Raw genomic sequence first — 144,179 nt, forward strand, 5'->3', positions numbered from 1 at the left:
TCCTCGCTTCGCCGCTGCCGCCTGTCTCGCTGACACATATGCGGCTGAAGCGAGGAGCTGACCTGTGTCAGCTCCTCACTTCGCCGCTGCCGCCTCTCTTGGTGACACATATGAGGCTGAGCCGGAACCCGGCTCAGCCGCATATGTGTCAGCGAGAGAGGCGGCAGCGGCGACGTGACACAGGTCAGCTCCTCGCTTCAGCCGCATACATGTCAGCGTCAGCGAGAGAGGCGGCAGCGGCGAAGCGAGGAGCTGACACAGGTCAGCTCCTCGCTTCAGCCGCATATGTGTCAGCGAGAGAGACACCCAGCGGCGAAGCGTGGAGCTGACCCGTGTCAGCTCCTTCCTTCAGCCGCATGTGTCAGCGAGAGAGACGCGCAGAGAGCGGCGAGGGAGCGGAGGAGAAGGTAAGTTTAATGTGGAGGTGGAACGTGAATCTGGGGGCAGATGAAAGAGAGGACGGAATGACACTGGGGCAGATGAAGGAGGGGACGGCATGACACTGTGGGGACATGAATCTGGGGGCAGATGAAAGAGAGGACGGAATGACACTGGGGCAGATGAAGGAGGGGACGGCATGACACTGTGGGGACATGAATCTGGGGGCAGATGAAAGAGAGAACAGAATGACACTGGGGCAGATGAAGGAGGGGACGGCATGACACTGTGGGGACATGAATCTGGGGGCAGAGATGGAGAGGACATGAATCTGGGGGCAGAGATGGAGGGACATGAATCTGGGGGCAGAGATGGAGGGGGGACATGAATCTGGGGGGACATGAATCTGGGGGCAGAGATGGAGGGGACATGAATCTGGGGGCAGAGATGGAGGGGGGACATGAATCTGGGGGGACATGAATCTGGGGGCAGAGATGGAGAGGACATGAATCTGGGGGCAGAGATGGAGGGATATGAATCTGGGGGCAGAGATGGAGGGGGGACATGAATCTGGGGGGACATGAATCTGGGGGCAGAGATGGAGGGGGGACATGAATCTGGGGGACATGAATCTGGGGGCAGAGATGGAGGGGGGACATGAATCTGGGGGGACATGAATCTGGGGGCAGAGATGGAGGGGGGACATGAATCTGGGGGACATGAATCTGGGGGCAGAGATGGAGGGAACATGAAACTGGGGGCAGAGATGTGGGGACATGAATCTAGGAGCAGAGATGGAAGGGGGACATGAAACTGGGGGCAGATGAAAGGTGTATATGAAACTGGGGGAGAGATAGAGGGGGGACATATAATTTACGGGTGACTGTAGGAGGATTATACTGTGTGCGGGCACATGAAAAATTAACGAGTGGGCGGAGTCAACACAAAAGCGGATGGGGCTAAATTTGCTGTGGCGCGCTAAGCGCGCCACACATTTTGTCCCTCTTTTAGTTCTTCAAAAGTTGGGAGGTATGGAGATGGGGGGACATGAATCTGGGGGCAGAGATGGAGGGACATGAATCTGTGGGCAGAAATGTGGGGACATGAATCTGGGGCAGCAGAGATGGAGGGGACATGAATCTGGGGGCAGAGATGGAGGGGACATGAATCTGGGGGCAGATGAAGGGTGTATATGAAGCTAGGGGAGAGACGGAGGGGGACATATAATTTACGGGTGACTGTAGGAGGATTATACAGTGTGTGGGCAAATGGAAAATTAATGAGTGGGCGGAGTCAACATAACAGTGGGTGGGGCTAAATTTCCGGCGGCACGCAAAGCAAAAATGGCAGGGGGGGGGGGGGGCCCAGACACTTAGGCTGTATGGGGCCCCAAAATTCCTGATGGCGGCCCTGGCAGTAGTACTCGTAGGTAATCTGTATTTGTTACTATTAGTTATTTTTAGTAGCTACATTTAGCTGGTGACTTCAACCACAGTGTATACTTATTTTAATCTATCCATTTTTCCTTGGGTTTCCTGTGCAGACATGTTCTGTTTGGATCCTTAATACTCCTGCAATGATTATAGTTTTTTCTCCAAATAATATTGGTGACACCTTGTACAGTGTATGGTTGCAGGGGAAGTTTATTTAATGTGTCTTTTCAAAAACCTGTAACTTTATTTATATAAGTATGTATTCACTATTTGTCAGATATTTATTTTCCTTCCAGCCAAGGTTTGCAGTAACACTAGAAAAATCTCAAATTTCCATTTTTTTTCTCTCCAGTTGTTTGATTTTCCACTTATTGAGAAAAGGAAGTGATTTTGTCCTGTGTCACCTGATCAGGTTTATTTTCTACCCCTCTGCAGACCATAAAATCATCCATTTGGGTCATAACATTTACTTTGTGGCAACTTTCAGCCTGATCTATAGGATTACAAGGGCATAAAATGTTTAATGTACGGTGCAGAGAATTATGTCAAAACATTTAAATACGGCCACAAAAAAACGAGCAATCAGGGTAATCCCGACCTTAATAATATTTGTAATACATGGCCGTAAAGATGTCACGTCTTAGTCTGGAAACAGAAGATTGAATTTAACGTGCTCTCGGGTTATTTCATCCTCTGTGGGGCTCGCTGAGCCCAAACAATGCACAATGTAGTGATTATTGGAATGATTGAGTTATGGCACAAAACCTCCATTCACCGCCAATCACACACCATCTAAAAATGACTAAAAAGCAATGTAAATTTTACGAGTCCCCATTTCATCTGCATTTGTAACATGCCACACGTTGCCAGTAACGCAGCCTACTCAAATGCTCAGTGCTTGTCCCTCTAAGAACAGAGATTTCCACCATATCAGATGAATGTTACAATGTATTATTAATGTATATAATATAAAAATACTAGCACACTGCCACCTACAGAAATGTATATAACTACTTTAACCAGTGGCGTAACTAAAGTTTTGTGGGACCAGGTGCAAACTTTTGTCCCGGGCCCCCTACCTCCTCCATACAGCAAATTCTTGATAGTGACGTTACGGGGCCCCACACTGTATAATATGCTCCATAGTGGCCCCCACACAGTATTATATGCTCGACAGTGTCCCCCACACAGCATTATATGCTCCACAGTGCCCCCACACACAGTATAATATGCTCCGCACAGTATAATATGCTACATACAGTGGCCCCACCCAGTATTATATGCTTCCCACAGTAGCCTCCCCCACCCAGTATTATATGCTCCCCACAGTGGCCCCCACCCAGTATTATATGCTCCCCACAGTGGCCCCCACCCAGTATCATATGCTACCCTCAGTGGCCATCCCCCCAGTATTATATGCTCCACAGTGGCTCCCACAGAGTAGTATATGCTCCAAACAGCCCCTATCCGCTTTGGTGCTGTTATTATACTTTGGAGTTTCCTCAGACCCCAGAGTATAATACATAGAGGCCCAGGGAAGGTCATTAAAAATAACAAACACTGATACTCACCTTGCCTCACTTTTCCTGGGCATCCTCGCCCCATCCTGCTGTATTCAGCATCTTCAGCCTCTCCAGACGTCACTGCTGAGGCCTGTGATTGGGCCTCAGTGGTCACGAGGTGCACACTGACGTCATTGTCTAGTAGTTCTATTTTTTTACATAGGTGACAGTATTATAGTATTTTTTTTCCTTGTTCATAGGAGGCAGTATTCTAATAGTTATTGTCTTGTACATAGGAGGCAGTGTTATAGTAGTTCTATTCTTGTACATAGATGACAATATTATAGTAGTTATATTGTACATAGGAGGCAGCAGTATAATGCTTATATTCTTATACATAAGAGGCAATATTGCAGTATTTATATTTTGTACCTAGGAGGCAGTATTATATTAGTTATTTACTTGTAGAAAGGGGGCAATATTATGGTAGTTATAGTCTTCTACGTAGGAAGAGGTATGCCAGTAGTTCTATTCCTGTACATAGGAGGCAGTATTCTAGTAGTTCTATTCTTGTACATAATTGACAGTATTCTAGTTATACATAGGAGGCAGTGTTATAAATGTTATATTCATGTACTTAATAAGCAGTGCTATAACCACTATAATACTACCCTGTAATTACAAGAATATTACTGCTATAATACTGTTCACATGTGCAAAAATATTACTACTACCGGTATAATACAGGCCCTGACTGAGATCCTTTGTGTCTGGATTAGGAAGTAGAGATAACAAGGTGTGCTCAGTTTCCAGTAAAACAACTTTCTATTTATAAAGGGTTATTTATATTACAGGCTCCGCCCTTGGTGTTTATATTGGGCTGGATATTCCGGTATTGTCATTTTACTGAGAGGACTAAGTAAAAAAAAAAAGCTGGAGGAGAGGTAAACTCTGCAGATAAGATCTATCTATATGAACTCATTGGAGATTATTTCTAGAAGGATATTTGAGTTCTATTTCTGTGAACCAGTTTGTAGCAGAAGAATGGCACACAATTTAATCTGGTGCCAAGGGCTGAATATTACCTGATTATAACCGGGAAGGACTAGGCACCAGCGGCCACTAACCTTAATGCATATATATAGTTAGCAGATACCACTGACCACCAGAGACTCTGCATGCAAACCAATGACTGACTACCAGTGTCTGTATGCTACATGACACTACATAAGAACAATACCGTCACACCACTGACCAATGGGCATTGTTCACTACACTGCTTCTGCCACCATAGATGTGTACTACATAACAATGACTGCACGCTGCTACCCCTGACTATAAGCCACTGTACACTACATCTAAATAACTGACAGGGGTAATACGCTATTGTCCCATATCATTACTGACTTAGCCTTATAGCCTTATATCCCTTACCCACAGGATTTATCTACTATATACTTATAGCCACAAAGGCCAAGACCTACTATTAAAAACAAGAGGTCCCACATACATGTGCAACCAGAGAGCAAACAGAGTGCAGCGCATTAGAGGTAATGGAAATTTCAATATTCAAATTAGTGGCGGAATGAAGTCTGCAATGCTATCAAAGTTTCCATTTTTCATCATTAGGCTTTATGTATACACCCTGAAAATGTAAAAAGTGCAAACTCATTTAAATGCTGCCATCTACTGGCCAATCTGTGAATTACACACATGATACCAATGACAGGAATGAGATGTTGATTCATTTCCAATTTTATCTTTATGTTATTAATATAATGTTCTCCTATCCCATCAGCCTCCTGACTTTTAGCCTCCATATTTAATCACTGTTGCACTGGAACAGCAATGCCATGTCTTAAAGGGGTTTAATGTTAAATAAAACATTTTTGCAACCTTCTATGTTCTATGTATACGGGCCCCTTGCTGTCCAATAATTCAATATTGACCACCCAACTTATGTCTCTTGAGTAATCTATCAGTAACTGTAAGCTATATGTTTTGCTAACTACCTCTTTATTGGGGTAGATCAGGACTTCGAAAGCATGGCTGCTTTCTTCTCAGGAAGTGACATCATGTCCGTGGGTCCCATGGCAGTGCCACATCTCCATACCATTATAAAGAATAGATCTGAACTGTAGCATGGACTTGTGATTCATGGACATGATGTCACTTCGAGGAGAAGAAGAAGGCAGCCATATTTGTTAGGGGTTATGCCATTATTATTCTCTGGGGTTTCTTTAGACCCCAGAGTATAATAAGTGGAAGCCCAGGGGAAGTGAGTAAACATAACAAACAAAGTTACTCACCTCCCCTGGGCTCCATCATGTCCTCCAGCATGGAGGTGGGGGTGGAATATGCTTTCTGAACAGCATGATACCCTTAATCCTCCCCTTTGTGGTTGTATTTAGTGATGGTCTTTGCATCCATTCACTTCATTTGGAGATAGACAATAGCCATGCAGTCAGACTCAAAGCGCAGTGAGGAAAATGTCCCTCATTCTGAGGTTCTCCTGCCCCATCATCCTTCTGACTTTTAGTGGTCTCAGCGGTCAGACTGACACCAATGAGATATTTATCCTCTATCTTATCCTATGGACAGAGGATAAATACTTTTCATGGTATAACTCCTTTAAATGTAAGCCATTAGACAATAGGAAACCGGTTTTGGTGGGCATTGTCTCACTTTACCTTCGTCCATCCCTTGATATAAGCACTGAGAGGTGACAACCCTGTACACAGCGAGCTCTGCCCCTGGATACAAATATATGCAGTCTAGGCAATGCTCTGTGTGCTATATACATCAGTAGGTTCTGTTATACTACAGTATGTCAGTCTGGAGTCTATGTTGTGTCCCTCTGTTGTTGCAGTCAGAACCTTGGGGCTTTCCAAAAGTAGGGGCTAAAATGTAACTTCAACCCTATAATGAGTTCAACTCTTGCCCCCTGGCACTGAAGAGGTTAATGCTGGTGTGTAGTTGGTGGCTCTGCACATGTGTGTCGTACATGGACCGTACATTTGCGCTCCATCCCGCTAGTATTGTCACCTTTTACAGGTTTACGCCGGGGCCTTGTAAAAGTTTTAGTGCGGGTGTGATGACTTCCCCTGTTGCGGCTCCTCTGCGCTCGCTTTATGTGAGCTCTCAGTCCTCTCCTTCCTGTTCATTGTAGATGTTGGTTTTTTTGTTACCTGCATCTCCCAGGTGACACGTCGACGGCTTTATTGGCGTGAGTGCGGCCGCGCTCCGGCTTTTTGGTCTTCATGTTTATTTTTCTCGGGGACTAAGCCTCTCGCCTGTCCCCTTCCCATTTGATTGGAGCAGCGTTTTATTGGCCACGGGCTGAGCCGCTGGGAGCTCCAGCTATTTGTTCTCCGACTTTTATTGGATTTCCTATAAATTTGGGGGCCCTTGGGGGGTTCCCAATGTGTTTTTCCAGCCTGTTTTATTGCGCTGCTGCCTCGCTCTCTATGTATATGCTAAGAGGTTAATGTTTCATTTTTCTTGGGCAATCTGGTACTGCTTAGGAAACTCCTTGGGGCTGGTGACGTGTTTTATTTGGCCTCGATGAGTCTAGTGAATCAGATGTCAGACACAGTAGAGGTTAATACTAAACTGACTTTTATACAGTAAAATCCCTTTGATAGTTGTCAGATTATCAAAAATTCTCTGCTGTTCGACTATTAGAGAAGTTTATATTGAATTTTTCTCTGAAGGCAGAAAAAAACATTTTTGTTTTAGCGAATGATCAGACTTTCTGGATTATCAGATGACAAAGTGATGGAAGATATTGGTCCATGTGACCTGTGTCCTTGATCTGATGAGCTCTGTCACTCCCTCTGCTGGCCTAGACTGATATTATGGCTGGTATGTTATGTAATAAACTGCATTGCAGACTGGGGTTATAATAGGTCAGTGCAGTGCTTTATATATTGCGGGCACAGGACATAAAAAATTCATCTGGAATCTAAAAAAAACCTCTGCCCTTCCCTATATGCTAAACCATTAGATGCAGCAGTGGGAAGAATTTATAGTAGATATTGCAGATTACGTGCCATAGCCATATCTATGTTCTATACACACAGCTGTATTAGACCTTTATATGTCAAGTGTAATAAATGAGAACTATTTTGGGGGACACAGAGCATCACCCTCCCTACCTTTCAGCGTTTTGGGAAGTGCACATCACTTCCACATATAGATGCAGGAGATTCCAGGTGACCATCCATCCGTCCATCCATGAATCGCCATATTGAATTAGCGCCGGAGACTGATAAAATGGATTATTTAAACATTGTCTTCCTGTTACTAAAATAATATCACAAGTCACTGCTCACAATTAAGACTCAATCTCTTTAAACAAATACAGGCCTGTGACGTATGGCTGTCGTATCATTGGCTTCTATCCAGCTTTCCATAAACCCTGAATGGCTACTCTGACCCCTCTTTACTTTTACCATTCAGGAATGTGGATAAGTTGGATAACACCTCTGTTGGATATATGACAGCCATATTGATTGAAGCAAACATAACTAGATTTAGGGAGTATTACGGTGCAACTTTTTACTTTCCAGATGAAATATCTTAAGTATATTTGTGTTACACCTGTAAAAGAAAGAAACTGCACCAAAACCACATGAAGGCAGAATGCTGTGTTTCTTTTTCTGATGCAAATACATTGTGTGAATGCAGCCTTTGGGTACTGCTCAAGGATATTTAAAGAGATGTAAGCAAAGACACAAGGAACCATCAATGATCGCTAATAGAAAGCAGCCTGGATGTTATATCTGCTTCTGGAAAAGCTGGGTGAGGACTAATGGCTGCCTATAATGAAACAGTAATCCAATAATAGGTTTCCTAATCACGTGAAGACAAGTAGCATTTCCATTCAGGAGAGGAACGCTGTGTGACAATCCCTATAGAGCCTGTACTGGTGGCCACATTGGTTGACACCCAGGTTTCTTGTAAAGAGATACAACTAGGAATGATTTTTTAGTTGCGGGGAGTGATTTTGGGAATATTATGCTGCCTGCGGCTCTTTCTTGGAGACATTTGCTCTGAGATCTGAGAGATGATTTCTGCTGATTATGAACGGCGCTGGTGTGGAAACAATTACAGGCGATGTCCTAACATGGTCCAACTGCATAAACACTCATTATTACATTAACCCACTGCCTGCCGGATACAGAGTCTCACAGCTCTGGCATTAACCCCTCTGTTGGCTTTACAAATTACTATTCTCATGAAGTTAACCATTTTATAAAGGGGGGCCCCTGGGGTACAGTTACCTCCTAACAGCCCTGGATTAAGTGGGAGTCCTAGATTTCAGGTACTGTCCTGCTATCCCAAGTGGTGGGAGTTATATCCTGGATTCAACTCTTCTGGGTCCTTAGAGTCAGATGTAGTTGAATACAATGGAGCAGGGAGCCATCCGCAACTTGCTTCACCATTCAGCCCCATCTCAGATAGGAAATGGACAGGGGCAATGTAGTGATGTCACATACCTGTACATTTATTGATGTTGCTATCCAGCTATATGCAGTAGGGTGTCAGGGGTAGCCACCATTCACACAGATTGCCACCTAGATTTCCTAGACTATAGAAAGGCAAATCTGTGGGTTGCATGACAAATATAGGAAAGCTGGATGGCAACCTCAGATATAACGTTTAGGCTTTATTCACATGACTATCTAAAAAAATGGTGATGATAAATGGATAATGGTGTCCGTTTGCACGGCCAAGTAGATTCTGCAGTGCGCCTTTTTTCAGAGATCCCTCAGACACTATTCAGGAATTTGTGACAATAGACAAAAATAGGACATGTCCTACTTTTTGCCAGACTGATCACACCAGCAAAAAAACGCACTTGTGAATGGCCCCATAGACTCTCTTTGTTTTGTAAACAACCACAGTGTGAATATAACCTTATCGCAGAAATAATTGTAGTCACCCAACTTTTCTAGAAGCAACTATAACTAATAAACATTATGTATGGCTCTTCCCATGTAAAAATCCCATTAGAGTATAAAAGGGTTAATACTATCTTGGTGCAAAGGCCCCATGTGCTTGCATTGAGCTGTCATGCAAACTGACAGTTCATTACAATGTAATACCAAACATGAACGGTCGCAGCGCCTTTTATCCCGCACTTTTGTTGAAGATTACAGACGTTTGATGGCGCAGCTGTATATTTATTCCATACAAATATGTCCGTCAAGGTGCGTTTAATGCAGAGATTAGCGGAGCTCGTGTTTGCTTTTCTATGGGAGCTGATGGTGCAGGGGACGGCACAGTAATACGTTACAGATGTGCACGGAGACGTCTGACGATTTATAGACTGGTGTCCCACCATGGGAGCTGTACACAGAGGTCCGCCGCCCGATAACATCTGCTAGGATCGTTCCATGGAGAGGATTAGGGGCCAATCCGCGGTAATTCTGCGAATGATGTAGTAAAACCGGATGAAGCCACGATGGACGCAGCGCTGGGACAGAGGGTTTATCACTGTGTCTGGGAGCTGGAATCTCACAGATTATAAAGACTCAGTCCTCAGGGTCAACATGACTGCGACGTCAGCGTCAATTTATGGGACAGGCTTAAGTGCAGAAGAATAGAAGGAGCAATAAGAATAATTATCAATCATGTATCTATCTGTCTATAGTACATCTATCTATCTATAATCTATCTATCTATAATCTATTTATCTATCTATAATCTATCTATCTATCTATCTATCTATCTATCTATCTATCTATCCAATCTAGCATCTACGTATTGTACAGGGCCCATTCTAATTTTTGATATTTGATCTTATCAAGGCTATATATGCCTCTTATACATAATTGATATATAGGAGAAAGATACAGATATGAGATAGATTGATCGATTGATAGATATGTATGTTATAGATAAATAAGAGCCAGATAGATAAGACATAGATAGACAGAAAGAAAATTGCTAAATATGCTATAGATAAACAAAATACATAGGTAGATATGAGAGACAGATGTGAAACTGATAAATGTGTTTAGAGAAGTGACTAGGGTGTTTCATCAATATGGAATTTGGCCTAAATGCCATATTTGTAATGTATTTATGTCATAAAACTATTATGCATGCACTGCTAAATATTCTACAGTGCGCTCCATATTTGCCTTTTTCCTCACATAGTAAATAATAAAATTCTGGCTTCCTACAGTCACCACTAGGGGGAACTCAATGCAAATGGATGTATACAGCTACTGTGTAACTCTATAGCAGATGTTTAAAATTCTTGCAGTCAGATCCCGCTGGCAGCTGCTGAGGGAAACCCTTTGGACTGTCCCAAGAAGCAGGAGAAACTACTGGCCTCACTTCAACATGGACCCTCATTGTGGGTCCAGATAACAGTTGTCATGGCAATTTTTATGGTCAGAAAGTGACCATTATAGTTCTTTACATAAAAACCACACACTTTCTGGAGAAATATAGCTAAAATAATCAGGTGAAAAAGCAGGAAAATTAGGGAGTAAATGAGGACAACAGTAGTGGGTCAAAAGTAGTGACTGTCCCTCCAAAAGACGGAGCGTTGGGAGGTGGATAAGGGCGGACTATGCAACATTTACATATGTATATATGGAGAAATTTAGAAACCAGACTGTAACTTTTAGCCTCTGTACAGGTGAGGAGGCCATAGAGACACATTGTGGAAGGCAGGAATCATTACTGACTATCTGGCACTCAGTATGTTTCTGGGAAAGCTGGGTAACACAGTATGCCTGCTATTACCTCCACTACACAGGCTTGTGACCCATTTTTCCCCGTGTTCTGAACTGACAACCTGCATATTCTCATATTATTACATAATAATAACCATCACGTAACTAGGTAGATTTAGATTTATAGTAATAAGAAAAGTTGAGTGACAACGCCAATAAAAATGTTAATGGCGACCATATTGGCTGTCACCCAGCTTTTCCAGACAAAGAAATAATTAGGAAAAAACTGAAAAGAATTTTACCCCCAACTAATGGTTATTATCTGCTTGTGAGATTATACTCAGAGAATTTATTAACCGCATAGACGTCGCCTCGAAATCAGGTGTCCCCCTCCCCCCACTACACATGCTAAGGCAATCAATGGAGTCCGGGCATCAATCTTACACCAAGTTACTTAATATACAATATGGAAAAGTAGTTGCATAAAGTATGTAAAAGACAAGGTGACTCCATAATGACTGGGGTGATATATATGTACCTAGACAAGGCCTTGCTTTGGGTCTGAGCACATTCACGGTAGTGACCTGCTAGATTTACAAGGGTCTGGTACTGAAAATGTAAGTTTCTGCCCCTCCGGGGGGAAGTGAGGTGTGTTTCTAATTTACCATTTACCTGCAGTGTAATAATTTTGGGAGCTTGTGACCTGATTTAAGGAAACGTCGTCTATAATTTCGTTCGCTGCAGGGTCGACTACGCTCTGTATCTGGATGATCTACGACTTACTCAGTCAATACACACAATGTAAATGTGCAGCGAGAAGCCATAATAGACAGCGAATGGGGGAGATTTATCTGTTCTGCGTTCAGCGCCACCTCTTATTCTTACCGATACATATAGGAGCCAATGAACATAAAGAAATATTATATTAAATGGAAATTATATACTATATAATATATATATATATATATTATTATTATTATTATTATTATCTTCCTGTTTTTTTATAATATCACTCACTACATAGTATTGCAACTTTCTGAAACATGTTGTACTTCAGTTTCTCACCATTTCCAAGATCTCTGCTTGCTGTGAGTGAACGGGAACATCCTAATTTATATCCAGGGCTGAATAATAATGCAGACCTAACAATGAGGGTTTGTTATAATTGTAACTGGTCTGGTCAATCCTCTGGGGTAAATATATCAACAGCACAAATTTCTCCTCTACCCTGCTAGTTTGCTACCAGGGGACTTCACACTACTTGTATGAATGTCCTCATAGGATGAGAGCAATGGACATTTATGGTAGTAGAGTGACAGATACAGAAGGAGCCTCCCCTCCTCTGTTATCATTGATGCTAATGGAAACAACATAACACAAGGTTTTCTTTCATTGTGTTTGGGGGGATTTGTTCAGAAAAAAATCCTGCTTGTACTTTTTCTTCCATCAGAAAAGTAAAAGACATGATGAAAGAAAGTTGCCATCTTGTTTTTCACTTGAGGTTGAATGCAGATAGACACCAGACAGAGGGGGCGCCGTCTGCTTCAGTCACTCAATGTCTGTTGCTCTCATTCTATGATAGATGAACGCAATAGACATTAATAACGGTACTATGAAACTAACTATAGAGGGTGCAGCAGTAGCAGATGATACTGGGTGTCTTGGACCCAGCGGTAGGAGGGGGAGGGGGGGAATCGGTCTGATTGTAACATAACATATGCTACTCCTGGCACAAGTTAGGTAGGCGTCCCATTATGCAGTAGCCAAGAAGCTTCAAGTTATGCTTCTATTTGTTGCATTGTATAAGTGCAGGTTAAGTGCATCAATCTAAGGCTCTATTCACATGACTGTAAAAAAACGGCTGTCACGTGGCCATTTCCAAACATATGTAAACGTTTAGGTCCAGAAGTATTTGGACAGTCACATACTCTTCAGGATTTGGGCTCTGAATATCACTACACTGGATTTGAAATGAAACAACTTAGAAACCATTGAAGTGTATGCCTTAAGGTTTAACCCCTTCCCATTCGGCTCCATGTTAATACGTTGCACTGAGCGTGTAGTTAACGTTCAGTGTTGTAATAGTAGGTGCTGTAATACTGCAGGTGAAGGAGTTGTGTCTACGGGATGACTTCTGGCACTTGTGTTTGTAGGGTCCAATCACACAAATGGCATGAGTAAGGGATGGTTACTCCCAAAACACGTAGGCTGCTTTTTTTGTGGACACATAATGTGTTTTTCATTTTTCATTAAAAGCTATGTCTTAATTTACAAGAAGATGTTCATCTTGATTTGGTGCTGTAATCATCGTTTTCTTCATGTCTGTTACCCTAAAGCCTTGGTCCATGGCTTAGTCTCCGTGCATGTGCATTCATCCATTGCTACATAGTGGTGAGCTCTTGGAACTTTTCTTGTTATACATCCAGAGGCAATATCATTCCTCCTGCCACCCCTTGGATGCCCCAGTATAAGATTGCGGGTTCCAAGTGGTTGCCATGGCAGCCAGGAGGCCAAGCAACAGCCTTTGGACTGCCTATGCACATTACACATTGTGAGCTAATGTGCATTTCACTGGGGACCCCAGGTTCAAGTCCCCTTGGGGAACAGGGAAAAAGTTTTTTTTAAAAAAAAGTGTAAAATAAAGAATAAAAAATAAACAAATAATAAAAAGTTCAAAAAAATCCCACCTTTACATTTAAAAAATAGATAACATTAACAGAGAATAAGCAAACGTGAGGTCTCCAATATTGAAAAATAGCGTTCCTGTATCCTGTACGTGAACGCTGTAAAAAAACCTTACTGGTGACATTCCATTTCACTATTTCCAAAGTGTTACTCTTCCCCCGTCATACTCACCAACGCTCACTTCCTCTTTTTCTGCTGGGCATCGATTCCTTCACAAGGGAGTCTGAGACATCGGCAGAAGCAAAGAGAAGCAGGCTTTGTTGCACATGCATGGCCTGCTGCTTCTCTTTGCTTCTGCCACCTTTCTATCGTGCAGGTGCCAGCTCTGGCTTCCAGGTGCAGGCAGAAGAGGGGACAGCAGCATCTCAAAATCATCTCCAGCATCAGAAGACAGGTAAGTATGATGGGGTGGGGATGGGATTGGGGGACTGCTCTGTAAGAATGCATCTGGACTCTGCTCTGTTGTAGGGAATGACTACAACAAGGTGAACGTCAATGATGACCAGGAGAAGGAACCAGAGAAATGGGAGATTTTTGGCAAACAATGGGTTGATATGAGTTAACATGTCTGACTGTTATGGTTTTTACCCAGCTTTTCCAGAAGCAGGTTTAATTAAAGGGGTTATTCAACAGATGGGGATTACCAGTGTCTTTTCTAGACTAGTGAATGGCAGCGTGAATCAGAATCTTGGTAAGCTACGTAATCACTCCTGCGGGATTTGTGAAGTTGACCAATAAGTTTTCACACAGCTTTCCTATACAGTAGAGGATGTTCACCGTGCAAGAATCATGCCCCAAAACTGAATGAATTAGTGACAAAACACTGGATATAAGTTTTTCAGGTATTTTTTATTCATACCTTGTCCATGTAGAAAGTGGATTTACAGTGAAAATAGATGATACATACAGAAGTGCATACAACATGAGGCCCTACTCCACAGAGCTTACACTCTACGTCATAGACTTGTGCGCTGTCTACAGGGCTGTATGTTAGAGGGATAACATGTAGGGAGTGGAGGAGCTACTTAGGGCTCTCATATAGCAATACTATAAGAAGAATATTATGAGGTGAAATGGGTGATTACAATGGATAGTGTTTCCTGAGGCCATGTCGTTTCCAACAGTAACTTTACTGACAAAAAATGTGACTATGTAAAGTTATTGTTGAAATACTGTGCATGGCTTCAGAAAACATGGTGTCAGAAGTGGGATCTGAAATATATCCAGTTAATTGTCAGGTCCCCTTTACAAATCCACTCTCTCTTATTAATAAATTATCTCTCATATTAGCACTCTATATCCATCCTCTATCCCCATTCTGACACCATGTTTCCAGAACACAACTGTAACATCATGATAGTCTATAGAAGGCAGTAAACATTCAACATATGTATAATGCCTAACAGCTAGCAGGCAACACTGCAACAAAAGGACATATTAAAGTAATATAATTATCTATAATACACAGATGTTTTATGTCTTGGGGTATACAAAGATCGATATGAAGGTTACCGTATATAACCCATGACCTACTTCCCTATTCTTTGACCTGAAGGTTGCTCAACCCCTCTTCTCTCTACCTTTAATAAAAGTTGTGGCCAACGTTTATTTACCACCAACGAAGTGTCACGCCAGTTATTTTATATGTAGTTATATTCACTTTTATGTTTCTTCTTTTCTTGTAGTATATCATGTACTCCTGTACTAATACTAATGACAATGGTGAAAATGGAGCTATAAGTTCCAAATGAAATATATTTAAAGGAAAAGCTTCATTCATATTCCAAAATGTAAATTATTATAAAAGAGGTTTAGCTGACGTGTAACCTGAAGACACATCATTTCTAAATCATTAAAAAATTAAAACTCTATCAAAGATCTATCCATCAGATCTCCAAACGTAATGAGATGTCTCTCTGAGCTCCTGAACTGTCTCCATCTTCCTAGGACTCTAGAACACGATCCATTCTTTTCTTTGACCCCATACACACACTCATATAATATGACCAATGTATTTATACCTGTTCATTTTGTGGCCCAGGATCACTGAAGGCAGAGAATGGGGCTCGAGTTCTTATTTGAGCTTCTATCAGGTCCTGAAATGTCAAGTTCTGTCTCTGTTCTCACTCATACCTGTCTCTAGCAAATCCTAATCGGACTTACTAGGTTCTGAACATCTTCTTATCAGATCCCAAGTGGTCTCCAAACTACAATATCCCCACTAAAATCCCTTAGAAATCTATCAGATCTTTACGAATATCTAACATGGCCCTCAACTCTCTCATTGCCTCAATACAACCCAAGCTGGCTGCGTCATGTCTTGAGCTGTCTCCATCTCCAGATTCTTAACTGCCTTTTTCTCCCATTGAAAACTATAACATCCTTAACTTTCACTAGCAGATCCTGAGAAGTTTCTACCAAGTCCTGAACTCTCTCCTACTCTCAACCTCCAAACTATCTGCATCATGTCTTAAACTATCTCTAATTCCATCAACTTTGGAAGTGTCTCTACTTCACCAGATTCCAAGTGGTCTCCAAATTAAACTGACCCCTAACGCTATAGGAGATCCTTATCCATCTTTACCTTCCTCTCACTCACACCCAGACTTTCTCCATCTCCCTTCTGACTCTCAGAATCTGCTTCACATCCCAAACTGCCTTGAAACTACATCCAGACTCCCTCCGTGACCCTCTCTAATATGAATTAAATTGTATTGTCTCTGGTTTAACCTCTTGCTTTCCCATGATTGTTTATAATACAGCAGCCTCGGAATAATGTCTGTATTGGGGCAGATTTATTAAATGTAATTTCCTGAATTTATTTTTAATTTCTTCCCTAACCTTATGGATCAGTGACAGGAAACACTGAACTCATCTACGCAGCCCAAGGACAACACACCACTGAATCTATTCTCTGCAATAACCCAAATAAGACAGACTTACAACATGTCAGTATAGTGGAGATTTCTAATTACAAATATGTGTCCGATATGTCTTATGGACGTCTCAAACCAAAAATATTGCTTTCTAATGATCAGGAATATGGAATAAACAGAAATATTAACGTTGGGGGCGCTGTTACATAGTCATTTATGGGATGTGTTTGCCAACAATAGTGGTGAATAATGGTACTGCAGTGTGAAAAGATAGGGGTTTAAAATCAGGTTGATGTCACATTTCTTTTCTAGGTCATTTTAGGGGAACATGCCGCGCTCGGGGAATACACCGCCAGCTCTAATTAAATTTCCAGGACGCGTTGTGAATGCAGTTTTTTTTTTTTCTCAGTAGTTACTCGTGTTACCTAAAATAATAAAGTCAAACTATTCACCAGGCCGTCCAGCAGTTTCTTCTCTTACAAATGAGCAAACTTTTATCTTAGGTCTCTGCTGTCCCCAAACTGCTGTGTGATTATTTATATCGCCGGCTATTAAATACGCTAAGGTCCCAATACCAGGCGCATTAAGCTGCAGCTTTACTTCAGCCAGAGGATTATGTGGCCTCAAATCCTTCATCAAGTCCCAACAAATTAAAAAGAGACAAAACAAACGTTAACTGCGAGTCGGTCCCTGTTTTCTAAGTCCTAGAAAGAACAAAATTTATGTCTGTATCTGACGTTAACTACAAATACAGCTCCTATGCGGTTTAATCTCCAGCTTTGCGAAACTCCTGAATGGCCTATGCTGCCTAGATATATGCTGCAGTCCCAAAGAACTGCATAGGAAGCAAAATTTGCTATTTAGGGGTTTGAGAAAGCAGGGTGACAGGCTGAATTTTTCTTGTTACTCAGCTTTCCCAGAAACTGATAAAAAAAGCAGAAGTATTAAAAAATTATGAAAGACATTCATTTGGTAATGAAATGAACAAGACTATTGAGATCCAAGATGAAGACCACCCACTACAATGAAAAGAACAATGTTGCAAAGCATCATGGACCCGGTGTATCTGCAGCTTGAACAAGAGTTGCAACTGGATAAAACTGACCCAATGTAGAGCTGATCCAAGCATCGATGCATGTTATATTGAGGGCCGTCACTGAGCAACAATAATCTTACAAGCAGATTCTGGTACAACAAGCTGGGATTTGTAGTGCGTAGGAGTTGGAGACACTATGTAGGTCAAATCTAAAATTATATCACATTTGTATCAGGTATCCATTTTTCTGTTCTGTCACAGAAACATGGATCAGTCACGTGATAGATACTAACCTCATGGTCCCCACTTACTATAATGGGGTTAGGTTTCTGTCATTTTACTGTAAAAAATAATTTGACATGCTCCACTATTTTGTCCAGCATTTTTGATGGATGCTCAAATGGAGATGTGAATAGAGCCTTATATTTTGGTGGGACAAACGATGAGAGAAGCCACGGCACCCAGACTACAGCTCTCATTTTATTACCTGAATGACCAGCAGATGGCAGTCTAAGGGTGCAGTGGTTATGACAAGACAGACCCATGACTATCTATGCTTTCAGATAATATGATGCATTAATACAAAACTACACATTTCTGTTGAAAACATATTCAAAGCTACAGCACATTATTTCTTACATATTTGCATAGTCTTTCAGGTCAAATTATATCCCATGTCTCTAATATAGAAACAGCAAAACACAGACGTATAAAAGTGGCTGCAAAGATACTTGCATACAAAAACAATTCCATAGAAAAATCCAACATTTGCATAAGAAAGAGGATCTATATTGTAAAACAATATCAAATAGAAAGCAGGAGTATTCCAAAGAGGCTTAAAGGGATTTTACCATTAAAGCAACTTTTTTTTTCTAATTACCACGTCGGAATAGCTTTAAGAAAGGCTATTCGTCTCCTACCTTTAGATGTGGTCTCCGTCGCGCCGTTCCTAAGAAGTACCGTTACTTACCGGTATGCTAATGAGGTCTCGGCAGCAATGGGGGCATCCTTCTTCTTCATCCACCTCTTCCCCTTGTCTGTCATCTTCTTTCTTCGTCATGTCTGACGCTTGCGCAGTCGGCTCTGACAGCGAGACCCTGTTAGAGCCGACGGCGCATGCTCAGTAAGGTCCGTACAGCCCTCCGATGCGCGAGTGAACTCATCCAGGTGTCGGAGGGCTGTACGGACCTTACTGAGCATGCGCAGTCGGCTCTAACACGGTCTCGCTGTCAGAGCCGACTGCGCAGGCATCAGATATGACGAGGAAAGAAGACGACAGACAAGGGGAAGAGGCAGATGAAGAAGAAGGATGCCCCCATTGCTGCCGAGACCTTATTAGCATACTGGTAAGTACCGGTATTTCTAAGGAACGGCGCGACAGAGACCACATCTAAAGGTAGGAGACGAATAGCCTTTCTTAAGGCTATTCCGACGTGGTAATTAGAAAAAAAGTTGCTTTAATGGTAGAATCCCTTTAAAGAGTTTAGTATCCTATTAATTAAAATAGGCCATCAATTTTAGATCTGTGGGGGTCCAACAGCCAGAACCATCACAGATGAGCCGCTGAGACAATGTGGCTCCTGGTAATGTTATATGTGACACTCTTCCTATTCAAGTAATAGGAGAGGCGCTGTATTTCCCTGGAAGCACCGCTGTGCAGTGGTAGGGCTGCTAGGCGGAATTGCAGCAGTCTGTGTGTGCTCCACATCTACTGATCAGATGACTGAATCACCCTGCTTGGTTACTCTAGCGATTGCTTGGTGGAGTTCCCCTTTAAGCTTGCATTTTGCACTGTCCAGCATTTGCACTATTATATGAAGCTTAAAGGATTTGTGCAGAATTAGAAAAACATGACTACTTTTTTTCCAGAAACAGAACCACATCTGTCTGTGGGTTATGTCTGGTATCTTGAACCACAACTGAAATAAATGGGCATGACCTACTAGACTACACACAACCTGTGGCCATGTTTCTTATCCTAAGCAGTCCCTCTCATGTCAGACTTTCCCCACAGTCATTTGTGATTGTCAATAGCAAAACATAAAAATGCTATTCAAATATATACATTTCCATAAAAAGCGAGTTTAACCAGTCATATAAACCATAAATAGTGAAACATTGTATAAAATATAGAACACGGTACTGTGCCATTTTATGTACATCACAGCTATATACAGGAAGTGGGTAACCCTATCATTGCAGGTGAGGTACTAGACCCCCTCTAGCAGGGCTGGTCAGTTTTTGCCAAAAAGTACTATATACAAGATGGAGATACAGCTGCCATATTAAAGTAATTACAGTATATACTGGGCTTTCAGAGTTGGGGGCTCTAGGTGGGAGGGGGCCCATCATACTTAAGCATTAGATTAAAGGAACGTGCAAAATTGTTGGACAGGGCGCAGTTCTTGGTGTCATAGAGAAGAGGGAGAAGAAACGCCAAAAGGAGGAGGAGGAGCAGGAACAACTGCAGTGGCAGCGCAGCACAACACACCCGATGCAGGAAAGAGCAGATTCCCCCAGATGTCTGAAACAAAGAATAGGATATACATGAGTCATAAAGAGCAGTACTACACAGACAATGGATAGGCTGCATTCTCAGTGATGTCACTGCTGCTCTCTAGTGAATGGATAGGCTGCATTCTCAGTGATGTCACTGCTGCTCTCTAGTGAATGGATAGGCTGCATTCTCAGTGATGTCACTGCTGCTCTCTAGTGAATGGATAGGCTGCATTCTCAGTGATGTCACTGCTGCTCTCTAGTGAATGGATAGGCTGCATTCTCAGTGATGTCACCGCTGCTCTCTAGTGAATGGATAGGCTGCATTCTCAGTGATGTCACCGCTGCTCTCTAGTGAATGGATAGGCTGCATTCTCAGTGATGTCACCGCTGCTCTCTAGTGAATGGATAGGCTGCATTCTCAGTGATGTCACCGCTGCTCTCTAGTGAATGGATAGGCTGCATTCTCAGTGATGTCACTGCTGCTCTCTAGTGAATGGATAGGCTGCATTCTCAGTGATGTCACTGCTACTCTCTAGTGAATGGATAGGCTGCATTCTCAGTGATGTCACTGCTGCTCTCTAGTGAATGGATAGGCTGCATTCTCAGTGATGTCACTGCTGCTCTCTAGTGAATGGATAGGCTGCATTCTCAGTGATGTCACTGCTGCTCTCTAGTGAATGGATAGGCTGCATTCTCAGTGATGTCACCGCTGCTCTCTAGTGAATGGATAGGCTGCATTCTCAGTGATGTCACCGCTGCTCTCTAGTGAATGGATAGGCTGCATTCTCAGTGATGTCACCGCTGCTCTCTAGTGAATGGATAGGCTGCATTCTCAGTGATGTCACCGCTGCTCTCTAGTGAATGGATAGGCTGCATTCTCAGTGATGTCACTGCTGCTCTCTAGTGAATGGATAGGCTGCATTCTCAGTGATGTCACTGCTACTCTCTAGTGAATGGATAGGCTGCATTCTCAGTGATGTCACTGCTGCTCTCTAGTGAATGGATAGGCTGCATTCTCAGTGATGTCACTGCTGCTCTCTAGTGAATGGATAGGCTGCATTCTCAGTGATGTCACTGCTGCTCTCTAGTGAATGGATAGGCTGCATTCTCAGTGATGTCACTGCTGCTCTTTAGTGAATGGATAGGCTGCATTCTCAGTGATGTCACTGCTGCTCTCTAGTGAATGGATAGGCTGCATTCTCAGTGATGTCACTGCTGCTCTCTAGTGAATGGATAGGCTGCATTCTCAGTGATGTCACTGCTGCTCTCTAGTGAATGGATAGGCTGCATTCTCAGTGATGTCACTGCTGCTCTTTAGTGAGTGGATAGGCTGCATTCTCAGTGATGTCACTGCTGCTCTCTAGTGAATGGATAGGCTGCATTCTCAGTGATGTCACTGCTGCTCTTTAGTGAATGGATAGGCTGCATTCTCAGTGATGTCACTGCTGCTCTCTAGTGAATGGATAGGCTGCATTCTCAGTGATGTCACTGCTGCTCTTTAGTGAATGGATAGGCTGCATTCTCAGTGATGTCACTGCTGCTCTCTAGTGAATGGATAGGCTGCATTCTCAGTGATGTCACTGCTGCTCTTTAGTGAATGGATAGGCTGCATTCTCAGTGATGTCACTGCTGCTCTCTAGTGAATGGATAGGCTGCATTCTCAGTGATGTCACTGCTGCTCTCTAGTGAATGGATAGGCTGCATTCTCAGTGATGTCACTGCTGCTCTTTAGTGAATGGATAGGCTGCATTCTCAGTGATGTCACTGCTGCTCTTTAGTGAATGGATAGGCTACATTCTCAGTGATGTCACTATTAGTTTCTAGTGAATGGATAGGCTGCATTCTCAGTGATGTCACTGCTGCTCTTTAGTGAATGGATAGGCTGCATTCTTAGTGATGTCACTATTAGTTTCTAGTGAATGGATAGGCTGCATTCTCAGTGATGTCACTGCTGCTCTTTAGTGAATGGATAGGCTGCATTCTCAGTGATGTCACTGCTGCTCTTTAGTGAATGGATAGGCTGCATTCTCAGTGATGTCACTGCTGCTCTTTAGTGAATGGATAGGCTGCATTCTCAGTGATGTCACTGCTGCTCTCTAGTGAATGGATAGGTTGCATTCTCAGTGATGTCACTGCTGCTCTCTAGTGAATGGATAGGCTACATTCTCAGTGATGTCACTGCTGCTCTTTAGTGAATGGATAGGCTGCATTCTCAGTGATGTCACTGCTGCTCTTTAGTGAATGGATAGGCTGCATTCTCAGTGATGTCACTGCTGCTCTTTAGTGAATGGATAGGCTGCATTCTCAGTGATGTCACTGCTGCTCTCTAGTGAATGGATAGGCTGCATTCTCAGTAATGTCACTGCTGCTCTCTAGTGAATGGATAGGCTGCATTCTCAGTGATGTCACTGCTGCTCTCTAGTGAATGGATAGGCTACATTCTCAGTGATGTCACTGCTGCTCTTTAGTGAATGGATAGGCTGTATTCTCAGTGATGTCACTGCTCTCTAGTGCATAGGCTGCATTCTCAGTGACAACCCTCCGAGGTTTGGTAACCTATCTTCTCCATTTAACTTAGCCTTTATTGATATTACACTTCTCATACCTTGGTTACTCCTCTGGGCTCTTCGGCTATTTTCAGATTCTGTAAATAACATACATAATTATGACATTAGCACAGAAAGTATCTGTATGTGTTACAAGTGAGCTTTCCCCTTAAGGAATACATGACAAAATGCCATTACAAAATAAATGCGATCCCATACTTTTTTCAGATTTATCCTACACCTTCCCTTTAATGGCTAGCTAATGCCTAACTGTGGATGAAGATTCCCTAAAATCAACAGGTCCTCATGAGACACTGGGGCAAATTTATGAAGATTGTCTTTTCATATGTCAGCCTTAACAAAGGTGCTTGTGGTATCTGATTTATCAAAAGGATTTGGGTTTCTAATAAATTAGGCCAAAGCCCATGTGCCAGAACTGGCTCATGGCACAAAACTGTCGATAGTTATTATAAATATATACCCGCAATCACCTCCCCAGCCTGCCCGCTCACTTTCGCGGAAAGGGAATGAGGCACACATTTGGCGCAAGAAAGATCCTTACACCAAAGATGCACCACATTTATGCCAGAAAGCGTGCGTTGCTGGGATGAATTTCTCCCATTATAGCCTCAGATCTGAGATATCAGCACAGGCCAATGACAACTCTTACTCTATGTTTCCCAGAGTCACGGAGCTTGGATTTGTACAGCATCCATTGGTAGCGGAGCTCTTCCAGTTTTAGGTCTTCAGTCACAGTCATGGATGATCTGCTATGTAGAAGAGACTCAAAAAGTTTTTGGCCTTGAGGAACCCGTTGCTGCAAATTCTGCAGAAATAAGAAACATCTACTGAATATTTTTTATTCGAGATCCCAATTTCAAGATAAAATGTTAGACAATGAGTAGAAGCCAGACTGTCTCCACTATGGTCAAACATTTACCAGTGTTTGTCTTGCTGAACTATGCTTCATGAGAGTATTCAGAAGATTTCACAACCACAACTTATCACCTACAAGTGTCTGATCACTCAGGGAACCCACCGCTGTGAACCCCACTGATTACAAGAATGGGGTCCCGAGTCCCTCATGTGAATGGAGTAATAGTCTGTTCTATATATGGGCTGACAAAGATAAACAAATACAGTATTCTGCTATTTGCACAATGCAGCTCTAGAGTACAATGCAGCCTGTAATTCAGGATTAGTACCAGATAAACAATTTACACACACAGTCACTTTTCCTACAGAATAATGAGTACAGCTCTGGGGTATGATACAGGTTGTAACTCAGGAGGAGCACCAGATAAGTAATGTACGTAACCAGTGACTCCGCCAGCAGAATAATGAGTGCCGCTCTGAAGTGTAATACTGGATATAACTAAAAATCAGTACCAGATAAATAATGTCAACTGCACACTGTGACTTTTTTTTGCAGGTTTCTAAGAAAAATAAAAAATCCTTGGAATTCCATCACACAATTCATTTGACTACCTGGCTACATGTAGTGGTGTTATGCGTGTTGTAGTCATGGGTATTGCCTATTATGAGTGTACATTTTACCTGTAGATGACTCCGCCGCGTTTTTATTCCTTCTCTGCCGGAGACATGAGCTGCACAGATCCGGTTCAGTTTTACGTTTTCTGCCTGCAGCCACTTCTCAAACTCCAGCAGCGACATCATGTGATCATGACCTGCCTGTAGCAAAAAGCAAGAAAAGTGGGGACCTCAGGTGTCAGTGTGCTATTATTCTATACTCCAGGTGTCATTATCCTATACATCAATGTCTGTATATCATTATTAAGGACCTTAAAGGGTTTCTAGCCAGATAAAATCGATGGCTTATCCTGAAGACTAAGATATTTGATAGTTGGGGGGTCCAACTCTCAGCATAGGGAATGTCAAGCATGCCAAGCTTCAGCGTGTCATTGTCCCGTACACCAACAGTCAGCGTCCCATCGCTCTTAACATGAAGTATCAGCCTGCCTTATTGTCCTGTACACCAAGTGTCAGCGTGTCATTGTCCTGTATACTAAATGTCAGTGTGCCATTGTTCAGCTCCCCAAGTGACAGCGTGTCATTGTCCTGTATACTAAATGTCAGTGCGCCATTGTTCAGCCCCCCAAGTGTCTGAGTCCATTGTAAACATGATATGAATATGTACCTTATTTTCTCCAGTTCTCTGTGCGCTGGGAGAATCTGTCATGTCTACAGACTCAGCAAGGGACACAAACTTCTGATTTCTCCTGGATGTACCGGGGTTATTGGGGGATTTTCTTTTATCATTCAAACTTTCTTCTGCAACAAAACTGAGAAGCGAAGATGTGATTATTCTTTATGTATAAAGCAATATAAAGTTATATGCCCATGTGGCAGACTTCACACAGAGATTTTTCTCTGACTGACAAACTGTTCTGCACATGTGAATGGAGCTGTAATGATGAAAATGTCACAAAAATTGCCTGCAACGAATCTACCACATGTGACTTAACCCTGAAATTCTGAGGGACACATCACTATTTTTCACTTACCCAGAAGTGATCTGTAATTTACCCGGACTAACTGGATATCCATGTCTGCGGTGACGCTCTGAGTCTTCCTGAGGGTTGTTCCTGGAAGGAGACATTAAAAATATTGTATCGTGACTGCAAACTATTTCACAAAAAACAATGGGGGAATTTGCTGAACTGGTCATGTAATTTTTATGGTGCAAAAGTGACTATTGTTGGCACAAGTCTGCAAAAAATGCACCACTTAGTCAATTTTCTAATCTGCTCACCATTTTTGAGAAATCTGGGTGAAGCAAGGCAGGTGTCAAGGCTGTTTGGGGTGAGAAGACGTCAGGCTAATAGTGTTACTATAACGCACACCAGAAAACTGGCATGGGTTAGACCTGAAATTTCAATTTTGGTGCACAGGATCTCGCACAGTGCACCAAAACTATTAAGAGGCTGAAGCATCTGCTGTCAGCATTCACAATATTAAAACAGGTGCAACACATGCCAGTCTTAATAAATCCCCTTCAATGAATGTAGACCTATATACATTATATAGATTAGTAAAGACTAAAGTTCTAAGTAGGCCAGTATAGACCAGTATACAGTGTAGACCAATATGAACCAGTATACTAACCTGGACATTAGATTTCCTTTGACCACTGTTGGACTCTTGTTAGACTTTGAAGGAGTATGAGGAGGACTCGTTCTATGACCAGAACTGGAAAACCTAAATAAAAGGTAGACTATGAAGGCTCTTGTACCACTGAAACCATAAATATCCATAAAAGAAACTTCAATCCCAAGAGGTCAATGAAGCCCTATGAACTACAAATCCCATGTAAATGGAACACTAAGGATATTCCCTACAAAAGTGAATTTTCATTTAAATAGGCGCTGTCAATTCAACAAACTTTGCATAAATGATCAGTAAAGATGAATATACCAGACAGAGATGCCTTCTTCTGCTCTTATCAGGCTACTTCCCTTCTCTTTGCTATCTTTCACTCTGAAAGTTACTGCTCTATCCATCTTGAAACAGACTACAGATCACATGGTAGAAGCCTATGGAGGGGGTAGGGGGACATGCGTGACATATGAGAAGAAAGACACTAGTAGAAGCTTCTATCACACTCAATGTACTTTTGTTCAGATTAGTATTGTCAGTGCTTCTCTATATATGTCCTGCTTGATCCTGGCTGTTTCTGAGTAAGAGTCATAGAGCAGATTCTGCTGTGTTGTGTGTAGTGTATGGTAGTTAGTCTACACCCAGCAGCTCAGAGAGGAATGCAAACTATAGATATACAAAGACAAGCAAAAGGGTAACAATGTTTAGAACAATGCAGTTACATGACAATACTCTGCATGTCTAATCATATATGTCACATTTATGTATGAGATAGCCAATATGATTGTCTATAAAATATGATGGTAGCCTCACGTCATAAGATGTAATGGATTGTGAGATATGGAGCCTGGAAGTAACAGGTTCTAAACATTGTTACACTTTTTCTTGTCAGTATTGCAGATGGCAATACTGACAAAACTGCAGACCAGAAACAGTGTTATGTCTCATGTAAACACACACTTATTTTGAAAATTCACTTGAAATGACAGGTATGTTTTAAATACAACTTACCTGACTGCGCCACCGCTTAGTTCACGACCTCCAGTGTCATTTTCTTCTGGATCACCAAGTCCATTAACTTTTAGATGACCACTGACAATAAAATTGGATATGAATTTGAGGCTTTATAGCTGCAGCCAGACACCAAACTCACAGACTCATATCTTAAAGAGGAAATCAACTCTAATGAATCCGATCAACACATCACGATAAAATACATGCAGCGGACACTCTGTAATTTCCAATTTTTGGAAATTACAGCATGTCAATTATATCTACGGAAACACCGGGGGTTTCCCTATAGGTATAATGGAAGCAGAAAGTCCACAAAGAAAACCTCTGCAGACTTTCTGGGAAAAGTGCTGCGAGAAAAACGTGAGGCATTGCTGCCGCAATTCTTCTTGCAGCTCTTTTTTGCTATGGCCTGCTAAGTGGGGCCTTAGCCTAACATCATCTTGCATGCATGGGTTTGGCTGTCATTTCATTTTGGTTCATTTCAACAGGTAAATCTTCCCTATTTCCACCTCTGCACACAGAGATAAGAGAGAAGATTGTCTCCTGTAAAAACCGAGGCAGTAGTCTAGGCGCTGGGACCCAGGGACTGATGAGTGGGCTTTTGGTCAGTCAAGTATATTAGTAAGCCCAATCTTTCTACATTTAATACACAATAAAGCTGCTGCAAAACTCTGTCCAGAAAGACATATAGCCAAACATGATTTCTACAGTCATTCTGTGTGCATTCTGTCCCAAAACAAATATTAAATAAATAAAATATGTCTACATATGTCTTTACGGATGTTTAGATTTGGGGATTATCTCAATGCTCAAAACCATGCTGTTAGTTCTGTGTCCCAATTTTGCAAAATATAAGAAGAAAACTGATGTTAGGGTGCATTCACACTGCGTAAACGCTAGCTTATTTTGTAGAATAAAATTACACTTGTAAATTTTGCTATCCCATTGACTTCAATGACATTTTACAGGCGTATTTTTACAGGCGTATTTTTTACAGGCGTATTTTTACACTTGTAAAAAAATATCATTGAAGTCAATGGGATAGCAAAATTTACAAGTGTAATTTTACTCTACAAAATAAGCTAGCGTTTACTCAGTGTGAATGCACCCTTAGTGTCTTTATTTAAAAGTAGTGTCACCTGAATCAACTCTATCAAACCGACCCCATAGATAGAGAGGTTAGGGCCAGCTAAATGTAATGGTGTTTTACCCTTGTGAATCGGTACTCTCATTGCCGAAATAATGCCATTTTTGTCAATATGCAAAGGAACTGGGCACCGTCGCTTACTTCTTTGGAGCAACAACAACGTCATCATTGCACCAAAGAACTTATTTTCAAATTTACAAAACAGCTATATCTCAGGCTAGGCTAATATGCTAGGTTATTATGACAGACTCCTTTTAACTATATTTTTTCTTACGTAAAAAATATACGTTCTATATGTTCTTTCTAACGTATGTTATTATGTATACGTATGTTATTTATTACCTTCCTCGCTTTTCACTCTCTCGAAATCCTTGACTGCTGGAAATATTTTTCTTGCTACTGTCGGTGTTTCCTATATTTCTGAATGAATTCCCATCAGTGCCCTCGCTGGAAAATATATACAGCAAAAATATGAGATTTGGTACTAGCACAAATGAGCTCATTGCATTGGCAATCACATGTTGGATACTGGTGATGTACTAGCAGTGGCGTCATCGATACCCAACATGTGACCCATGAGTCCAATGACTGGAAGTAGCGTTCATCTGAATCATTTCAACCCAGCACGGTCGAGCACAGAATGGAACGGGGGACCCCATTAAGTTCATGGATTTACTAGCTTTACAAGCAGCGGCCTTACATAGGGGTTCTTTGCTTTGGTATATCAATTTATTGGTTTTATCTGGTCATGTGCTACTTATACTATATCTGTTGCCTTATGTGTTAAAGAGCCCTTTAAGTCCACCTTAAGTGCCACAGCAGAGGACAACTACAACCTATGCACCATCAATAGCCGTGCCCTTATATTTCCACCTGGACCTTCTCAGCACTGGATACATTACATGAAGTGAACATAAGAGTAAGGAGATTTATGTATCTTCTCTCACTCATTCCACTGAAGGCTACAATTGACTTTAACCCAGCGTGAAATAGCCAGTATCATGAAACAATAAACTGTACTATATCTGTCAGTGCAACAATCCAAAACATCTGACAAAGCTTTGGTTGCTGATCCTAAATTGAAATAATGCTAGGAATAGTTTCTGTTTATTACCTGCCCGACCGTTCAGGTTCTTCATCTTCTTGGCTTCCGTCCTCCTGATCGATTACTCTGAATTCATAGCTGCTGCGGTCAATGCTGAGGAACACAAAGCAATGGACTAATAACAAAGCAGACCCTCGCATGGAGATTTAGAGGTGTTTATATCATTCTATGGGGGTACTATAACTAGGTGACAATGAATTACTGGTGACCCTCACACCTTGTCACTGACCTGGATGCCCCGTCTATCCTCTTCACTACTGCACTTCTGTTTCCTGATGAACTGGTACCATTACCAGAGCTGGAGATTCTGCCACAGGATACAATATTATAGTGTATTATGTTACGTTACACTTCTTATCTCAATACAGTATATATTACATTGCATTATTATATAATTATGCATTACATTATATTACGTTGAATTACATTATGTTACAGTATGTAACGTCATACTACATTATATCATATCACAGTATACTATAGTACATTGTTAGGTTACATAATATAATGTTATACTATATAATATTACATTCTGTGATATTGCTTTTACATACATTACAGTACAGTATACTATATAACATGTCATATTATAGTATACTGTGAGTCATTATATTATGTTACTGTATATTACACTATATGTCATATTACATTACAGAATACTATATTAGCCGCCATTACACTATATGACATTAAATTATGATACAGTATATATTATTATATTACATGTTTACCTGACTGAGCTACTCTTGTCCTGAATTCCCGGGGGTGGGTTTCTGTGGTCTCTCTCATTTGCACTGATGCTATTAGTATCATAGTTACTGTTAAAATGATATAAAATTATAATATATTATGTAAGGTTAGTTAATCCAGTTATTACATAAAACTATAGTATACTGAATAATCTACAACCTGTGGCCATCAGGGCATGCTAGGTATTGTAATTCCCCAACAGCTGGAAAGCCTTATGGTGACCATACACCTTAGACTTTATTCAGATGAATGTTTTTTACATCCATTTAGCACATCTGTCAACAAAGATGCAAAACTAGAAAGGAGAAAGGAAAGGAACTCACCAGAGTACTTCATGGCTTCAGGCTTTATTCAGTCATTGCAATAAAAACAGCAGTAATAGGGAGGGACAAGCCTTCAGCATGGAGCATGGAGCTTCGCCTGTCCCTTGGACTGAATAGAGCTTGAAGTTTTAAGTATTCGTGTAAGTGCCCTTCCTTTCTACTTTCTAATGTTGCATCTTTGTTGACTCATTGCATTATAGTGCACCATGGAAGGAACTTATGGTCGCATTGTTATGTTAAGTGATCTGAATGGAATGGTCAAATGTGCATGTATTCTTAGGAAGGAGAGAAGAAAAAGCTGCCTGACCGCTCTCTCCCCTGATGTCTGACACTGGGGAGACTTAGGACTCCACTACACACATTAGATGTCTGACTGGTCCCACCAAAATCGATAGGTTTCCCCACCATATGTCTAAAGTGCATGGCAACCGATACATGGCAAATTACATATATTATTTCCTCATCGTTCATTTCAGTTACATCTGATTTTAGGAAAGTTGGGTGATGCTTATATAATAATACAGATCTTGTAAGGTTCTTATATAGTTTCTCAAAACTGAACAGTAAACTCTAAACCCTACCACTATACTGCTGCAAAAACATCAGATTTGGGGATCATAAAATTAGAAAACCTGGGTAACAATATTATATTAATATCTCCCAATGGGATTGTCACCTAGCTTTTCTATATTCCCAAATGCTGCATCTGCCTAGTTATGCACTGTGATTAAGGTGCATTGCTATTCAGGACTATAGGAAAGCTGAGTGACAAATCCCATTAGATATAAGGATTATTTTCTTTATTATTTTAGGGGGTAATCATCTATAATAGAAACAGATAATCGCCAGCTATGTCATTACCTGTAGGAGTTTTCCTTATATCCCAATATCAGAGATGGTTTAGTATAACCAGGACGACCACCCGGCATTTCAGTAATACTGTTAGTCATGACAACATGGCTGGTTCTAGAAAGAGAAAAATGTATCAATTTCTGTTTCCTTTGCATTCCTGTCAAATAATTCTAGCCTAAGTGTAATCCCCCACAACCTTTCTGCCCTCCACTACCACTTCAGTTGTGATAATCATCTCCTTAGCGGAAAATTTTCTATGTCACATAAACCATCAAAAATATCAAAAAACTATTTACCCGGATGAGCCTCCAATTTGCCGAAATCCTCTATTGTTTGAAGAGCCATTGGTATTAATATCATCTAGTGAATTAATATGGTGCCCATCTTGGCTGATACTGTGCAACAAGAACAGATCAAATAGTGCATATTAATACATGTATGTGGCTAAATCTAATATAAAAGAGGAAGCGGAGGGGCAGAGATACATAGAACTATTTAATGCTGAAGCCACACATTGTGGAAATTAAGCATATTGAGGCCTTGTGGACAGGGTCGGACTGGCCCACTCAGGTACCGGTGAATCCCCCGGTGGGCCCCGAGCCTCATCTCAATTAGTCCTGGGTCGGCAGCCAGCGCAGGACCTGCATACATTAAGAGCAGAGGGAGGTCCCTCAGTGCTCTGCTACAGCACTGAGATCGGATACTTTGCCCTCTGAATCGGAAGCCCCCATAGATATGCGTGCACAACACACACAAGTGCACAACACACACGAGAATCATCCAAGTGCACTTCGCTACAAACTCAAGGTGCATGGGGCATGTGCATGGGGCTATAGGCTACGGACAAAGCAAAAACGGATAAGCATAGGACCTGTCCTGAGTTTTTGTCGCACACACGGGCCTGTGATAATACAAGGGAGCGTGTATGGGGCTATAAAGACAAATGGGTCAGTATGCAAGCCGTAAAAAAACATGGCTAGCATGCTGACAATTTACATAGTCATGTGAATAAAGCCTTAGAAAAAGGGTTTATGTACATGAAGCTTACCCATGAGTTGTGGTAATGGAGCAGTTTTGTGGGTTGGATGAACTAATGTGGAACACTTATGTTGCTGTGATGTGAAGGCAAACAATGAAAGGATTACTACAGACCTAGTACTTGTCTTATTTGTCAGGGTCTTGTCTTTCTGAAGGAAATCGTCTATATCCATATCTGAGTGACTGAAAGAAAATAAAATGAATCACCCCACATCATGTCATGTGTTACCCCCAATGTACCCTATAAATACACTGGTTCTCCAAGTTACATAACAGATGCCCTAGGATAGGTCACCAATTAAAGAACAACAGGTTCCCGGCTGATCAGCCAATCACGTGAGCGCTGCAGTCTCGTCACTACTTAACAAGTACAGCGACGTACATTTATGTAGGGCTGAGCTTCACATGAATGGGACTGAGCTGGCATCACATAATATTACAGGGACTCTATGAGACAGGACACAAGTTTAGGGAAAAGAGGGGAAATAATGGCAGATGGGTTGTGTAAAAGCAGTATTTACCTGGATGTCTGGTGTACTGTGATGTCTGTGAGTTTCTGTACAGATTTGGGACCTGTCTTATGTGTTTCAGTCTCTTTCATGCTCCTGCTGAATGTAAGCAATATATATTATGGTGTTACTAAAAGAGTTTGTAGTCACGGGGCATGACAACCTTTCAGGTCATAGTTCTCTTCTGTAATCCAGCGTCACATACTGCTCTCCTTACCTGGCCATTTGCTCGCAGAGCTGCTGTAAGGATTTCCAGGAGTCAGCTAGTTGTCTGAGCTCAGAATGGATGAGAGCAGCCCCCTCTGGAGACGAGGTGTCAATCACATTCTGCCCCTGAACCTCCACCAGATGACGCTGTATTTCCTTTTCTGACAATTCTGCCTTCAGCACCTGAGTACAAAAGTAAAGGAGCCACATTCAATACAGGACTAGCAAGTGAAGCAATGAAGCAAATAAAAGCAAAAGATGAATGCAATACCCTAGAGCTGTGCTCACAATTCTGCAGATGGATAATAAGACCTGTCAGCAAATGTCTCATCAGACACACCCCTAGCATCTTAGCTGAGTTATTAAAATGTAAGAGAGCAATTTGTTATTCCTTCACCAGTTAAGTGCTTAGTTCTAACATGAACACTTCTGCTCTGTGAAGACAGTGATCTAGCAAAAAAAAAAAAACAGCTGGGAGATTTCAGCTCTGAAGTCTGGAGAATAGTGAATGAACATCTAACATCGAGCTGGCAGCTTGCGGTTATGCGGGAGCTGACTTTTTCTCATAGGAATGCATTGACCAGCGTTGATTGGCCGAATGCTATACAGTGTATAGCATTCGGCCAATCAATGCTGGTTCTGCAGGACGAGTAAGGGCCAGTTCACATTAGCGCTTGCCTCCCATCCGGAAGGAGTCTGCAGGAGGACCCCCCCCGAACGGAATATCAGCGCAACTGCAAGCGCTGTGCAGTTAAAGCGCATGGACCCCATAGACTATAATGGGGTCTGTGTGCTTGCCACGCACTGCCCGCACGAATCATTCGTGTGGGCAGTGCACTGCAAGCATACGGACCCGTTATAGTCTATGGGGTCCGTGCGCTTTAACTGCACTTCGTTCCTCCTAAACACTCTCCTCCTGTTACTTGTGGACTTGGTGACTTTCCTTTAGTCGAATAGTGGTTTCCCCTGAAACTAGCATTTTTTCCCATAGACCATAATGGCATTCGATATTCGATCAAGTAGTCGAATATTGAGGCTCTACTCAAAACGAATATCAAATCTCGAATACTTCACTACTCGCTCATCTCTAGTAATGATGTGACTAGTGAATTTACTAACCCATCAAAACCTGTTTTCTGGTGTAGATGGGGCGCACCTTTGGGGCACAGCTCGTTTTTACACCAAAGATATGCCACAGTTTTAGTTCTGAACTCTGCTCACCACTTTGTAAGTAAGTGGCGAAGTGGGGTGAATATGGCCAGACAGCTTCAACCCAATACATTTATTATAACCCAAGCTAGAAATCTGGCGTGAGTTATATGTCAAATCTTTGGCACTCCCTGAATGGTGTATATTTAATTTCTGGTGCATAGTACCTCCCATACGGTGCCTGAATTATTAAGAGTTAAATCTACACCATATTATGTGACCTGTACCTCAATATCCTTCTCGCCCCAATTCTTTCCACCATTTTGGTAGGATTCCAGCTTTTGTCGAGTGACCATGATCCAGTGCTGAAGATCCCGGAGATTATTACTGAATAGCCGGTGGTTATTAACATTTTCCTTGCTTTTCCGTATCTTGTTCTACAGGAAGAATAGCATATGTAATAAAACTAACATTAGTTACTCACAAATGAAGACAGTAGATTCCTTGTATTTCCATCTCTATGGCAATAAATGGGATCAGTGAAGAGATTACCTCTAGAGACCTCTGTAATGTTAGGTAATCTGAATTCAGTTGCTCGGCTCTGTGTGCGTGGGTCGAGTGTGATCTGGTCATGGAGATCAAGTCTTGGATGGGGGAATTAAGGCTTATTAATTCTTCCAGCAGAATCTGCAAAATACATTCATGAATAAATTATATTACACTCCTCAGCATTGAAACTGTGACGCCAAGGACAAGCCATAAAGTTATGCAAATTGAGAAAGTAGCAGGTGTCGCTGTTATCTGCAAATGAGCAAATATACAAGCATCTGGCTACAATCTCTGACATATGGGAGGAGCATAATAGGAAAACTGAAGACAAATATTTTTTAACCATATAAAACATGGGTTCATTGTGCAATACCTCCTATTCGTCAATGTGGTAGTTATCGCCATTTGTCAAAAGCTAAGATGGAGAGAATCTTAATATTTCGAGTCATTGGTTTATCACTCTGGTAGATTGCCAAGTGCCTAGGCCAGTGGTTCTTAACCTTGTTTGAGGTACCAAACCCACCAGTTTCATATGCACATTCACCGAACCCTTCATTAGTGATAAATCAAATATGATATTTTTCCATATTCAAGACATAGGTATATGTTTATTTACTGGTACACAAAATGAACCGTGCATAGGGCCTAGGGTTCGATCGAACACTGGTTAAGAACCACTGGCCTAGGCTAAGATGTCAGGCAAACTGTCTAGCTACCAGTGTTCCATTGGCCCCATTCCACTGCTCTCAAAGGCTGGAATGGTGAACAGCAAGATGGCAATGGAGGCTGGAGATTGTGTTGCGTGTTTTTGAGCCAAAGCCAGGATTGGATTGAGCAGAAGGTAGAGTTATAAGATCTTCCTACATATTTTGCAGTCATTCTTGGCTTTGGCACAAAAAAAACGCAACAAAATCTGCAATAAAAAAGTAGCATTTCCGCAATGTGGGGCCTTAGCCTCAATCGGTTTTTTGGTGTAGATGTAGCATATTTTTGGTGCATGGACACAAGCACCTTCTATGTCCCACTAATCAATTGTTATAAAAGTGAGCAGAGACTAAAGCAGGCCAGGACAGGAACATCTTAGCCTGAAAAATGTACTATAACTCACTCCAGAAAGCTGCCATGAGTTATACCTGACATTTACTCCAGTTCCTAATTGGCACAGATCTCAATTCTGGTGCACGGGAGTGTTCCTGAATTATTAAGAGGCCAGAGTATTTTATAATGCAGCTTCATCTCGAGCGAGCCGGGGTCTTGATAATAACTGGCATACAGTAGGCCGGCCTAATATATTCTCCCCACCCAATATGTTAAAACATATGATTGCAATATATTGGTTTCACACCAGGGAAATCTATAAAATTTTTGTCTATGGAAAAGGTTACCCCAACCAACAAATGAACTGACCTGCAGTCTTTGAATTTGCGCTTCCTTTCCAATAATATCTGGCTGAAGCTCATTTTCTTTGTTGCTTTTCACTCGGATCGCTGATATCTTGCTGTGCAAGGTCTTGAATGCAGAATCAAATTCTTTTCTCTGCTCAGCCAAACTCTAATTGGGAAGAAGAGTCACATGAGGTGATGAAAATGCCAGATATAGTAACATTAAAAACACAGAAAAACACATAGTATATCTTCTCTTCTCAGCATATGTGTGTCTACTTCCGTAATATATTACTGTTTATTATCCTGTATCTGTATTACTATGCTGCTGTAACACACTGAAATTTCCCCACTGTGGGACTATTAAAGGATTATCTTATATTACAAACAAAGCATTTCATATAAATTTTATTTTATTGCACAGGTATTTCTACTTGTTGGCCACCAGGTGTCGCTGTGCCCCTGCCAAACCACAATACCCATAACACAAACCATGCACCCTATGAAGTCTTATAGCAGTGATGGCGAACCTTTTGGAGACCGAGTGGCCAAATTTGCAACCCAAAACCCACTAATTTATCACAAAGTGCAAACACGGCAATTTAACCTTAATAATGTGCGGTTCCACAATTGCACTCAATTACAGACCTGCAAAATATGGTCATACGAAAGCTTTAAAGAGCTTTCTGCCCCACTGTGACCCCCCACACAGTCCAATCTGCTTCACAGTGACCCCCACACATTACAATTTGCTCCACTTTGGCCTCCACACAGTATAATCTGTTCCATGGATGGGAGCCCAAAGAGAAGGCTCTGAGTGCCACCTCTGGCACCCGTGCCTTAGGTTCGCCATCACTGTCTTATAGCTTGGCTTGCTACCTGTAAGCCTTTCTTCCTCTGTAGGAGATCTTGGTGAAGGGCTTCTCTCTCCTTTTCAGCTACAGCAATATCTTGCAGTAGCACTTTGGTTTTATCTTCTCCGAGGACAAGAAGTATTCGTTCCTTCTTCTTCTCTACAGCTGCCAGCTTGTCTTTAATTGTGCAGCTTTCTTCAAGTAACTTCTACATGAAAAGATAGTATGTAAACAAGTTAGAGCAACAATGGCCTACAACCTGTTGTACTGATGCAGGTGGGAAGCTGCAACTCTCTGTATGTCATCATAGTCTACAGCAGTCAAGGCATGCTAACAATAGTATGTTAACAGCTTAAAAGCCATGGATTGGTGGGGCAATACGGTGGCTCAGTGGTTAGCAGTGCTGGAGTCCTGGATTCAAATCCTGCCAGGACAACATCTGCAAGGAGTTTGTATGTTCTCCTTGTGTTTGTGTGGATTTCCTCCCATACTCCAAAAGACATAGTGATAGGGAAAAATGTACATTGTCAGCCCTATATAGGGCTCTCAATCTACCAAAAAAAAGAGCCATGGATAGGGGACCACTGATCTGTACATACATACAGTCCTATGAAAAAGTTTGGGCACCCCTATTAATCTTAATCATTTTTAGTTCTAAATATTTTGGTGTTTGCAACAGCCATTTCAGTTTGATATATCTAATAACTGATGGACACAGTAATATTTCAGGATTGAAATGAGGTTTATTGTACTAACAGAAAATGCGCAATATGCATTAAACCAAAATTTGACCGGTGCAAAAGTATGGGCACCTCAACAGAAAAGTGACATTAATATTTAGTAGATCCTCCTTTTGCAAAGATAACAGCCTCTAGTCGCTTCCTGTAGCTTTTAATCAGTTCCTGGATCCTGGATGAAGGTATTTTGGACCATTTCTTTCTACAAAACAATTCAAGTTCAGTTAAGTTTGATGGTCGCCGAACATGGACAGCCCGCTCTCAAATGATCTGAAAACAAAGATTGTTCAACATAGTTGTTCAGGGGAAGGATACAAAACGTTGTCTCAGAGATTTAACCTGTCAGTTTCCACTGTGAGGAACATAGTAAGGAAATGGAAGACCACAGGGACAGTTCTTGTTAAGCCCAGAAGTGGCAGGCCAAGAAAAATATCAGAAAGGCAGAGAAGAAGAATGGTGAGAACAGTCAAGGACAATCCACAGACCACCTCCAAAGAGCTGCAGCATCATCTTGCTGCAGATGGTGTCACTGTGCATCGGTCAACTATACAGCGCACTTTGCACAAATAGAAGCTGTATGGGAGAGTGATGAGAAAGAAGCCGTTTCTGCACGTACGCCACAAATAGAGTTGCCTGAGGTATGAAAAAGCACATTTGGACAAGGCAGCTTCATTTTGGAAACAAAAATTGAGTTGTTTGGTTATAAAAAAAGGCGTTATGCATGGCGTCCAAAAAGAAACAGCATTCCAAGAAAAACACTAGCTACCCACTGTAAAATTTGTTGGAGGTTCCATCATGCTTTGGGGCTGTGTGTCCAATGCCGGCACCGGGAATCTTGTTAAAGTTGCGGGTCGCATGGATTCCACTCAGTATCAGCAGATTCTTGAGAATAATGTTCAAGAATCAGTGACGAAGTTGAAGTTACGCCGGGGATGGATATTTCAGCAAGACAATGATCCAAAACACCGCTCCAAATCCTCAGGCATTCATGCAGAGGAACAATTACAATGTTCTGGAATGGCCATCCCAGTCCCCAGACCTGAATATCATTGAACATCTGTGGGATGATTTGAAGCGGGCTGTCCATGCTCGGCGACCATCTAACTTAACTGAACTTGAATTGTTTGTCCAAAATACCTTTATCCAGGATCCAGGAACTGATTAAAAGCTACAGGAAGCGACTAGAGGCTGTTATCTTTGCAAAAGGAGGATCTACTAAATATTAATGTCACTTTTCTGTTGAGGTGCCCATACTTTTGCACCGGTCAAATTTTGGTTTAATGCATATTGCACATTTTCTGTTAGTACAATAAACCTCATTTCAATCCTGAAATATTACTGTGTCCATCAGTTATTAGATATATCAAACTGAAATGGCTGCTGCAAACACCAAAATATTTAGAACTAAAAATGATTAAGATTAATAGGGGTGCCCAAACTTTTTCATAGGACTGTAAATAATACCTCTTATCTCAGTAAACATCATACCCTGATATCTGACCTCAATATTGTCCAGGGCATCGTGATTCATGGCCCCATCATTCACAGGCACTGTAGTGGCGTCCAGGACACTCTCTGCGATCGGTTTCCAGTAGAGGAATTCCCGTACAGGGTTCTGGAACAGCTGCCTCAGCTCAGACTCAGTGTCAGTGCTCAGCTTGAAGGCTTTGCTTTTTGCTCTGTAAAGATTTAACACAGAACACAAGAAAGTAAAGTATAATAACGGTACTGGAAGAGGAACAGTATTGTAATAGTTATGTTCTTGTATAAAGGGGCAGTTTTGTAGAAGTTATATTCTTGTACACCGGAGACGCTATTACAGTAGTTATAGTCTTGTACATAAGGGCAGTATTATAGTAGTTATATTCTTGTACACCGGAGACACTATTACAGTAGTTAGTCTTGTACATAGGGTCAGTATTATAGTAGTTATATTCTTGTACACCGGAGACACTATTACAGTAGTTATAGTCTTGTACATAAGGGCAGTATTATAGTAGTTATATTCTTGTACACCGGAGACACTATTATAGTAGTTATATTCTTGTACATAAGGGCAGTATTATAGTAGTTATATTCTTGTACACCGGAGACACTATTACAGTAGTTATAGTCTTGTACATAAGGGCAGTATTATAGTAGTTATATTCTTGTACACCGGAGACACTATTATAGTAGTTATATTCTTGTACATAAGGGCAGTATTATAGTAGTTATATTCTTGTACACCGGAGACACTATTACAGTAGTTAGTCTTGTACATAGGGTCAGTATTATAGTAGTTATATTCTTGTACACCGGAGACACTATTACAGTAGTTAGTCTTGTACATAGGGTCAGTATTATAGTAGTTATATTCTTGTACACCGGAGACACTATTACAGTAGTTATAGTCTTGTACATAAGGGCAGTATTATAGTAGTTATATTCTTGTACACCGGAGACACTATTACAGTAGTTATAGTCTTGTACATAAGGGCAGTATTATAGTAGTTATATTCTTGTACACCGGAGACACTATTACAGTAGTTATAGTCTTGTACATAAGGGCAGTATTATAGTAGTTATATTCTTGTATATACAGTAGGTGACAATATTACAGTAGTTATAGTCTTGTACATAGGGGCAGTATTTTAGTAATTATATTCTTGTACATAGGTGACAATATTATAGTAGTTATATTCTTGAACATATGAACACAATTATTAGAAGTTATATTCTGGTATACAGAGGGCAGTGTTATAGTTATAGTAGTTTTCATTACATTTATTATGTGTATGGAGTTAAAACGTTTCAACCAACCAATTTCCTAGAATAATCATAACTTAGCTCCTTCCCAAACAAAATGAAAAGGAAGCTTGTGTTCCATCCTGAGTTATGATATAAGGGATGTTAAGTACCAATATAAGTAGAGGGTGATGTAGATACCTCTGGTAGTCGCGCATGGCAGAAATGACTCCATCAGACAGAGGCTGAACATCCTTGGAGAACTTGAAGAGATCTCTCAGCTGCACCTTCACACGCTCTGCTTTGGCTTCTTCTGCTGCAAGTGCAGATTTAGTGGCCTAAATAGTAGCAAAAAATATCGGTATTATATTGTCTGTAAAAATAAACTAAATGCAAAGTCAAACCGCAATTCTCTATACTGTAGGATCTATAGTTATGGAATAACATTTTGTGTGGAGCAGTTCTATTGCTTTATAGCTGTCATATGGCAGTGGAGCAGTACTATTGCTATACTTTCAACAATGCTAGCTACATGAGCAGGGCAGGGTAAACCTTAAGGCTAAGACCCCAAGTTGCAGAAATGGAGCATTTTTTATTTTTTGCAGATTTTGCTGTGTTTTTTTGAGCTATAGTCAGAAATGGCTTGAAAAGGAATGGAAGATATAAAAAAGCATATTTCCCTTATATTCAATTCACTCCTGATTGAGGCTCAAAAAATGCAGCAAAATCTGCAACAGAAAAACGTTGCACGTTGCATAAACGGAGAAGTGTGGTATTTTACAGTCCCTGCAATCCCATCCACACATTGCAGAAATATATCAATTTCCAAAACCGCCATGAAATTGGGAATTGCAGCATGTCAAGTATACCTACGGAAACACTGGCGGTTTTCCAATAGATATGATGGGAGCAGAACGTCTGCAGAGGAAATTGCTGAGAAGCAGAAGGCTCCATTCACTATACTACAATGATGGAGTACTGCATCTCTGCTCCCATTCAGATGCATAGAAGCAGAGCTGGGGTACTCTGGCAGGGTCACCATACTGCAAGCGAAGCCTTCTGCTTCCATTCTCCAAACCCTGTACAGATTCTAGTGCCCAAGGCTGCCTAGAACAGCCTATTGTATATACTTCGAAGAGTTAAAAAACTATAATATTGAACAGCATTCTACAGCACTTTTTGTACAGTATTTTAATATCTGATCACCTGACAGACAATCGATATCCACTGAATGTACACTAACATACAATTATTTGGTAGAATGGCCAAACACAGGTTAGCCAGTAACTATGTCACTCTGTTAAGGAAATTTTATTGCTGCGGTAAAAGAAAATCCAGGCTCAAAGCTCACATTTAGCGTTTTCCATAGGGCAATTAAGTCATCTTCACTCTTGACCCGCTCCCCAGACTCCAAGCTCTCCTCCAACCTTTGCGTGGCCTTACGAAACTCATTGATGTTAGCTTCAAGCTGCCGGGCTAGCAGAATGAAGGCGTTCTCTGAATTGTGCGTCTTCAGCAGAGTTTCCTCTTCTTCGTCGTTCATCTGTTTTAACTCATTCAGGGTTTTGCGTAGTTCCTCTAGTTCCTTGCAGATCTTCTCAGCTCCCAAAGGAGATGTGTTCTTAATCACCAGAGCAGACTTCACCTCCAACCCTTCTAACTGTTTATTACCGCTCTCCACATCTTTACTGATTTCCTACAAGAAAACAGAAGACCTATAATAAGAGCATCAACCCTAGAACAAGCGACAAGTGAGTGACAAGCAATATGGATGGCGTGATCGCTCTCACAGGGGTAGTTACTCAGCTCATTCACATCATGTAGAGGCCTGTTTCATTTAGGGCTCATTCATATGATCTGTGTTCCCCTCAGGATATTTGGATCACAGCAGATTTATGTTAAAAATATAACATAGGAATACAAAGAAAGGTTACAGTACAGGTGGCTCTTGAAAGTTGAATGCCCCCTCCCCATCTCTCCTCCTTCCTGTCTTCAAAGACATTCTATTGCACATATAGGGGAAATAACACTATGTATAATACTGGGAGGGGTCATTTATTTTTATAGATTAATAATCCTTTTGAAGTATGTTGTTAGGACATTTATTCAAAACATTTTTAGGTCACTGTCACTTTAAAAGAAAAAATGAGGAATTGTCGGAACTCAGGAATGTTCATAATGACAGGGAGGAACAGAGTTTACATTACGCAAAAATCATCTTCATAGTGCCTGGGTGTGACATTATATAACCTGTCACAGCGTATGTGTCAGTGCAAGGTGTCAGTGATAACACAACACAGGATCTTTCTATCTATCTATCTATCTATCTATCTATCTATCTATCTATCTATCTATCCAATCTAATTATCTATCTATCTATCTATCTATCTATCTATCTATCTATCTATCTATTCAATCTAATATCTATCTATTTCTACCAACTGTACTTTAAAAGTTTTTAGCAGGTGTGGTCTCCACAGAGCCCTGAGCTCAACATCATCCAATCTGTCTGGGATTACATGATGATACAGAAGGACTGGAGCAAGCCTACATCCACAGAAGATCTGTGGTCAGTTCTCCAAGATGTTTGGAACAACCTCCCTGCTGAGTTCCTTCATAAAGTGTGTACAAGTGTATCTAGAAGAATTCAACTATACTTTCTCCATTTGTGGAATAATTTCATACCTGCAGCATGTCCAGTTTGTTTTCTGTAGAATTGGAGGCTGATCCTACATAAAACTTCAGTTTTTCAATCACGCTATTCAGCCAGGATTTGAAGCTATTGACATCTGCCTCATAGGCCTCATGATCCTTCCAGATCTTCTCAAGATTTTCTACCCACTCCTAAAATAAAATAAGAAATCTTGTATACGTGCATATAAGAACGTATAAGACAGCTGAAAATGTTACCATATGGTCAATCTTTTCGCTTGTGATATGACAGGACACAGGTATTTCTGCTGCAGTCAAATTTTTTTATTTTTTAGTTCACACGCTGATAAAATTGACATAGAAAGGGTTAACCTCACCTTCACTGTGTAGCCTGCGGTTCAGCAGAGAATGGTGGGACAATACACACAAGCTTCCCATACATTCACTAAACTAAATCCAAACAGACATGAAACTGAGCAAACAGCCTTGGCAGAATATTGAACTAAGGCCAAACCCAAGCAGGCGTCTGGCACTGATGCCAACCAGAGCTGTAATCATGTCCTTGGGTGAAGAGGGAGAAGAAAAGAACAAAGGTTCAAGTATCGTCAGGTGCTCAGAATACAAGTACGGATGAGATTTCACCTGGCCACCGGTATTAGGGAACACAATCAAAAAATCTAGTGGTTGTCTTTATCTGCTTTCCCATGGATTAGACACAATCTTATTCAGTTATATGGGTTTCCAATGAGTGTGGAAATGTTCACTATGTCACCAACTTTGTGCAGTCCACTGAACCTAAAGTGCCAATAGGTCACAATATAATCAACTACACATCACTAGTTCACTACATATTGATCACCATATAATCAACTGCAGGTCACCCGACCACTACATATTGGTCATCATATAATCAACTATAGATCACCAGATCACTAATAACTGGTTACCATATAATAAACTATAGATTACTACAATCTGGTCACCATATAATCAACTGCAGGTCACCAGATCACTGCCCATAAGTCACCAAGTTATCATCTATAGGTTTACAGATCAATATTCTTAGGTTACTAGATCACCTACCTATTGATCACAGACCATAGGTCATTAGATAACCAACACAAGTCATTGGAACAGTTCACAATATTATTATCATAATATTATCCATAGTTCACCATTCAAATGGCTTATACGTCATCACAGCGGTATCTACAATTCACCAAATTATCTAGAAGTCACAAGTTTTTATCTAAAGTTCTACAGTGAACAGCTTTCTAACAGCAAAACTTTGAATACAGCTCTGGATGTAACTGAAAAGTTACATTAATTGACTAAAAATTGGATGTTATATACAAAGTTAGTCAACATTTTCTGTACATTTTAACAGTGAACTTTCCTTTAAGGTTTAAACCACAGACCTGAGCCTTCTTCTTTATCTTGAGGTATTCGGCCATCATTGCACTCTGAATGCTTTCATCCACACTGGGGTCCCCAATCCGGTTGTATAGGGAAGAGGCTTCCTCCAGTAGTCTGTCCACCAACCGTGACTGATTCAGAACATCCTTCATGAGCACCAGAGCTTGTTCATATTGCCAGCGTTTCTCCTTTAAGCCCAGCTGCAGCTCCACATCTGACTCCAGGGTCACGGTGATGTTGTGAATCCATAGTGTAAACTCATCTCGTGCCCTCAGGTACTCGTTCCAATGCAACCAGACCCATTCGATACGGCTGAGGAAGAACAAAAACACTGCACTTCATAAGAGCTCTAAGACACAGTAACAAGTCATACACCTATATGGACAGCATAGAAATTGTCATTCACTGACTGCAAGCAGAGATTGTGGAGGGGGAAAGGAACTGAAAACAAGTGTATATCTAGAGCTATAGTCCATTCAATTCAATTGACTGATCCACAACCAAGGATGTAATGACAGACAGTGCACGGACAACCTTCTTACCTGTGACAATGAATCATGTATGTTGTGGTTTCCTCAAATAAGCCTTTAATTTTTGCCAGCTTAAGCTGGATCTCAAGCTTTTCCTCCTCACTGCTCTCACTTAGCAGAACTTCCGCTTTCATCAAGACTTTATCAATGAGCAGCTTCCCATCACCTTCCAGCATGCAGATTTTCTGCAGGGAAAAGAAGCATTTACTCAGATTGAGGAATGTAACATAATATCAAATAATGCATTGTGAAACAAAATAAGGCTACGTTCACATTTGTGTTGTCGCAATGACTGCCTAAATAGGTGGACCAAAAAAGTTTGGCATGCACAGGTTTTTCGTCCATTGCTTTCACTTTAAAAACAACAGAAACCCAACAACAACAACAGATTTTTTTTCCTATGAGTATGTCTTTGTAGAATGTGAGGAAATCCACACAAATACGGGGAGAACACACAAACTCCTTGCAGATGTTGTTCTTGGCAGGATTTGAACCCAGGACTCCAGCGCTGCAGTGCTAACCACTGAGCCACCATGTTGCCCCGTAGGGTCTGTCAGGTTTCTGTCAGGGATCTTGGCACTGCTTCTATATTTTGTCCAGCATGTCTGAAGGATTCTGTGATGGAGGCACCTTATGGTTTGCACCTCTTAATAAATTTGGATCATCTTCCTTCTGCGCACTTCAGATTGAGACCAATGCATCAAACACTGTCACAATAATAAGGGTACTTGAAATCTGAATTCATTATAATTTTTTATACCATAAATTCAACCAGACATGTATAATGTGACAGACAATAGAAGATCAATCTCAATCCTGAAGGCCTGATGAGCCCATGCTGGCATGTAAAGATGGATGAGAGGTCTGACCTTGTCTCCTGTATGTCTGTGCCCTGGGGTAAATGATCATACCCCCCATAAAATCACAATCAAGGCCATATGTCACATGTATATTAAGTTGGTCCCCTGAAACTTAGGACAAAATGATGGGATGTACATAACATTGAGTAACAGAGAGAGATTGCTCTTCAGTCCACAGATCTGTTAAGGCACAGGCGCCACTCTGATCCTGAAGGCAAGCTATTACACTGAACATGAAGGACAGAGTCCTGCCGCTGTGTGTGACTTGGAATGTGAAGAATCTGAGCCCAGTTCCAGTAACTTGACAAGTCTGTAAAGGATTTTACAATGCAAGTCTTCCCTGCTGACTGTCAAACCCTTCTTCCTCCTGTCAATGATTCCATCAAGCTACTTTCTAAGTAAAATTTGTGACAGGGAAAATCGGGTGACAACCAATAAGGCCATTACGGATCTGTACAAGGATGTATTACCAAGTGTTAGCTCATAAATGGTTAATCAGTTAGGTTATAGGAGGAGGGGTTAAAACCTGCATGTCAAACAGTTTAGCCATCCACGAGAAAGCCGAGACTTGCAATTGTTTATGTTATTTTTTTCACCAAGGGCAAAATACATACTTAACCTTTTAGTCAGTTTGTCAAGTATGTAGAACCTTCTTGCAACTTTGTTGAAGAAACAGAATATTTTGCTTCAGCTGTGATTTAAAGGATCATAAAACCCTTGTTTTTGGCGCCATCAGAAGATCACATGCATCACTCTCATTTTTTTTTAAGTGACAATGATGCAAAGCTGCATCTTCCTGCAACAATAATGGCACTAGACATGTGTTGAACCGTAGAGACCACCTACATAACGTGATGGGTTAATCTCATGAATAGCCTCACATATTTTACTTTTATCACTCCCATTCTGCGTCCTCACCTCTGTCTCCCTGAGCCTAGACTCCAACGCTGTTCGGGGGCCCTTTGTGTTATCATTCTCTTTCAGCCGCTCCTGGATCTCCTTCATCCAGGCTTCTGCCTTTTCCAGGGACGTCTCAAACTCATCATGTGGCAGCTGAGTCATCGCATGAGAGAAGCTACAAGACAAGGACAAACCAAATCCTGAATTGTAAGACAATCATAAGCCCCGCCTCATTATGCATAGACACGCCCAATGTGCACATTTACATACAGCCTCATTACTGACTATAATAATAACATGAAGGGAGCAGATATTCTGGATTCATGGAAAGAAATGAAAAGTAAAAGCTCAAGAAAGAGAGCTCTAAATAAAAATAGCAATTATTAAATCCTGGCTTAAAAGAATTTCACAATATAAGGCTACATGCACATGACCAAAAAGTCTACAAAAACTGATTCATACTAAGACCCCACAGATCGATACTCAGCGCTAAAGCGCTGCGAGAAAAACTACGGCGGGAACGCATCACGGTTCTTCCCTCAGCGCTTTGAACAGAAAGTTCACGGAGTTTTCCTCTGCGGACTTTCTATTATCATTATACAGTCCTATGAAAAAGTTTGGGCACCCCTATTAATCTTAATCATTTTTAGTTCTAAATATTTTGGTATTTGCAACAGCCATTTCAGTTTGATATATCTAATAACTGATGGACACAGTAATATTTCAGGATTGAAATGAGGTTTATTGTACTAACAGAAAATGCGCAATATGCATTAAACCAAAATTTGACCGGTGCAAAAGTATGGGCACCTCAACAGAAAAGTGACATTAATATTTAGTACATCCTCCTTTTGCAAAGATAACAGCCTCTAGTCGCTTCCTGTAGCTTTTAATCAGTTCCTGGATCCTGGATAAAGGTATTTTGGACAAACAATTCAAGTTCAGTTAAGTTAGATGGTCGCCGAGCATGGACAGCCCGCTTCAAATCATCCCACAGATGTTCAATGATATTCAGGTCTGGGGACTGGGATGGCCATTCCAGAACATTGTAATTGTTCCTCTGCATGAATGCCTGAGGATTTGGAGCGGTGTTTTGGATCATTGTCTTGCTGAAATATCCATCCCCGGCGTAACTTCAACTTCGTCACTGATTCTTGAACATTATTCTCAAGAATCTGCTGATACTGAGTGGAATCCATGCGACCCTCAACTTTAACAAGATTCCCGATGCCGGCATTGGCCACACAGCCCCAAAGCATGATGGAACCTCCACCAAATTTTACAGTGGGTAGCATGTGTTTTTCTTGGAATGCTGTTTCTTTTTGGACGCCATGCATAACGCCTTTTTTTATAACCAAACAACTCAATTTTTGTTTCCAAAATGAAGCTGCCTTGTCCAAATGTGCTTTTTCATACCTCAGGCAACTCTATTTGTGGCGTACGTGCAGAAACGGCTTCTTTCTCATCACCCTCCCATACAGCTTCTATTTGTGCAAAGTGCGCTGTATAGTTGACCGATGCACAGTGACACCATCTGCAGCAAGATGATGCTGCAGCTCTTTGGAGGTGGTCTGTGGATTGTCCTTGACTGTTCTCACCATTCTTCTTCTCTGCCTTTCTGATATTTTTCTTGGCCTGCCACGTCTGGGCTTAACAAGAACTGTCCCTGTGGTCTTCCATTTCCTTACTATGTTCCTCACAGTGGAAACTGACAGGTTAAATCTCTGAGACAACGTTTTGTATCCTTCCCCTGAACAACTATGTTGAACAATCTTTGTTTTCAGATCATTTGAGAGCGGGCTGTCCATGTTCGGCGACCATCAAACTTAACTGAACTTGAATTGTTTTGTAGAAAGAAATGGTCCAAAATACCTTCATCCAGGATCCAGGAACTGATTAAAAGCTACAGGAAGCGACTAGAGGCTGTTATCTTTGCAAAAGGAGGATCTACTAAATATTAATGTCACTTTTCTGTTGAGGTGCCCATATTTTTGCACCGGTCAAATTTTGGTTTAATGCATATTGCGCATTTTCTGTTAGTACAATAAACCTCATTTCAATCCTGAAATATTACTGTGTCCATCAGTTATTAGATATATCAAACTGAAATGGCTGTTGCAAACACCAAAATATTTAGAACTAAAAATGATTAAGATTAATAGGGGTGCCCAAACTTTTTCATAGGACTGTATCTATGGGAAAGCCGTCGGCATTTCCGTAGATATAATTGACATGCTGCAATTTCCAAAAATGCGCCATTTTTGGATATTGCAGCGTGTCTCCGCTGCGGTTTTTACCGCAAAGTGGGCATAGGATTCACATGAATCTCATCCACTTTGCAAGTACTGTAAAACACCCCGGCCTTACAATCTGCAAAACATGTTTACATTGTTTCAATATGTCATTCACAATAACGGATCTGTAAGAAGACTAGTATGATCCCCTACACTTAAAGAGGACCTTTCACCCTCTCCAAAAAGTCAACCTCTTTACACCAGTAAATAAGTACAGCTCTACTGATTCTAGCACAGTTGGAATTTTTTTCTCTAGCCTTTCCTAAAGCAATCAATGCTGTTACTTTTGGTCCTGACCACGGCATATGAGTGGTTAAATGCATGTGAGCAGAGTCATGCTTCCGGGTCCCTACTGTATGAAACAGCACAGACCCTGCACCTAGAGAGGCCGCCATATTTAGTCATGTGCACCAGGAGATAACAGTACGTGCTGGTGCGCCTAAGGGTTAAATGTGAGTCTGAGCCGCAAATACAGACAAGAATAGAACCTGCTCCATAATATGTGAATAGTTTATACAGTCTGGACACTGATCAGTGCTATAGGGCATAGAAATGAATGAGTCCAAATATCTGCAAATACAGACAATATACTGAGAACAACTATGGTTGTGTGCATGGGGCCGAACTAGGAGCTCCAATAAAACATGTACCAACTATATACCTGCATAGTTTCCACCATGTACAGGAGACTGATCTTACACAAAACATTCACCCATTACTAATGGACGAATACTGTTCTGAAGAGCTATGGGGAGTTCTAAAAATCTCATCTAAAATGGGGAACAATTATAGTTTGTGGCAAGGTTCCATATTTCACATTTGTATACACTTTTGCAAACATTGTTTAGTTCTACAAATGCACCTATGCTGATTACAGTCTTCACTGAAAATCTCCTACAGTTTTATGTATGCAACTCCAAAGTCTAACCCTGCAGTTATGTATTACTCTACTTTGCTCCCTCTTCTTAAAGGGGCTCTATCAGCAAAATCATGCTGATAGAGCCCCACATAGGCGTGAATAGCCTTTAAAAAGGCTATTCAGGCACTGCTAAAGTTATATTAAACTACCCCCCGTTTTAAAATAAAACCCTAAAACAGAATGTGATAAACTTACCCATCGTGCACGGTGGGCGGGCATTCAGGGTCCGCCGTCCTCTTCAGCCACGCCTCCTCTTCCTGCAATGTCCTCGGGTCCTGTCTTACTCGTGAACTGACATTGATAAAAAAAAAATTGCGTGGGCGCATGCGCAGTAGTAGAAGCAGCATGCTACTGCGCATGCGCCCACGCCATTTTTTATCAATGGCAGTTCGCAAGTAAGACGGGACCCGAGGACATCACAGGAAGAGGAGGCGTGGCTGAAGAGGACGGCGGACCCTGAATGCCCGCCCACCGTGCACGATGGGTAAGTTTACCACATTCTGTTTTAGGGTTTTATTTTAAAACGGGGGGGGGGGAGGGGGTTTAGTTTAATATAACATTTACGGTGCCTGAATAGCCTTTTTAAAGGCTATTCACACATATGTGGGGCTCTATCAGCATGATTTTGCTGATGGAGCCCCTTTAAAAAAAAAAAAAAAAAAAACTACTGAAACTTGAAGGGGTTATACAGCACTTTATAATTGATGCCCTATTCTGTCCACTGCCGGGACCGCCACAGATCAGCTGTTTGCCTGTGTCATACTTTTAATAGTACTGTGGTTATCCTATAAATAGGCCATCACTGCAGAACTCACTATGGCTTCTATTAAAAGTACAGCACGTGAGCACTGCAGCTCATGGTGGCACAGGGAACAACTTGGGGTCCCAGTGGTTGGAGGGGAGGTTCTTCCTGGAACACTTTAGACAGAAAGTTCGCAGAGAAACCGCCGATGTTAGGTATAATTGACATGCTATGATTTCCAAATCCGCACTGCTTTTGGAAATCGCCATGTGTCCGCAGCACACTTTTTACTGCAAAGTGGGTATGGAATTTGCTAGAATCCCATCCACTTTGCTCTGACTGTAAAACGCCGCCATTACGACATGTGGGGCCCTGGCCTTAAAGGGTTTCATATGTGGAGCTACAGAAAAAGTGCATCTCCGCTGTGCTACCTTGTTTCCGTAGTTCTCTTTCACTTGTATGGAAATTGTGAAAGCAGCATAGAGCAGAACTACCCAACTGTTTGTGTAAGTCCTGCCTTAGGAGTAGTTATCTCTCCCTTGTCAGCAATTTATCAAAATGGGAATAACTATAAGGAAGTACATAAAAAGGAATGACATATGACTACATGATTACTTGTAGTCTGTAATCATGGAGACACACAGGTCTGTATAAACAAAAAGGGAGAAGATTTTTAATCAAAACTATTCATAAATGTACTCATTTTTTTGTATTTCAGAGGCAAAATAGTTGCAAATAATATATAATAATGAAGGAAAGAATTGTGCTGCTATTTTAACAAGAAGGAGATTTTCTTCCTCTTTGCAAGCAGAGACAGCCACCCGACGCAGAAAGGGTTAATCCTTCCCATTTAGTGATTTGCATCCCTCCAGGATGATTCTGTACTCTCTAGTTTATGCTAAAAACAAGTAAGGGAACGTATTTTCTGGCCTGTAACCATCGGGGGAAGCCGCCAGTTTGGTAATTAGTTTCTGCAGAGGTTTCCATTGCTCCTCCTTCTGGATTTCTGAAATATGAGCCAAGAAATTTCCAAGGAATTACTGTTCTGTAGCTGCTCCTTGCCTGACTACTCCATTAACCTCTCTGAATATCAAGGTCATACCCAGTGCCAGTCTAGAGCGCCAATGCCTGTTCTTGGCACTGGAATTGTTGTGGAACCTATAACTTCTGGCAGATGGCACCCTCTCACTGGGCCTCGGAGAGTGGTTGCTGCCCTGCACTTCCAACCCTCCAGTTATTGCATCTTGTGTTCTTACTGTTATTATTTGTCCCTTAATAGCCTCAATTTTTCCATCTTGTGGTTCAGTGAGGAATTTCTTGGAGGTTCAGATGAAACATTGTAAAAGAAATGTTGAAGATATTAAAATATTTCTTCTTTTAGTCACAGAATTATATCCCGTGCAGGAGAACCGGAGCCACAAAGCGATTCCTTTAACGATTTGTATACTTGCTACGGTTTTTATACTTGCTTCAATACATCTGCTACAATAATAGAAAAATGAAGTTTATCAATAGTTTGTTATGTTCTGCCATTTATATATACAGAATCTGTTTAGTCTCTTCTATGCTGTGCCGATGGCAACCCATCCTGTCCACAACTAACGGACAGTCTAAAGGAGTGGCACCTTCTTTCCCTTCCCAGGTGCTGTGTAATACTGTATACTAGTGCTATATTAATAAAGGTTATTATTAGGACACAGCCTATGTGTTATTCATAGAGGACCTTTCATATCTTCTAGACAGGGAATGTTAGATACTGTTGCAAAGCTAACAGCGTACAGAATTAGGCTCCACATTGTGGAATCACAGCTTTTTTTGTTGCAGATTTTGTTGCAGTTTTTTAAATCCAAGTCAGAAGTGGATTAAAGAAAACATAGAAGTATAAGAACTTCCTATATGTTTTCCATTCCTTTTGCAGTCATTCTTGGCTTTGGCTCAAAGAAACGCAGTAAAATCTGCAGCAAATGAAGCTGCGTTTCCGCAACGTGGGCCTCAGCCTTAAGCGCACTTTCAGCTTTGAAGGTATCTCTCATAATTACATAGATATTTATGCCATCTATTTTGGGTACCAATAACACTGTATTGTTAGGTATATTGTCAGTACCAGAAACACTCACATTGTGGACAACTGCACAGCAAACTGTTTGCTATGATGAATATAACGCCCTAATAAATATAGCAGCAGCAATAGTTACATGGTGGACTCTAGCACAGTAAGCTGTTTGCTATCAGGGAGGTGTAAGAGGACATACATATCAGTAGTCTATCCCTTCTAGGAGACACATTTTCTAGTGTCTGCTATACTGACAATGTACTTAACAGCCCTTTAATTTCATTTAGCTTTACTGATTTTAATGGTATGAATAATAGTTACATTTTAGAGCCTGCACACGGACTTTACGCTTGCTCATTCTGAACGTAAAACTCGTTCAGAGTGAGCAGCGTAAAAACCAGATCCCATTGACTTGAATGGGTGCCGGCTTACATGCACTCCCCATTGAAATCAATGGGAGGGTTTTTTACCTATTGCGCGTATCACATTGAAAGCAATTGGTAAAAAAGCCTACCATTGATTTCAATGGGGAGCGCGCGTATGCCGCTCCCAAGGAATTCAATCATTGACTTTTTCCTTAGTTAGGCCCGGTTCACATCTGCGCATAGGTTTCTGTTTGGGGAGTCCGCTTGGGGACCCCCAAACGGAAACCTAATAGGCATAAAAAAGCGGTTACCTAAGGAAAAACTCGGACCCTATAGACAATAATGGGGTCCGTGTGGTTTCCGCATGAAAAATGTGGAGAGTAAAGTGCTGCTTGCAAGACTTTTCTCTCTGCATTTTCCATGTAGAGAGGGGAACAGAATGGCCTGAAAGCAGATGTGAACCCGGGCCTTAGGCTGAGGTCCCATGTAGTGAAACCCAGCAAGAAAAAAACTGCAGTAAAAAAAAATCAGCAAAAATACACTGGGGATTATTTATGAACTGATTCTTTTTGTTAGTGGATATTTATTAAACAAGTTCAGTTCCTTGATAAATGTTGACCACGTTAGCTATTTTAGGTACTCTGTTTTTGGCCATATGCACTTTGCACCTTGTTTTTCTAAAAACTTGCATAATACATTTTGCACAAAATAAACCACTTGGAATTGTTGTTCCAATGCTGTGTGCACTCTGACCATGTACTGGGGTGCATTTTGCGCCTTTTTCTCACCTTTTTACATAGGTGCAATTTATGAATACAGTGATAAAGAAAAAACAGGTCACTCCTAGTCACAAAGGAAAAGAGGAAAGGGAAGAAAAACATCTGGATAAAAGATGCAAATGTGTTATAAATACAGTGCAACAAGCAAACAAGCCCTCAAAAAGACGCAATTAAGGGTCCGTTCACACAATGTAACGCGCCGTTCATGCTGACACGTAAACTCGTGTCAGCGCAGCAAAACAGAATCCCTTTGACTTCAATGGGTTCCATTTAGCGTGTGTAACACATTGAAATCAATGGGTTAAAAAGCCTCCAATTGATTTCAATGTGTTAAAAACGCGAAACGGAACCCATTGAAGTCAATGGGATTCTGTTTTGCAGTGCTGACTCTGACGCGAGTTTACGTGTCAGAATCAACGACGCGTTACATCATGTGAACGGACCCTTACACCAAATAAAGACAGAAGCTGCTGAATAAATGTACCCCGTTATGTTTTTTTTTCTGCAGTGTTTTTTACTGAATTTTTACAGTTTTTTTTATCCCAATATTAGATCTATAGGGAAAATACTTGCATTTCTACAGCTGAAATTTACATGATAAATTTACAAAACACACTTTTTCACAGCTTTTTTCTGGATATATGATATGAAATATCATTCACTATATTGGTAATTTTTTTCTGCTGTGTTTCCACAACCTGGGGCCTTAGCCTTAGGATCAATGCACACAGAGTTTTTGGGTGTGGATTTTGATGTGGAATCCGCACCAGAATCCGCGTGGAAAAAAAGCCTCCCATTGACTTCAATGAGTTCCCTTTTCCGCTCGCTTCCGCCTATTCCTCACCATTTTCCTCCATGTGAATGGACCCTAAGATCAGAATAAAACAAGCTCTGCTTGTCGCCTGTAACCTTGGAGAGATTTAACTCTACATAGGAGCTGCAGACACAACATGGCAGACTAGTTTTAATGAAGACTAGAGATGAGCGAACACTAAAATGTTCGAGGTTCGAAATTCGATTCGAACAGCCGCTCACTGTTCGAGTGTTCGAATGGGTTTCGAACCCCATTATAGTCTATGGGGAACATAAACTCGTTAAGGGGGAAACCCAAATTCGTGTCTGGAGGGTCACCAAGTCCACTATGACACCCCAGGAAATGATACCAACACCCTGGAATGACACTGGGACAGCAGGGGAAGCATGTCTGGGGGCATAAAAGTCACTTTATTTCATGGAAATCCCTGTCAGTTTGCGATTTTCGCAAGCTAACTTTTCCCCATAGAAATGCATTGGCCAGTGCTGATTGGCCAGAGTACGGAACTCGACCAATCAGCGCTGGCTCTGCTGGAGGAGGCGGAGTCTAAGATAGCTCCACACCAGTCTCCATTCAGGTCCGACCTTAGACTCCGCCTCCTCCGGCAGAGCCAGCGCTGATTGGCCGAAGGCTGGCCAATGCATTCCTATGCGAATGCAGACTTAGCAGTGCTGAGTCAGTTTTGCTCAACTACACATCTGATGCACACTCGGCACTGCTACATCAGATGTAGCAATCTGATGTAGCAGAGCCGAGGGTGCACTAGAACCCCTGTGCAAACTCAGTTCACGCTAATAGAATGCATTGGCCAGCGCTGATTGGCCAATGCATTCTATTAGCCCGATGAAGTAGAGCTGAATGTGTGTGCTAAGCACACACATTCAGCACTGCTTCATCAAGCCAATACAATGCATTAGCCAGTGCTGATTGGCCAGAGTACGGAATTCGGCCAATCAGCGCTGGCCAATGCATTCTATTAGCCCGATGAAGTAGAGCTGAATGTGTGTGCTAAGCACACACATTCAGCACTGCTTCATCAAGCCAATACAATGCATTAGCCAGTGCTGATTGGCCAGAGTACGGAATTCGGCCAATCAGCGCTGGCTCTGCTGGAGGAGGCGGAGTCTAAGGTCGCTCCACACCAGTCTCCATTCAGGTCCGACCTTAGACTCCGCCTCCTCCGGCAGAGCCAGCGCTGATTGGCCGAAGGCTGGCCAATGCATTCCTATGCGAATGCAGACTTAGCAGTGCTGAGTCAGTTTTGCTCAACTACACATCTGATGCACACTCGGCACTGCTACATCAGATGTAGCAATCTGATGTAGCAGAGCCGAGGGTGCACTAGAACCCCTGTGCAAACTCAGTTCACGCTAATAGAATGCATTGGCCAGCGCTGATTGGCCAATGCATTCTATTAGCCCGATGAAGTAGAGCTGAATGTGTGTGCTAAGCACACACATTCAGCACTGCTTCATCAAGCCAATACAATGCATTAGCCAGTGCTGATTGGCCAGAGTACGGAATTCGGCCAATCAGCGCTGGCCAATGCATTCTATTAGCCCGATGAAGTAGAGCTGAATGTGTGTGCTAAGCACACACATTCAGCACTGCTTCATCAAGCCAATACAATGCATTAGCCAGTGCTGATTGGCCAGAGTACGGAATTCGGCCAATCAGCGCTGGCTCTGCTGGAGGAGGCGGAGTCTAAGGTCGGACCTGAATGGAGACTGGTGTGGAGCGATCTTAGACTCCGCCTCCTCCAGCAGAGCCAGCGCTGATTGGCCGAATTCCGTACTCTGGCCAATCAGCACTGGCTAATGCATTGTATTGGCGTGATGAAGCAGTGCTGAATGTGTGTGCTTAGCACACACATTCAGCTCTACTTCATCGGGCTAATAGAATGCATTGGCCAGCGCTGATTGGCCGAATTCCGTACTCTGGCCAATCAGTGCTGGCCAATGCATTCTATTAGCTTGATGAAGCAGAGTGTGCACAAGGGTTCAAGCGCACCCTCGGCTCTGATGTAGCAGAGCCGAGGCTGCACAAGGGTTCAAGCGCACCCTCGGCTCTGATGTAGGAGAGCCGAGGGTGCACTTGAACCCTTGTGCAGCCTCGGCTCTGCTACATCAGAGCCGAGGGTGCGCTTGAACCCTTGTGCACACTCTGCTTCATCAAGCTAATAGAATGCATTGGCCAGCGCTGATTGGCCAATGTATTCTATTAGCCTGATGAAGTAGAGCTGAATGTGTGTGCTAAGCACACACATTCAGCTCTACTTCATCGGGCTAATAGAATGCATTGGCCAGCGCTGATTGGCCAGAGTACGGAACTCGACCAATCAGCGCTGGCTCTGCTGGAGGAGGCGGAGTCTAAGATCGCTCCACACCAGTCTCCATTCAGGTCCGACCTTAGACTCCGCCTCCTCCAGCAGAGCCAGCGCTGATTGGCCGAATTCCGTACTCTGGCCAATCAGCACTGGCTAATGCATTGTATTGGCTTGATGAAGCAGTGCTGAATGTGTGTGCTTAGCACACACATTCAGCTCTACTTCATCGGGCTAATAGAATGCATTGGCCAATCAGCGCTGGCCAATGCATTCTATTAGTGTGAACTGAGTTTGCACAGGGGTTCTAGTGCACCCTCGGCTCTGCTACATCAGATTGCTACATCTGATGTAGCAGTGCCGAGTGTGCATCAGATGTGTAGTTGAGCAAAACTGACTCAGCACTGCTAAGTCTCTGCATTCGCATAGGAATGCATTGGCCAGCCTTCGGCCAATCAGCGCTGGCTCTGCCGGAGGAGGCGGAGTCTAAGGTCGGACCTGAATGGAGACTGGTGTGGAGCGATCTTAGACTCCGCCTCCTCCAGCAGAGCCAGCGCTGATTGGTCGAGTTCCGTACTCTGGCCAATCAGCGCTGGCCAATGCATTCTATTAGCCCGATGAAGTAGAGCTGAATGTGTGTGCTTAGCACACACATTCAGCTCTACTTCATCAGGCTAATAGAATACATTGGCCAATCAGCGCTGGCCAATGCATTCTATTAGCTTGATGAAGCAGAGTGTGCACAAGGGTTCAAGCGCACCCTCGGCTCTGATGTAGCAGAGCTGAGGGTGCACAAGGGTTCAAGTGCACCCTCGGCTCTCCTACATCAGAGCCGAGGGTGCGCTTGAACCCTTGTGCAGCCTCGGCTCTGCTACATCAGAGCCGAGGGTGCGCTTGAACCCTTGTGCACACTCTGCTTCATCAAGCTAATAGAATGCATTGGCCAGCGCTGATTGGCCAGAGTACGGAATTCGGCCAATCAGCGCTGGCCAATGCATCCCTATGGGAAAAAGTTTATCTCACAAAAATCACAATTACACACCCGATAGAGCCCCAAAAAGTTATTTTTAATAACATTCCCCCCTAAATAAAGGTTATCCCTAGCTATCCCTGCCTGTACAGCTATCCCTGTCTCATAGTCACAAAGTTCACATTCTCATATGACCCGGATTTGAAATCCACTATTCGTCTAAAATGGAGGTCACCTGATTTCGGCAGCCAATGACTTTTTCCAATTTTTTTCAATGCCCCCAGTGTCGTAGTTCCTGTCCCACCTCCCCTGCGCTGTTATTGGTGCAAAAAAGGCGCCAGGGAAGGTGGGAGGGGAATCGAATTTTGGCGCACTTTACCACGTGGTGTTCGATTCGATTCGAACATGGCGAACACCCTGATATCCGATCGAACATGTGTTCGATAGAACACTGTTCGCTCATCTCTAATGAAGACGTTTCATAAACTTGCTTTATTTTGCACTTTAGATGTATAGAAACATGATTGTAATAGTCGATGTACAAGAGGGAATTTTGTGCATTTAAATAATTAAAGCATTTCTCAAAAATAATGAACAAGACACGTCCCTGGATAAGACATGTGGAAGTGTGGCCAGGGTGCTAACTTCAACTTGCTGAAATGATAAAGAATTGCAGTTTTCTCAAAAGACAGGCATCCAACCACCATAACACCATACAATGGTCATAGACTACAATGAGACACAATGTCATCTGAGGTCAGTGTCCACCACATGACATGTGACATCTCATCATGTAACCTTAGCATGTTATAATGCATGTTTCCCAATGGCTAATGTGCTGATGTATAGATATAATAGAAATGACCGTCCCGTCCACACATTGCAGAGCTAGAGGCCGTGCACAGTGCAGGAACAAGAAACATTGTCCCCCGAGATAGAGGGAATCCCTCCCTGTCACTGCCACTTCCTGTGACTCAGTTGTGCCGCACAGCAGCGGTTTCCTCCTATTAGTCACAGGCACCAGGATACGGTTATAATTACATCTGTAGTTTATTAGCAGGAAAGGAGGAAAACTTCTATCCAGAAGACAATATATTGTATAGAAGAACAGTGAAAATGTACTTTATACTTATAAAGAATTTCCCTATAATGTAAAAAATATGCATTGAACGAATATGAATAACTTCACAAGACTAAGGTCCCACGTAGCACACAGCAAAAAAAAATGCTGCGGACAAAAACGCAGCAGCAACGCATCACAGTTTTTCCCATAACACTTTTCACAGAAAGTCCACGGTGGTTTCCTTTGTGCTTCCATTATACCTATAAAGAAACCGCCGGCGTTTCCATAGATATAATTGACATGCTGCGATTTCCAAAACTGAAACATGCGTGTATTTTTCTGCAATGTGTGGCTGGGATTCACTAAGGCTCTGGCCTAAAAGATAGACTTAAAGAGGATGTCCACTTTTGACATTCATTACTTATTAGTTACCTACTGTAGTTATTTTTATTCTGGGAAAGCTTGATAGTAGTTCATATCATTGTCACCTGCCTTTCCCAAGCTCCTGAACGGCAGGCTATGGAAATTGCTGTACAACCAAGGAGACAATCCTGAAAAAGTCTAAGAGCAACACATGGCCAGTCAACTGCAGGAGGAAGCGTTTCAGCTGTCAGGGACTGACCTGTCAATCACCGCCCTCCAGGATCCGGCTACGGTGCAATGTCACTGAGCAGGATCTAGTCTAGTTCTTGTGACGCTCTGCAGCAGCTGCAGGCTGACAGAGAACATGTGTCGTCACACGACAGTCACACCCGCAACAGTCTGTCACATGTGCCACCAGATAGGAGACTAAAGGATCAACAACAAGCGCTATGGCAGATTCTCAGGAGGCCCCACAGATGGCATCTGCCGCCAGTCATGGCCAGGCTTTCCTGGCCAGTCATCACAATTAGTATTAGGTCTGTATGAATCCTAAACATACAAACAAGAACATTTTCATTCACTAACAGCAAGCAGGGAACTTGGAGATGGTAAGGAAAGTGAAGTTATAGGATGGATTGGCCCTTTAAGTTTGCCTAGTTCACTGTCCACAGAAGACCTTCTGTTACAAGTTAATATAAGATCTCAACCCCCACTCCCCTGAAAGCATGAACCCCATCTGTTGCTAGAATAATCCAAATTATAAACGCCATAGGTGATGGGCAATCGGCCATGCTGGGTTCTGTTTGCCCTTGATCTGTTATGGTTACAGTAAAGATAGCAATGAAGATCTTAATGTGCATGTAACAAATGCAACTAAGAGATTCCGGTCGCTATATGGTCTCATCAGAATGGAGATGTTTCCTCCATATATTGTACATTTTCAGCTGCCTCCTCCTTCTGGTACCTGCACCATTTCTTATGACAGAATCAATTAGGGTTTTATCATAATCAGGGGGATTACGGCAGCTTTTCCTAGGATGTGGGTGAGACCAGACAGCTCAAGCTTGTGAGACTGGTTAACACCGTGCATGCCATCCCTGGAACAAGCATCTGTTATCCACAACACATGAGAAAACAGAAAGACAACTAATGCAAAACAGATACAAATACACAGTAAATAAACCAAATACAAAACAGCTGCCTATAATACCTATACAACAGATACACAACACACACTAGATACACACAATAGATACTTAAAATATACAATATATAACTGATACACAACAGATACAAAACACATACTAGATACACACAATAGATACTTAAAATATACAATATACAATTGCTACAAAGCAGATACACAACACATACACGCCATTGTGTTTGGGTAAAAAAAGATCAATGAAATTCATATTTTTTTCTTTAATGGTCCGTTATAAATGGATGCAGAACCATTGCGGTTTTGGATATTGCAGCATGTGAATTATACCTATGTAAACACTGCCTGTTTTCCTATAGGGGTAATTGAAGCAGAAAGTCTGCAGAGGAAACCCCTGCAAACTTTCTATGCAAATTGCAGTGGAAAGAAACGCGATACGTTGCTGCCACGGTTTTTCCGGCAGCGTTTTTTTTTGCTGTGAGATGCTATGTGGGGCCTTAGGCTAGAGGTATGATGGTGCTCAGTATAATATCTGCTACAATGCATTGTGTCTGGCATAACATTGAGCTTTCTGATAACATGATGTAAAGTTAATATGTAACTACAGACCATACGGTCTCAACTCCGCCACTCTCACCTGCTCCAAGCAGAGATATTCTCATAACACAGCAGACATGGTGTCTGAAATACCCAGGTTATCATACACAGGTGTCAGACCAGTGATAGCACACATACAAGTTTCTGGTTTATCTTGTACTGATCCTTAGTTCCAATTTCGAGCTGTGTTCACAAGTCTACAGAACCTGTTTGTTAAAGGTTTACACAGATCTAGCTTTGGTGATTTGCATTCTGGGAAGTGTCATATTTACATTAAATACAGTACAGTCATCTGATGTACACGTAGAAACAACTGTCATGCTGCATTATAGGAGCTCCCCAAAGCTGTTAGAATGGTGACTGTTCACAATCTCGCAGACTGTTTCTAATTACAACCATAAAAATGGTGAGTGCAGCTCTGGAGTATAATACAGAATGTAACACGAGATCAGTATAGGATACATATAATGCAAGTACAGTTCTAGGATACAATAAGATAAGATAATCCTTTAATAGTCCCACAGTGGGGAAATTTCAGCATGTTACAGCAGCATAGTAATACAGATACAGGATAATACACAGTAATATATTACGGAAACAGACACATGTATGCTGAGAAGAGAAGATATACTAGGAGACCATAGCAGCTTAGGAAAGAAAGAAAGAAAGAAAGAAAGAAAGAAAGAAAGAAAGAAAGAAAGAAAGAAAGAAAGAAAGAAAGAAAGAAAGAAAGAAAGAAAGACTTCATAATCATACTCATTAGTTCTCTGTGCGGAGTGATCTTCGCTTGGTCTGATGTAGATTATACAGCCTGATCGCGGTTTGAAGGAAAGACTTGCGATAGCGCTCCTTCTCACACTTGGGGTAAAGCAGACGGTCACTTACAGTGCTGCCAAGTGCCATCAAGGTCTCATACATGGGGTGGAATTTGTTCTCCCGCATGGAGGTCACCATGGACAGTATCCTTCTGTCACCCACCACCTGTACTGGGTCCAAGGGGCTCCCCAGGACAGAGCTGGCCCTTCTGATCAGCCTGTCAAGTCTATTTCTGTCCCTGGTTGATATACTGCTCCCCCCAGCAGGCCACATTGAAAAAGATGGCTGAAGCAACCACAGAGTTGAAGAAGGCCCTAAGAAGTGGCCTCTGGACTCCGAAGGCCCTCAGCCTCCTGAGCAGGTAGAGTCTGCTGTGACCCTTTCTGTGCAGCGCCTCCAGGTGATCAGCCCAGTCTAGTTTATTATTGAGGAGCACACCCAGATACTTATAGGTCCTGACTATCTCAATGCATGTCCCTTGGATCTCTACTGGGGCCGGAGCACCTCTCTGTTTACTAAAGTCCACCACCATCTCCTTGGTCTTCCCAGCATTAATCCTGAGCTGGTTCTGCTGGCACCATTCATCAAAGTCCCGGTTTAAGTCTCTGTATTCCCTATCATCACCATCAGTGATAAGGCCGACTATAGCAGAGTCATCAGAGTACTTCTGTAAGTAACAGCTGGAGGAGTTGTGCCTAAAGTCAGCAGTGTACAGTGTGAAGAGAAATGGGGCAAGAACTGTACCTTGTGGTGCCCCCGTACTACAGATCACAGTGTCAGACACACAGTCCCGGGCTCTCACATACTGAGGGTGGTTTGTCAGGTAGTCTAGGATCCAGTTGGACAGGTGATGGTCCACAACACCAAGGTTCAGCTTCTCCCTCAGTAGCCCTGGCTGAATGGTGTTGAACGCACTGGAGAAATCAAAGAACATTATTCTCACAGTGTTCCCGGGTTTCTCCAGGTGAGAGAGAGCTCTGTGAAGAAGGTGGATGATGGATGATGGCGTCATCTACCCCAATGCCCGGCCAATAGGCAAACTGGAGGGTTGTAACTTAGGTTCAGTATAAATACTATAGTGCATGTACATAGTGATTTAGCCAGCAGAATAGTGAGTGCTGCTTTGGAGTATAATGTGGATTGTAACTGAGCAATTACTTACAGTAATTAAAGGCAGTCTATCAGCATGAAAATCTGTATCGAACTAATGACACTACCTTGTAGGGTGTCTGATACACTTTCCAAAGATGCCTTTCTTATTCTTCCTTGCAGCTCCATTTTCATGAAAATCATTGTTTTATTCTTATGCAAATTAGCTGAAAAGGGGGCTTTAAGGGTGTCCTTTTTTTTTTTTTTTAAGCTAATATGAATAAGAACAAAACTCAAATAGAACTCAACTGTTTATGTGAATGAGTCTAGATATAAAGTAACATACTCAAAACACAATTATGTTTCTCTTTTACATAAGAGATTTTTTTGATTATTGACTGTAAGAATAGACACAGTGTAGAATTCACTGCAGACTCTGCTTCTAACATAAGAAGGGGCAGAAGATGGAAGAGCCAGCTGGACGGTCCAGCCATTGACTGAGTGGTACACTTAACAGGGAGCTATAAGAGATAATATTCCTCTCACACTGTTATTAACTGTCATAGAGAAACCAGCCAGATACAAGGCTGTGCTGAGGACATCAGAAGGGGTGGCACAAAGCAAACTGATGACTGTATTCAACAATTTACATAGTGAAAGGAGCTCCAGAGCGATCCCTACTAACATCCAAAAAGTCTCAAACTTCAAGAATAACTTCCAAGCATGTTGCAAAACATGGATAGAAGACTCCTGTCAAGGTACAATTCTATAGATTTGTACTGTGAAGGGGGTGTACTCCATTGCCCAGTGATGACTCTGAGTGGTGAGGCAGTCTCTTTGACAGTGTAGCTGAAGCTAATGGCACCTATACATCTACAATGGGAGAAGATACCAGCAAAGCTGTAAGTGTGCTGGTATGGTATATAACACCCACTACCTTAGTGGACCTCACTACCTTCTGAAAATGCATCCACTGATTCTAGAAGTTTATTTTTTTCTCTTGACCCCACCATTCCAATCAAGAAATGCAATTAGATTTGGTGACTGATATACAAATCAGGTTTTCTACTGTCAAGTGGTCAGTTTCATGGAGGAGAAGATTCAGAGATTGTCCAATCAGAGTCAGACAGAAGAAAAGCTCAGAACCCCTCCCCCCTTGAAAGCTCTTCCCTGACATTAGAGAAACCAAAACTAACTGCCCTGATTACTCGGGAATGGTGGGAGCTGGAAAAAACAAACAAAAAACAACTGTGCTGGAATCAGTGGAGCAGCGACTATTACAGGCTGCAAAGAACTGGAGTTGGAGGAGGTAGTGAAAGGTTCTCTGTAATGTTATTTTCAGGCAGCCATGCTTTAACTTTCATCTATAGAGCACAAACGTCACATGTAATACTGAAGTGTGTGCTGCAGACTTGAGCTCCGTAGTTTCATATCAACCAAACCACTTCCTGTGTTATATTAAAGTTGGCTGAAACAGAGCAACAGTCATCATAGAAACAGATGCAAATATCATAATATTGCTTAAAGCAGCGAAACAAAAATTACATTAAAACGGTGTCAGAAGCAGGAAGTTTTTACCTTGGGACACCATCAAAGGCATTGACTGCAAGAATCCGAGTAATGGTGGTTATACCTGAGATAAAAGAGATCTATAACACTGGGGGGAAAAATGCATGCTTAAATATTTAAAGAAAATTTATACTATTTTTATTTTTTTAAAAAAAAATTCAAAAAATCTGGTGAAAAAAAATATACCTAAACACAAAATATATTAGGATTCTCATGTGCTGGTCTTTCTTGCAGGACCCTCCCTCTCCAAAGATGAAAATGCAAAACGCCTATACAATGTCCATCTCACACATGCAAATACAGTAACGTACGCTTTCCCCCACACCCTTGTGTACAGACCGCTACACCTGGAATAACTTTGTCTGTTCATTCCTCCCCTATAAAACGTGTCTATGTAAACTGTAGCGAAGAAAAAGAGGCGGGGCCAAGGAGGAACGGTGTGGGACAAAAAAAATGTTGCAAGACGAGATGGAGAATTTACAAACTCATCAAGGAAAACACATTACACATAACTGAATGCAAGTATTTCAGGCACGTCCCTCATAAAATGACTAAAACAATGTAAAACAAAGAATACTTGCAATATACCAAGAAGATTAACCGGAAAGCTATTTCACGTGTTCTGTATGTTTTTTATTTGTAAAACAATGAAGTCGACACAACTTTGCAACAGACTGGGAGTTCCTGTGACATTTTGGGCATCATAACAGATTAAATACCAAACCACCCACAAAAACCCACATTAAAATGGGATCCGTCACGGCCTCAGACAAAAACATCACAGTGTGCCAGGTTGCTCTTTGTGCTGGCTTTAAAGGAACAGTACAAAATATTACTCAATTAGTAACATGTTAGGAAAGCTAACCTAAAAGTAATAGGATCCCCACCCGCAACCCTGTCAGTGGGTTCTTAAAGGGGATGTCCACTTTCAGACCAATATTGAGCATCAAATGTTATTGCTTGCATAATGAAAGTTATACAATTTTCCAATATACTTTCTGCGTCAACTCCTCAGTTTTCTAGATCTCTGCTTCCTGTTATTCATTCTTCTTACTCACAGTGGATAAAAATCAGTCCATGGTCATGTGATGTATAGTCCATGGTCATGTGATGTACAGTCCATGGTCATGTGATATGCAGTCCATGGTCATGTGATGGACACACAAGTGCACAGCTCATGATAGTTACGGCACAATAATCAGACATCTGCACACAGACAGCTATGTGTTCATAACATGGCCACGGACTATACATCACATGACCATGGTCTGTTTTTTATCCACAGGAAATAAGCAGAATGAATGACAGCAAGCAGAGATCTAGAAAACTGAGATGAATTGATACAGAAGGTATATTGGAAAGTTGTACAGCTTTTTAAAATACAAACAATAACATTTGCATATCAATATTAGTCTGAAAGTGGACAATCCCTTTAAGGCAACTGGTATTGTTTCTAGCTTAAAGTGTGCCTGTGTATTGGGGGAAATACTCAAAATGGAGAAAACGGAGTTCATCATCTCCACCCCACCCCGTACAGTCCCTCTACCTGACCCATCTATTAAAGTTAATGGAACTATGCTTACCCCTGTCCCCCTTGGGATAACACTGGACTCTGACCTATCCTTCAAATCGCACGTTCAAACCCTTAACACTTCCTGCCGCCTCAACTCAAGAACATCCATCGAATCCGCTCCTTTCTCACCCCTGAATCTACTAAGACACTCGTCCATGCCCTCATAATCTCCCGCTTAGATTACTGCAACACCCTTCTCCATGGACTCCCAGCAAACACCCTCGCCCCCCTCCAGTCCACCTTAGACTGCGCTGCTCGCTTAATTCACCTCTCCCCCCAATCTTCATCGGCTGCTCCCTTCTGCCAATCCCTTCACTGGCTACCTATTGCTCAGCGTATTGAATTCAAGCTAATAATGTTAGCATACAAAGCCATCCACAACCTGTCACCTCCATATATCTCCAACCAAATCTAATGCTATCTACCCACATGTAACCTCAGATCCTCCAAAGACCTACTGCTCCGCTCTACCCTTATCCGCTTCTCGTATAACAGTCTCCAAGATTTCTCCCGTGCATCTCCCATACTCTGGAACTCCTTACCAAGACACATAAGACTGACCCCCACATTCACAGGCTTCAAGAAGGCCCTGAAGACTCAGCTATTCAGGAAGGCCTACAACCTCCAATAACACTACTGTCACTACACCACCATCTGTACAGTCTCCCCCTCAACTTCTGTCTCTATCCCTCTCCCTCTTAGATTGTAAGCCCTCGCGCAGGGCCCTCTACCCCACTGTGTCAGTCATTGTTAGTATTATATCTGTTTGTACATTTTGTGTACCGTATGTGAACCCTCAAATGTAAAGCACCATGGAATTAATGGTGCTACATAAATAAATAAAAAAAATAAATAATAATAATAATAAATAGCTGTTGACTTATCAAGCATGTGGATGAAAGCCACCTAAGGTTTTCTACCACCTTTACCATGGTTAAATGGAACCTGTCAGGTGGTTTATGGTGCCTTATCTGAAACCTGATAGATGGCGGGAAGCTGAGTTCTGTGATATAGAGCTTAACATGATTTGCAGCAGAATATTTTAGTAAAAACTAGAGTAAGGGTCCATTCACACGGAGGAAAATGGTGAGGAATTTGGTGTGGAATTTCAGCGCTGAAAAAAAAAGCCTCCCATTGACTTCAATGGGTTCCTTTATCTGCTAGCAGAAAAAGGAACCCATTGAAGTCCCATTGAAGTCAATGGGAGGCTTTTTTTCAGCACTCAATCTGACGCAGATTCCACACCAATTTCAGCATCATTTTCCTTCGTGTGAATGAACCCTAAGTCCTGACAGAGTGTCAGCAGGCCCTACTTACCACACTGAAACGGTATGATAGATGGCTTTGTGTGTACTCAGACTGATACAGGGAAAGCTGTCAATCATTCTGTGTGGGTGGAGTAAGCAGGACTCTTACTGACTGTCCTAGGAGTCTGGTTGGGATTCACTCTGCTTTTCACTCAGATATTCTGCTATAAATTCCATATTTACTGCATATATATATCACAGGGCTCAGCCTCTCCCTCTCTATCATATCAGAAATCACCTGACAGGATCACTTGAGTATGAACATACATAATAGGTGAATATTGGCGGAGGACGATATCAATGTTTGGTGGGACTAATTGACCTTGTAATGTGTACAGGATAATTGTATGGAAAAGAGGATGAATTGCTAGCATTTCTGCTCACTTGCATCGCGTACTGTTTCTTTCCCTTTTATAACAGGCCATGTGCCACCAGCTTTATAATTGACCACAGAGCCCATGGCCAATAGCAAGTGAATAGATTACTGAATAGATGACCGCTTGCACGCTATAATTATGTGACTCATCTTGTGAATGCGGCTCAGACAGCACATGCTATGTTGTGACGGGATCTAAGAGGTGACAGCTGCTCCCTACATGACTAATTAAATACACAATGAATTATTAATACACCTGCAATCAGGACACAAGAGACGTAACGCAGACCGCGACACAGCTCGCCTCCGTCTGTTTATAAAATATGACTCGGATGACAGGTAGGAACAGACAATATAGTTAGCGTTCCCATAGCAAAAGATCAGGATATTACGTTGACTCCACCGCCATAACATTTCTGTGTCATCCAGAGATATCTTAGCTTCTTGCACTTAAAGAGACTGTCCAGAAATTTAAGAAATGTAAAATAGTGTAGCTTCTTGTAAAATAAATAAGCATATTCATCTGTTCCAAGCGGTAAAGGGGTTTTCCGGGAAAAAAATGTTTTTGTTTTTTTAAAAAGTCTCTTAGTGCTATTAAGGGGTTAGTGTCTGGGTGTCTCTGGGAACTCCTGGTATCTTCTGCATTTGTTTACATGGTTTTGGTTCCTGCTGTGTAACTTCCACAGTAGCTCCATATCACCTCACTCCCCCCCTTACCCCCTCCCTGTCTCTCTAGATTTCCAACCCACTACTAGCTCTTCCCAACTAACTCAGCCCAACCCCGACCCCATTATACTTACCTGTCTTCCTTCCTTCTTCTCCTGCAGAACGGCCCCTCCATCTTTTCTGATTCTGCCGGCGCCTGCAATAGTCCCAGTGCTGCTCTGTAGCCAACGAACCACTTCTACTGGCCAATGTGGGAGCTGTGTAGTAGAGCTGGATTATAGGTTGCAGAGAACAGAGCAGTGCCGGGACTACTGCGCACGCCGGCAGTCAAAAAACAGGGAGGAGCTGTCCCACAGAAGGAAAACTGGAAGGAAGATAGGTAAGTATGATGGAGTGGATGGGGAGAAGGGGGAGTAGAAGTGACATTTCGTTTCCAGAAATGGATCCTCACCAGATAACCAGAAGATGTCCCTGGGGTAGTTACAAGACTGCTCCATGGATATGGGCAAATATACATTTTTGATAAATTATGTTCCTTAGAAAATAGATGCGTAGATGGTGTTTAAATTAGTGTAGGGATTCCATTTTATCTCAGACAACCCCTTTAAGTGTCTGCTCAGTCTTGTCAGTAAGTAACGTATGTGCGTCACATCACCGATTCCTCCCCAGCAATCGTTGAGACCACTGATCTGTCTTAACAGTCATGTGAGGCTCAGGACTTCAGTGTGGCATTGGCAAGAGACTGAACGGACACCAGTGGTGGACAATGGGGCATTGTGGACAGGTGGGTATGCTTTTTTTTTTCTTTCTCTCATTTACAACTGCCCTGTCTGCCTCACAGGTTGCTTCATTTCCTAGACAACCCAGGACAAATCTGATGTTGGACACTTCCATTTACATTAGATAATATGACTGGCGTCTACTATTGTGTGTGAACACTTCCATAACAGAGAATTAGTCACCAGTATCTATCACACATATCAATAACGCTAGAGATATGTGATATAAAGTAGCCATTATGGTGGGTGGAAGGATTCTACACTTTCTGTCACTTATCCCATTGAAGATCACTACAGTCCGCCTCTTGCCAGCATGAAATGGCTGATAACTGAGAGCAGTAGATTGTATTAATATAACGGCCAGTCTCTACCTATCCTAATATATCTGACTATAGGTAACAAACAGACTATAAGTTCCTGTCCTACAGTCAGACTCTTCGGTGGCTAATAACAGGAAGCAATAGACTATGTCCTTGCACAGTATAGACATATAGTGTCCCTGTCCCTTTAACACATCACTGTCACCAACACCAACAATGTTATTCTGTCTCTCGCTTGTAAGTCTCAGTTTTGCTAAACCTGTTTCTGTGCATCACCGTCCTGGGTCTTCAGTTCATTGGATGTAAATCTATCAGACTTGTCATCCTGTCATATTTTATCAAGGCAAAAACACATCCGTCCCTGGAGGGTGACACACCTCATTGACGGCAGCAGCTTTAATCTGCGGATATGCCCCGTACCCAGCTGCCTGGGCACCATTGTGGATCTTTCTAACTTTTCCACCCAGCATCTAAAGAGTTAACTATCAACCATTCAGGATCTTGTTGTGACAAACGACATTTTCTTTTAGGTTTCCTCATGTATAAATCATTTGCACTATGGTCTAATGATAATGATTTGGCAACAAGTAAATTTCCTCCCCCCTCCCACTGTAACCCCAGTGGTTCAGTCCAAGGCGTCAGTCGTTCACAGAGATGAAAAGATCTTTGTTTCTGAAAACTCGTGTTTCTTTTTAGTATTTTTTGGTTTCTGTAGCCATTTGCATCGTGGTTGAATGGAGCAACTTATCCTCATACTAAAAGCCTGGAGGAGGGGGAGGGGCAGCTAACGCATACTGAAACATGCAAAATAAACAAAACCATCCAAACCCATAAATTGTGAAATTATTATGAGTGCTCCATGAGGTATAGGTATTACTGCACTCAGTATTTATGAAGAAATATGGATGACGTAATAAAAATACCCCCATTCTACTATGACCCAGTGCAGCTTTTAATATTCAGCGTGCTGCCCCTAGAAAGAGACAACGGTTTAGTTTGACTCTGCAGTCAGACCTGCGACCTGGACGAAAAAAAGTTATCCGAAGCCACTAATTTCGTCAGGACCATATGACTATCTAATGTGCATGATGTTCTCCCTGAAGATAAGCCATTGCCATTAAAAATACATGCATACTCATCGGATCTAAGCGTGCAAGTGTGTGGAGGAGTCGGGATAAGTAGTTGTGGCCAAACGATAATGCGGTCAACAGCAACTGAAAGGGTGAACTGTCTGAGCGTCCACAATGCACTCTCTGTGGTCAGTATAAACCAGCAGAATTGTGAATGCTGCTTTGGATGCAACTGGAGGACGTAACTTGGGGCACAAGATGAATAAAGCAATGTATAAGGTAAAGTTACTCAGCATTTTACGTAGATCATACCTGAGAAATATTGTTGTTCAAAAGTATGGCCTGTCACAACCAGGTTATGGATAGTAGAAGCGCACAAGTCTATCGAGCCCTGGCCTAAAATAGTTCCAAACATGCCAAGAATACAGTCAATGCAGAGGCCCCAAGGGAAAGGCCATCTAGAATACTTCTCATTGGAACAGATACTCACTATGCAGTTTATGACCCTTTATAGATACTTGTGTAGTGTGTGACTAGCGGATTCCCTCTAGCAATCTGCTGGTCATGGTTAGAGATGGCGGGGAGCCCTCTATACATCCTATGCTGGAGACAGTATTATATATAATGGCATGGTGTAAAGTTAATCTGCACATTTGATCTATAAACACCCAAACAATGGTGACCGAAGTAAATGACAACATTTCATGGAAAGACAAGTCCAAGAGCCAATGAGCAGAATTCCTCCAGGATCCAAGGGCTTTGTTCAGTCCTTAGGAGCCAAACTTTCTAAGTATTGATCCACCAAATCCACCCACCTTTCCATAGGAAAGAATGAGAGCAAAAGCTCCAACATAACAGCTCGATGGAGACAGATGGATTGTGAATAGATGTGTTCAGCACTGGGGCCAGATAAGTACAGGGCCTAACTAAATAAAATCCTTCAGGGTCTCGAAGAGCCTTGCACCCAATCCTGTGACTTTCTGCAACCACACTAAGTCACTCTAAATGCATTTCATTGAGTGTTATGTTATGCAGCATATTTATCATCTACAAATCCCGTGGAACTACATGTTCCAGCATGTCATTTCAGGCTGGGACAGATGCTGACTGACTACGTCCATTCTATGGCGCAGACTCTCTGCGGTTCGCTCTGACCCATTTTCACCAATGCTTGGACTCAGTGGTACAGATACTGCGTGAATATAGATCTGCTCTCCCATGCACTTACACACTCATAAGCAGATCACAACACCCGGCTGACATGACACTCAGGAATGCTGCCTGTTTTGCCCAGAGCGTGGCAGCCCCCCCTTCCTATTTAGAGTAGAGGGAGTGTGAGCAGACAGCTGGAATCCTCCACATCACCACAATCCCACAAGATCTTACTGCAGGCAGGCTACAATTACACACAACTTGTTGTAACTTCACAAACTCACAGCTATGAGGTATAGGAGCTAGCGTGCTCCTGTACCCCAAAGACATGGCGACTAAACGCCTTCCCCTGTAAAGTTACATGACCGTGAACAAGACAATTAAATATTTATGTGCAATAAAATATTAACAGTAAACAGTAGTAGTCAGGTGGAGAAGGCTTAGGGCAGCTGGTACCAGGGATGAAGAGGTTCCGCAGCAGCTCAAATTGTAACACTATGGAAAAAAACCTTTCATTTCTTTTCATTGCAAATAAATATACAGGACCATACCTGGTACCATAGAGGTGAAAACATTCAGTCTAGTGACATCCCATATATCACCCCAATTACAGTCTACAAATACCTGTACTACAGTCCAACACACTTCTTACACCCTACATATACTTGTAATATAGGCTAACTATGCCCTATACAGTCTACATATGCCTGTACTACAGGCCCAGCACACCCCATGCACCCTACATACACCTGCAAAACACCCCATAAACCCTACATATATCTACACTACGCATATATTGTACCCCGTATACCAATGATATACCTATGCGGCAGCATCCCCCATACACTCTACATATACCCACTAGTCTAAATACACACCATAGGCCATCTTACTTATGTTCAGCACTACAGCCTCAGTCCATCCCATAAACCCATTCATATACTTTAGATGCAACATAATACAAACCATATAGTCTAATACCTTTAGTACGGTTCCAGTACACCCCATAGATCACCCCATCTACAGTATATACAGGCTGAGTACAACTCATACACCTCCTTATACTATATCCAGTACCTCAGCCCATGTACACACCACACAATATGCAACAACATATACATACAGCTATATATAGCAATGTGCGAGGTTACATACATGTACAGTCACTGTTTCCACAGAACACCCCATATAACTACAAGTACTATCTGAGTATACCTTATAGTACTTCAACCACAGTACACTGATACATCACAGCCATATATTCAAAGTATTGCCCTAGTATACTCTATTTACACCCCACATGACAGGTACTATAGACGCTATATACCATAGTATAGAGTACAGTCCATACAACAACCCACAAGTGCAGCTCCAGTATAACCCTATATCCTGTTACTGTAGTATTCTAGCACTATAACAGTACACCCCACAACCGACCAGTCTTATAAACTAAGTGCACCCCCTACTATATACTATTACTGTAGTATTCTAGCACTATAATAGTACACCCCACAACCGACCAGTCTTCCAAACTAAGTACACCCCCTACTATATACTATTACTGTAGTATTCTAGCACTATAACAGTACACCCCACAGCCAACCAGTCTTATAAACTAAGTGCACCCCCTACTATATACTATTACTGTAGTATTCTAGCACTATAACAGTACACCCCACAGCCAACCAGTCTTATAAACTAAGTGCACCCCCTACTATATACTATTACTGTAGTATTCTAGCACTATAACAGTACACCCCACAGCCAACCAGTCTTCCAAACTAAGTGCACCCCCTACTATATACTATAGTATTCTAGTACTATAACACTACACCCCACAACCAACCAGTCTTATAAACTAAGTGCACCCCTTACTATATACTATTACTGTAGTATTCTAGTACTATAACAGTACACCCCACAACCGACCAGTCTTCCAAACTAAGTGCACCCCCTAGATCAGTCCTCTAACCCGAGTGCCCCTGTATTTCACCCCCACCCTCAGACAGTCCCCCAGCGCCGTGTCTGTACAGTACTAGCCCTCACCCCATCCCAGCCTGTCACCTCCGGGGTCACATACCTGGAGGCTCCGGGTTCGGTGCAGTGGGTACCGGATTTGAAGCGCTGCGCAGACAGGAACCTCCCGTCTTCCTGACACTGAGCGGGGACAGGAGGCGGCGACTGAGCCGCGGCTATATAAGGGCACAGCGCCAGCGGGCAGGGAACAGCGGCGGGCGCAGGAGATGTACCGTCACGTGACGGGAGCCCTGCTATTACACCGCATATCACTCAGGGCATTAGCTAATATTTACATCTTTCCTGAAGTCCTGCAGAAGATATTGGGATTGTAAGCACTAACTATGGGGCCCCATAGCGAAACTTGTTGGGGAACCACGCTACCATCAGCAAGTTCAGACACTGAAAAGTAAGCAAGTCTTACAGTCTCCTTTACCCACAGGGATAAAGCATATAGTGAGTTTACATTACAGATAATGCAGACCGTGATGTCACAGTACAGATAATGCATCACCGTGATGTCACAGTACAGATAATGCACACCGTGATGTCACAGTACAGATAATGCACACCGTGATGTCACAGTACAGATAATACAATGATGTCACAGTACTGATAATGCACACAGTTATATCATAGTACAGGGAGGAATAATGCACACCGTGATGTCACAGTACAGCGAGGGATAATGCACACCGTGATATCACAGTGCAGATAATGCACACAATGATGTCACAGTACAGATAATGCACAAAGTTATGTCATAGTACAGGGAGGAATAATGCACACAGTGATGTCACAGTACAGGGATGAATAATGCATACAGTGATGTCACAGTACAGGGAGGAATAATGCATACAATGATGTCACAGTACAGGGAGGAATAATGCATACAGTGATGTCACCGTACAGGGAGGAATAATGCATACAGTGATGTCACAGTACAGGGAGGAATAATGCATACAGTGATGTCACAGCACAGGGAGGAAAAACGCATACAGTGATGTCACAGTACAGATAATGCACAAAGTTATGTCACAGTACAGGGATGAATAATGCATACAATGATGTCACAGTACAGGGAGGAATAATGCATACAGTGATGTCACAGTACAGGGAGGAATAATGCATACAGTGATGTCACAGTACAGGGAGGAATAATGCATACAGTGATGTCACAGTACAGGGAGGAATAATGCATACAGTGATGTCACAGTACAGGGAGGAATAATGCATACAGTGATGTCACAGTACAGGGAGGAATAATGCATTCAGTGATGTCACAGTACAGGGAGGAAAACCGCATACAGTGATGTCACAGTACAGGGAGGGATAATGCATACAGTGATGTCACAATACAGTGAGGAATAATGCATAGAGTGATGTCACAGTACAGGAAGGGATAATGCACATAGTGATGTCACAGTACAGGCTAATGCACATAGTGATGTCACAGTACAGCGATGATAAATTCAGCGATGTCACAGTGCAGGGATAATGGGCACTATGACCTCGTAGAACAGGAATAATGCACATGTAAAATGATTGTTGTGGGAGGGATAATGCGCACAGTGATATCACAGTGCAGATAATACACACAATGATGTCACAGTACAGATAATGCACACAGTTATGTCATAGTACAGGGAGGAATAATGCACACAGTGATGTCACAGTACAGTGAGGAATAATGCATACAGTGATGTCACAGTACAGGGAGGAATAATGCATACAGTGATGTCACAGTACAGGGATGGATAATGCATACAGTGATGTCACAGTACAGGGAGGAATAATGCATACAGTGATGTCACAGTACAGGGATGGATAATGCATACAGTGATGTCACATTACAGTGAGGAATAATGCATACAGTGATGTCACAGTACAGAGATGATAAATTCAGCGATGTCACAGTACAGGGATAATGGGCACTATGACCTCGCAGAACAGGAATAATGCACATGTAAAATGATTGCTGTGCAAACTGTGATATAACAGCATATGAATAAGGTACGGTAAATATAATGATGTCATGTGCAGGCATTATGATGTCCCAGTAACGTAATGAAGGCGCTTTCAGCTTCTCATATTACCTTCCATTATCCATAGTTATCACTAGTTACACCCAGTAAAATGGCCCCCCTTAGTTGTTGGACCTCACAGCATCTATATCTGCTACCGTTGTAGTTATGCCTATGATGGACTGGCCCCAGAGTTCAGCTATATTCAGTGTTCCTATTCAATGACAACAAGCAGAGGTGTTAAAAGATGTAACATAGAAAGTACATATGTAATTTTCAGGTGCTGTGTGTGGTCACAATAGGATCCATCACAACATACATTCTGTTTTAGCTCACTGTTTGACATGTTGGAGGACACAACTGCTTTCATCTATTAACATTTATGTTGGAGACACGTTTGTTGCAGATTTAATCAAATTTGGTACAAAAATTGGCGCAGCTAATGACAGAAAATCTGTATTGAAAGTGTCATCAGAAAGGTTAAATCCTTGATGCACTTGATCTAATTATAGTCAAATGGATCCATCCCATAAAAATGAATACAACAGCAGCACACCTGTGTGACCACTGCTCCATTCAGACAGCAGTACAGTACACCCCAGTTTAGTGATTGAGGGGGGTTCCAGCAATTGTATGTGATGGTTTGCCAACCCCTTTAACTTTTTTGATTATCTTTTTTTTTTTTTTTTTTTTTTTTATGGTAGAGTTGGAAGGGACCTCAAGGGCCATCGGGTCCAACCCCCTGCGAGTGCAGGTTTTCCTAAATCATCCCAGCTATATGTTTATCCAGATTCCGCTTGAAGATTTCCATTGATGGAGCGCCCACCACCTCCCGTGGCAGCCTATTCCACTCTCTCACTACCCTCACTGTCAGAAAGTTTTTCCTAATGTCTAATCTGTATCTCTTTCCCTTTAGTTTCATCCCATTGCTTCTTGTACTTCCTTGTGCTAATGAGAATAGGGTAGATCCCTCTGCACTGTGACTACCTTTCAGATATTTGTAGACTGCTATTAAATCTCCCCTCAGCCTTCTCTTCTGCAAACTAAACAATCCCAGTTCTTTTAGCCGCTCCTCATAGGACATGGTTTGCAGACCTTCCACCATTTTGGTTGCTCTTCTCTGGACTTGCTCCAATATATCGATGTCTTTCTTGAATTGAGGCGCCCAGAACTGTACACAGTATTCCAGGTGTGGTCTGACCAGGGAAGAGTACAGCGGAATAATGACCTCTCTTGATCTAGATTCAATGCTTGTCTTAATACATCCCAGAATTTTATTAGCCTTTTTTGCAGCAGCACCGCACTGTTGGCTCATGTTGAATTTGTGATCTACTATTATGCCCAAGTCCTTTTCCCCTATGCTATCACTTAGTTCTATTCCTCCCATACTATATGTGTTTTTTACATTTCTGTTACCCAGATGTAGAACTTTGCATTTGTCCCTGTTAAATACCATTTTGTTCGCCTCAGCCCATTGTTCCAGTGTGTCTAAGTCCTTTTGAATACACTCTCTCTCCTCTCTAGTGTTGGCTATTCCTCCTATCTTCATATCATAACTATATCTATAACTAAGTGAAGCAGAAATGTACAAGATACAAGAACATACATGAAGAAAATTCTAGCATAAAATTAAAATATAACTTTTAGAGATGAGCGAGTAGTTAAATACTCGATATTCGTTTTGAGTAGCCCCTCAATATTCGACTACTCGAATCGAATATCGAATCCTATTATACTATATGGGGGAAAAATGCTCATTGGGTAGGCAACATTCGATCAAATTGAACTTACCAAGTCCATGAGTGAGGGTCGGGCTGGATTCTCCGAGAAGTCTTCTCTGTGCAGCGTCCCCGCGGCGTCTTCCGGCTCTGAATTCACTCTGCCAGGCATCGGGCCTGGGCAGAGCCGACTGCGCATGCCAGCACTACAAGAAAATGGCCGCTTACAGTCAAAGCGGCCATTTTCTTGTAGCGCGGGCATGCGCAGTCGGCTCTGCCCAGGCCCGATGCCTGGCAGAGTGAATTCAGAGCCAGAAAACGCCGCGGGGACGGTGCACGGAGAAGACTTCTAAAGGTAAGAGAATAACCATTGTTGATTGGCCGACTGTATAGCATTCGGCCAATCAACACTGGTTCTGCATCGAATTTTTCCATTCGAATAGCGAGTGTTACTCGATCGAGTACGAGTATTTCGAATACCGTATTTGATTGAATACCTACTCGATCATCTCTAGGAACTTTTATTAAGACCATTAAAAAGAGTCGACTAAACGACAAAATACAGGCCAACTGGACTAAATAATAGTCTAAATAGTTTAAATAAGTGTTAAATAAACCATTCAAGTATGTGCATTCAGACTCATAATGTAATATCAGTCCCTGAACCAAAAACATAAAGTGAATATTGTTGTGTAACGAGGACAATAACTCCGCACAATCAAATAGAAAAGATACGCATTGAGACTCATAACATCAATCCCTAAATCAACACCATGAAGAAGTAAACATCAATGTGTGGCGAGGACGACAACTCCGCACATCCAACAATGATAACGCGGTACTGCAGTGAAGGCGCTACAGATGTGAATATGTCCCAAACAAAAAACAACATATTAAAAATGCAGGGATCAGGGATATTACAGTTGGATAAAACCACCTAAGATGTCAACCTAAAAATAAAGATGACACAACTCAGAGGTACACCTAACATACAGAGGACCCACCCAAGATTATAGTCTATGATCAGACAGTAATGGAATCACAACATTCCAAGACGTGATCCATATTAGATGATGTTATATCCACATAAAATATTCGAGACATTTCCTAAAGGGCCACAGAAACAGTCCTCATGCAGATGTAAGAATATTTTAACCCCCATATAATCCATAAGTTCCTGTGTCTCTCACATGTAGATGAAACCTCCCATAGATATCAAAGGGGGGGGGGGTGATGATAAATAGCAAGGATAACTAATAAATACCAATAAAGATAGAAAACAAAAAAATGAAAATCAAAAACAGGAAAAACACACAAAATCAAATGAATGATGTAAACGAGATGGATTCATTAAGACCATTAGGTTTAACACAATGAAAATGGAATATCCATATGGTCTGCCGTTGAAGGATGTTCCTATCCCAAGTGCCACCCCTAACATTGGGATTCACACATTCCAAACCCTTAAATAACAAACATTTAGGGTTGCCGCCATGACATTGCCAAACGTGAATAAATAAGATCATATCCTCTCTCCTTGTGATGTAACCAATATGGTAAAGCACTCTACATCTAAGTTCACGTTTGTTTTTCCCTATATAATTCATAGGGCAAAGGCACATGAAACAATAGGTTACCCCTGTAGTGCGACAGTTGATAAACTGATTGATTTAATAAGCAACCCCCATAGATACACAGAGCACACTATCTCCTTTATGAATGAAATCGTATGCTTTACAAACACTGCATTTAAAAGTGCCACAAGGGGTATTCTTCTCAAGCCAGGTGGTTTCAGAATGGGCCAGCTTAAGATGACTATGTATTAAGAGGTCACTAAGATTTTTACCTCTTCTATAGGTTAAAGTCGCAAAGTCACTAACTAGAGGTTTGACTTCAGGGTCCAGAGTGAGGATTTTCCAATAGAATCTCAGAATATGCATAACACTCTTTGAACCCCGATCAAAATTCCAAACAAGGCAAATAGTCTGTTGTTGCTGCATGCGGACTGTTTTTGTGGCCCTTTAGGGCTAGTTCACACTGAGTTTTTTGGCAGCGGATTTTGACACAGAAGCCGCCTCAAAATCTGCTGCCAAAAACGGCTCCCATTGACTTTAATGGGAGCCGCTTGCTTCTTTTTTCCGCTAGCTAGTAGCGGAAAAAAGAAGCAACATGCCTCTTCTTCCCGCAGATTCTGCGGCTGACTCACCTGCGGCGTCCGCATCGCGAGACTCCCTCCCGACTAGGCCCATTCATTTGGGCCTAATCCAGAGTGGAATGCTGCGACAGGATGCTGGGACATTGCATCAGAATCCATCTTCCGCCGTGTGAACATACCCTTAGGAAAGGTCTTGATTATTTTATGTGGATATAGCATCATCTAATATGGATCACGTCTTAGAGAATTTTGTGATTCCATTACTGTCTAATCATAGACTTTAATCTTGAGTAGGTCCTCTGTATGTTAGGTGTACCTCTGAGTTGTGTCATCTTTATTTTTAGGTTGACATCTTAGGTGGTTTTATCCACCTTTAATATCCCTGATCCCTGCAATTTTTAATATGTTGTTTTTTGTTTGGGACATATTCGCATCTGTAGTGCCTTCATTGCAGTACCGCGTTATCATTGTTGAATGTGCGGAGTTGTCGTCCTCGCCACACATTGATATTTACGTCTTCATGGTTTGGATTTAGGGATTGATGTTGTTATGAGCCTAAATGATTATTTTTGAGTGGTTTATTAATACATATATATATAGAAACGCGATGAGAATTGGGGTGTACGGTGGTAGCCTCTGCTAATTGACCTTACCAGGACTCCGCTCCATATACACTCGTGTGTCTCCTTTTGCTGTAATATGCAGCTGCTAATGTTGTTACTAGTGAGGTGGAGCTATCATTCACAACTCCATTTCTCTAATACTATCCTACAAAGGGGTTTTGTCAAGTCTGGCTGTAATAAATATCACTCTGGCAGAGGTTTTTCTTCTGTGGGGAAATAGCAATTCACTGGTTTCCTCCGCTATCCTATAAGCCCCTATGTGGTGACAAACTGCTATTTGAGTTATTAGTCTTATAGATAATACTTAACAGCAGTTTACGGACCCTATTATTGTGAGGGACAGTGAAATTACCATGGCAGGACTCAATTTACCTTCTAGTTGTCATTGATTGTTGTCATGGCATGATTTTGTATCATATTGTGTCATTTGGGTACTCCTATTATTTATTTTTTGGTCCAGTTGGCCTGTATTTTGGAGTCTAGTCGACTCTTTTTAATGGTCTTAATAAAAGTTACGTTTGAATTTTATGCTAGAATTTTCTTCATGTTTTTGTTTGTAGCATATGTACCTCCCTTTTCCTTACAAGAACATACATGTTAGCGGAGTCACTATTATATAAATCTTAAACCTTATTGCTGGGGCACAGAGACAGGGCCTATAGGTTGCAGTCACACTCTATTACATGAGGTAGCACAACTACACAAGGCACAACAACAATTGGCAGTCTTGTTAACAGTCTACCTTGATTCCCAAGTAATTCATGCATCACCTCTGCCAGTACCTAGTGCCACAGCAGTAGACATAGTAGCTCCTATTGGTAGTGTGGCCCTGGGCAAAATTAAAAGCGGACCCTAAATGCTGATAACACCATTATATTCTGTGAATTAAGAAGGCAGTGCAGCACTTCCAGTCGTAACTCCTTTAATAATGCCTCCATTCTGCCCCCAAAAATTAATAACAACCCCCATTTTCCTACACACAATTCAAATGATTGCCTTTGTACCGCCTGATAGATTTTTTCACCCACTCTTAAAGGGATTCTATCACTAGAATCCCTTTTTAAACTAAATACATGTAGGAATAGCCTTAAGAAAGGCTATTCTTCTCTTACCTTTATTCTGATCCTCACCGCCATTGCTTAGAAATATCTTCTTTTTTCCTTATGTAAATGAGTTTTCTTGCAGTATTGGGGGCGGACCCCAGCGGTCAAACAGCATTGGGGCGTCCCTAGTGCTGCTTGAAAACTCTCCAGCGACGGCCTCTGTCTTCTGCTTGCATGTTCCTTCTCTTCATTCCATAAAGCCAACTGCGCATGTCCGTCAATCATTTTCCTGTGGCTGAATGAGAGGCCACAGGAAAATGGTCGATGGACATGCGTAATTGGCGCAGTGTACTAGGAGTGGATTGAGCAGAAGGTAGAAGTATAAGAACTCCTTATACAGTATATTTCCCTCTCCTTGATTTTAGCTCATATAACTGCATTAAAATCTGCAACAAAAAAAGCAGCTTTTCTGCAATGTGGAGCCTTAGCCTAAAGGATTATTCCCATCTCTGCAAATCATTGCCGAGACAAGAATAATCGCCTGCAAAGTCTAACCACAGCAAAGGTCTAACCAACTCTCTGGAGGTCAGGACTTACGGAAAGTTATCTTCTCAGCAGTGTCGACATTGAAATAACCCATTAAAAGTGAATTTAAGTTTTCATTCATTTTTGCAGAGTTCCTAGTATTCTGTGGCATTGTGTTTATTGTACATGCATGGTGAGACTGTTGTTTTTCTTTCCTGTGATGTCACATTGCCCATGATGAACTTTTTTTGTATGTATTATACTATGCTATGATATGATGCATGTGATTGTGTACTGTGACATCATAGGTGGATTATACCTGTACTGTCACATCACTGTGTTAGTTCTTCGACTATTGTGATATCATTGTACTTTTCCAGTACTGTGCATATTTGTTGTGTAACTTCACTGTGCACTTGATCCCTATCTGTACTATGACATCACAGTGCATTCACCCTGAGCTGAAACATCAGTGTGCACGTTATTGTGTGATCACTGTGTTTAATATCCCTGTGTAATAGTGGAACCCAAATGATCATGGCTTGCAAGTGAAGGTGGCCATGGTAAAGTGAAGCCCAACTCCAGGTTTTTCTATGGAGACCCATGGTTACATGTTATGCCCCTGTTTAGTTTCACTAGTAATTTCCATTGTCACCAGTGTAGATTGTTTGCTGTCATTTAAGAGATTGCTCCCTATAAATAATGTAGCAATAAACACAAGTCACACATGGCGCTCAGATTAGTTGCTGTGATACAAGACACTTTATATAGACTTATTTTAACTATGTCATTGCCACCAATGACTACCATGACATGGAGGTCCACTGACTGCAGCTGTTACATGCGCCTCCAGCTCATGTCACGTACAGGACCTGGAAGCCTTTTCTGGTTTCTGTAAAGACTAGGCCGTGACTGAGCTTACTATCTGGATTATCTGCAAGTAAAACTGGAAAATCTGGCACAGCAATGTTGAATTCTAAAATGCATTGACACAAATCATCGTGGCAGTACTTCCTGGAGTGAACGTGAATAATTTGTAAAAGAAAAAAAAAGTATTCATTTAAAACTGTATTCATTTGGAAGGTCATGATTTGGGATTTTATTTCCAGTGATTTGGTTACTTATAGTTAATAGAGATGAGTGAGTAGTGAAATATTCGAGATTCAATATTCGTTTCGAGTAGAGCCTCAATATTCAACTACTCGATCGAATATCGAATCCCATTATAGTCTATGGGAAAAAATGTTTGTTTCAGGGGAAACCACTATTCGACTAAAGGAGAGTCACCAAGTCCACGAGTAGCAGGAGGAGAGTGTTTAGGAGGAGCGAAGTGCAGTTAAAGCGCACGGACCCCATAGACTATGGGCTGGTTCACATTAGCGCTTGCCTCCTGTCTGGAAGGAGTCCACAGGAGGACCCCCCCCCCCCCGAACGGAATATCAGCGCAACTGCAAGTGCTGGACAGTTAAGCTCACAGACCCCATAGCATATAATGGGCTCCATGTGCTTGCCGCGCACTGTCCACATGAATCATTCGTGCGGTCAGTGCGCGGCAAGCACACGGAGCTCATTATATGCTATGGGGTCTGTGTGCTTAACTGTCCAGCGCTTGCAGTTGCGCTGATATTCCGTTCGGGGGTGGGGGGGGGATTGGGGTCCTCCTGTGGACTCCTTCCGGACAGGAGGCAAGTGCTAATGTGAACCAGCCCTTACTCGTCCTGCAGAACCAGCATTGATTGGCCGAAGACTGTACACTGGCATTCGGGCCAATCAACGCTGGTTCTGAATCTTTACTGCGAATAGGAGTAGTAATCGATAGAGTACGAGTATTTTGAATACCGTAGTATTCGTTCAAATACCTACTCGATCGAATACTACTCGCCTCGCTCATCTCTAATAATTAACAATCGTCTCTACATGCAATGATTCCTGCTGAGCTTGTGCTTATACACAGCAGCCAACCTGAATAAGTAGATCTGCAGTGACGAACATAGAGGAATGAGAACAGCAGCCAAAGAAAATAGCTTAGAGACTTGCTCAGGGTTGGTTCATATCTGCATTGGAATTCCGTCCGGGGGAGTCTGCATGAGGATCCAAGCCGAATAGAATACCAAATGCAATTGCAAGTGCTGTGCAGTAAGCACACGGATCCCCATAGACTATAATGGGGTCCGTGTGCTTGCCACCAAATCTCCGCACAGAACATACAGACAGTAAAGTAGCTCACAATCTATGCGGACTCCCCAGAACGGAATACCAACGCAGATGTGAACAAAGGGTAAGGCTAAGTTCACATTTGTGTTGGAGACTCCGTCGCAGATTTTGCCTGAAATCAGCGAAAAGATAAGTCCTCCAAAGAAGACCTTTCTCTCCACCGGTTTCAGTATAAAGCCTGGTGGACCCCATTATAGTTTAGTGAGTATGTGTCTTTGCTGGATTGCCTGCTGATCATCTAGTTGCCCTAATGGAATACCGTAGAGCTTTAAAAAAAAAAACAGACAAAAAAAACCCCCTAACTAAACAGGCCGCATTGAGCATACATACCTGGTTGTTCTTGGAGATCCCATTGAAGTGAATGGCGCATGCTGGGAGTTGTAGTTTCACAACATCTGGCTTGCCGAAGGTTGCTGACCCATAACATAGTGCAATGACAAAATACATAGGCATGGTTGGCATCAAATTTCATTTAGACTCCTCATTGGGTAATCTGTTTCACTAGAATAGGTGGGAGCTGTTTCATTGCTTATAGCGACCAATTTGCCATTCAGGATTCTTGGAAAGCTGAGAGACAAATTATATTTACTAACCTGAATTTCTGAACAATCTTCCCTGTGGGCACGATTGTAGATGGAATGATGCCTAACATACGCTATGGCTCCAAACAATTAGTGGGTGAAAGTGATGAGTGTGACAGATGACAGCTGTCCCCCTGTATCCTAACAGACTGATCATCCTACAGATCCAGTCATCTCGTAATGCGACGAGACACCCATATGGCGACACGCGACTCAACACAACGCTCCCTACATCTACTCAAGGGGCTTTCCCAGCTTTATATACCTAAAGTTTAAGCAACGTACAATGGATAATAAAAAGTTCTGCAGCGGTCATCTATTTCAAGAACTCTGCTAGCTGTCATTGACTTGGAAATTTCCTCCTTGTATCCAACAGACAATCCAGCACAGATCTTTGTCATGATAGTTTGCTACAATGTATTAGCCGTAGGACAGATTGTCTTTTAGAATTAGAGTCACAATTATCCCCTGTAGTCTAAGCTCTGACCTCACCCGACTCTCCAGTGTGTCCCTCCTGGGCCTATAAGTGACCATACTGTACCAAGTCAATGATGATATCCAATAATGGACACTATATCATGAAGCATAAGGGAATTGATTATAAAAAAATAATTAAGTTCCGGAAGGCCAAGATTAACAGGCTAATAAACTGGCCAGGGACAGCCACAATCCATAAACAGTTTCCACCTTCTTGAAGCTTTCACTGTAGCCATACAGCGCCACCTAGTGGCTGATATATAAATCTCCAAAAGCCAAATACAATTTTAGTTGGCCTTTAAGATTAGGTTAAATTCATCTTCCCATTATTACAAACCATCGCAGGATGAGAGCAACGAATGTAAATGGTACTGGGAAAAAAAAACATGATGAAACTTTCTTTAGTCAAGTTTGTTGACTTTTTAGATTGAAGAAAATGTCCTGCATGGAGATGTCAGTCAAGTCAAGCAGGTTGTGCAGGGTGAAGTTTGGCCCAAATATAATAAATCATAAATTGATTATCAATGCAACAAAACAGAATGCACCCCTTTGTTTTTTTTTAAGCAATCTTGTCCATGGCTGTGTCTTAAAAGATTACACCAAATGAGGGCTGATCGTTATGATAGGCCATTATTTGTAGATTGGTGAGCTTTCAGCACCACCACCAGGCAGATGTGTGAAGGGGTAACAGTACTCTGATGTCAAATCTTGGGAGACTTGAGCGACGTAGAGCCAGACTGCTGATTCAGCAGTTACTTAAGACTTTAGTGAACCACATGGACTATAATAGGGTCTGCCATTACAAAACTGAAACTGGCTGAGGCTTGGTTCACACAACAGTATGCCATCCGTCCGTTTGAATTCAGTTTGAGACTAAAAATGGACTGATGCACATACTGATTGTATACTGACACCTTTTTATGCTGATAGCAAACGCTGCAGATGTGCAGAAGGCCTCCCAAGGGTTTTTCTCCTACAATATATATTTTTTCTTTACTACAACATTTATTGCAGAAGTACTGCCATCGAAGGGTCCATTCACACAGAGTAAACGTGCGCTCATTTTGGCAAAATACACGTGTAAAAAATACACATGCAAAAATAAGATTCCCATTGACTTCAATGACATTTTTATACAAGTGTGAAAAAACATGTCAAAATACACGTATAAAATGTTATTGAAGTCAATGGGAGTCTTATTTTTACACGTGTATTTTGCCAAAATGAGTGCACGTTTACTACATGTGAATGGACCCGAAGAAGGGAGGTAATAAAGGATGGTGCTGTTGTGGGATCTGGAAAATTAAAGGAGTTGACCAGGATGATTTAAAACAAACAAAACATATTAATCTGTCCCCGGTGCTTCTCAGCACAGTCCCGTCCTCCTGCTCCAATGTTTTCTTCTGGTGGAAGCTCCTGCCGCACGTGACCACTGAGGCCAATCAGCAGCCTCAGCATAGGACATGGGACATTCACAGCCAGCTAGGACTTCCGCTACAAGAAAACTTTGGAGCAGCAGAACTAGTCCGCGCTGGAGGCACCGGAGTCCCGGGAATAGGTGAGAATTTTTTTTAAAATTATTCTCACTTCCCCTGGCCTAGTTTAAACATTTTTTTTTATCCTGGACAACATCTTTAAATTATAAATAAGAAATTATAATTTTTCCTTCTTCCACAACAGCACCAGAAAGAGAGTGAAATAGTGTAAAATTCAAGGAGGGACCACTGCTTGAAACACCTATCTACCAAAGGAGAGATTAGCTGCTGCCCCCAAATCCAGTCTATAGAGCTGGAAAATAATAGAGGGTGAAGACCAGGTGGCCGCCCAACAGATCTGCTTTATAGAGGCATCAGCTTTTTCTGCCAAATAAGTGGCAATGGCTATAGTGGAGTGCGTTCCAAGGCCTACCAGAGAGGAAAGACCTGAGGAGCTCTAGGCTAATGCTATAGCTAATCTAACCCACCTGGCCAGACCCCTTATGGAGACAGACTTACCCCTATTAGGGTAAGTTCAAACGGGGTGTTTTGGACCAGAACCTGAGGCGGAGGCCGTGGACGAGAGCTCAGTGTCATTAGTTTCGGCACAAATATCTACCCCCTACTGTCAGAAGGGTGCAACTCAGGAACGCCGCCTCTGCAAGTACTCTAACACAGCCTTCTACTGTCAGAGGGGGCGTTCCTTAACGCCCCTCCCCCAGTGTAAGTCTATGGATGAGTAATGTCAGGGAGGGGTGTTCCTTATAGCCCAGTGATGAGGCTTGGCTATGAGGTGCACCCTACTGACAGTGGGGAGAGATCGGTGATAAAACTAATGGCACAGATATTTCCACCACCAGAGCAAATGCAAGGGAAAACTGACAGTGCGCTGAATTCAGTGCACTGCCGACTTTTTAGCGATATAAAACCACACTTTCATGAGGACATGTAAAGGTACTCTTTTTTTAGACTTGTTCACAGTGGAGATTCTGGTGCAGATGAAGCAACATGGCACAGCGTATACGATGCCAACAGAAATCAGAATATCATTGACATCATATCCATGTAAGCATTAATTATTTATAGAATTAAATTGTACAGGGACCTCACATTAAACAAGCAAACACAATATTGTTGTTTATGCACTTTTTATTTCTTTGAAGAATTTAATATAAATGTAAAAAAATAATTAATTTGTATGAACAAGTATATGGCTCAAAATGTTGTTCTAACTCTGTATGTGTGTGTGTGTGGCAGTAGGGGTGGTGTGTTGCAGTGGTTACCAAAACCAGTAGGGGGGTACAAACCCACAAAAGCTTGGACTTACATACGCTACATTCACATCTGCACTTGGGTTTCTGTTCTTTGGATCTGCTTGGGGACTCAAAGGACAGAAACCCAATCAGCTTGAAAAACCACCTCCTACCTAAGACAGGAAACAGGAACTGGGAGTTCACTCTTCTTTAGCAATATCCAATTTTAACATTCTATCAATGCACAGATCCAAATATATGTGTGTGTATATATATATATATATATAGGTTTTTTGTTTTTTTTTACACTAGTTACACTATTTACAAGTAACCTGACATAGACCTAGTCGATCGGGCTCAGAAATCTGCAGGGACAAGACCTACCTGATGAGAAATAGGCTAAACAGATAGCTACTGTCAGAAAAGCGGCAGCTTTAGGGCCACTGAACTGAACTTAGAAGATGCAAAGACTTCCTCCAAGATTTTCTTAAATACTTCCAGGTACTTAAGCAAGCAGCAACTTAACACCCAGTGAATGAAACAACTTTACCCTCTCTGAGCTAGGACTGGAGCAAAAAGGGGTACACTACTTTCTGGGACAATGAAACTCGAATACTATCTTCTGTAGGAAAGCAGGATCATGAGAAATGAATAGCCTATCCTCCGGGATAATGGTGAAGGGATGATTAATTCAAAAAACTGTAATCTCCCCAGCCAATGTAATGTAAGGAAAACGTTTGTTTTTGTACCGTGTTAGCCAGTGGGTAGGAAATATAAAAAACAAACAAAAAAAAGTTTTTAGCCAATGTAATGGTCAAATTGAAGGCCAACTTCAAGGAGAGGAGAAAAAGCTGATCCAGAAGTTTAAAGGGGTCTTCCACCAAGACATTAAGACCTACACACAGATTGTAGTGGTGAACCCTAGATCTATAGGAGATATTTTACCTGCTGCTTAAATAAGAAGCATGCCATTTACTTTTAGACAGGTCTGCTTGGAGAAACACAAAGAACAAAGGAAGAGCAAGAGCGGTCAGGACAGCAATGGAAAGGAAACTTTCCAGATTCTCAAGAAACTTGAAAGGTAACCTATTTGCCACTAGCAACTACCTGCTCTGAAAATCATTTAACTTTTCGTGATCTCTAGTCCTTTAGCCAAGTAGTCAAAAGAAATTTTTTTTTTATCTCTGGGTGAAGAACTTGAAGACACAAAGAGAAAACTTGCAAAAAGACCATTAAGGGGACACCCCAAATGTAAGTTATCTCAAAAAAAAGATCTGCTGATTCAAGGTCCACTCCTTTGATGAAGGCTGATGCCACACGATGTTTTGTCCTCCTGAGGTGAACCAACAGGGAAAAAAAAGGAAAAGAAAATGTGGGAAGCTAATCCCATGGACCTTATTATTCCCTGCATGTTCATACAGCCCACAACTAGGACTGGGTGATCATAACCTATATCAAAATCACTATTAATTGCAAATTTTACCTTGATTACAATTAATGAATTTTACATGCCATGCCTCCTATTTATATGACAATACATGTCATGGTTATTCACATATGAGCAATCACGATTGAATAGCATACAGATAGTGACATTTCCTTTAGATTAAGGGAGTATGAGACAGGAATTTAGAAACAATTGAAGTAGCTAAGTTTCCATCAATTAATATGGCTGACTTTCAGTTTTAGTTATTTTCTGATTAATTGCCCTGCTCTTAGCCCCAACTGTTGGGTTGTTGGGTAGAATTTTTACATTTCTGTCCTTCCACATTAGCAAGGTTTTATTCAAGGCTTAAAAGACCACACTCCCCTAGAGGGCACATAGTTATCAAGGCCAGAAACACACAGGATAAGATTCCTTAGGTGCTAAATCCACAGTGTTATGTTACCGCAAAAAGTTATAGCACAGCATGAGAACATTCCTACACCAGACCTAGGCTGACCAAAAGACAAAGGAGTCCTGAGAAAAAGGAGAACAAATATCCCTGTGAATGTAGGCCAACATGAAGACGCGTGGTCTGTGTCTTTGTACGTTGGTGTAAAAGCTTATGCAGAAAACCATGCATACTTTAAGGGAGTGTGTCACCAGAATCCAGCATATCAACCCAGGTAAATAGGTTACAGTCACCTGAATCAAGCAGAGTTTTCCCTATGGTGAATCAGTGTGTCCAATACAGACAAATCCTCATTTTTGTGACTATGCTCTTTGGATCAACAAGGGAGCAGACGCTTACCTCTTCAAGCAGTGGCAATATCCTTGTTGCTTCAAAAAGCTCTTATGTATATTGACAAAATTACTGATCTCTGCAACAGAGGTATCAATGCACAAGGGGAAACCACGTGTGATTCAGGTGACCCTAGCCTATCTGCAGGGATGGGTTGATATGCTGGGTTCTGGTACCCAGAGAATCCCCTTTAATAAGTTGAACTATATACAAAAAACATGATGTGAGCCTAGTCTTAAATCAGACAACCCCTTTAGACTAAATGCTAAACACCACAAATTGTACATGAAAGCCTGATCCACAGGCGGCCATATTCCCATCCAGATCCTTCCATCTTCTCCAGGAGCGTCACTCAGGATCCCTGTAATAGAAGGTGACAATTAGAATGGTCATACATATGGCGGTCAGACATACATGGTCACAGACGGCGGTGTCGCAGGTTCAGTATTTACCAGAAGTCTTCACTCTGGAAATAATATCACGCTGCGTTTCTCTATCTGTTGGCAGATAGGTAATAACATGGGAATGTTATCATCTCCGTGGCAACAGAAGCGGGAATGTGCAAGGAACATAGCGCATCAACCTGCTGCTACTTGTGCAGGGATGTCTCGGCTTCCTGACGTGGATACTGTATGCAGCTCCATAGACCCAGAGTACCAACAACACAAGGCCTGAGAGGAGACTGCAGATCAGAGCACAAAGAAAGATTCACATAGGCCTAACACTTCTCACAGCTGAGGGTTTGTTACAATTCTATCCGGGCTAGTCAATCCTCTCACAGCTCTTGTCTGGACTGGTATTACATGTGGCTACAATGGAGTGTACCGAACCCTCAGCTGTAGAATTATACTGAGAGTTATCTATAGAAAGGCTCCCTAGCAGAGCACTTCCATACATGGAATATAATAGCCATGCTTCTAGAAGCATCGGATACTAGATAAAGCCGCTACTAAGATGGAGGACAAAACCTCATTCAAACTCACCGCTATACGCCACCAACATGGCCGCAATCCTACACACTAAAAGAAAGAAAGTAAACGCAACGTGAGGTTCTACATTAACCCCTCCCCTGTATGACGTCTCGGGCACTCATTGGTCTTCTAGGACAATTGACAAGAGGTTTTAGCCAATTAGACGCCAAGGTTCCTTTACCCCGCCTCGTTAGGCCTTCCAGCCAATTAGAGTCGGATGGCGGGCAGGGTTACTGGAGTTACGGGTGCCCTGCAGGGCCAAGAAGCTATCAGGAAAGGTCGTCGCGTTTCAGTGACGGAACTGTCTGTCAGTCATGAGCTGGTGTGTGTCCAGAGTGTCCGCTGCTCTCCGGAGCCCGGTGCTCCGCCGCCTCCTCAGTGAGAGCAGCAGCAACTCCCGGGAGCACCTAGAGGGGCTGGTGAAGAAGGACAAAGTGGTGGTGTTTATGAAGGGGACCCCGGCGCAGCCCCTGTGCGGCTTCAGTAACGCTGTAGTTCAGATCTTGCGGATGCACGGTGTAGATGAGTATGCAGCTTATAACGTGCTGGAGGATCAGGACCTCAGGCAGGGTGAGTAGTGTGTAGTCAGTGACTAGAGAGGCGGCAGCACACGCCTGGGGCCGCGATCGGCTCCTGTATGACTACTACTCTCATCTGGCCATGCTGGGAGTTGTAGTGTCCCGCTGGATAGAGACCCCACAGTATAGTCATCCATACAATGACTCACCACACGAGGGCCCTGCTGTAGTCCATGTACACTTAGAGGTCAGTGAGCAGAATGGTCAGATCAGATGACAGTAGATGACACTAATAATCTAATATTATAATAAAGATGTGATTGAGCCTAAGACTGCTGTGACAAGCTTGTAATTCCAGTAGGGGGCACTTATGGAGTCTTTTGGACATGATCATAACCCCTGTAATACTGTGTGCACATAGACTGCCATGTAGTGCTGAGATCATGTATGATCAGGACTCCATAGTAATGCTCTTACATATACTTGTGGCCTGGGACTTGGAGAATGGGAATATGGCCAGTGCCATGTAATTGTGCCTGTGAAGGAGCTGCAGATGAAATGTCTTGTGGCAGCTCCCTGTTAAAGGGAATGTCTGTGATAGGAGAGCCTTAATGGTGGTGAAGTCAGCCTGCAGGTATTTTCTCTCTTTATTTATTCTTGGTCACATGTGCTTAGGACGCCACATCATGTGCCCAATAATCCCGCTCACATGTAGGTGATTTATGGATGTAAATGTCTCAGCGTTAGGGCTGTGGAATATAAAGTATGCTATACGTGATCATGGGGCCAGTAAGGAGTCTACATCTCCTACCATTCATACCAGCGAACAACACTACTGTCAGGTTTAGGTCCTAACTAAGCATTCATGAAAAATAAAATGGGCCTCACGGGGTTTGTGAGACTGGGCTTACATGGTGTGGTTTTAACTGAAGAATTGCTTGTAGTTTTTAATAGCAGATCTGAGTAATGCGTTACTACGCCAAATCACCAGTTTGTTTGTTTTTTTTTTATTTAATGTCCATTAGCGTATAGGTGACATATGTAGTAACCTGTGATGCTCATTGTTGCAGTTATAAACTCCATGAAATTCTTCAGCAAAAAAAAAACCGCAGTGTAATCCCGGCCTAAGGCTACATGCAGATAAACACGTGCATCTGCGGGTCCGTGGGAAAATGGCACAGACCTATTAATTTCATGTAGTGAGCCGGCTCAGTGACCCATGATAGTACACAGACATGTGTATAGGGCCATAAGAAAATAATGGGTCAGTGTGCTAGCTGTTGAAAACTCCGCTAGCACACTGACAGAGCATATGTTCACTCTTCTGGTATATAAAACTGCATGTGCCTGAGGACATGAAATCTCCTCTCTAAGGCTAAGGCCCTATGTAGTGGGTTGCAGCAAAAAAAAAAAAAAAAAACGCAGTGGGAAAATCCTCAGCAGCAATGCAGACGTGATTTTTCCCACAACACTTTTCATAGAAAGTCTACAGAAGTTTAATCTGCAGACTTCCTATATCCATTATACCTATAGGGAAACCGCCGGCGTTTCCGTAGGTATATTTGACATATTGCAATATCCAAAACCGCAACATGTATTTTTCAGCAATGTTTAGATGGGATTCGCTAGGGACTATAAAAGGCTGCGTGGGGCCCTGTTCTAAAAGTACAGTGTTACCATTATCATCCTAGCTGAATGGAAGCCATGGACCACTACATACACTGAGCAAGCACAAGTCTTAATCCTAATAGCTGGTGCCCGTGGTCTAGATTCGGCCCTCATTCTGTCCTGGCTGAAATGGCAGATAACAGAGGATTATAAATCTGTTCTAGATTTCTCAACCTTTTGAAATTTGTATCTATGCATTGTAAGGGATATAATCTTCAATCTGCAGAAATGCAATGACCTCTTTATGGAAAGTAAGCAACAAATTCGCAACTGTGCTCATGTAGCCTAAATAACTGATAACGGGGAGCAGTTGACATTCAATATGGCTGTGACAGAGTGCAGATACAGGGTGTATCTCTTTGTCAGTACATGCTGTAATGTCTGGTTGTCTCTGTGTGGGTCTGTGACATTGTGCAATGCTGCGCTAATCTCTCCAGATCTGCATGTAACAGCGAATGGTGACTGTGCAGTTTTATTCCTGACAAAGCTGAAGCTTCGTCCCTGTGTCGTCACTGCTGGAGCTCCTGTAACTTATTTTACTATTGTGCAAACCTAATGTGGAAGGGGTATAGCAATTGTTACTACTAACGCTGCCGCAAAACTTTTCCTGTATTGGCAAAGTTTCTTTTAGCGGATTCCACATGTTCTCTGGTTGGCTGACTTAAAGGAATTTTCTGTTTATCAAGAGACATTGCAGTATGCTGATAATTTATAATCCCAGACATAATCGTAACATATTGTAGTATTATATGGTGGCAATTCCCGTAACTGGTTGTCCATGTAATATAACAATGCTACCTGTTCTGGCTCATAAAGGGGTCGCCGCCGTTATGTCCATATTTGTAAGCAGAACATATGGACAGGCGATGTCTCAAAGATGAGGCTAGAGCTGCACCGATGTCAGATTTTTTTTTTTATCTTTTTTTTTTTGCTCTGGCTGCCAGGGTGACATTAATATCATCATAAAAATGCTCATTAAGGGAGCCTTCACAGGATGTAACGCTGCGCTCATTATGATCGTAAAAACACGTTCAGAATGAGCGCGTAAAAAGCAGCTCCCATTGACTTGAATGGGAGCCGGCATACCCGCGTAATACATTGGAAGCATAGGGAAAAAAGCCTCTCATTGATTTCAATCAATGCCGGCTCCCTCCCATTCAAGTCAATGGGAGCTGCTTTTTACGCGCTCATTCTGAACGTGTTTTTCAGATCAGACTGAGTGCAGCGTTACATCGTGTGAAGGCTCCCTAATATTAGGAAAGAGAAGAACACAATGGTTAAAGGAGTTTTCTGGGCGTTTCATATCTGATAGGGAGACCCCCACAGTCTAGTGGCACTCCTTCAGTTTCTCAGGCTGGTGATATCATATCCATTTGTCTTGTGGTCTATTTGAGCACGATATATGGCGCTGTGCCTGGTAAGTGAAAAGAATCATTTGGGTGAATGCAGCATCCTGGTCAAACAGCTGATCAGTGTGGGGGACAGGTGGGGCTACACCTCCCAGTTCTGTAAGTGCCTCCAAGGAGGAGGATGGGCTCGAATTATAAATCCCCTCTAGTTTGCGATCTCTCTGGCTGATAACAGGAAACAGTAGTATGCTCACAACTCCTAGATTTATGGAATTCTTAAGCTTAGTAACTTTTTTTCCTCTTGTAGGGGTGAAGAATTACTCTAACTGGCCCACCATACCGCAGGTGTTCCTGAATGGAGAGTTTGTGGGGGGTTGCGACATCCTCCTTCAGATGCACCAAAATGGAGACCTTGTGGAGGAGTTGAAGAAGCTGGGAATCCGATCTGCACTCTTAGACGCAGAACCGAGCCAAGAGAAGAAGTAACAGGGAGCTGGACCTGTGTTACGAACTGTTTCTATCCAGCCCTCTTGAGGTGGCAACCTCCCGTCCACACCAGAGAAGCCTTATGTTATTAAGAACTATCTATGGAATAGGCCTAGCAGGAAACAAATCTGTTGTTGTTATTGGGTGGGTCTATCCTGTACCTGAGAAGGTGTATGAATGTCAGACACCGACCACTGAAGAATATAATGATCACACTAGATTAGAAATAAAATACAATTATATAGAAAATTGCCTCAGTGGGTCTGTGTCCATCTCCAGAGGTTTGATCGTAAGTGAGACTTGTTTCTACATAAAGATACCTTTCCTGCTGTAATTTCCAGTGTCCGTTTCTCTTCCTCCCCCTCCCCCAACATACTACATGCCAATGACAGGCGACTTCCCCTTTAAATTAATGCTCACTCTTTGCAGCTTTTCCCAGATAAGTCTGAATCAAATGCAAATTTTAGTGATTTAAATTTTTGTGTCTCCGATTTTGTTTACTCATTATATTCTTCTGCCTATTCATGCAAAAGCGAGTCGTCCGTCTCCATCTTAAGTCATTACTGGCAAGATTGTCTCATCTGAAGTCCGGGATCTTGGCCCCTGTGGACGTCTGCATTGAATATTTATGGATCTTGTGCTACAAATAATGAAAAAGATTGTAGCTAACAGGAGACTTAGAAATGAGTCGGGGAACAAACCTAATTACATTCTGTCTTGTTGAAGTTTTACCTGTTGTCAGTGCTGTTTACATGCTGCCAGCTCTTCTGTTCTTGGTTTCTAGGAAAGCTGGGTGACCAGTATAGCTCTGTCTAAAGTAATAACCAGGCTTTTCCACACCCTGAATGGTATAATCTTTCTAGTTGAGATATTAGGCTGCATCCTGTATGAAGACTCATCAGGCCTGAGTAATACATGATTGTTTCTTACATTAGTCTGCCAGATTGTAAGTACACCCTGTCTCTGACATGGTTTTGCATTTGTTTCCATCTCCGCTTATAAGCCTGTGTACACACATGATCTGGCCACTCTCTTCCCCTTTATGTCCCCATTCAGTGGGAGTGCCCCTCATTGTCATTCCTCTTTTGCTCCTAATGGGGTGCAGTGAAACAGGTATAATACATATCACTCAGAAGAGATTGCTGGAAACTGCAGTTCTATAGGAATAATATTAATATTTATATAGCACCAACTTATTCTGCAGCACTTTCTACATTTTGGAGAACACAATATAGGAAAAGGAAATCTGTTTCAATTCAGATAATGGGCATGAAGGACCTGCTTTCAAGAGCCTACAATACATGAAATGGTGGGACATGAGAAGAAATGCTTGTTTGGTACTCTGGTTCCCTCATCTTTAAAAATAAATAAATAACATTTCATGATTTAGGGCATGCTTAATGGAGCCTGTCACTTATTTCATGCTACTGCTCTGAGATATCAGTTTGACCAGTGTACCTGTAATCTATGCTAATGGTAGTCTTTGGCCAAACTGTCAGTTAGGTCATTGAAATGTATGGCTAGCACTGCGGGTGATGAATCTGAAGTATTCATGAGTCTCAGGGAGTCCACATGTGGATACACTGGATTCTTCCTTCACCGTGTGGCCAAAGATGATGATATTGACAGAATGATGTCATACTATACATACTAGGCACATAGTTCAAAATGGCATCCCAGAGACTGCATCACGGTGATGTGATGGGTCCCTTTAAAACTGAACTCGTATATACTCGAGTATAAGCCGAATTTTTAAGCACAGTTTATGTGCTGAAAAAGCCCCCCTTGGCTTATACTCGAGTCAAGCAAAAAAAAAAAAAAAAAAGACCAGCCGCAATAGTAATGTATAGAATCTCCCATAAAAGTGAAAAAAAAAAAGCTTTAAAAAAAATACAATAATAAAATAAATGTTCTAAATCACTCCTTTCCCTAAAATACATATAAAAGTAGAAAATGACTGTGAAACACACACACATTAGGTATCCTGTGTCGGAAAGTGCCCGGTCTACTGAATATAGGGTATCTGCAGTGGTCCTGTTCCGTCGGGAAGGGGTTAATAGGAGCACCGCAGATACCCTATATTCAGCCAGGCTGAATTCCAAATGGGGGGGGGGGGAACCCAGTCCTCAAGCTCAGGGAAGGGGCAGACAGACAACCAAAACACCCCCTCTCCTTCCCCAGCACCCAGCAACCACTGCACCCAAAAACCATTTTAATTTTTAAAATTTTCCAGTAGCTGCTGCATTTCCCCCCCTTGGCTTATACTCGAGTCAATAAGTTTTCCCAGTTTTTTTTTGTGGTGAAATTAAGGGGATCGGCTTATACTCGAGTATATACGGGAATCTAATTATCTCATGTAGTGCATTCCAGTGATCTGGTGCAGCACGAGAAAAGTCTTGGAGATGGGAGTGTGCGGTTTGAATTATGAAAGGGATACATTTTGGACCATGGGTAGGGTTGACATATATGGTGGTCCAGCATTTTGGAGAACTCTGTGTGTATGAAAGTGATGCATTATATAGTATTCTATAATGCACGGGTGACCCATGCAGTGACTGGCGCAGGGTATAGGCTTAAGACTGAATCATGATGACATTGATAAAAAGGTAGATTTTGAAGATGTTTTTAAAGTGTAGGTGACATGATCATACATTCAGGAGGAAGCCAAATATTTGTGCACCTAAACGGTTCCCGTTATTTTATATGCAGAATTTGGTGGAGTTATGGAGCATGCCATGTGTGTGTTTTTTGTTTTGTTTTGTTTTTTCATAAACTTCTTGGGCATTATCCTGACAATGACAGTTTTCCCAACAAGGAGTCTGTACCAGTCATCCTAAACGTCTTAGTGCATGAACAGAATAGTCTGTGGGGAAACTTGGTAAAAATGCAATCAGTGGTCCCCCAACCTGTGGAGTTATTTTTTCTTAAAAGAATATAAATACTGAAGAAGATTCTTCTCTATCTCCTTTTATCAAACTGAAGAGAGTCTTAGCTGTCATGCCATCTAACATAGGAAATATTTCATGTTTGGTGCTGAATTAACACTATTAACCTTTTGTGTCGACTCCTGATGTCTAATTATCCAGCCCTTCTTTATGTCAGTACACATGAATGTAACTTAGTGTATGCGCTGACCTGTATGTGGTGCTGGTGCATTTCATTAAAAGGACAGAGCGTCCTCATTTAGCATAATTGCATTTATCTTTCATCTTCTGTCAGAAATAACACAAAGGGGGAATTTATTAAGACTGGTGTTTTATATGCCAGTCCTAATTTCCTAAGAAGATCCCCTCCACTACACGTATGTTTAAAAAAATTATTCCTGATACAAATACTGCCAGGAAATCTAAATTTTCCCAAAGTTTAGTTACTCTTTAAAGGGATTTTATCATTGGGAAAACTCATTTTTAACTAAGCATATATTTGTATAGCCTTTAGAAAGGTTAATCCACACATACCTTTTGCATGTTAATCCTCTCAACCGGTTTTGAATGAGCCCGCTTTTATTGATATGCTAATTAGCCAGCAACCAGCACTGGAAGATCAGTGAGCACTGTCTGCTGTGTGTACACAGGAGGAGGCTGCTGCTGCTGCTGCTAACTCATCAGCCTCCCTGCTGTCCCCCTGTGTACATGTAGCAGACAGTGCTCGGTGAACTTCCGTTGCTCCGTACTGGCTAATTAGCATATTAATAAAAGCGAGCTAATTCAAAAACGGTTGACAAGATTAACTAATTAAAGGTTTGTGTGGAAAAGCTTTTCTAAAGGCTATGCAAATATATGCTTAGTTAAAAATGAGTTTTCCCAATGATAGAATCCCTTTAATTAGGTCGCTTTTACTGTGAAATCTGGTCAGTGTATCAGGTTTATGGGCCTTAACAACTAATGTGGCATTCACACTTGACCAGCAAGCCGTCCCCTATGCAGTTTTTCCAGGAATATAGGTGGAAACCCAAAGGGTGGACAGGGGTGCGAGTGTGCATGCCACATGATCGGGAATAGACTGATTTCCACAGATGAAAGAGGGCTTATTCAGAGCTGTAGGAGTGCGAGACCGATGTATTACTGCATAGCTAGGCAGCTTTAGCATTCAGGCATCTCAGTTGGGCAACAATTTCTGTGGTAGGGCAATGGCAGCCATATTAACTGTCACCCAAATATAAGTAAAATTATGGCTGTGAGGAGATTTCCACATTTTGACTGAAGACCCAACTTTTCAAGACATCTGCATATCACATTTGTCCTCCAATTCAGTAATAAACCCCCATTATTTTTTTTTCACTGCCATTCTGGAGGAGCCAAGTAACGTTAGTATTATTTTAATGGTGGACATTTTGGTCGTAACCCAGTAGAAACGACACTTGAATCGTTTATTTAATGACTTGACAGAAGCCAAGAGGACGATTCAAGGTCTGTTAGTAAATTTACTGACATTAGACGGTAGGGAATCCTGGATTTCTCAATGCTCACAGGAAATATTTTATCTTGTCCTCTGTGGCCTCCATACATGCTGCTTGTCCTACACACCCTGACTGCTAATAGGAGATAGTGATCCTCTGCCAAGATAACAATGACTGTGAAGAAGAAGACGGTTGTCAATTACTGTGTGCGCTGTGCCACCCTTAAAGGGGAATTACACCTAAATGTATATGTACTACTTTATATGTTATATGATAACAATGGGTTGTGTATACTTATGTCACGTTCAGGTCTCTCTCCCTGGAGTGAAGACAGAGAGTGGGCAGAACAGCTGTGCTTGGCTTTTGCTGTATGGTCAGCCCTTGACTATTATGGGCCAACAATGTTACTTATGGGAAAAATAGTATAGGGGAAGTCAACAGGAAACAAAGTGGCTTCTAACCTCACGTTCTAACAATTCACAGGGGTCACACAACTCGCATTCAGCAGATGGACCTTCATGGATCTAACGCATATCCTAGTCCTAAAGTCTTCAGTGCTAGCACTGGAACAACATAGTTAAAGGAATAGAAACTGGGGAATTTATTAAGGGGGGTTTTCACACTATCACCACTATCCACCCAGGGGTTTCTGTCCTAAACCCCGGAGAAACTGGACAGGGGACGGCTTGTGTTCGGCCAGCTTTAAAACCCATTCATTTTAGTGTTTTTTAAAGCAATCTGCTGCTGTCCATTTGCAGCCTCTCTGCCTGGAAACTGTTTTTGTTTTTTTTTGGTTTTTTTTTTTACAGACATAAAGTCCTGCATGCACGACTTTATGTCTGTGCAAAAAAACGGTTTCCAGGCTGAGAGGCTGCATATGGACACCGGCGGTTTGCTTTAAAAATCCAATAATATGAATGGGTTTTAAAGCTGACCATAGGTAAGCCGTCCCCTGTCCAGTTTCTCCAGGGTTTAGGACGGAAACCCCTGGGCGGACAGTGGCGGTAGTGTGAACGCCCCCTCAAACTGGTGATTCTTATGCCAGTCTTCATTGTTTCTTTGACAGGCGCAAGACATGTCAGAATTACTAAGAGGCTCCAGCCACTCAGTAATTTTGCGTATGTATGTACGTCTAATCTCAAATCTACACAACTCTGGATCTGGCATAGATTTGGAGTATAACTCCTGCCAGTTTTCTTTCGTGAGCTATAATAAATCTGGCAAGACTGTCTGTTCCTTGGCCCATTGGTGAATGCTGCAGCTTAGATTTTTCAACGCATTCAGTGCAACTGCCTTAGTAAAGGTGGGTCTCTGTTTTTTTGTTGTTTTTTTTTTTTAATATAAATCAGGCAATGTAATTTTCTCTAAATTGTGCTATTGACTGAAGTGTCAAACAATACTGTTCTGCATAGATGTCCCAGCAGGTGGCGCTGCTGTTGCATTAGTCTTAGGAAAGGATTGGCTGCCAGCTCTAAGAAGTGGTATAGGAGCATAAGTATGTACTGCTCAGTCTGTGATATCCTGAGGATAACGCGTTAATATTTAAGCCCTGGAAACCCCCTTTAATTCATAAATGTTGTGAAAAATAATCCAGGGAGCAGGACAATGCAGAGTTATAAGGAAAGACACGTGCAGGACATTTTCATCCTTTTGAAAAATAAGCAAACCAGACAGAAGAGAGATTCCATCTTGTTTTTAACCTTAAGCCAATGATAAGGGATGTAGTAGAATGTGCACAGTCTGCGTCTGTCATTTTACTGACTAGTGGAAATGTGAATTTAGTCCTAGTGAGCAGATTACTGATACGGATATCTAAAACCAACCTTATATATGGCAGGAAAGTTTTTATCATTTCTTGTTAGGCAGAATCTGTAGGTTGTCTATTCATATGGAAACCTGTTCATTGTTTTATTATCCTTTAGTCCACTTATGTCATTCTTCCCCATAATACCTCGTGGACCCTCATGCAAATGAAGATATCTGCGGTCGTGATGTACGTTGTGCCTTCTGCCGTTAAATAGGAAATAGCATTGGCATTAGTGCATTGGCATTAGTCCATACCTCCCAACCGTCCCGATTTCCGCGGGACAGTCACGATTTGGGTGACATGTCCCGCGGTCCCGGTTGGAGGGAGGTATGTCCCGATTTCAACTCAGATCTGCGTCCAGAGGACGCAGATCTGAGTTGAACACATATGCGGCTGAAGCAAGGAGCTGACACAGGTCAGCTCCTGGCTTTGCCGCTGCCCGCCTCTCTCCCTGACACACGTGGCTGAAGCTGCTCGCTTCGCCGCTGCGTCTCTCTCTCACGCTGACACATGCGGCTGAAGCGAGGAGCTGACCTGTGTCAGCTCCTCGCTTCGCCGCTGCCGCCGGCTCCTGGCTTGTAGACGCACAGGACACAGGTCAGCTCCTCGCTTCAGCCGCATGTGTCAGCGAGAGAGAGACGCAGCGGCGAAGCGAGCACGCGAGCCGCTTCAGCGCATGTGTCAGCGAGAGAGGCGGGCAGAGAGCGGCGAGGGAGCGGAGGAGAAGGTAAATTTAATGTGGAGGTGGAACGTGAATCTGGGGGCAGATGAAGGAGAGGACGGCATGACACTGGGGGCAGAGATGGAGAGGACGGCATGACACTAGGGGCAGAGATGGAGGGGACATGAATCTGGGGGCAGAGATGGGGGACATGAATCTGGGGGCAGAGATGGAGGGACAGGAATCTGGGGGCAGAGCTGGAGGGACATGAATCTGGGGGCAGAGATGGAGAGGACATGAATCTGGGGGCAGAGATGGAGGGACATGAAACTGGGGGCAGATGAAGGGTGTATATGAAACTGGGGGAGAGATAGAGGGGGGACATATAATTTACGGGTGACTGTAGGAGGATTATACTGTGTGCGGGCACATGAAAAATTAACGAGTGGGCGGGGTCAACACAAAAGTGGGCGGGGCTAAATTTGCGCGCCGCACATTTTGTCCCTCTTTCGGTTCTTCAAAAGTTGGGAGGTATGTTAGTCACATGCAAGATAACATTAAGTGCAGAGTTGTCCGATTTCAAGAAAGGGGTAATTGTGGGATACCACAGAAATGGACGATCCTTAAGGATCGACAGTGGCCTATTACAAAGTGGAAGGTGAACGGTGATTGTTGGAATGTGCCCCACGTTGGCAGGCCCCCGAAACTGGGTGATAGAGACCGATGGGTGCTGGCCAGAGAAACCGCACCCAACCGATGGCTCACATACACCAGGAGTTTCAACAGGTATCCAGGCAGGGGTGAACCTGCTCCTTTCGGCGCCCGGGGGGGGAGTGGGTGTGTGGCTTAGCGGAGAGGGCGTGGCGGCTCGAAGGGGGCAAGGCTTAGCGCCGTTCGCCGGCAGAGAGCAGGCCCGGAGACTGCCTGCGCACTGCCTGAGCGTGAGGGGAGGCTGCTGGAGCAGCGCTGCTCCAGTGGCCTCCCCAAACCACCGCTCTGTGCTAAGCCAGTCCAGGACAGCTTGTCCTGGACTGGCTTAGGTTAGCAAAAATGCCGCCCTCCCTGAGGCCCTGGCATAGCGCCGCCTGAAGCGCTCGCTTCAGGTCGCCTCATGGGAGGTGCGGCACTGTATCCGGGAGTATTGTGTCGCTCAATACTATCCGTAAAGAAGCATCTGCTGGGTTCTACCAACTATTGGATATGAATAAATGTGGTTTTTCTATTCCACCACAGGAGTCCAAATACTTATTAGTAGACAGTGTGTAAGTCTATAGCATTTATCAGAACTCTCTCTTTTCCTAGGTATTCTATTTCTAAGTAGAGAGATACAAGATGGTGAACACTCCAGCCAGCAGCAATAAAGAAATCCGAAGCTAGAGAAAGAGAAACGCTTCTAGCCATTGATATCTCTTTTTCTGTATTTTAATTATTGTTTCACTTAGTGCAGGTTTGCTATGTGTTTACGGTTATCACAATTTTTTTATCTGGCTTTATTAAAGGTTATGTTTTATGGGATTTGACTGTGAATTGTTGATTGATCTAATTCCTTTCGATCCTATCTACCAGACTGAGGCTACACTTACCAGTCTCCGTATTGATTGGCTGTATAATTACATTGGTAATAATGGGAACAGCCACTAAGGGTATTGTGGTTGTCATATGGTAGCCACAATGCATCCCAAAAAGCCATAAAGGTCATTGACTGCATTATGGCTTTCAAGGGGCCACTACAGCTGCAGTAAGGGATCATGCGGTTGGCATTGGGGAATTGTGGTTTGGTTATGCGACATGAGGGCATTGTGACTGTCACTGATGCATTGTGTTTTGCATATATGGGATTAAAGGGGTATTCCCACCTCACATACTCAGCAGTCTTCACTCTTGTAAAATCTTCTTTCTTCCTGGTTTCTTGCATCATTTGGTGGGCGGGGTTTCACAGGCAACCTGCCGCTTAGCTCCGCCCCCAAATTCACGTGTAGCTCCGCCCACCCACATTGGACTATGAAGTACAGGCAGCAGCAACTCCATTCTGTGTTACATACAGACACTGCCTGTCTCTGCCATAATGAACACAGCTGAATTAGGTAGCCTGATAACTGGGAGAACAGAAGAAATGAAAGCAGCTCCTCTCCTCTATCTGAGTGCAGGACCTAGGTCACGTGGTGTAGACACAGGAATAGCTAGATACACAGGCTCGCTCCCTGCACTTAGCCCCTCCTCCCTCCCCCCTGAGAGCAGCAGATACATCACTTGACTCAGGAGCAGCTAGGTCAGGGCTGTGGCCGCAAAAAATTGAATAAAGTAATATAGTGGACAAACAAAGCAGTTTTGCTGAAGCAGTGTATTTAGGAAAAGTCTTACATCCACATTAACTAGCATTATAGATAGGATCCTTGTGATGGGACAACCCCTTTAATGGCATGCATTGTATTTGGCTTGCATATGGACTATTGAAGGAATTGTGGATGTCATGAGGATATTTTGGATGGGGGCACTGTTTCTGTCATGGAGGCATTATAATTGTCATTTGGGGAATTGAAGGCAATGTAAATGGAAAAGAAAACATTGTTGCTGTCATGTGGGCATTGTGGCTTGAAGAAGGAAGATTGTTGTTGCGCAGACATTGCATCTTGGATAAGAGACAATATAGCTGTCATTGTTTTCTACTCATAAAAAACAGGCACAAGACCTGTACTATCACCCGCTTACTTGTTGTGCAGATTGTCTATCAACAGGTGTTACAATGAAACCTCAGGGATCATCATATGGCTCATATATAAATCTATAACATTTACCAAGAACATATTGTCACAACTCTGTTATAAAATGTTAGAATAGTTCCTCATTTGGATCGCTATGGAGGTCACATATCAATCTAAAATATATCTCAGGAACATATAATTATACCTCTCTTTCTTTTGCTTTTACAGGTGTATATTTCCATGTCAAGAAATGCAAGTTGGTAAATTCTCCATCCTGCAATAATAAAAGAAAATTTGATGACAGTTATTAATAAAGATGGGTGGATCTTTGAAGTTTTGGGTTCAGTTTTATAATTCATTTTGGTCCAACAATTGTTCATTGTGACTCCCACAATATAGAGTAGAACATGATGATCCAGGCCATGGGCGATATCGGTGGTGGTGGTGCTAGTAGCTGTGGCAATATCATTGTGAGTACAGTATGGAATAGAGCATGATGGAAGAGACCGCAGGATATGTAGTCCAGTTATTTAGGAATTTCTGAAATATAGAAAATGCAACATGATACAGGTAGACAGATGCAATGAGAGATCATTCATTCATCTTCACAAAGTAAATTTTATTTACATTTATAGTGGACAATTTGGTTCCCTAAGGGGGCGTTCACACTACCGTCATTGTCCAACAGGTAGTGTCCGCTCCTAGTGTCCGTTCAAAATCTCGCACGGACATTAGGAGCAGACACTAGCTGTGTCTGTGACACTTTTCATTCATTTAAATGGCGATCGGGTGCGTTCTTTTGTACTCCGTGCCTGTCCTTAGCTGTCCGTTTGTAAAGATGTCCGACTTTTCAAGCGGACAGCAAAACCCGACATGTAGGTTTTTTCTGTCCGCTTGAAAAGTCAGACATCTTTACAAATGGACAGTTAAGGAAGGGCACGGAGTGCAAAAGAACGCACCCGATCGCCATTTAAATGAATGAAAAGTGTCATGAACACAGCTAGTGTCCGCTCCTAATGTCCGTGCGAGATTTTGAACGGACACTAGGAGCGGACACTACCTGTCGGACAATGACGGTAGTGTGAACGCCCCCTTAGATGTTACGACGCCAGCCGCAGCACTGAATACCCTCTTAGCCATTATGCTTGAGACTGGACAAAACAAAACCTCTGTGGTAAACTGAACCACTTCCTGCCACTGGTGTAATTTACTGGCCCAGAAGTCCATGGGTCTATGAGTAAGTGAACAATCCAGATATGACTGTACCTGGTTGTTCAGTTTGTGGGTGTCATTTAGATGTCATTACATATGTCCAGTTGCCACTGTGAAGTAAAAAAAATTCTGGTTGTTCTGATACTGTACTGAATGCTCCTGGGGCTGCTGGATTTCCTTCTGGTACTTGTAATGTTAGGCTGGCAGAGCTGGTGGAGTAGCCTTCTGGACAGACATACACTTGTCACTAGTAGTTACAGTCCTATGAAAAAGTTTGGGCACCCCTATTAATCTTAATCATTTTTAGTTCTAAATATTTTGGTGTTTATAACAGCCATTTCAGTTTGATATATCTAATAACTGATGGACACAGTAATATTTCAGGATTGAAATGAGGTTTATTGTACTAACAGAAAATGTGCAATATGCATTAAACCAAAATTTGACTGGTGCAAAAGTATGGGCACCTCAACAGAAAAGTGACATTAATATTTAGTAGATCCTCCTTTTGCAAAGATAACAGCCTCTAGTCGCTTCCTGTAGCTTTTAATCAGTTCCTGGATCCTGGATAAAGGTATTTTGGACAAACAATTCAAGTTCAGTTAAGTTAGATGGTCGCCGAGCATGGACAGCCCGCTTCAAATCATCCCACAGATGTTCAATGATATTCAGGTCTGGGGACTGGGATGGCCATTCCAGAACATTGTAATTGTTCCTCTGCATGAATGCCTGAGGATTTGGAGCGGTGTTTTGGATCATTGTCTTGCTGAAATATCCATCCCCGGCGTAACTTCAACTTCGTCACTGATTCTTGAACATTATTCTCAAGAATCTGCTGATACTGAGTGGAATCCATGCGACTCTCAACTTTAACAAGATTCCCGATGCCGGCATTGGCCACACAGCCCCAAAGCATGATGGAACCTCCACCAAATTTTACAGTGGGTAGCATGTGTTTTTCTTGGAATGCTGTTTCTTTTTGGACGCCATGCATAACGCCTTTTTTTATAACCAAACAACTCAATTTTTGTTTCCAAAATGAAGCTGCCTTGTCCAAATGTGCTTTTTCATACCTCAGGCAACTCTATTTGTGGCGTACGTGCAGAAACGGCTTCTTTCTCATCACTCTCCCATACAGCTTCTATTTGTGCAAAGTGCGCTGTATAGTTGACCGATGCACAGTGACACCATCTGCAGCAAGATGATGCTGCAGCTCTTTGGAGGTGGTCTGTGGATTGTCCTTGACTGTTCTCACCATTCTTCTTCTCTGCCTTTCTGATATTTTTCTTGGCCTGCCACTTCTGGGCTTAACAAGAACTTTCCCTGTGGTCTTCCATTTCCTTACTATGTTCCTCACAGTGGAAACTGACAGGTTAAATCTCTGAGACAACTTTTTGTATCCTTCCCCTGAACAACTATGTTGAACAATCTTTGTTTTCAGATCATTTGAGAGTTGTTTTGAGTAGCCCATGATGCCACTCTTCAGAGGAGATTCAAATAGGAGATCAACTTGCAATTGGCCACCTTAAATACCTTTTCTTATGATTGGATACATCTGGCTATGAAGTTCAAAGCTCACTGAGGTTACAAAACCAATTTTGTGCTTCAGTAAGTCAGTAAAAAGTAGTTAGGGGAATTCAAATCAATAAAATGATAAGGGTGCCCATACTTTTGCACCGGTCAAATTTTGGTTTAATGCATATTGCACATTTTCTGTTAGTACAATAAACCTCATTTCAATCCTGAAATATTACTGTGTCCATCAGTTATTAGATATATCAAACTGAAATGGCTGTTGCAAACACCAAAATATTTAGAACAAAAAATGATTAAGATTAATAGGGGTGCCCAAACTTTTTCATAGGACTGTATCTTCCTTAAAGCCATGGCAAGCTTGCTTTTCAGCCTATCCTGATAATATGTAAATTTTTCCTCCCTATGGGAGACAGGATTTTTTTTTATAACAAAGATCCAGTAGTCATCAATTTGTCATTGTGCAAACATGCAGCCTGCAATTGTCGGAAACATATGCATGGACCCAGGGGTCTGCCATGGCTGGTCTTGGCCAGCTTGGTTGTTATCATCATCGTCTCCACACAAATAACAGTTAACATTGTCCACTGGCTGTGACATATCAGAGCCTCTCTGTTCCAGGATAGCACCAGTCCTGGTAATGTTTACATGCACTGCTCACTCACTGTATAAATGTAGTGGTGGCTTTATTTACTGCATTGCTGTCCCATTGAAGTTCATGGGACAGCACTGCAGTACCTAAAGCTACAGTTTATACATTGATTCCCGGCATGTAAACATTACCAGGAGTTGCGTTGTCCCAGAGCAGCTGATCTGTGGTAGGTCCTAGTTGTAGGACCCTCATAGATGTAATATTGATGGTTATCCTAAAGATAGGCCATCAATATTAGAAAGTGGATAAGACCTTTAAAGCAACAACAAATCTGCCTATTGATGAAGAATAACATTTGCAGGTTTCACATCCCTTTATCACTAAACACTAAATATGTCTGAAAAAGTGGGGTGACATTCAATGACTGATCTGACACAGTAGCGCTAGCCTAATGTCTTATGCATGCTTCTCACCCTCTCGCAGCGATTTACTTAGTGAGACGCTGATGGCTAAGAACTGGTCTCCCTGATCAATTGGTGGATTGATCCAGTGTCTCGTAGGTCCGGCTGAATCAATAGAATTGATTGGAAAATCTGACAGCGTTTTAGATATTTAACTTGACAGCATGTTCTTATATGTAAGACAGAAAAAATGGTGTGGCGTACAATACATTAATCTACTCACTTCTAACCATTAGTTATGTATTATCACTGATATTTGAGCTAACATTAAGAGTGTTCCCCCAAATCTGTCTCTATAAAATTTGGGTGGCATTTAATATGCCATGACAGTTTGTATGGGGGTGAATATAAACTTAGCGTGGTATATTTGGGCCTCATCTGAATATGGTGCAGTAACTTGGACATGGAAGATGAATTGAAGACTTTTTACTCAGATAAGGTAGAAAGCCAAGTGGCTGTAAGATTGTTACATGAGGCAACTAACTTGGAAGTTACAGGAAGCCTCTCAATAAGGATGCAGATCTTGGCAGTTTCTCTACTGGACATGCTCTCGATCAGATTCAAGCATGTCTCAACTAAAATCTGATCCTAGGTTTCTTCTACATGTTCCCAATGTTGGTGCATACTGGTAGACTCACTTTGGTACAAACAAAGCTTTTTCTTCAACTCTACCCACAAGTGTTCGATTGGGTTGAGGTCTGGAAACTGTGGGGGTTAATACAACACCTCTATTTTATTGTTATTGAACCATTTTTTCACTAATCTCAAGGTATGTTTCAGGTCATTGCCCCGCTGGGGCACTATATCATCCATTTCATACCAATAGTATAAACTATTAGGGCAGGTGAGAGATGTTCTGCACATGTGTAACAGTGGCACAAATGGTTGACTAGGCAGGTTATACTAGATTCATACTAGCATTGGGGTTTCCGTTGTTTGGGTCTGCATGGGGACCCAAAAGATGCAGACCCTATCCACTTAAAAAGCGATTACCAGTGGAAACTCACAGATCCCATAAACTAGAATGGGGTCCGCCGTCTTTCCACCGCTTTTATGCTGAAACTGGCGAAGAGAAAAGTCCTCCTTGCAGTCCTATGGAGATGCTAACGCAGATGTGAATTTAGCCTTAAAAGTGTAACTAACTCTCAACTGAGATTGGTTGGGTATATAAAGGTTTTAAATCTCTCGATAGTGTATAACAAAAAAGTATCACTCACAGACAGCAAGCGGAGATCTTGAAAATAGAAAGAAATTTAAGCACAAAGTATAGTAGAAACTTTCCAAACCGTTCTATACAGCGATAACGCTTCATTTACATATAACCAGATCGCAAATCTGCAATTGCATTTGATGTCTAGAAGGGCCGATCTGGGGCCAGCCAGGGCTGATTTTCAGGATACAGCCTGACTGATGGAAATGAACAAAATTCTAGTCCCTAATGAGTGACAGGACTTAGCCTGGAGCTGACAATATACACCCGGTTGCCTCTGCTGCTAATTCTGCCCCAGTCATCCCCAGCTCATAGAATCTACTAATTTACTTGGAAACATTTTTTATTCAGGGCTCAGGATTTCCTTGTCACATAGATCCTTGTGATTAACAGCAGCTTCTTGCAGTCTCTACGACTCTATTCTATCTCTGTCTATGATACATTAGTCGCCATGGTGATTCATCTTATTGGTGCATTGTCCTTATTCTAAATTTTTCTTTTTTACATTGTATCCTTGTTTCTTACCAGTGGAGAGCAAATAAGAATAAAGATGATGGCACCTTAATGTAAGGATAGTGCAGAGCTGAGCTATATGTGTACGTAAACAGCGTATTATCATCTTATAACCGCCTATTAGAACATTGCACTCAATATTCGTCATTGACTGGTTAGATGTAAATGCCTGGAAAGTTAATAAATAATATTTTGTCTTGCTCATAGTGCATAATGTATTGTGCCCGAAAACTGACAATTCTTATTACCACAGCTAAGCAATGTGAGGGTCCCTGTGCAAAACTCTGAATTTCCTCTGTTCAATTAAGGCTGTATTCACACTGAGTAACGCTGGCGTTTTTTGTGCTTATTTTTGCACATAGCGCCGCATTAACGCCGCGTAGCGGCGCTATGTGCAAAAATAAGCACAAAAAACGCCAGCATTACTCAGTGTGAATACAGCCTAATAGCGAATATAATGCCCAGGAAACAGTGCCACACCAAACAGTGCCCAGTATACGTGCCATACACTATTATGCATTATAACAGCATCACAGAGTTTATGATGAATGCCTTATATATGATGGGTTTGTCCTGAATATTTCTATATTATCTTAGATTTCCCAATATAAAGATGACATACGGTGATATACTATAATGTATCAGTAACTCCCTTATAACCTCAGGTATATTCTCATAAAACCTCCCCAATTTTGTAGGCTATTCTGACATATAACTGGACGATTAAGGGTTATGAACACCATAACAGAGGGCCTAGTATGGCAGAGACCTGTGCTCAATGCTCATTAATAATACTGGCAGTACACTATTATCCCTATCATTCCTTGCCTGAAATAACAGTTCCATGGTATTTGTATTACCTCTGACATATTGTACAGGCATTGCCTCATGTGAACACTACAGTACATCTCTCTCAGACAGTGAATCAGTCTACACTTCGCAGAAGAAGACCCTAATAGCTAAAGGGAAATATTCATTATGTTTCATAAGAACTCCTGCAAACTGCCCTAAATCTAAATACACAACACTCAAAATTAAATAATGGATACCATCATTTGTATTTAAGGATGTAGAATTTTCACAATGCTTTCACCACACTGGATAAACAGCCTTAATCTAGAGATGAGGGTCACCCAGTGCCACGAGTGTTATCCTGGAAGTCTCTGTGCTCAGCCTCCCTTCTGCAACTTTGGCTCTCTGTGGTGTCACGACTCTGTTCTGTTCCTGTTTTTCTGAACATGGAGTAGAAAGAAGGTTCGGACCATCAGCAGGGTAGGCAAAGAAAACGGCACTTCCAGCTGACCACTACTACAGTTACTACATAGCTATAGGGGGTGCTGCGCTAACAGTTGCTACATGGACCCTGAATTCCTAATGGTCCTTCTGCCATATTAAATATTTCACTATTCTAAAGGGCACAAGGTGGGTATGGCCCCCATTATAGATTCTGTACGGAACTCAGGAGTTTAAAGTTATGACTCTTACAGGGGCTGCAGTGTTTGTTGAGACTTAGAGTGTTCAGTAAGTCTGTTGAATTCTGAATGCAGCTCTGGATGTGACTGGAGATGAAGATATGCTGTAACCCCAAATCAAATAATTCAGCAAAGGTGACCTTTTAATACAGTATGTGTTCCATCAGGGGGTGACTCTTTGTGTGTATGGACAGGACAGGTTATTCTGCCTCTTAGTTTGGCCTCTGGTAGTGTGGACGATCACAGTCTCCTGATAAAGGTGCTGTCTTAGCAGTATCTCTGCAGCCCGATCACTCCCTGGACAATATTCCAAAGTAAATGACCAGTTAAACCACAATTATTATCTGCGGTATAGAAGGTTCTTTACCAGGCCGTGTAACTTTATTAGTCTGATTATGGATTACGTACAGCACCTGCTGTTACTTAAATAGCTTGTACTGCAGCATTGCACATAAGTCAATAAACTATGTAAGTTACAGCACAAGATGTGCACATTTAATACACAGACATTTATCCACATGGTCCCAACTCCCTTTATTTGGTGCAAATATGGCATAACCACCTGTCCTTATTTATACAGATTTTGGGCCTCTTTCACATTTTCCTCTTGGTCTGGGGACATTTGGACTTTTTTTGCACTTAGCTGTTTCCACTAACCTCATTGACCTGGAATGAGCAGCAGCATACCTGCTTGACTAATGGTCCACTTAAACAACTCTTCACTGTGTATGTGCAATGAGAAGGAAGAGGAGACTTCAAACCACTGTGGGAAGTGTAATATTATGGAATAATTTACTGACAGCTTTAATGTAAAGTTATGTGATTCCTTCCAGAGCCCCTGACCTCCACGAGATTTAGTGAAGGCTTGGCTATTTTGAAGATCTTTATTGTGAAGGTATGTACTTCTCTCCAGAGAACTTCTCTGCTGTTCTGATGGATGCAGCATGTTCTGTAAAAAGAAGATGTTAAAGAATGCAGGTCTATGGGAGTCAGAATGAGGCAGATTGGGAGTATATAAAGGAAATACTGCGCACATCAGAGGGGCAAATAAGTTCTCTGGAGAGGAGCACATAACTTCACAATAAATATCCTCAAAAGCCTAGCCTTCACAAAATCTTGTTTAGTATACATCCAAGAGAGGTTAAGAAGTATTTGTCTTGTTTGGTGAGTTTCTGCTACTCTAAAATATTTTGTTTATATTTTAAGAAGATAGACATTTATTGCTATTATATATGATGACTGTATAGCATTATGCCAGGATTATATGATCACTGCTTAGTCTGAGTCTGAATTATACTACATAATTATGGCCCATTTTTGGCCCATTATTAATATTTAAGCCATGTCCAGATATCTAAAAATCCATGTCTAAATGTTTAGCAAGTTGTAAAAATTTTAGCTCAAAGTAGATGCACCAAATTGTAAAAGGTACCAAAGATGTGCCACATTTACTCCTGTGTCTAGTCATAAATACAATAAATATGGACCATTGTCTAGATTTTCAAGATGTGAATTTGTATCTGTAGGGCATTTTTTTTGTAAATATTCATGTATAAAGCAACATGACCCTTCCATACAGCAATATACCTTGGGGCATCAAGTCAACACATGATGATGGACTACAAGTTATCAATACATGAATACTTAGTAAAGTACTGAGACAAGATCTCCTTTAACCACATAGTTGATGGATGTGGCTGTCAATTGAGTCTCCATGGTCAAAGAGTAAAATCTCTATCATGCTCTTTCCACATTTCCATGTCATTTGTGGCATTGTTGTCCTTTTATGAGGCAGAAGGGTTTTTGATATGGATGCAACTGTAACCTAAGCATCTCCTATAGACTGAGAATTCAGGAGCTCAGAATCCAAAAGTATATGGTGGAAGAACCAACCAAGGGTTGTACACAGAATTCATGGAATAGCAAAATTCACAGAGACCCACCTCATCCTAAATGTGATATTTTTCAATGTTTTAAGAAAACTGTGATAAATGTATTTACAAATGTCCCCAGTGAACTTTAAATTCACATCACATAAACGCTTTGGCTGCATACCACCACCCCTGGGGGAGCTTGGTACATAGGAATTTATACAGCTGCCATACAAGTCAAATGAAGCTTTACATAACTCTATGTCGTGCGCTCCTCCTAGTGGCAGCTGCTGAAACACTATCATTCTGCTGGGAGAAGAAGAGTCGGGCCCACCACATAGCAGCACCATGGTCAGCCTACATAGAGTTATGCCACTCAACCCAATATATATCGGGTTCAGCATGGCCACTAAACCTTTGGCACAAAACAAGGAGCGTGGAAAGAAAATTTGCACATAGTGGATTGTTTGACCTCCAGTATAACGTTTGGGTCATTGCCAGGCTCTCTGTATGAGCCTCAGTAACTATGACTCCTCATGTAGCCACACTCAATAAAAACTGTACATCATGATGTAACCTCTATGAACAAGGTGTCTTGAAAGGGCCTTGAAAATTTGGATGGTGGCTCCACTTACAGGCTGATCATACCCAATGCATGTATTAGGACACCCAAGCTGTTCTATAGGTGCCAGCATGCCGGTTCTAATCAGCTCCATTAGTAGTATGTAGGGATCGGCAACAGATCATTGCTCGGCGTTGTTCTGCATTTGATGATTGATGGACTTGTATATTTGGCAGAGCTGACAGATCTCTTTAGACAGTGCCTCTGTGAACAGCTCAACAAATTCCCTGGGAGATGTATAAATGATGAGGTTTCCCCCTGAGGTCTGGAACTTATTTTGTCAGGATTGACCCCGGAACACCCTCACAGGGCTCACTAGGGGACATTCATATTCATTACAGCAATTTATTGGGAGTGATTGTCTTGGATGAAGGGATGGTCCCCCTCTTGGTGAAGTCAGCAGAGTGGTGTCTGTTGGGGATAGAAGACACCGTACACTCTTAACCTTTCCTTATTTCTGCATCCTTTAATATTGTATCAATACCTAGGAAGCTTCTGACATGTCTTATGCAGTTAAATACAATCTGTTTTTCACTATCAGTCATTTCAAGCTGATAGGTCAGGTGAATGTAAAAGGACACATATACTTAGAGGAAGATTTATTATCCCCCTACATCAGAAAACTGCTCACAATCCTAAGATTTACTTCTGTTAAAATTCCATTTACACAAAGATTTTGTAGTAATGGCATTTTAACAACGTATTCACCACTTCCTAAAGAGAAGGTGAATGGTGTTCTGTGCCAGATTTAAAGTCCCCATCATTGCCCCTACATGTAGTATAATGGTCCCCACAGTATCCCGCATGTACTATAATGGCCCCCACATGTAAAATAATGACCCTCGCAGTGCCCTTCACATATAATATAATGGCCTCACAGTGCCCCCACTTATAATGGCCTCCATACTCAGTGACTTTTTTTTCCAGTTCACAGACCTTGTTTGAGGGCTTAATTTTTGCGGGACAAATTGTACTTCACAATATCTTAATGTATTTAATGGTATCATTTAAAATTCTATGCAATGTACTGGGGAAAAAAAATCAGAATGGGTTGGAATTAGAGAAAAACTACATTTGCGTGACTTACTTGTGGGCTTTGTTTTTACGGCATTCACTGCGCAGCCAAAATGAAATGTCACCTTTATTCCATGGTTTGGTATGGTTACGGCGATACCAAATTTATATCGTTTTGCTACATGTTAACACCTCAAAAAAATCCAAAACCTTGACACATGTAACTTTTCTATGTTTCCATACAGTATGTACAACTGCATAAGACTTTTTATTTTTTTCCATTTATACCATTTTGGAGGGATGTCTGATGTTCTGATCACTTTGATTTAAATTTTTATGGGATGCTTCTTCCATTACTATCCTATTAGGGTACCATCTGCTCCCAAAAAAGAGATAACTAATCCCCTAGCCCCATGTATTACATATCCAAGAATACAGGAAATGTAATATATGCACACAGTGACTGCACCAGAAGAATCGTGAGTGCAAACGGATGTATTATAGGATGTATCTCTCTATCAGTGTAAGATAAGTAATGTAATACAATGTTTGTATACAATGATTCCAACATCAGAGCAATGAGTGCAGCTCTGGTATATAATACAGGCTCAAGATCAAGGCAGGATATGTAAAATAATGTATTTATGCCATTCAGCTCATATAAAGGACACCACAGAGTTTCTTCTTCAGAAGATCGAAACTGCAAAAAAGAATCTCTAAAGGATTTAGAGGTTATGTACAGTGGCTCAGATCTTATTACTAGAGGGGTCTCTCCTTGAGACTTGCAGAACATAGAACGAAAACAAGACGGCTTTAAGTATGTCCAGAAGTGAAATCACAGCAGCTCAATAATAGGGAAAAGGATGATAACTGCCAGGTTCTGAGAAGAAAATCCTTGTGTGCTGCAAGCAACGAGAACAAAAAGTACCATTGATCCAGGCAACAGAAAGTATGCCGCCTTCCCTATGGTCTTAATACCTTTACATGGCATCGATACAGCAAAGTTTATAGGAATGTACAAAAACTAGAAGAGAGTTCATGCAGAAAATATCTTTAAATCTGGTGCGTGCAATGAGATAATTTCTTAAAATACTGCACCCTGTTCTCTAAGTGCTGATGCATACCATCATATACCTTACTCTTAACAGAGGATCTACTCAATAAATTCCCATATATACAACACATATATATGCACACAAAATAAAAGGATTTTTTGAAGGGCCTATAATATATATATATATCTATATATATATATTTCTATATCTATATATATTATAGACAATATATATTTGATCAGTGGCATGCCTATAGATGTCACCTGCATGGATTAGCTGTGTGGGAGTACACCTGGCCCCTGTACTATACAGGGTATGGAGCTGGAAGCAGAGAGCTCTGTATAATGGATGGAATCCATAACTGTAGCTCAGTTCCCATTGCAGTCAATAGGATTGACAAGCGGTTGGGACTTACGAGCAGTCATTCCATCGCGGCACCCTTTAAGAGCCTGTTACATGATGGTTGGGCAAACAACTGTACCAGCGAGCAGCCAGCAAATGAGTGAACACCTAATTGTTGGCTGATCACATTGTTTCTGCGGGTACATACAGTATACGCCTTTTGGTAAGCCCCATATCTTCTGTTGTAAAGGGAATGGGTTGCTGACAAGTTATGTATATGAGAACAATGGTTTGACTGGACTAAAAAAATGACCTTTACTAATATAATATAAGACACTGAGTCGGGGCTATAAGGTAAATAAGCCGTTGTGGCTTATTGTCCCACACCACAGGAGATACCTGACAACTATCTAATGAATATGGCTGACACTATGGCTTTTACACAACATTCACTGTGTTGTATATTGTGCAGCATATATACACTGAATATTGACTTTATTGGAGACACTGGCCCTTTCACATTTAGGATTTTCCTGTATGGAATTAGACACGTGACCCCCGCCTGCAGCCAAATGAGCATGTCTTCCATGGATCAGTTTTAGTCTGAACCCATGTTAGAACTGAACATATGATGATGACTAGAAAGACTCTACCTAATTATAGTATGACTATCATTATACTTATTAACCCTTTCACTACCCTAGACTAATAGCACACTAGCAATAACATGTATTGAAAGGATTGATTTTTTTTTTATACAGATGATCAGAATAACATACAAGCACAAAGGCAGCCATACTGACCTCTACAGATATGCACTCCTCCCCTTACAGAACAAAAGAGAAATCTAAATCTAATCGATATTTGGTGCAACTGACCTTTGGAAGGATCCTGGAGGTGATCCCTGATCTCCACATCATTGTCTCTGACTGGGATTACATAAAGGAACAGAAGGGTTTGAAGCAGCCGACATCCACAGAAGACTTGGATGTGGTTAGATCTCCAAGCTGGTTGGACAAACTCCCTGCCAAGTTCCTTCAAAATCTGTATACAAGTGTATCATTTTTTTTTTAGGCGCCGCCCCCTGAGAGGCTGGCTGCCTTGATGCAGTGCTCCAAGCTGGGAGCAAACTTTTCTTTCCTTTTTCACTCTTTTTCTCTGTATCTTCAAGAATCCGGTAACCAAGCAATCTAGCACTATGAATTTATCAACTATAAATCGAATGGAAGACCCTGTGGAGTATTTTGTTCCTTTTGTTTCCATTGTAAAGCATGGACTCAAGACCTGGTTCAGCTGGTTTCCACATGTGCCTGTTACCATCCCCCCAGCTAGGACAGCATGGCTCAACATGCGGCATGGAAGAGAAACCTACATGGAAATGCGGACTTCTTCGTTCAAGGAGATGATTTCTGGCGTCAATTGCTGATGTGTGAAGATGCTGCAGCTGACTGGTATTTCTTTCTATTACTGTGGACACGTGGGACTCTGTTACAACCTGGGAACCTACCATCACCCACCTACCCCAGGAGTTATGGAAGCTTGGCAAGAGAGCAGCACCATGTATACCTGGATGGTCTCTGACTTCCTTGGGGCAGTAGAACACTGTGGTAAGGAGGAGGAGGACGGCTTGTGATGAAGGACATTTGGGGCATTTTTTGTGGTTAAAAGGACAATAGCGCTGATGCAAGATACCGAACTATCAGCTGTGAGCAGGAGATCTCACCACCTACCAAAGGAACTACCACATGTATCATGATAGCTGCATATGTCCCCCACCTCTGCAAAAATTTCTGCTTGTTATATCCACATGCTGTGACCCCCCTCCTCGTGTCCTACAACCAAGTCGGCTGTATTATTATTATTATTATTATTATTATAATTATTATTATTAACATCAATCTGCACAGAGAACTAAATGATCCTGCAGTGTGTCTGTGTTTCTTTCTTTTTTAGTTGCTATGATTCCTAGGATTTCTCTATCTGCCATGAGCTTCTATGTGTTTCTCTCTTGTTATATACTACTGTACCATCTATGAAACTGTATCACTGAAATTTCCCCATTGTGGGACTATTAAAGGAATATCTTATCTTATCTTATCTAGAAGAACCGATGCTTGAAGAAAAACAGCGGTCACACTAAATGTTGTTCTTTATCGTTCATTTGCTTTACTTTTTGTTAATTGACAAAATAAGCTAGTAACACTTCTATTTCTGAAAGCATTCTTACTTTTGCAACCTCTTTCCACACCTGTCTAAAGCTTTTACACAGTACGGTTAAGATGGCACTAAACTCAATCAGTTCTCTGGATGACGGACAGTCTAGTTACATCTCTGCTTTCCCCTCATATCTCCTTTTTATTTTCCTGTGTCTTATTTCTGGAAGCTCTTGCTGTCAGGGAATCAGATATGAGAATAATTCTGGGTTCACCTACAATTGGTCTGCACGTTCAGGAATTGCTTTTGTCATTATCAGGCAGATTAATACTGTGCGCTCAGCTTTGACGGAATTTAGCATTTAGGGTTGAGATCCAAATGATGCATCCAGTGAGTGACTGCCAGCTCCATCCTGCAGAGGGAACCAAAATAGTTCTTACCTGCAGCAACAATGTTCTATTTCAGCTCTCTTTCCTCTGAGGCAAAGGGAGAAGCCTGAGGGGTGACCTGGGGGTCTCAGTGAGAGACAGTGACATGCATTAGAGAGGTATTGTGTGTCACTGTGCATATAATAGATATATGGAGCACACAGAATGAGGGACGGGGGGCAGGAAAGGGACTAAGTACCATAAAGAGTTTATTGAAGCGACAGTTTTATCATTCAACATCTATTGAGTCAATTGTCATTTTTGGCACAGGCCATTTGGTTCCTAGGGATGTAGTCAAACAGGACTATTTATTCATATGTGTTCTGGTTCAAGCTGACACTCCATCAGAAAAAGCAATACATCAATAAAAAAAATGCACTGATGTATCTATATTCTATGTATCCTAATGCAGCAAGTCAGTAAAGGAAGGCAGGGATGATGGGAGTGGTAGTCGGTCGCACTTAGACTCCTGAGGACTGTAGTGTAGTCCACTACAACTCTGGTGCTCAACAGGGATTGATGCAATGGTGATGAGGGGGCCTGTTGTGTGGATGGTGGTGGTAGTAGTTTTCCTTGGAGTACTCCCTTTAGTAAATCCTACTTGATTATGGTTGGCCATTGATATTAAAGAAGCATTGAGCACTCAGAACACAATTAGGAATGGTGAAAAACCAGCAGGATATACCATTGGTGTGACCTATGCAATTGCACAGGGTCACCCGAAATCTGTAGCAATCTTCCGTAATCATCCACTGGGCTGGGGCTGAGTCAGTGTATCTCTAGTTCAGACTAACTCCTTTAATATGTGCTTGTTTCTCTTCCACAAAAAAACATATACCTGTAATTACCAAAACTGAGAAGCTCAGGTTCCTAAAGGTGACTAGGCCTGGCCTGAGGCTCATTAGTCATAGTGGTGGCTATGAGGTCTGTTGAAAAATTCCCCTCAGTCTCTGTCACACACTAGTCCCAAAAAGTCAGCAAAGCAAAAAATGTCTCATCCGTATAGTGACAATATATTGAGACTAGATCTGACTTGTATCTGGCGAGTCAGTCTAACAGGAAGACTACAGCACATACCACCACTCAATACCTGGGAAGGAAGGACACCAACCTAGCCCCTCTTCCAGACTGGAATGAGCTAAGGTCAAGAGATGTATTATCAACCTATAGCCACAAATATATAACCTGGGCAATTGCCCATGGCCCCCACACCCTTCAGGGGCCCCATACTTTCCCTACCATATGGACAAGATCGGCAGCAGAGAAATCATCGGCAGATCCAGGGGCTGCCGATCGCTTCTTGCAAAAGTTTCCCTGCACTTAGCAGCTTCCTGTGCCGCCCCTCCCCCTCCTCAGTATCGGAGTGTGAGAGGAGACATCTGGTGCGATTAGCTGCTCTCTTCACTGCCAGGCAGAGCTGCACTGAAGTTTCCTTCATGTCCTGGGCACCCAGCAATTCACCCAAATGTAAGTACCGTATTTTTCGGACTATAAGACGCACCGGACCATAAGACGCGCTTAAGGTTTTAGAGGAGGAAAATAGGGAAAAAAAAATTTTAAGCAAAAAAAATTGGTAAAATATTTAATAACCTAATAATATAATATTTCACCAATGTAAATAGAATCGGGGGTTTTCGGACACAGGGATACCAAATGTGTATGTGTTTCACAGTAATGTTTTTGTTTTATATGTATTCTAGGGATATGGGGGTGATTTGAACATATATATGTGTATATATATATGTGTATATATATATATATATATATATATATATATATATATGTATATATATGTGTGTGTGTGTATATGTATATGTATATATATATATATATATATATATATATATATATATATATATATATCATACACAGGTTTGGCATCATGGATTGTAAGAGACACCCTGCAGTGAAGCTATGCAAGAAGAGAAAAAGGGGCGGGCCAGACCGGTGAGGGAGGTGTGGTTTTCTAAGCAAACTTGAAAACATACCTCTTTCACCCGTCTGGCTCGTCCCTCCTTCTCTGCCTCTCAGATCTTACTCCTGCAATGAAGCCACACAGGCAGGGAAGTAGGGGCGGGCCAGACGGGTGAAGGAGGCGTGGTTTCAAGCTTGCCGAGAAAACCACGCCTCCTCCCGTTTGGCCCGCCCCTCCTTCCCTGTCTGTGTGGCTTCATTGCAGGAGCCAGATCTGAGAGGCAGTGAAGGAGGGGCGGGCCAGACGGGAGAAGGAGGCGTGGTTTTCTCGGCAAGCTTGAAACCATGCTTCCTTCACCTGTTTGGCCTGCCCTTACTTCCCTGCCTCTCAGATCTCGCTCCTGGTATGACGCGACACAGGAGGGAAGGAGGGGCAGACCAGGCAGGCACCGTGCTGCTCTCCTTTTGATTCACACAGACGGGACACAGACGCTGCACACGCTGCATTCGGACTATAAGACGCACACACATTTTCCTCCCATATTGGGAGGAAAAAAAGTGCGTCTTATAATCCGAAAAATACGGTATATGTTTGGGTAAAATATGTATAGATGTGTATATGTGTTTACATTATGTGTTTTATATACTGTGTGAGTCCTGTGTGTGTGTAGATAGGTGTGTGTGTATATGTTGTATATGAATGTATGTGTATGAATAGATGTGTATATGTGTAGGTATATACAGCATATCAATATCTATCTATCTATCTATCTATCTCCTATCTATCTGTCTGTCTGTCTGTCTATCTATCTGTATTTGCTTCTATACATGTCTACCATTATACATACTAGAATTGTATTTTATAATGTGATGCTTAGGCCTGATTCACATCTGCGTTCAGATTTCCATTCGGGGAGTCTGCTTGGGGACTCCGAGTATAATAATTGTTCATGGGTGTTCATTATGGAGCATAATACTGCGTGTAGGAGCCACTATGGGGCATAATAGAGCGCGCAGGTGTAAGCCGTGTACCGAGGTGGGCTCCCCAGGATACAGCGAAGTCACGAACAAAGGAAGTGAGTCCAATTCAATTTAACCAAGATAGGGTTTTACTTAGTTTAGATAACCTCTTTTGTCCAAAAGAACACTCCCAGGTATTACATTTACACAGCCTAGAGGCTGGGACCCTGGTGTTATACAGCACGGTGCCCACTAGTGTGGCCTTCAATATACTCCAAGCTTTTACCTACCTGCAAGCTGCGCCTATGCAGCTGCCTGTTACCTGTTATTACCCTATTACACAGGAACAATTCAGTGTGTGTGACACAGGCATCCGGCGGTGTAACACCAGGGTTTACAATCTTATCACAATACTACTAAATTCCCCCCAAACCAAGTACAACTAAGCAAGTATAATGGTTAGTTAGCTTGCAAGCCAAACAGTGTAAAGTTAAACTAAATGTTGCTCCCAGACTTCCTTAAAAGTCCCTCTCTGGGAGATATAACTCTGTAGAAATCCTCTGTGACTTAGTCCTTTTACCAGACAGGTAGATAGTTCACCAGTATTGCAGCCTGGGGTGATGATTATACCTAACTAACTAACTACAGGCTTTTTACTCAGTCCCAGCAATATGGTGCAAAACTTGCAGTGTGGTGCGTGCACGCTTACTTCTGTTGGGTACCTTTTAGTCTCTGTTAGCATCAGGGTGAAGAGGAGCTCCTCGGACAGCATGCGGTCTCACTGACAGTCTCACTTCTCAGCCAAGTCTCTGACAGTAATCTTCTCCTTAGGATGGTGTCTGGACAGACTCTGAAAGTCTCAAATCCTCAGCTATTCTTGCTGTGGCTTCTCCCTCCAAGGACTCTCTCTGCACAGTGATGTCTCCACAGCTCTCTCTTCTCCTCTAGAGTCTAGCACACTCTGACTCAAAATGGCTCCTAGAACCTTCCTCCAACGATCAGGGTCTCCACATCAATCTTCCAGGGGCATGCAGCCTTTTTCCTTTTACTTGTTATCTCGCAACAGCGACCTCTTGTGGTCAAACAACAAAATGTCAGGTTATGAAAATACCAACTCAATTACACATTGCACATTCACTACACAGGGGCTGTTTCACCCTCTTACACAGGAATGCGTCGGGGGGGCGGTCGGTCAAGGTCTTCGGTATCGGTCAGGAAGGAGGGGGGGAGGCCCCATGTCAAAAGTTCGCCATGGAGCCCCGCCATTCCTAGTTATACCACTGCTTCCAGGATTTCTTTCTTGTTCGGTGCGCAGAGATGCTCGGATGTATTACATTCACAACAGACTGTGTATATTCAGCAAATTTAGATAAAATGCAGTAAATTGGTTCTAAACCTGATCTCAGTACCTCATAGAGGTGATTCTACAATTTCTAAAAGTGCCTCTGCTATTCAACTTTGGAGCCCCGAGCTCATGTATATCGGATTTTTATTCACATGCAAATGAGGATGAAAGTACTTTAGGGTTTTTTTTAGCTTACCCAGGTCTCAGGTTCAGCTCTAAGTTTCTTTCATAGAAATAAAACAGCGATTTACATGAAAATGGGGTACCAAAGCTGAATAACAGAGACATATTTGGAAACTGTAGAATCACTTCTACAAGGTACTGGGATCAGGTTTGTAATACATTTACTGCTGACAGATTCCCTTTAAATTATCTTTATTGGACAGGAGACTCCTTTAAATATTCATCTGAAAGCTTTGTCTATGATAGCTGTAGAATAGTGAAGGTGTAGGGTGTAGCGGATGCAGAGCTAAGCTTCCATACATGACAGCACAATTCTGATAAAAGAAACCATTCATGCTTTGCCGCAGGAAGGCATATCCTGCAGCGGCGCTAAATGTCATCCCTGCATGCTCCAGCTGACAAACACTTGATGGCCACTTGTTAAATCAATATGAAGGAAACAGCGGGATCTGAGGCTACAATGTAGCAGTGGAGGGTAGAAGCGGTATTTGACAGGTAGAGATGGACAAACCTCTGAAGATTCAATTCATTTCAGGATGGTTCAGTCCCAAGATTTGTTTTGGGTTCAATAAATTTATTAATAGTCAGGAGTTACATTGGCTTAAAACATGGGGCAGTTCTATTAAGACTGGTATATCACATTGTATCGGGGCAGTAAACATTATACCAGGGGGTCCCAGTCAAAACTTTGCTATGTAGCCCTGTCTTTGCTAGTTATACCCCTAGCCACAATATTATCTCTCTATGCCATAAAACTGGTGCATAGGTATTGATAAATTCTTCCCATAGTTTATGACACTGTCAGGCCTCGTAGGACTCTATCCAGCTCATTTCTTGTTCTCTTTGGCAAACATAGTAAAAAATAATGTCAAATTGACAGTAACATGTATGTCTATGGGTAAATCAATGGTTGGCAGTGGAAATAAAAATGAACGGTGCTGCCACTTTTTAAAGTTTTTTTAACATTAAAAATGCTTCAAAAAATTTGGGGGCTTGTATTTTTCAAAGACAATGGTTATATATATTTTTTTTTTTTTACAAAAAATAGCCTGTGGGAAGTTGTAAGTGTGGCAGTGTGCCTAGTTGTAAAGTGATGAAGTGGCTTAAAAAAAACAAAAAAAAAAACAAAAAAACACGCAAATTATCCCTTTACTGGAGCAGAATGCTACACCAAAATAGTGTGGTACTGGAGAGAAGCAATGGTGTTTCTTTTTTCTTTTTTTTTTTTAAATTGTTATTCTGTGAACAGTGTGGCAGCAGCAACTACAGAATGATTGACTATTAGAGAAAAAGGAAAGTGGCTCAAAAAAAAGAAAATAAAAATTAAAAGCTGCTACACTGACATGGTGGTAATAGAGAAAGCAATGATAATGGATGTTTGGTTGTGGCATACTGGCACATTGTGCCTGGTTGAAAAGTCATTTGGCTTTTAGTAAAAAAAAACAAAAAAAAAAACTGCTAAAAATGATCCATTTCTAGGAGGGAGAATCACCAATGTGGTGCATGGAGCAGTGACACCTCTGTGTCCAGCACATGACCATCAACTGGATATCACATGACCATGGATTGATTTGTATCCACTAAGAGTAAGTAGAATGAATGACAGCAAGCAGAGATCTAGAAAATCGTGAGTTACTTTGATCTCTCAATATTTGTCTGAAATTGTATTGTATTTAATATGTATTGCTTTCTTTAGTACCTCTAAAAATGACTCTGTAAACTCAATGGGGGGGATTTACTGTAATAAGTATGATAGTCTTCTGGCACAAAATTGGCCACTTTTTCCATTTTCCGAACTGCGTGACGATTTTTTTATAAAAGAGAGTCGTGCGGGGAAGAGATCGAGGTGGGGACACAACAATTTTTACTATAACGTATGTAAGAGAAGTGGCATTTCCTGCTTGTTGTAGATTTCATAAGACTTCACAAGATGCGCCACAATTATTATGAGATTGAAGCCTCTTAATAATTCAGAAGCATCATGCCCATCATGGGAATAAATTAACCGGTTAAGACCGCATCTATGTAGCCATCAATAAACCTGCAACTCTTGCTGTGTTTTTGAGAGAGTTATGAAACAAGTGAGACAGGTTAGAGAACAGAATCCTAATACTTGGCAGCCTCGAAGTATCTGCAGTGTCACTGATGCTGGTTGTGGTACAATCTCTTTGAATAACTATGTCTCCCAAATGCCTATGATAGGCCCGGACTGCTTTTCAAGCAGAATTACGAACGTTGCCTACATGCGTTATCATTGTCTGTCTCAAGTAATTCATGGAAAAGTCAGGAAGGAGTCACACCACAGAGGCACGCAAAGCCACACCGCCTAAGACTTGTGCTAAAAACAGAAAATGTTGGTTGGTGATTCATACATGGCTTGTGTTACTGAGCAGTGGCCCAAGTAATGCGACAAGACTGTGCTAATACAAAGGCCGATGAGCCATGAAGAGAAAACCATGAAGACTATGCCTTATCTCCGCGGAAGGGTCTAGAAGTCTTGGTGTCTAAACAGTTAATGTGTAACTGTCATAGCCCGAGAGTGTATAGATGTGTACATTGTGCTACAGAGTGTTAACTTGACTCTTTCAATGGCTTTTCAATGACTTATGTTGTCTTCTGTGTTAAGATATCATGCTGCAGCAGGATATCGTGTAGTAAAAAGGCAAGTTAAAATTTGCTACATTTGTATACTGATATAGCCATTGTCAGTTAATGTGTTAAAAGTCATGTTAAACTTGGCCACATCAGTAGCCTGCACATGTGATGGAATGATTTTCCTATTTATTTTTCCAATTACCTTATGCAGATCTTGGGTTATATCATTCCTCCAGCTGCCTTTAGCGTACGGCTTCATGAGCGTGGTGCCAGACATAGCATTAATTGAGGAAACTGGCGTTTTCTTATTACCTACCACTGTTTTTCAGGAAAAGGTGGTAACCAGTGAGTATTTTCATTTGCTTATGTGAAAGCACCACTGACGCCGGCAGTGTTGTGGCCAGAACTCTGTTTACAGTGGGGGATGAAGGGATTACACCATGTTCAGTATAACAGAAAAACATACATCTTCCTCAATGCAATACATCAGAATGCAGCATATTAATAGAGCTTGCTCATTATTTACTCATGTATATGTAGGTTTTACCTAGCATTTTTGATATCTGAATGGGTTTGACAGCCACTTTTGCTAGTAACAGTTGCCACTTGCCATTCCTGAGCAGGGGTCAGGAGCGCAGGATTTAACCTAATTCATAATGCACTACAATTCACCTAACTTACGGCTTGCTGTAAACTGTATCCACCGAGCCGGCACTATCCAGTGGGTATAGTGTAATTGTTGTAGGATTTGATAAAGGTATACTAACAACATTGTAACAATAAAGTTCCCCATCACTTGGCAGTAATCATCTTTCTAGTCTTCATCAAGTTTGGAGGGGGAGTAAATACACCACACTGTATTGAGCGGGGCCCATCAGATAATAATAGTAATTATAGGGAGATGATATCTCCAGACGGAGGGAGGACACAGAGCACAAGGCAATAGCAGACTAATTGCTTTTTTATAAAATAATTAGCGCTCCAGTGTAGTGTAGGAAGATAAAAGTTTATTAAAACTCGGGGTCAATGATAAATCAAAATCAAGATTAAGAGGCCACAAATCATATTGATGCAGAACGAAAGCGTACAAGTCTGAGCAAGAAATTCTGCAACTTGGAAGAGGGCTTTAGAGAGCTGAAATGAGTGAACATGGGGCGCCCCTAAACAACAGACACCCAAAAAGTTAACTTTAGTGTGCTGTCCTTTGACTCCACTAGATGGCGCTGTGTCAGTGATTCCATTAGCTTTCTCTTTCCCCAGCTTGGATGTATAGATGGAATCAGTTCGGTTTTATAGAGATTGTCCCTTGAACTAGACTAGAAAGCCAGAAGATGGGTGTATGACCATGTGAATTAAAGGGTGTGTTTGGCAGCTTTGGGTTGGGAATGTGGTTTAAACATTTTGTACTGTTATTTGGATTGGCAAATTGGTAGAACACAACACTTGTCTCCTGTCTGACATCCTCCATGGTTTTCATTATCCCTTACCCTTCCATGGAAACTGTTGCATCTTCATTGGACATAACTTACAATTGTTCTTGCACCTCTACATTGTATTTTATCATGAAGCACAGAGGGTCAGATTTATTAAAATGGTCTAAAAGCAAAATTGTCTTACGCTGGGTTCACACTAGCGCCAAGACTACATTTTCAGGTTTCCATTGCGGAGAGCATAAAACGCTCACCGGCGCTCACGGCCGGACATCTTTCAAAGCCATTCAAATGAATGGGTGAGAGAGACTCCTGCAGCTTTCCGTCTCCTGCTCTGTTTTTTGCAGGAAACGGAAACCTGTATGAACGGAAACCGAGCGCAGATGTGAACGAGCCCTTAGTTGCCCATAGCAACCAGTCACAAAGCAGCATTCATTTTATATTGTGTTCCTGAATTAAAGCTGTATTGTGATTGGTTGCTGTGGAGAACTAAGACTGTTACACTTTTAGGTGGGTTTTAAAAAATCTGTCTCAGGGTGGGTTCACACTAGTGTTGGGGGGAACCGTCTCTCATTCCACTGAAAATAGATAGAGAGAAAAGTCCTGCAAGCAAGCAGGACATTTCACTCCGATGATTCAAGGCAGAAACCCAGCGGACCCCATTATAATCTATGGGGTCCGTGGAAACAACTTTGTAAGCGTATAGGGTTTCCATTTTTTGGGCTCCCAAGCAAACCCAAAGAACAGAAATCCGAACACTAGTGTGAACCTAGCGTAAGAGATACAGTCAGATAAAATCCAAGGCCATGTGCTATACATAAATAGGCACAGACATTGCAACAGACATGCATAGTACAGGCATTTATAACCCCCCCCCCCAAAAAAAAAAAAACAAAAAAAAAAAAACAACTCTGTAATGCATCTGTATTATGTGAGAAAATTGCACCTTTCTCCTTTTTTTGGGGCAGTTTCCCTGCTCCCTTCCCTCTTCTAAAATGATTTTTCCCTCCATTCAGAGCGGTACTGCGCATGTCTAAGCGCCATTTTGGTGTAGCTCGCTATAGAACAGCATACTGAGCAGTATGCTGAGTTCTATAGCGAGCTACACCAAAATGGTGCTCGGGCATGTGCAGTACCGCTCTGAACGGAGTGTAACTGCGCATCCCTGAGAATTCAAATGCAGTAGTGCAATCTTGCAGGAAGAACATCTAAGGAGGAGGAGGAGAGTCAGACAGGGCACAAGCAATGGAGGGGCGTGAATAAAGGTATGCAGTGTGTGTGTGTGTGGGGGTGCTCGGAGGCTCTGGGAAACGCCCAGGGTGCACGGTGGGCTCATTTACCTAAAGTAGTTACTCAGGATTAACACGGAACGGCGGGGAGAATCAAACAAAAGAAGGTAGTAATATCCAGGAATGTCTTTATCTCAAAACCACTGACACCAATGATAGAATCCCTGTAATGGAAGTGCTCAAGGCAAAAACTGAGTTCGCCCCCATATATATATATATATATATATATATATATATATATATATATATATATATAATATATACACAGACTGGGTATAATAAATATATACAGGGACTTACATAATAAAATATAAATAATTAAAAATGGAGCAATTGTTTATTTTAATTAACTAGTAAGAATCCGGGGTCTAATATGAATAAATGTGGTTTGTAACTGAGCCCTTTTATAAAGGTCATGCGTAAAAAGGCCACTCCCACTTGCCATTCTCAAATCACCCTGTGAAAAGCTCTCCCAGGTTGACGTCTCTGAGACAGCCAATCTCCATGCATGACTTCAGAGAGAATGGCAACTTACAAAGGGGGAAAGTGCTATTAATAATGCAAAATCTAAGACATATAATTTCCAGAACTAGTGTTCTTCCCCTTGTATAGAGATAGATAACAGCTCATCTTGAAAAGTCAGATGAAATGACAGGTACCCTTTAAATGGTGGTCACACAAAAAGGAAGTAAAGTGGTTGCTAGGCAACATGAACTAAGGTCCTATGCCAGAGGAGTGACAGGACTTGCCGCGTACCATTAATATTACTGGCCTCAAAGTTCAGAGGTGTCTGCTACCTCTGCACCCCTTAAAGCCATGCCCCTACTCTATACAAAAAACACAGCCAGGGCAGCTACAAAGAGAGAAGTAGAATGATCTCTCTATGTTTCAGTGGTTAGTATTGGCGTCCTGGGTTCAATCATAACCAATAGCACTTTGCATATTCTTTTGATGGCGATAAAAGTATTTTCCAGCTCTTTGTATGTGTGTAAGAGGGTTGAAGTCCCCATAAGCCCTATTCTCCACTGCATACGCTTGTGCAATGTTAGTTCTTTTATATTTCCGTCAATAACCTCAGTGCGCTGAATCATCAGGCGTATGATGGATTTCCTCCTATTAATATCTTACCAACTATGTTGACTTCCATTCCTGTTCTCTTTATAATAATAATAATCTTTTGTGCAGAGACGTAACATGAAGCTCCCGGGCCCTGTAAAATGTAAAATTAGACCCCAACTTATCAATTGTTATCAACTGTGTTACCTAAAGAGAGTGAGTAATGATCAGCAAGCAGGGTCGTTTTAACACATTGGTGGGCCTGGTGCATAAATTCTAATGCCCCCTGGATGGCCGCTACATAGTATGATGCTCCTTAGTGGCTAATAGCTCCCTAGAGGCCCAATAATGCCGCTCATAATGTTCCCTTCCAAGTTGCCCCCACATTTTCATGTCCGCCTCCTGGTTGCACCCACAGATTCATATGCTCCACCTCCCTGGTTGCCCCCACAGTGTCATGCACCCAATCCCCCCCCCCCCCCCGATATGCCCTCATACAGTCATCTCCGCCTCTGGTGGCTCCCACAGTGTCATGTGTCCCCCACCAGGTTGCCCCCACAGTATAATGTTCCCCCAGGTTAACTCACACTATCATGTGCCCCCTCCTCCCAGGTTGCCCCCACAGTATGTCTCCTACATTGTCATATCCCCCTTAGGTTGCCCCCACAACATAATGTCCCACCAGGTTGCCCCCACAGTATACCCCCCCCAAGCTGTCTTGACCCCTCAGGTTACCCCCACAGCATTAAGTCTCACAACCCCTCAGTTTGCCCCCACAGTATTTCTCCTATAGTGTCATGTCCACCTCTCACCAAGATAGCTTCCACAGTTTCATGTCCCCCACAAACCTTATTGCTCACCTTTCCCTGTTCCTCTGTTCACTCTTGTCTCTGGTCCAAAAGTCTTCAAGGAGCAACAGACGCAATGTAAGTGACGCCCCTACATCGCGCCCCTTGCCCCCAAGACAATGGAAGAAAAGAAAACGGCCAGGTGGTGATGCAGGGAACGGATGGCTCCCTACTTCATTACTGTCTGCAAATCATCAGTGTCCGGAGGAGGCATGACGTGTATATGTAGCTATGCCCTCTCTGAGAGACTCTATAACCATATGCTGATTGCCTTTTGTATGTGGGCTTGGGCCTACTGGAGGATTCTTCTGATCTCTGATGGTCATTCTGATACTGTTCCCTGTACACATGCAGGTACATACTACTATATGCATTAGTGTTGACATCTATAGTAAGTGCCACTGTGGGCCATTTTGGAGTCCTCTAACAGTGGCCCGGTGCTTACATTGAGAACTAAGTGATCTTTCCATCCTGTGAATTTCTTAGAGCTTAGGACTCAGTCATCCATGTGGCCGAAATAATGCAGCCGTTGGGGACGTTGTTTGCTGACATTTCACCGTGCGTTCTTGTGCATCAGTGGTGGATCAGCTCCTCAATAGCAGAACGTAGTCAGGCATTTCACGTCCTATGGATAATCTGAGTAACTTGGTGATGCAGCTACAGCTAATACATCATACTGACTGTCTCCGCTGTCTTTCCCCACTAATATTTTGTCAAGTCAATATTTTCTTTCCATATTCTCAAGATAAATTGATGAGTTCTGCTGCTTGTAGTGATATGTTCATAACTTAAAGGCCAGCTGATACAGATGCTTCTTCTAGAAGATTTGCACAGTGGTTTACTGGTTACTAGTGCTGGTAAACAAGGCTAAATCTTGAAAAATCCTCCTGTTGTCCTCTATTGGTTTATCTAGATGCAAATGTTCTTTTACCTAGGTTTGCTGGTACTTGTTGTTAAAACAACTATCTATCTATCTATCTATCTATCTATCTATCTATCTATCTATCTATCTATCTAGAGACAGAAGATTTCAAGGCAGCACAGCTAACAAACTGGTTAGGGGCAAATCCTAAGGAAGGTGGCTCCTTCTTCTCAATGTATAAATATATCAAAGCGGCAGCACTCCAACAATTGAAAGAATCAGTGAATTTATTTCAAGGCAACGTTTCGGTTCTCACCTAGAAAGGTTGAATTGTTGGAGTGCTGCCGCTTTAATCAATCTGTCTATCTATCTATCTAGATGCAAATGTTCTTTTACTAGGCTAACTGGTGCATGTTATAAAAATATCTATCTATCTATCTATCTATCTATCTATCTATCTATCTATCTATCTATCATCTTTTCTATCTCAGTCTATCCATCACATTTCTTCTATGACCACAGCACATAATGGAGACTATAGCAGGAAGTAGAGGACACAATTATTAAGTCTTAATTGTGTGTTGTTATTTCAGGTTCAACAGTAACCCATCCCCTCCTGGAGCTCCCAGAGCGTTCATGAGTCGGGAAGGTCTTAGCCAGCAGATTTTAAATGAACTCTGCCAGTTCTCATAGTCCCAGGGTTCAGGTAAAATGAGAATGATTGACTGTATTTACATCATTAACCTCAAAAATGCTAAATAGTAAGAAAAGCCATGAGTCGCAAGTCGATACCCACTTACTGCTCCCATGCGAGGTGGATGCCAAATCCCTAACTCCTTGGTCTCATTTCTACGGATGAACTTACTACAATTTTCACCAATGTATCTGAAAGAGTGTTCAATGAATTCATCCTCATCCTCCAGCTTTACCCACCACCCAATAGTATGGTTTTGGTGCATATGTTGTAACTGCTGTGCTCAGTAGATTGGGAACATTAGATGATAAACCCATAAAGCAGTGATAGCAGATATATAGATTGTTACCCAGCTATCTTACTATACCCAGCTTTCTTTAAACGCTTATTCAGTTAGTTTATCTTTGAATCTGTGGAGGTATTGCATCATTTTTTAAATTAAGCATCGCATTTTAGATCCTTTTTTTCCTTATGTATCTAGCCCCCAACACATTTTCTCTTTTCTTCCTCTGTGTAACACATCATTCCCCTTTGTTGCGGTTCTCCTCCATTTTTAACTCATTTATTAAGACTGGTGTTTCGTAAGATTTGTGAAGGGGCTCCAGTCTCTTCATAAATCTGGCACACATCTGTGCACCATAATGGAGGTCTATACTAGTTAGGAACTGGCGTATATATTTCCATTATAGCTCATGCTAGAAAACTCTCGCTAAATATAATAAATATATTGGACAAAGATTTCCCCATCACTGTCCCACTCCACTAATAGTCACATAGTGGGGCGAGCGAGGCACAGAAAGGGGGTTGTGGCGCATGTTTGGAGCAAAAAAGGACCTTGCACCAAATGTGCATCACAATATCATCTTTCTTGGCAGAAGACTGTTGTAGAGGGATTGCTAAATTCTCCCCAGTGTTCTTCTCACCTCTTTTCCAGTCCTCCTTTTTACAGTAGATTTTCCTCTTCCCCATGATTATACTCCTCAGATACCCATGTTGCTACTGTAGTCTTTGATTTTCTACTGTCACATAAATGCCAGTATAGAGCCATTGACATTTTAATCCCAGTTATATTGGAATGCAGGTGTCAGGATCTATCAGTCCCAATATTTGTAACTCAGATACCCTGGGCAGGCGCCTTGTAATGCCACTGGTGTGGCTCAAATTTAGGGTAACTGTTCAGTTTTGAGGACAATAACTTGATTGATATGTGTATGTGTCACTACTGATCTGGTGTAATGAATGCGGCTCATTCACCCCGATTTTAACATCTCCATTAAGCAATTTATGAATCGGAATAAAATGAGCTGTGGAGCAATTAGTGCAGTAATTAGATGGGAGACTGGGTGCAGAGCGCTGGTCACAAGCGATATGTACATAATCCCTGCAGAACCGTGCAGTATAACAGCCTGCGAGATGTGAATGACCAACCAGTGGAAGAGCTTTAATGGGATACAACTAATTAATATAGAGATCATAGAGCTGTAATTAATGGTAACTGGAGGTATTTTGTAAAGGCGGCGGACATGTGGCTGCCTCTTTTCTGCAGACAAAATACTCATAATTGATCCCCAGTGCTACTTTTCACCCCAAAATTCATGATTCTTTCTAAATATATGTAAATAAGGCTATACAATAAAGACAGGGGGTCCCAAGTTACATATTTGCAGAGGAAAGGAAGCTAAACATGTGCAAGCACTCTCTGTTATTCTCTATGGAATATATGGAAATAGCTGAGAACGCTCACTTTGGGGCAGAGTGCATTCAGCACCAGCCATCAGTATCACTTCTTACCATTTCTGCCGAGTTTACTAAATCATTATTGGAACAGTGAGTGCAGCTCTGGAGTATAATACAGGATGTAACCTTGGACAAGTACAGAATAAGTAATATAATGTATGCATACAGTGAGTCCACCTGCAGAATAGTGAGTAAAGCTCTGGAGTATATGACGGGCCATAATTTAGGATCAGTATGGATTGTAAGGGATTCACCTAGTGACTGCACCAGCAGAATACTACTAGCTATTCGCAGTAAATAATCGATTCAGAGCCAGCATTGATTGGCCGAATGCTATACAGTGTATCGAATTCAGCAAATCAACGCTGGTTCTGCAGCAGGCTCGTCCTTGCTAGTCAGGAGAGATGACAGCTTGCTGTTACGAGCGAGCTTACTTTTTCTCATAGGAATGAAATGACCAGCGTTGATTGGCCAGTGTATAGCATTCGACCAATCAACGCTGGTCCTGCTGGAGGCTCGTCTGTGAGGAGGCAGAGTCTAAAATCGGACCACAATGGAGACTGCTGTGGTCCAATCTTAGACTCCGCCTCCTCACAGACGAGCCTCCAGCAGAACCAGCGTTGATTAGCCGAATGCTGTACACTGGTCAATCAACACTGGTCAATTCATTCCTATGAGAAAAAGTAAGCTCGCTCGTAACAGCAAGCTGCCATCTCTCCTGACTAGCAAGGACGAGCCTGCTGCAGAACCAGCGTTGATTTGCTGAATTCTATACACTGTATCGTATTCGGCCAATCAACGCTGGCTCTGAATCAAATATTTACTGTGAATAGCTAGTAGTATTTGATCGAGTATGAATATTTTGAATATCGTAGTATTCAATCAAATACCTACTCGATCGAATACTACTCGCTCATCTCTAATGAAAAGATAAACTCTGCCGCCTCTTTAAAGTTCATCCTGCTTTTCTGCTTTATTCATCGCACATGGACTGTTAGCCTGGACATAATAAATAAAGATGAACATTTTATAAGCGTGCTGCTTGGATTTTATCTGTTCACAGTCTGTGATGACTTTTCCATGCACACAGAGGTGAGCTGTTTGAGACTATATGTATACTGTAATATAGTGTTCAAATTCACAGATGATATAAGAGAAAATATTTCCATTGTAAGAAATATTTGTTTTCTTTCATTTGTTGAGTTGTAATTTTAAGAAAAATTTCCTGCTCTGGGGCTGATTATATTGCAATAGCCACATCTTACCTGGCAAAACAATTTTACCTTTATTACTTTTTCTGAATCCTTAACAGAACTTAAGACCTGAGCTTACCAAGTGGATTCTGTCACGATTTTCTCACATTATAAATTCTTCCATTACATCCTATCCTGCATCCTGCACTGCCTTGCCAATGTATCAAAGCCTATAGAAACTGATACTGTTTGCTACAGTAAGTTGCTGTATCTAAGCCTTTTATGTGTGATATTGTCTGGTGAGCTGATGTATCTAAGTCTGTAATGTAAGATACTGTCTACTAAGCTTGTGAATCTGAGCCTATGTGTGATACAGTCACAGAGAGCCATGGAGCTCTAAATTCCTCATCATGCAAAGTTGCTGGACTTCTCTATAATACAGTGTCAATATGATGCAGGCTCCTTACAACCTGTATAACACTATAAGACTATTCATACCCCCCAACCATCCCGGATTCAGTGGGACAGTCCCGGATTCCAGGTCCTGTGGCACTGTCCTGGTCAGTGAGAGGTATGCCCTGGTTTCAATTTATCTGCGTCAGTCACATGGCGCTTGCAGTTCCCTACAGCCTCCATGAACAGAGACTTATACAGATCAGCAATGGAACGAGGAGAGGTGAGTATCAGTGTTTTTGTACGTTTAATTGGTACCAGGATAGGGACATAATATTGTCGGGGCAGATGGAGGGGGACATGAAACTGAGGCAGATGGAGAAGGACATTAAACTAAGGACAGATGGAGGGGGACATTAAACTGTGAGGGCAGATGGAGGGGGAGATTAAACTGGGGCAGATGAAGGGGGCATTGAACAGTGAGGGCAGATGGAGGGGGACATTAAACTAAGGACAGATGGAAGGGGACATTAAACTGTGAGGGCAGATGGAGGGGGACATTAAACTGGGGCAGATGAAGGGGGCATTGAACAGTGAGGGCAGATGGAGGGGGACATTAAACTGGAGACAACTGGAGAGGGACATTAAACTGTGGGAGTAGCTGGAGGAGGAGATTAAACTGGGGGCAACAGAAGAAGAGCATTAAGAGAGGAGATTTATACTGTGGAGGCAATTGAAGAGAAACAACTGTGTGGGCACAAAGAGAAATGGGAATAAGCGGATTCTAAGTAAAAGTGGTTGGGGCTAAATTTGCAGCTGCGCTCAGTGTAGCGCACATTTCATCCCTCTTTCTGTTCTTTGAAAGTTGGAAGTTATGCTATCCTCTATATAGCTAATTCTCTAAATGGTACTACAGTACTGTGTTGTCATTGCCTCTCTGGTGTCTGGCACCTGTACTGTTCCTGCACATGTGCTGACTGGGCATCTAGTCCTTATATGACCAGACTTCATCCTGGTATCGCATCCAGCCCTCAGAGCCATTTGCATACATAACCTTTTCATCTCTAATTCAGATGTGACTTCCCTCACATAGAAGGTCACACATAAAATACAGCTGTAACATTATGGTCAACCTTGTACTATTCTGAGACTGTGCACTGCTGTGCCCGTGTATCCAGGGCTATCATGAATAATGGTGTCTGCTGAGACTCTGTAATATACAAGCCTGCCATATGGTATATGATACTGTACTTCTAAACTGCTGAATTAAAGGCTAATATATGGTACTGTCTGTTGATCTAGTATGTCTACTCCTATCATGTGTAATAGTGTCTGCTTAGGCAATGCATGTATGCCTAATAGGTGTGCTACTATGATGCTGAATTGTTGTATTTGAGTCTGTCTGCTTACCTGGTTTGTCTAAGCCTTTTCTAAGGCTAGGTTTACATCTGCACAGGAGAACCATATGATACCGGAGTGGTTCATGTGATACTGGCTTCTGAGCTGTATCTAATCCTATCATGTGTAATAGTGTCTGCTGAGCCACTGAATCTAAGCCATTCATGTGTGATACTGTCTTCTGAGTATCCTATGTATGATATTTTTCTATCCAAGCAGTTCTTGTGATACTGCCTGCTGAGCTTCAGCATAATATTCAGTCATGTGTCATATCATCTGCTGAGCTATGTATCTAACAGGGCTGTGGAGCTGGTGTGGTAGAGTCACAGCTGGGACCTATTTTGGTTGAGGTTGGAAAAAAGTTACAGACTCTGATGTCTGGTTCCAAAATGTAATGATTATTTTGTATTATATTGTACAATTTGTGGTATTATATAATGTATTAGATACATTTTGTTACATATTTACTTTCATAGGAATTCATTCACTGGCTTTTAAATGAATTAGAGGATCTTTACTGCATCTGACTGATCATGGCTGTCAGCTAGTTTTTAAGGGGTCAGAGTCTGGCTGTGGAAAAATAGAGTCGGAGTCAGTGATCTGACTTACTCACTCCACATCTGGTATCTAAGCATATCACAAGATACTGTTTGCTGAGTTTATCTAATCTTGTCATGTCATAATATTGTCTGCTGAGCTGTGTATCTAAGCCTCTCGTGTGATACTGTCTACTGAGCACAGAGAACATAGCACTACATTCAGGTCTGCTGAGCTGGTAATTCTCTCCGACAACCACTCTGTGTCCTAGATTCAGAGGTATCTGTACTGGTAATTAAATTGCACCTTATTAACAATAACATCTGCTGGAATTAATGTACTAAATTAGGAATTTCTCACTGGGTTGGATGTAAAGATGCCGTAGGAAGCGCCTGTCAGGCCCTCATGCAAAGGAAGAGGTTTTATGTCTCTCTTGTTATTACATATTGTACTGTAGGTTCATATTGTAGAACATTTTCTTGAAGTTTGATCTTGTTCTCATAAGGTTCCATCCACAGCAGTGACCACACAGGTCTCCAGACTCTGGTAAAGACCAGTATGGTCACCTTTCTGTTCTCTATGCTTGCAGTCAATGGAAACATTCTTGTTTACATCTAGAAGCAAAACACCTGTACATATCTAATACAAAAGGTTATTTATTGCAGTGTATCATTGTAGGTAACATGGATTGCCTTGAGTCCAAGCTGTTTAGAAGGATTCCCATCTATGACTTCCATATTCCCTAAAAAAAAAACATATGCAATGTGGATATTGTCAGAGAATCCCTTAAAAACATGTACAGCATGGAGTAATAGTTTCTTACACTGCAAATAAAACTTTCCGTGACCACCCTAGTAGATGTTGCTGCACCTATTCAAATGACATCCGCCCAGACAGGAAATATATGGTTACCAGGGAACCAGCAGAATACGCTAGTGAAGGAGCCATAAACCTTGATCACATGTCTAACATTGTAATTATAGGGTTTTTCCACCAATACAAGTCATTCCCTATGCATTACTATGGAATGACTTGCAGATCGGTTGGGGTCTAACCGCTCAAACCCCCATTGATCAGGAGAACAGGGAACTTTTGTCCCCTGTTCTAAATGGAGTGGTGCTCAGGCAGCACTTGCCCCACTCCATTTATTTCAATGGGAACATGGAGATAGCTGAGCGCCTTACTTCAGCTATCCCCGACACCCCCAGAGAGGTGCACATGCTGCCGAGCACCGCACCATTCAAAACAGTTGAAAAAATTCCCCACTCTTCTGATCAGTAGGGGTATGGATAGGGAAAAACCTTTTTTGGTGGGAAAACCCCTTTAAGTAAGAACTTTACAGAATTCTAACATGTACGCATTTTAGAAAGTCACTTTTGATTTTGTCTGGCCAATGAGAGTTGAGGTCATGCACCTCCCTGAATACCAGCGTTCTGTGCGCTCTCTATTTTGTTTGCATGAAGTAAAACCTCATTAAATTCCGTTCCTCAACAACTGACGCCTTTCGGGCAATTTTCAATCCTCATCACGTCCCGGTGGGATGAATTCTATAATTAATGTTGACAGTTTTCTCTTTTGGAGAATGTGAAATTCTTCTGACGGCTCAGACTTCTGTTTGACACATATTCTGGAATTGCTCGGGAAGAGTTTTTCGCTTTTGACTATTTTTATATGCAATTAACAATGGCTTGTTATTATTCACTTCAGGATTGGACGTGGGATTAAGATTTAGCACGGAGGAGCTAAGTATAAACAACACAATGTTTGGACATCAGCAGAATTGGTAAAAAGTAACCTCAAAATGAGAACCCTCTACTTATGGACCCTTAAACAGTACTCAACCAATGGTAGACAAACACCAATAACTGCCATTACATTATCCATAGGGATTAAAATCCATCATTCCACTGACCTTAAATGTTATGTACATTCCTTTTTTCAGTCCCATGTCACATTTCCCCAACCATCTACTCACTATTTCATATTGTTCTCTCCTATGTCAGTCATAACTGTAGCTCTGGCATTATATTAACGAACCAGGGAGATCAGAGCTCCACATCTTATCTAAATAGCGAGTACTACAATGCATGGAATTGTGGGAAATGTGATAACCTCTATATATACCCAACACTGTGCGCAATAGCAGGCAGAAATTGACAAACTGGTGCTTTCTGAATTTAAATTTGCAGTTTTGCATAAAATCCAAAGACTGGATTCTGTGGTCTTCATGCAGTACAGCATCCCTGAATCCTGCGGATGAGCCTTGCTGTCGTCTTTCTTGTTGTCATTCACATTCAATGTACGGATCAGGCTGGATTAAATGAAAAACAAATAAACTCCATCTTACAAGACCCTGGTGTGATACTTGTAAACCACTGACCTTTCACAAATCCCTTTCCTCGATCCCATTTCATCATCATGTTTTACCTTAATCCCTGTGTTATCTGCTCAAAACAGAGCCAGATCAGCAAGAAAGTAACCTCGAGGGACTATAAACCTGACTTGTCAAAAACTTATTTTTTTTCCCCGATTTTTCTATTCATATGCAATATGCAGTATGTGGATATGTGTAGAAACTCTAAGCATGATAAATACTCATATTCTGTACTGTGTGTTGTCCATGAATCCTAAAACTGAATTGTAAATGAACCCTAACCCCTTCCCACGGAGGCATTTTTCGATTTTGCTTTCCGAACCCCATTTCTTTTATATTTTTCTGTTAACAGAGACATTTGAGGGTTTAATGTTTGTGGGACAAATTGTCCTTCATAATGGTATCATTTATTATTCTGTACAATGTACTGGGAAGCTGGAAAAAAATTCAGAATGGGGTGGAATTGGAGAAAAAGTGCGACTTCCTTACCCCTGGTTCACATTAGCGTATGTATTCCGTCCGTTTAGCGGGTAACGGGCTTCATTTTTACAGCATTCACTGTTCAACCAAAAGGACATGTCATCTGTATTCTACGTTTCAGTACAAATCCAGGGATAGCAAATGTATATAGTTTTATAAACATTTTAACCCCTTAACAAAAATCCAAGACTTTGCAAAAAAAAAAAAAAGTTATCTTAAAGTTGCCATATTCTGACACCTGTAACTTTTTTATATTTCCGTACTCTTTAATTATAACATTTTGGGGAATGGCGATGGTCAGCTTTGACCAAGGCATTGGAGGCTTTAATGCCCACTATAAGTGCAGTGCCTACAGAGAACACTCATCCCCTGAGTTGCTACCATATTTAAATACTCGACATCCGCCATACTATTACAATGGATGTTGCAAAGGGGTTAAAGGGAGTCTGTCACCAGAACCCAGCATATCAATTCAACCCTACAGATAGATTAGATAGATTTGCTCGGCATTGCTCTTGTTTCTTCAAAGAACAGCAATTCACAAGAAGAAAAGACTGGTTGATTGTGGTGACCCTAACCTATCTATCTGTGGATATGTTAGGTTCTGGCGACAGACTTCCTTTTAAAGATTAAAGGGGTACTCCCACGTCGCATACTCACCCGTCTTCGTTCCTCTAAAATCTTCTGTCTTCCGGCTTTGTTTCGTCATTGGTGGGGGGGGTCACATATGCAAAGCCAAGCGGCGCCGGCCCTGCGTGCGCGCTCATACACCAGTCTACCCTTCACAATGTATTCGCATTGTGAAGGTTAGACTGGTGTATGGGCTTGCACGCAGGGCCGGCGGCATCTCGCTGCTTGGCTTTGCATATGTGACCCCGGAGTGGAGCGGAACAGCATCGCTTCTGCCGCTGCTGTCTTCATGCAGGGCAGAAGCATAGTGATGTGCCTGTGCCGGCGTCTAACAGTCCCCAGCATCTGCCTCTCTATTACAGCGGATGCCGGGGACTGTTAGACGCCAGCACAGGTGAAGCCAGCAACATCGCTATACTTCTGCCCTGCATGAAGCCAGCAGCGGCAGAAGCGATGCTGTTATTCCGCTATTTAGTCTTGGCTCACAGTCATACTGGTGCCGGTTATTGCCTCTTGCTTGCTGGTTTCCTTGCTGTTTATTTACTTGTATTCTGATCCTTGACCTCTGGCTTCCCTACTGATTATTCTTTTGGACTCTGATTTGGCACTGCATCTCTCTACTGTTACCGAACCCTGGCTAGCTGACCTCCCTTTGTTGTTGTTCGTCTTGTCTGCGTTTTGTGTTTCACGTATTCAGGGAGGGACTGTCTTCGTGGTTGTCGCCTATTACCTAGAATAGGGTCTGGCAATAGGAAGGGAAAGTTGGGGGCTTCAGCTTAGGGCTCACTGTCACTTGTGCCCCTCCCTCCAGGGTTCGCCAGCAGCTTCTGGGGAATCATCATCTGGCTATTCCCTAACACTTACCTTGCACAAATCTGCTCATGAGGCAAAGACTCTCATCCCAGGAGGCCAACACAGGTTAAATGGGCTCTGATGACCTCAGATGTTGTTAATCCAAACAAAAAGAAGTTTTATTTGCTTCCTTAATACATCTTGATAAAGAGAGTTTGGAAGCCTTAAAACCTTTGCCTCTACCATGTATGTTTCTCCGATATTCTGAAGGGCCATGTACACAGAAGATAAATTTGGAGACACGTTACTACATCTCGAGAATGGAGTTTTCGCTCCTCCTTGGAAGATGGAGCTCAAAAAAAAAATCCCCAAAAAATGGCAAGGAAACCACCTGGATGATATTAGCCCTAGAGGGCACCTTAAGTTTATACCCAAGAATAAAATTTATGGCTCTTCAGAAGAGAAGCCTGCAACTCTCATACTCTTTTTGCTGAGGAGATAGCTAGGACCAAGACATTTTTGAAGAGGCTGTGGCCTCTTAATAAACCAATCAGATGTTTCTGTGCCAGAAAACTGGTGTGAGTTCTAATGAATTTGCTGTTGGGAGCTTGCAGAGGGAAGACATACATCTCCTCATCCTTGGGTTCCTTACCAGGATCAGTTCTCCTGGGCCTCATGAGAAATATATTCTTGCTAGATATGTGGCAGCCATCACGCCTTCTTATTCAGATTCTACATGCCTGAGGAAGGGCTCTCGCAGCCCGAAACGTTGCTCTTGGCTTTTTGCTCTTGCGATATCTACACCCTGTATATGATATATTGCTCCAACATAGAATAAAATAAAACTTACATGCAAGCTCAACTACTTGGAGTGCTGTCCATCCTTTAAAACAAGCTTTCTGCAAGCTAAAGAGAGTGCTGTTCGCATGAATATTATAATAAATCTGTTGCCACAGGTTTGGCGCAAGAAAGGGTCTTGCACCAATTGTGTGATTCATTATCATCCCTCAATGTCAGAAAACTGACATAGAGGGAATGATGGGTTATGTAGATAACCTGTTTTCCCTAAGTCCCAACAGCGGCACAATATGGGGTATTTTCTGCCCCTGTGTGCTGGTAGGACAGGCGGAATTTTTAATTAGCCAGACTTAACACCTGGCTGGACCCTATATGAGGGCACCACACCCCTCCCCCTGCGTGTTAATATTAAGTAACCTATAATAGGCTCTATACAATACAATATGTTTACAGTAAAGATATTGGTATTTTCCACATACATACAATCTTTACAAGTGCATACAAGCAACTTTTACACATTTTAGTCTGTTTTCCTCTACCAAATTATAGGGAGGGAGACTTGTGCCGCTGTTGGGACTTAGGGAAAACAGGTTATCTACATAACCCATCATTCCCTTGCGTCCCACCAGCGGCACAATATGGGGAGATAGCAAGCATAGTCCCTTTATTAGGGTGGGCGTTCTACAGAACTCAATACTGTACGGCCGAAAGCCGAAGCTTCCGCAGACTGGCTAGCCAGTCTATAATGTTTTACGAATGTGGAGTCTGAGCTCCACGACGCCGCCGCACAGATCTGGTCAAGCGGCAAGGCGCACCTTTCTGCCCATGAGGTAGAGACTGCCCTCGTGGAGTGCGCTGTTAAGAAGGCCGGAGGAGATAAGTCCTGTATCTCAAAAGCAATTTTAATAGTCTCCTTCACCCACCTAGAAATGGTGGGTTTCGAGGCCGCCAGGCCCTTTAACTTCCCGAAAAAGTTTACAAAGAGGTTTTCTGATCTTCTAAAAGAGCGCGTGCGCTCTAGATAAATCCTTAAACACCTTGACAAATCAAGTGAATGAAGTTTAACCTCCTCCAGAGTGGAGGGTGTTGGATAGAATACTGGAAGTGTGACCAGCTGGCATCTGTTGGTCACAGAGGGAACCTTGGGGGTAAATCCCGGTAGATATCTTAACTGGACTCTGTCCTCGTAGAAGCTGATGTACGGTTCTTCACAGGAGAACGCCTGTAATTCTCCTACCCTCTTGGCTGATGTTATTGCCAAGAGGAATGCTACCTTGTAGGAGAGGAACTTCAGCTCTACCGACTCCAGAGGTTCAAAGGGTTTACCACATAGCGCCGAAAGGACCGTGCTGAGATCCCACTTGTGGACTGGAGCAGATACTGCTGGTCTCAACCTCCCCGCCCCTTTAAGGAAGGAACTTACTAGGGGGTCTTGAGATAACCGCCTCTCCAGACAGGCGGACAGGGCGGCCATATGCACCTTCAAGGTGGCAACCGAGAGGCCCCTGTCAAGGCCATCCTGAAGAAAGTCCAAGATCACACCTACTGGAGGATCCACGGAGTCCACTTTGTGCTCCTGGCACCAAGTTTTAAAGATGTTACCAATCCTCTGGTAACTTCTATTTGTAGCTTCTGAACGGGCACAGGAAATCGTCTTTAGGACGGCCTTTGAAA

The 144,179-nt window shown here is 42.1% G+C and overlaps 2 protein-coding genes and 1 non-coding gene across 3 annotated transcripts; 1 reads left to right on the forward strand and 2 right to left on the reverse strand.

Annotated features, from left to right (window-relative positions):
* Nucleotides 1–18,981: 18,981 nt before the first annotated feature.
* On the reverse strand, nt 18,982–73,786 carry SYNE3 (spectrin repeat containing nuclear envelope family member 3). Its single transcript, XM_075282442.1, has 29 exons — nt 73,709–73,786; nt 46,486–46,642; nt 44,720–44,892; nt 44,180–44,489; nt 42,795–42,953; nt 41,461–41,805; nt 40,311–40,447; nt 38,884–39,061; nt 36,671–36,853; nt 35,817–35,960; nt 34,413–34,547; nt 34,148–34,297; nt 32,722–32,894; nt 32,517–32,603; nt 32,110–32,178; nt 31,254–31,352; nt 30,967–31,071; nt 29,764–29,850; nt 29,262–29,339; nt 29,042–29,125; nt 28,270–28,374; nt 26,778–26,858; nt 25,776–25,868; nt 25,175–25,255; nt 24,808–24,952; nt 24,207–24,341; nt 23,320–23,475; nt 22,709–22,747; nt 18,982–20,128 (listed from the first exon to the last, which is right to left on the reverse strand). Exons 2-29 carry the CDS (start codon nt 46,627–46,629, stop codon nt 19,934–19,936), a joined length of 3,870 nt encoding a protein of 1,289 aa, XP_075138543.1. The 5' UTR covers nt 46,630–46,642; nt 73,709–73,786; the 3' UTR covers nt 18,982–19,933.
* A 16,599-nt stretch (nt 73,787–90,385) lies between these two features.
* Nucleotides 90,386–90,648, reverse strand: LOC142214697 (small Cajal body-specific RNA 13). Its single transcript, XR_012717279.1, has one exon.
* Nucleotides 90,649–91,188: 540 nt separating this feature from the next.
* On the forward strand, nt 91,189–95,198 carry GLRX5 (glutaredoxin 5). Its single transcript, XM_075282429.1, has 2 exons — nt 91,189–91,498; nt 94,771–95,198. The coding sequence occupies exons 1-2, from the start codon at nt 91,243–91,245 to the stop codon at nt 94,947–94,949; spliced, it is 435 nt and encodes a 144-aa protein (XP_075138530.1). The 5' UTR covers nt 91,189–91,242; the 3' UTR covers nt 94,950–95,198.
* Nucleotides 95,199–144,179: the final 48,981 nt, after the last annotated feature.

This window comes from Leptodactylus fuscus, chromosome 7 (genome assembly GCF_031893055.1).
Source record: "Leptodactylus fuscus isolate aLepFus1 chromosome 7, aLepFus1.hap2, whole genome shotgun sequence".
NCBI lineage: Eukaryota > Metazoa > Chordata > Amphibia > Anura > Leptodactylidae > Leptodactylus > Leptodactylus fuscus.

Coding starts and splice junctions, on each gene's coding strand:
- SYNE3 (XM_075282442.1), bottom strand. CDS start 46,629: ATGACTCAGCTGCCACATGATGAGTTTGAGACGTCCCTGGAAAAGGCA. Junction 39,062..40,310: donor GCCATGCGCGACTACCAGAG/GTATCTACATCA, acceptor AAATCTTTACAG/AGCAAAAAGCAAAGCCTTCA. Junction 35,961..36,670: donor AGAGGAAGAAAGGCTTACAG/GTAGCAAGCCAA, acceptor CTTCCCAATTAG/AGTTTGGCTGAGCAGAGAAA.
- GLRX5 (XM_075282429.1), top strand. CDS start 91,243: ATGAGCTGGTGTGTGTCCAGAGTGTCCGCTGCTCTCCGGAGCCCGGTG. Junction 91,499..94,770: donor GGATCAGGACCTCAGGCAGG/GTGAGTAGTGTG, acceptor TTCCTCTTGTAG/GGGTGAAGAATTACTCTAAC.